Consider the following 144,179-nt stretch of genomic DNA (forward strand, 5'->3'; position numbering starts at 1 on the left):
CTCTTCGTACTTCGTGTTACGTAATCACTTCCGCTTCAGTCTGGTGCTATCCTGCATAATTCAAAGGAACACGAGCAGTACCACAGATAGAAGGAAAATTATACTAAACTGACTAAATGCTAAATATACAAAAGAAATTAGGCAAGAATTCTAAATGACAATTTCAAATGAAAATGAATTCTAATTAAATCTAATTAACTAGTTACTAATTAACTAACAGTTTACTTAACTAACACTTTACTTAACAAAAACAGGAAAATAAAGGAAAAATTAGAAGCAGGGAAATGACTTGTAAAATAAAAAAACAAACTAACTAGAAACTGTAATGTAAAGCAACAAGAAAATAATTGTGAATAGGAAATTTAGTGTATTGAAAACAGAAAATACATGAAACTAAAAAACAGGAAATTAAGGATTAATGAAACAAAAAAACTGGTAATCGGAATGTAAAGGAAATTAGAATTGCAATTACTACAGACTTTACTAAAAACACAGATGCAAATCTATATTCAAAATCAAAAACAGGAATTAAGGAGATTAAAACAGATGCGTTGAAATTAAAACAAGAAATGCAACAAACAGGAAATCAATTGCAATGCTAAGAACAACAATAAGAAATCAGTAGAATGCAAAACAGGGAAACAATGAATCAAATAGAAAATTAAATCAAAAAAATGAAAAACAAGAACTCTGGAAATGTACAAAACAGCTAAACAAGATTGAAACAAAAACAGGAAAAACATGAAGTCACTTGAAAAACATGAAATCAAGGAAGAAATGCAACAAATGAAAACAGGAAATAAAAAATAAAAATAGGAAATGAAAACATAAAAATCGATGACTGAAATGGAAATCTGATGTAAACGAACAAGAATTTACAGGAAATTTCAAAATGAAACAGGAAGTGTGATTATTGCAGAACTTAAAATCTGATGCACAATTTTTTCTGTTTTTCCTTTTTCTGTTTTTTTTTTAGTTTTTCACAGAGAATCAATAGCAATTGAATAAAAAGAAACAAATGAAGAATCTGAATGAAAAGAAGAGGAAGAAGAAGAAGAAGATGCTGAAATCAGAAGAAGAAGAAGAAGATGACAGATCGGAAGAAGAAGAAAATCAGAAGATCAGAAAAAGAAGAAGAAGAAGAAGAAGAATTGGAAGAAGAAAAAGATGCTGAAATCAGACTTACCGTGAAATGGAGGAAATCGGGGAAGAAGGGCGGTCATCCACCGTGCGCCGTCGCCGGATTGAGGATCCATCACCACCATCGGCTGGAAGACTGAATAGAGAAAGAGGGAGAAGGGGAAGGTAGGGAAAGAAGCAGCCGATGGTGGTAGCTGGTGAGAAGAGAGGGAAAGAGGGGAAAGGGAAGAGGGTCTGGCGCACAGGGTGAAGACCCTTTGAGATTTCGTTTTTTTGGGTTTTAAAAACAAACAAACCGGTTTGAAACCGGTTTGTTGTTGTTTTGTTTTATTATTCAGTTTAAAAAAAAACAAAACCGGCTTGAACCGGTTTAAAACAGAATTTTTTTCAGTTAAAAATAAAAAACTGTGTAAACCGGTTTATTAGAAAAAAAATTCAAAAAGTTACAAAAAAAAAAAATTTATAAAGAAACTCAAAAACTATTCTAACTATTTATGTTTAATTTTTTTTCTTTTCTAAAAAAACAAACATTTAAAATGATTTTATTAACAATATAAAACTATTTTCTCTATTTTTTTATTTTTTTATTTTTTTATTTTTATTTTTATTTTTAATTAAAAACTAAAACTAAACTACTATGTTAATATCAAACATTAAAATATGTACAAATAAAGCTATTTTTCATACATTTTCTATTTTGAAATTATTTTAACTCATTTAATGAAAACTAGCATAAACTTGTGTTTTTAAAACATTTTTTTCATAAAATCATGCATATTTTAATGTTAATTCTCCTTGAAATATATGCATGATCAGGTATGTTATCTGGTTGGAGCACACATAGAAGGTTGGCATGTCCGTACTGCATAGAGGATACAAAATCTTTTAGATTGATGCATGGAAGGAAGTCATGCTAGTTTGATTGTCACCATCGATTTCTACCCAACGACCATCCGTTCCGATGATAAAGGAATGTGTTTTGAGCAGACACAACTGAAATAGAAGGTCCACTTACACGGTTGTCTGGCATAGATATTTTAAGATGATTGCGATACTTTTCATATGGACAGACAGATGCCCGAAGTCTGACGCCCTTCCTTGGATTTAGGAAGGATCACAATTAGACAAAGAAATTTATATTTTGGAAACTACCATATTGGCCGACCTTATTGATACGACATAATTTGGATGTGACGCATGTGGAGAAAAATGTGTTTGATAATATGTTCAATACGGTAATGAATATCAAAGGAAAAACGAAGGATAATCTGAAGACCCACATGGATTTAAAAGTAATATGTAAAGGACTAAAACTAGAACTCTAAGAGTACAATGGCAAAGTACTGAAACCAAAGGCAAGGTACATGCTTGGACCAGATCAAGTAAAGCAGGTATGTCAGTGGTTGAGACAGTTAAAATTTTTAGATGGATACGTCTCTAACATTGCTCGGGATGTGAAGATAGACGATGAACAATTATATGGGTTGAAAAGCCATGATTGTCATGTCATTATGCAACAGTTGATTCTCCTAGTATTCCATGATATGTTAGACAAACCTATATAGGGGTATTATCCAAGTTGAGTTGATTTTTTAGAACATTGTGTGCATCAGAAGTTGTAGTAACTGAGGTAAAAAATCTTAAGGATTATGTCGTCACTACTATTTATCAGCTAGAGAAGATATTTTTGCCAATATTTTTCGATGTTATGGAACATGTGATCATACATTTGCCATATGAACTTAGGGTTGGTGGTCATGTGCAATATCGGTGGATGTACCTATTTGAAAGGTATATTTTTATTTATACTTTTCTCTAATGCTATTGGGAAATTATAGTATTACGAGATGTATATTATTGACAGATGCATGCTTGACCTCAAAAAAAAGGTTCAGAATAAAGCAAGAGTGGAGGGTTCAATTTGTGAGGCATATACTTTAGAAGAGATTTCAAAATTTTCATCTATGTACTTTGAACCTCATATTCCAACACGTTACACTTGTCCACCTCGTAATGATGATAGAGAACAGGTTATTGTGGCTGACAAACTATGAATATTTAAACCACTTGGGCATGCCTTTGGCAGTTGCTGGTCAAGACTCTTGAAAGATCAAGAGCAAAACACATCACAAATCTATATCTTTTTTAATTGCTCAGCGATTGACCCCTACATCGAGTAAGTATACTTAATATGTAACACTAAGTTCTCTATGTGCGTACATGGTTCGGTAATATAAATATTTGTTAAGCATAAATGATTTGATCTGGAGTTGCGAAGAGAACTTCTATATCTCACTGATTCAGAAGTACAGAAAGAACATAAAAATAAATTTAGAGCATGGTTTAAAGAGTTGGTAAGGACGATGACATGCATTCTTTCCGTGTAAACAATAATATGTTACTTAATTGGTCGTGATTACAGTAATTGTTTATGCTTGTAGGTCCGCCATGGTGATGTTAATGATCAAGGAATATGTGATTTACAAAATGGTCCGACCAAAGGTGATTACTATCAATCTGATGCTATGTATGACTTCTCTTATGGTCACGATGTCACACACGGTTTGCATGTCACATCTCCATTGTCCAATGACACACGTATGGAAGAATGTGATCCAAATGATATACCAAGTGGATGAGCGCCTAATGAAAAAGAAGACGAAGAGGACGAAGAGGAGGAGGAGAAAAAGAAGAATATGAAAGTCAAACAAGTGATGAGGAAGCATACTCGAGCTAGTGAAATACATCTTGTAATACATACCATATCACTTTCTCATATGCTCTTATGTTTGTATTTCGAACACCATGCTAGTCATGGTTGTAGTTAGCGGGATATTGGAGTGTGTTTGTTGTAGGTACATGTTTGACATTGTTGTGATATGAATGATTTGAATATATTGTCACGTTTGATGTGATTGTATGCATGTTTGTATGAAGTTATTTTAGATTTGATTATGTATCCATGTTCATGAAATTGCATATCATGTTACATTCCATGCATACTTAGCATGTAAATGCACAATTCATGCATAGTTATAAAACTGATTCCTACAGGACCTTTAAATCTTTACATTTCATGCATATATAACTGATCAAGAGTTATGTAACTGATTCAAATAACATTTTTATTTGTTAGAATATGGTTCGTAGAGGTCACAGTGGTCGAGGACCAAGTGGAGGCCGCAAGACATCATTATGTAGATGTCTTTGTGTTATATTTAAATATAGGAATTCATTATGTTTTTACTTATATGTTGATATAAAAATTATTACTTGTTAATTGTCTTTGTAGGATCTCAACTCAGTGATAGCCACTCTCAACCTTCATCTTCACGTAACGCTTTAATAGGTATATCATTTAAATAATTGTATAATTGATTAGTTTATATGTGTATTATGTGAATTTCTGACTCATTGTGCTGTAAATGATGTTTTGCCTGCATATGACCCACTTACACCAACTACTCATATACATCACAAGACAACGCTGGATTAAAGGTCTTGTCTGTCTGACACACGACGACTCATTCAAATAGTGTATATCGATAGTCGACCGTAAGTATTACATTGTCACTTGTCCAATACTTATCTTATAAATAGTGTACATCGATTGTTAATGTGTATCAATTCATCTGCAATGTGAGGTTTGAGCCACATGAAGTAATACAAAAAATTAAGAAGTCACTAGTTCAACATCTACCAGGAACGGTCGCTCAATGAAAAGAGTACCCAAAGGAGATGTTGGAAAGATTATAGTCATCATTCATGGTATGCAATCGTTTATCATAGCTAATGTGTTTCATATTTAATTTTTAGTTATAGTCATATACACTAACTTTCTGAAATTATTCGTAGGCTTCGAATCGCTTTGTGACTGCGAAGGAGGAGCAAAACGCGAGGTTAGTGTGGCAGAAGGTGGTTGTCAGTCGATTTGTTGACATATGTTGCACAATATGAAGACTGCAGCAATAAAAGTAGCTGGTGGAATAGATGATCTGCTGCAGTGGAAGGGCTATGACCCTTCTACTATCAGGATAGATTATTGGGATGCAATGTGCGACAAGTGGGCGAGCCATGAATTTTGAAATTGCTCAGCAAAGGCTGTAGAAAATTGAGCGAAGATGCTTGATGCCCATCTACACATAGGTGGTTCTAGGACTTTTGGGAGCCACCAGAAGAAAATGGTAATGCATCAATATATATATATATATATATATATATATATATATATATATATATATATATATATATATATATATATATATATATATTGTCAAATTTATAAGTATTTTTGCATACTTTCTAATTTATTTTTTTATCATTTAACCTTGCAGAAGCCAAAAAAGGAGGCATTGTGCCTTACAAGGATGTGTTTGTTGAAACACATAAACGTAAGAGCACATGAGAGTTCGTATCAGAGAAGGCGAGAGCGACAATGATATGTATTTATTGTATTAATAAACATTGTAATATACAAGTTACCATGAATTATATTATCATAAACATTATAATTATTAATTATTAATTCATACTGTAATCATTACTTTGTAGGAGTCATACGAGCAACAGATGGTAGAACGATATGGCGATGACTCCACTTAGCATCCGCCTTTTGATCCCGCAACATGGGTGACTGTAACCAGTGAACCCAAAAAGGGTCGCTCGTTCGGGTTTGGGAGTAACATGAACACCACACCAATCATTGCCTCCTACAACCAGGGCTCTCAGAGTTCTCTCACCAACATCAACTCCCATCGTCTGATTAACCCTGTTGTTTCTTGGGATGGTGTCCACCAACTTCTTCAGGACACAATGCGTGACTTCTTATATGAAGTCATTTCCAACCTTTTCCATAATGAGATATGCAACCTTTTTTTGGGACAGGAGCACTCTGTCTGCATTCAACATGAGCTCTGGTGCTCGTCAAGTATAAAGTTTCATGTCATTAGATTTCAAGCTAGTATATGCATGATTGAATACATATATGAATGATTGAATCACTATGAATTTTTATTGCTAGCATTAGAACACATATTAGCATGATTTCATCACTATAAAAGTTTTTTGACTGCCTTATAATATATATATGCATGATTGAATCACTATAAAAGTTTTTTGACAACGTTAGAATACATAAGCATGATTTCATCACTATGAAAGTTTTTTGACTGCCTTATAACACATATATTCATGATTGAATTACTATGAAAGTTTTTTGACAACCTTAGAACACATATAAGCATGATTTCATCACTATGATATTTTTTTTACTGCCTTCTAACACATATATGCATGATTGAATCACTATGAAAGTTTTTTGACAGCCTTAGAACATATATAAGCATGATTTTATCACTATGAATGTTTTTTGACTACCTTATAACACATATATGCATGATTGAGTCACTATGAAAGTTTTTTGACAACCTTAGAACACATATAAGCATGATTTCATCACTATGATTTTTTTTTTACTGTCTTATAACACATATATGCATGATTGAATTACTATAAAAGTTTTTTGACAACCTTAGAACACATATAAGCATGATTTCATAACTATGAATTTTTTTTTACTGCCTTATAACACATATATGCATGATTGAATCACTATGAAAGTTTTTTGACAACCTTAGAATACATATAAGCATGATTTTATCACTATGAAAGTTTTTTGACTGCCTTATTACACATATATGCATGATTGAATTACTATGAAAGTTTTTTTACAACCTTAGAACACATATAAGCATGATTTCATCACTATGAAGGTTTTTTGACTGCCTTATAACACATATATGCATGATTGAATCACTATGAAAGTTTTTTAACAACATTAGAACACATATAAGCATGATTGTGATGCATAACACATTTATTTGACAACCTTATAAACCATATATGCATGCTTGAATCACTATGACATTTTTTTGATAACCTTAGAACACATATTTGCATGATTAAATTACTATGAAGTTTTTTGACAACCTTAGAACACATATAACCATGATTTCATCACTATGAATGTTTTTTGAGTGCCTTATAACACATATATGCATACTTGAATTACTATGAAAGTTTTTTGACAACTTTAGAACACATATAAGCATGATTTCATCACTATGAATGTTTTTTGACTGCCTTATAACACATATGCATGACTGAATCACTATGAAAGTTTTTTGACAACCTTAGAACACATATAAGTATGATTTCATCACTATGAATATTTTTTGACTATCTTATAACATATATATACATGATTGAGTCACTATGAAAGTTTTTTTACAACCTTAGAATACATATAAGCATGATTTCATCACTATGAAAGTTTTTTAACTGCCTTATAACACATATATGCATGATTGAATTACTATGAAAGTTTTTTTACAACCTTAGAAGACATATAAGCATGATTTCATCACTATGAAAGTTTTTTGACTGTCTTATAACACGTATATGCATGATTGTGATACATAACACATTTATTTGACAGCCTTATAAACCATATATGCATGCTTGAATCACTATGACATTTTTTTGACAACCTTATAGCACCTATCTGCATGATTGAATTATTATGATTTTTTTTTGTCAGCCTTAGAACATATATCTGAATTCTATTAATGTCCTTCACTTTATTGCTAGTCTATGTGTCATTCAACCATATTATTTTGATTGCATTAGATTAGGTGCATTTCATATAATTTATTTCATTATATTTTGTTTATCAATACTAACATTTTGGTTCTCTTGTTAGATGCTAGAGATGATCAGTGTAGAGGAGTTGATGGAGGCATCGATGAAGGGGCAGATCGAGACAATGAAGAGGATGATGCTCTGAATCTCGATGATTATTAGATTCATGTGTTAAATTTTTTTCACGTACTTGTTGTTTCAAACGAAACTCTTTGTATATGTTCACTTGTAACTAATTAGAACTTGGCGAGGATTATAGTGGGTTGTTAAATTTATTTCACTTATAACTTGTGTTAAATTTGTTTCACTTATAACTTGTGTTAAATTTGTTTCACCTGCTTTGTCTATTTATTTTTTATGTGTACTTTATTTTTTATACACAGGTTATATAAATTGTGTGACGAAATTTTTTTTCTCGATATTTATATTCCAAATAAATTATTTTTTATTTTTTTAAAATTTTGCAACGGATTAGCGACGAATATTATCCGTCGCTAATATCCGTCAGGAATTTAGTGACAGATTAGGGACGAATATTTATGACTTAAAAACTGAATCAACCAATGTTTTACGACAGAATGTAATCCATCGCGAATTCGTCGATAAATTGATGACAAAATTTAGCGACGAAAGCGTATCCATCGTTAAATTTTAGCAATGAATTATCGACAAATATGTATCTATCGCAGAATCAAATCCGTCCTTATTTAGCGATGGATCATGACATTTGCTAATCCATTGCGAATTAGCGACCATGAAATTTCGACGGACGCTATCCATCGCCAATCCGTTGCTAAATGGATTAGCAATGGATTATTGTCGAATAGCATCTGCCGCTAATCCGCAGTATTTTTGTAGTGTCTAGTTATCAGAAATTATGTGTTGTAGGATGCTTCACATACGCAACAACATAATTTTCAATTTGATCTTGTATGAGAAATTGCATAGACTAACGAGTCTATATTGAGTGAGTTTCTTAACGCCTACAGCCTTGGGAATCAAAACAATATTCGTCCCATTTATCCTTTTCAAAAAAAAATCCAAATTAAAAAAGTTATTAACTACTTCACACGCATCCTCACCAATGATCTCCCAATAATACTAAAAAAATAAACCTGAGAACCCATCGGGACTTGAGGAGCTGTCACCTTTCATATAAAAAATCGCCCCTTTCACTTCTTTGGAGATTAGATCATCATTTTCTTTAAGAGTTACCTGTGGATTGGATTTTTCCTTCAGATCATCTTCATTAATCTCCTCTCTTGAGAAAAGGTCAACAAAAAATTCTCTGGTTAGACAGGAAATATCAACTTGCTCATACCATTTACTACCTACCTCATCTTCAATCATTCCAAGGGATTTTTTTTAAGTATATTCTTCTTGAAATGATTATGAAAATAAGTTGTAATTTGGTCCCCTTCTTTGAGCCACATACTTCTCGCTTTCTGCCTCCAGAAGTTTTCCTCAAGACATAATAACTCATGTAACTGATTTTTAAGCCTTAATCCCTCTTCAATCAAGGATATTTGTCCACAATCCACTTTCTTTTACACCTCCTCCAATCTGGTTCTAACTGAACTGATACTTTCCTGAATCATGCGAGAATAAGTTTTGTTCCAACTTTTCAGCCTCTTTTTTATTTCATCCATTTTTGTCACCACTCTGAACATAGCACATCCTCTAATCTCCATCTTTCATACTTCTTCTATGATTTGCTTGCACACAGGCTTCTCCATCCACATCTTGAAAATTTTAAATAGAGCCACAATCCTGAATAATTCCCACCGTAATAATAGCATTATGATCATACACACTTTTAAGAAGCAATTTTGCCCATGATCTAGGGAATTTGTTCAACCACAGAGCATTAACAAACACACGGTCAATTTTGCTAGCTTTGAACCTACCCCTGCCTGATTATTGTGCCACGTAAAAACCGAATCACCTAAGCCAATTTCTAACAACCGACAATCCTTCTATAGCATTACTATGGCTGCCCTCTCCCGTTTGCTCCTATAAAATCCTAACTGCATTCCAATCTCCAATCAAAATCCATGGTTGATCGCCTACAGGATGGAGCCTAAGTGTCTCCCATAGCCCCCAACACCTAACATAATAGTTGCAGCCATATATGCTAGAAACAAAAAAAAGATTCACCACCTTTGATGATGGCCTTCACAGTAAAGCATTGGTGAGTAATACATTAAAGGCACAATAGATATTGATCTAGGATCTCATAGCATCAAGATGTGGCTCAACGGGCATACTTCAAAATTATCCATTATTTCATACTTTGGAAAGGAAATGTGAATTTTGCTCAAATCACTAACAAAATTTTAGCTTCTAAGAGGAAAATAGTATCAGCTCTTACCTTTTGAATAACTCTATTAATCTCTTTTTGGAGCCCAACTTCTACCAAGACCCCTCACATTCCAAGATAGCACATTCATTGAGACTCCTTTTTTTTTGACGAAAATTTCTGGAATTTAGACTTCTTTTTCAAGAGTACCAATTTGTGCATCATTTTTGAGCCACTCTCTTTTGAGTCTACTTGCATTGATTTATTTTCAAGAGTACTATTAGGATCCTCATGAGAATTAGCGTCATTGTCGATATTATCAAGGCTATTTATATTATTCTTTAAATTATCCTCACCCGAGCAATGAGCTCTCTTCATCGACGTCGCTAATTTTTGGATAGCTGTAAGTGTTTTTATCTTCTTCTTTCTCCCTCTTCCTTTACTGTTGGGACTCACTTTTTCATGTGGTTCCATAGAGGACCGTCTACCTCTTTTGGATCCAGTATGATCCAACCCATACACAACCATGGCCTGCCCATTTGAACGTTCCTCCTCTATAACGTCCTCTCTATAGACTTACATCCTCTCTATAGACTTACTCAAAATGATTGATTTTTTTTATTTTCTTTTGCCTTTCCTCATTTTTCCTTTCCACTTCAAGCCCACTCACTAGGTTTTTCTTTTTTACTCTATCCTCATCAATGGCATTTGACCAGACATTAATCTGGACATTTTCCTGATTTAGTGGTTTCAGACCATAGTTACTAACTATAGTCACATCACCGGATTCCGGCCAGGGGTCACAGAAAACCCATGCAATAACATCCATGTCACTCAAAAAACATGCGTACCTTGTACAAAACCAGGATCCTCTTGGGTATTTTGGGTTCTAATGCTGATCACAGGCACCTCAAGCTCCATCTCTGAAATCTTTATGCCATCTTCATCCATCTCTGCAAGCACTCCGAACTTTGTTCCCTTCTTGATTCAGCTCCTTGATGCCATCGCCCTTAAGAAGTTTTTTCATCTTTTTCTTCGAATGGAGCAGAGTTACCAGAAGCTTCTTAAATAGGTGAAAAGCTTGCTTCGCAATACTCCTTACTTTCGAAACTTGATGAGAATCTTGATTCTCTTACGCTTCTCTTATGCTTTTCACACGCTTCATCTATTCTTTTTATATATTCTCTCACTCTACTTTTCATATTTTTTATGTATTTTGTCTCACACTTCTCACTCCTACGTGTTTTCTCTAAATTAGTAGTCATTATTTTTAAACAAAAAAATCATGAAATTTAAGAATAATCACATTTATCTTTGTTTTTATTTGTGGTTCATTTCGATTCTCATTCAATATATATATATTCTTCAGGCTTCTTATACATTTTAAAATGCATCACTTCTCGTTTCCACTTCTTCTATGGTTTTCGGCTTTGGCTTCCTAGTAACTTTGGATCAAACACATTTTCCATCTTTATAATACAAAGAACCACATGTTTTACAAAAAGATATCATTGATTCATATTCGATATTTTGCTTTATCACATTTCATTGCTGATTAAAATTTCCATCTCCTTCACAGGCACGAAACTTGTCAGGACTTCAATGCATATTCTATCATAAACATCCTTATCTTGCCTCCTTGTGCAATCATCGATTTCCAGAAGAAATGCATTAAAAAATTTTGCTATACCTTTAAAATAACTTCTCCTCCCAAAGCTCTACTGACACATCCGTAACCGTATCCACAATAGAATAGTCGATGTCATTCTTGGCCAGGTTTTCATCTATTGGTCATCAACGTTCTTTAGGTCACTTTCCAGACCCCTTTCCTCATAATCAGCCTCATGTCTTCCTCTTTCTTGACTCTTATAAAAAACAGTCCATTTTTTACCAGGCGAGAATTTGTTCTCGGAAATGCCTGACCACATACTTGATAGGATATCAAAAATATAGCTGAACTCCATTTCTCTTTTTCTTATCTTCTCCACTCGACAGACCAGCTATAGACTCCATGAGTGCGGTTTCAAAAGGTTCTTAATTATATCGGTCATCCGGAATGTATAACATCTTCTGATCTCCCACCATCATCGAACCAAAACCTTCAATCTGATTATTCGACCCCCCACCTTTGTTACCAACCACGTCTGACCAAGATCTTACCTTCAACCCCATTAGCAGAGCTGGAACAAAAAAAAAAAGATTGACGTTTCCTAAGATAAATAAAGTAGTATGAAAGCTCCATTTGGGAGCTGTAAGTTTGGGGGGGAAGCGGGGACCAAATTTCCATCTCAACGGCTATTTTTAAAAAAAAAAACATGCATGTAATATAGTCAAAATAAAATATGGTTTTGCCAAATGGTGTTAAACTATAGTGTTGCGGTCGCCAACTCCATTCCCAATTGTAATGTTTTTGTAGCACCCCTACTGTCAAACAGCAGAGAGCATGGAAAACACTTGAGAGGAAACGGCAAGACACCTCCCATTCGAGGCTCCAAAACTGGGAAGCAGATCAGGTCATGGCTGAACATGGGCTTTTTGCTCATGCCAACATCGTGGCCGTCTGTTTGAATTTTGGATGAATGCCACGTAACATATAACTGTTCCGTGGGCTTTTTAACTTTTTTTCAAAATACAAAACGGACGGCCACGATGTTGGCATGAGCAAAAAAGCTCATGTTCATGATGACCTGATCTGCTTTCCCAAAACTGATCTCAAGTTGCATTAGAATATTAATAAATTCCATTTTTGACAATTTTTTAAGAGAGAGAGAAATTCAATTTGGCACTTAAAACACTGAAGATATCTCGATATTTGTTCCTCCTTGGATCGTTGTCCTTTCGGTCATCTCATCTTGTCACACGCCACGACAAAGGCAGCATCCCAAGGAGAAGGCACCACAGCAGCGCCATCCTTGCTTTCCCTCGTTTTTTTTTTGTGAATGCATGCATTTCACATTGTAGCTTTTCCCGAAATAACGAATTTCTTTTTTTTTTCATAATTAACCCGTGGAAACCACTCACCGGCGCGGACACATAGTCGCCATCAAGCTGCAGGAAACGCCACGGCTAATACAACTGACCCCGGGGCTTCTACTTGCTTCGGCTTATGCAAAAGAGATAACGCCCGTGAGAATTGAACCCCGACTTCTCATATGACAGCCAAGGCCCGTTCTAACTAGTCTAACTAGGGGTGTCAGATGATCGGGTTTGGCTCGGATCCAGGTGAAACCAGACTTGGACTAGATTTCTAGGTATAGTATTAGGTCTGGATTCTGGTTTAATAAGTCCACTATGAGAAAAAACATATCCAGTCTCAATAAGAACTACATGAACCAAACCCCAACTATACTCTGTAAAACCATATTTTTTTTATCATTTTTTATATTGAAAAATTATGAGTCTTAATCGGAACTGGGAGTCCATGTATTAATTGGACTTTCATATCTGAACCCGAGTCTTAATCGGATCTTCTTATTTATCGCCATACCCGAACCTTATAGAGTTTGGTTTGGGTCAGGTCAGGGTAAACCAGGCCGGTTGACACCCCTAATGCTAACCCCGGGTCAAACGAAACGAATTTGATTTTCCAATTTACTATCCAAAAATCCAAAGATAGGGTCGCCGGAGAGGGGGTGGGGGTTCGCCATCTATCAAGGGCAGTAAGCACTGCTCCTAGTTCCCACCTTCCTCACGTTTGACAATATAATGAAGCTTTTTGGGACCACCTTTGGAACATAGCGGCGCCTACAATGACTCCTATCTAGAAAAGTAAGCTGACTTGGTCACCGACTCTTTGGACTCCAATAATTAAGATTTTCCTTCTAACCAAAGGGGCCTCCGCTTGTCTGGCAGGAGCAGTTAGAGTAGGTCACCTTGTGTTGGGACGTTGCAAGTTCGAATCCCTATTATATATGGTTGTATAACTGGCCCCAGCTTTCTCTGTATAAAAACAAAGATTTCCCTTCCAAACAACAGCCCATTTCCCAATTCCCACTGGCCATATCATCACTGCGAAACCTACAAAACTAGTCATAAATATGAAATGTTTGTTCAAACTCAAGATTTAATTTATCTGGCAGCGAGGCCGCCCCATTTAGTGATCCTGTTCTTGATGAGCGGTTTCCTTCATCATAATTTTTTTTTTAAACCTACTTAAAGCTTGGGCATTAGTAAAAAATACACCTAATTTTTTTTAAATTTTAAAAAGACACCTAAATTTTTGGACTGTTAATAAAAACTAAACTTCTATCCATTTAACCAAAGTTATCAGTAAGAGTTAAGAGAGTTAATTTACTAGTTAACCCTTCAAAGATTCCTTTCCTCTTTTTCAGGTGTATTTTTTAAAATATAATGTTGAGGGTAAAATGATGATTCTATATCACATTTCACAGCAAACTTGATCGTAATAAACTCGTCAGAATTTTTAATTAACCATAATATTTTTTAAGTGCAATTTATAAAATTTTTAAAAAATTAAGTGCCTTACAATTGCACGTGAAAACCACATGGTTGTCGTAAGAAGAGATCCATTTTATTACTATTTACATGAGGAAGTGAAAACGAGAATGAGACGTGTAAGATTTATCATTTTATTTGGATTTTGCACTTAAATTTGATATTGTTTCAGAAAAGAACTTAAAGTTGATATATATCTGAAATCGGAACTGCGTTTCACAACTCACATCAACTGGGAAATTGATGACTAAATTTGTGGAGCCTGCCTTGAGTGAGTAATCTCTCCTCCAAGGCTCACCTGAGGGTTCGAAGTCTACTTAATTTGTTTCTTTATTTTCTTATTATTTTGCTTTGAGTTTTAGTTTACGATTTACAAATCGTAGTTTAACTTTCCATCAGTCCCTCGATTAGCCATCTTTTGATTAGGACATGGCTTAGTGCAGTTTCGTCATAGTTTTTCTAATGTTTAATGATTATTTTATTATTTTTTTTAGAATCAGTTTGGTCATACTTCAACCCATTACCGACAAGGGTAGGAGCAGTTACCGTCACCTTGTGTTGAGAAGTTGCAAGTTCGAATCCCAACAGTATTGTTGTATAACTGGTGGGGTCTGCCTAACCCCAGCTTGCCTATCAAAAAAAAAAGTTCAACCTCGCCTACCAGCTCGGCATACAACTAGACAGCATAAAAAAAAATTCACACGATGACCTTTTCTCATCACGGGAGCAGTGCAGAGAAGCGACTTGATCAAGCGAACTGGGTTAACTCAACCTAGGTATCTGAGTGAACCTAGTCCGAGTAGGGGTGTCAACGGGCCTCGTTTATCCCCAACCGGAACCAAACCTTATAGGCTCCGGATATGGTGATCAATAAGATGACTCGGGTCTGGATCAAAAGGTTCAATTTATACGTGGACCTGAGTATAGTTTGTGAAATTTTATAACAGACCCAGACCCGACCCAAGTTTCGATTAAGACTCCTTAATCACAATTTTTCATTGTAAAAATGATAAAAAATATGGTTTTACTGGGTATGGTTTGGGTTTGGTTCATGTAGTTCTTATTGGGTCTGGGTATGATTTTTCTTATAGTGGAGCCGATTAAACCCACATCTGAACCCAATACCATACCCGAAAATCTGATCATGCCCGTTGACACCCCTAAGTCCGCAGCACCACCGATTGAACAGCATAATAAACAAATCATCAACATATTTATTAAAATCCCTTTGAGGAGATAATTATCATACATACATATGCATCAACCTAACATCGTCATACCCTTTTAGTGCCTGATGCCGTCTACAGTCAACCTTATCACATCCACCTAAAATTAGAAAAAAAAAAAAAGACAATGACGCCCTTCCGTCGTTAGGGATGAGACGGTAATAAAATAAAAAGCACTGATATCTCATGATCAGCGAAGGAAATCCATGAACTTGAAGAGCCAAGGAGAGGTGATCTTGGCCGCCTTCTCCGCTTCATCACTACACGTTGTGGTGGTGGTGGTGGCGGGGGTGGCGGGGGTTGCCGTTAGCGGCTTTGGGCACAAGAAGAAGTTCCTCGAACCCAAACCCATCAGTTTCTCCTTGGGATCCAATCCTGTCCAAGCAAAACAAGAAGGATAAGAAAAGAATGAAAACCCCAAAATCACGGTCATATGAAAAAAAAACCTAGGGGGCATTATCGTCATCTAAAAGAAAGCGAAACGGCTTCGCGGCCGGTGGACGGAACGGAACGGAAGAGAAGAAGAGCCGCCACTTTCCTTCTTCCACCACGGCCACAAGAAAAGCAGGGAGGGAGCGGCAAAAAACTACCCACCCGACGCAAAGCGGGAAACCACCTCTTCCACGAGGGCGTTTTCGTAATTATGAGAAAGACAGATAGAGGAAGAAACAAAAGAAGGGAAGAGAGGGGTTAGCGACTGCTTACTTTCGAGACTGAACTGCGAATAATGGAGGTCAAATGCCGAAGGGTCGGTCAAGGATAGGATCAGCCTCCTTCCTTCCTTGGCGTACTGCCTAAGCGTGGCGGCGATGAGATCCTGGACGGTAGATTCCCGCGAGATGACGATGTGGATCGGACCTAGGCTGCGTTGGACGGTGACGTTGAGGAGGAGCTTCGTCAGGCGAGGCGGACCATGGAAATCTGCCGGCGGAAGACCGGCCGTCCGGCGGCACTCGAAGAGCTCCGGATGGGTCTTGGGCCGGCGGAGGACTGCACCAGTGTCCCTCGAGTCCGACGGGATCCGTCCGTGGAACGACGCCGACTTCTTTCCCTTCTCTTCGCGTCGGGAAGCCCTCGGAGACGGCATTTGTGGTTCGATCCCTCGATCGCCCTTCCTTCCTTCTCTTTCCTTCTCTACGGTTTCTTCTTCTTCTTCTTCTTCTTATTTGGTTACCTCAAACGGCGGTATCGGAAGTATCTCGGGCGTGGGAAGCCTCGAGAGGGAGACGGGCGGAGGCCCCGACGGATGCCGAGAGTCGGAGATTGCATAACCAGAGAGGATCCTCCAAGGGTGGATTGGGGAATCGGAAATAATTCGCAAGGAGAGAGCAAGGGGGAGAGTGAGATTTTATGAAAGCAACTCCCTTCCGGAAGGCGCAGGGGAAGGTTTCCAAACAGGAGTCCCATTATTGGTGGGACACCTATTGGCGGCTGCGCCATGTCTCCTATCCCTATAATCCTTTCGTATCTATCACCTTTACGTCTCTTAACCGGATTTTGCTTTGCTACTTTAGGGCCATATTTGTCATTGTAAAAAATCTTGAGGATAAGATACGAACATCAGAAGATCCCACACGCAAGCAACCACAAACCCCGGACTCTTCCTCGCGGGTTACCTCGTGCCCGTGTCCACCAATCACGTGTATGGCTCGGGCTTTGTGGAGTTTCCCGTGTTTCACCCTCAACTATAAAGGTCAAGGACAAAAAGGGGGGGGTCAACATGTAGTGGTGTCAAGGGATCGGGTTTGACTTGGACCGATCCATGACCCATACCAAACCTTATAGGGTGACAATAAATGAGAAGGTCCGATTAGAATCTGGGTCAGACCCAAAGAGTCTGATTAATATATAGAGCACGGCATGATTTGTGAAATTAATATTGACAAAATTCGAAAAAGCAGTAAAGGCCGTTTGGTAATGACGCATGGGTAAGAAAAATCTGTGGTCAGGCCGGGTGGATGGATGGATGCATGGAAGGTGCATGCAGGCTTTTGCTTGGGATTGGGGCCACCGAGAATGACGACTTTAGGGGTGTCAACTGGTCGGACAAAATAAGAGGGTTCAAACTCGGATACGATTAAGTGATCCAGGTACCATATTCGGATTCAGGTCTGATCAGATTTTTATGAGAAAACCATAGTAGGATCCTATAAGTATTACATGAATCAGACCCGGTCTATGCTTGATAAAATAATATTCTTAAGTTTACTACATTGAAAATTTATAGATCTTCATCGAAATTTGAGTTTGACATGGATTTGGTATAAAATTAATTGGACCTCATGAGTCCAACCTAGATAATTAATCAGACCCCCTTCTTTGTAACCAAAGCCTAACCTTACAGAATTCGGTATGGCATGTCTTACCCAATTGACATCCCTGGATAAGCTGCTGCGGTAAAGCAAGAGTGCTTCCTTATTTGCACACATTTTTTAGTATAAAAAATGATTGTATATTACAACAAAAATGATGTGTTCAAAATTGTAACTTTTAGATTATAAAAAAATATTTTCACCCTTCCCACATGCAAATTTTCTCTGAAATGCAAACCTCTCTTTCGAATATTCAAATATGTGAATTTTTTCTCGTGTTTGTGAATTTTCTCTCAAATATGCAAATTTTCTCTCACGCATTTGTGAATGTCTTCTTGCATGCTTTCACATTTGCGAATATTCTGACCTTTGCACGCGAATGTCTTAACACATTTGTGAATGTCATTGCCTGTGCCCTTATGCGATTTTTAATAAAAAGAGTTTGTTGAAAAAAAATGACAATTCAAAAGTGCGATGAGCATTTAACGATACTTTAAAAGCACCGCTAAAGCCTTTAGTGATAATTCAAAAGTGCAATAGGCATTTAACGACACTTCAAAAGAGACACTAAATCCTTTAATGATACTTCAAAAGCATGATCGGCCTTAAGCGATACTTCAAAAGTGCTGCTAAAGCCTTTAGTGTCACTTCAAAAATGCATATTTGGGAGAAAAATCATAAAATATGTTACGTCGTTCACATATTTTGGGAGGAAAATCTCATATTTGGCAGGACATTCACATGTTCTCATATTTTGAAAAAAAAATGCAAATGAATGAGAGAATTTTACATATTTGAGAGAAAATTTACAAATAAAAGAGAAAATTCACATATTTGAATATTTCAGAGGAAAGTTTGCATATCTAAAAAAAATTCACATAGTTGTGGTTTTGGAGACAAACCAATTTTAAAAATTTGTCAAGTATTTCAAGAAACATGTTATTTTTGTTGTACAATATGATCATTGATTGTTTTAGTACTAATTGTTGAATGCAAACAAGCACTCTAATGACGCAAGGAGATGATATGTTCCACAATAATAAAGATAAAGGATTGCTTGGCGCCAGAAGAATTGCATTTAGCTATTTTTTATTCAAAACAAACTCATCTAGTATGTTTCTGGTTATCTAGAGAGATCAAAATGATACCGGTTTTACTGCCCATCTCATTCATCACAGATTGTTGAAATGGATAAGGCAAAATTTCTTGAAGATGGTTCAGTAGGATTAAGTGCACTTCAAAACCTTGGTTTTGAGAAATTACAGGATTCAGTCTCATCACCTGTTAAGAAAAACATCAAGAGATACCATATTGTTATCCCTAATGATGATGTGGTTGATCATCCGGTTGTTGATGCACAAATCCAAAATGAACCTATTATGGATAATGCAGAAGAGCACAAACATGATAAACAAATTCAATCTGAACCTGTAGAATGACATGTTTAGAGATCCACAAGAGTTAGGAAATCTACCATACATCTTGATTATGTGGTGTACCTTCAAGAGCCTGATGATTTCATAGATATAGATGATGACCCATTGACTTTTATGAAAGCTGTTAAAAGCAAACAATCTTCGCATTGGATAAAAGTTATGAAAGAAGAGTTGGACTTTATGGCTAAGAATCAAGTGTGGGATCTTGTCGAGTTACATAAAGGAGTAAAACCCATAGGATGTAAATGGGTCTTTAAGACCAAAAGGGACTCCAAAGGTGAAATAGAGAGACATAAGGCAAGATTGGTTGCCAAAGGATTCACCCAGATGGAGGGCATTGACTATAATGAGACATTTTCTCCTGTCTCAACTAAGGAGTCAATGAGGATAAATTTGACCCTCGTAGATCATTATGACTTAGAGCTACATCAGATGGATGTGAAAACAACGTTCCTCAATAGAGATCTGAATGAATAGGTATACATGAAACAACCTTTTGGTTTCTCTGAAGATGATCGTTTGGTTTGTAAGCTTAACAAATCAATATATGGACTTAAACAGGCCTCCTGACAGTGGTATATTAAATTTTCTCAAGTCATTGTGACTTTTGGGTTTATAGAAAACATTATTGATTAATGTATATACCTTAAGGAAAGTGGAAGTAAGTTCATTATATTGATGTTGTATGTGGATGACATTTTGCTGGCAACCAACGATATAAAGTTACTTATAAAGACAAAATAGTTTCTTGCATCACATTTTGATATGAAAGATATGGGTGAGGCTGCTTATATACTTAGCATAGAGATCCACTGAGATAGAGCAAAAAACTTTCTAGGCCTCTCCCAAAGATCCTACATAAATAAAGTATTAAAGCGATATGGGATGAAGAATTGTTCTCCTGGTACGACACCCATATCAAAATGTGACAAATTGAGCAAAAAAGATTATCCACAAAACAAAATTGACAAAGCACAGATGAGTGCTTATCCATATGCATCAGTTGTTGGCAGCTTGTAATACACACAGACTTGTTCACGTCCATATATTTCCTTCGCAGTAGGGATGCTTGGTAGATTCCAGTCTAATCCAGACATATCCCATTGGAAGGCTGCTAAGAAAGTCTTGCGATATTTGCAAGGAACAAAAGACTATATGTTGACGTATCATAAATTTGATCACCTCGAGGTCACTGGCTACTCAAATGCGGACTTAGAAGGATGCCTTGATAATAGAAAGTCTACTAATGGGTATGTGTTATCATCGCAAAATATTTTCCCCTCCCTTGCGAGAGAGAAACGAATTTCGCGAGTCAAACTCGACCAAAGTTTGAAAATGGTTTTGAAAATTTACTCGCCTCCGTTTTGAAAATTTGCGAGAAAATTCCGTGGAATGGGATCCGCCTGTCGGTACGAGGTTCAACCATTTCTGGCGCCTTTACCAGGGTGAACCAAGGATCAATTACGTGCTTTAACTTGACTCAAATATTTAAATTATGCTCTATTTTTCGTAGAATACACAGAGAATCAGGCTTGTGCTATGAAAATTTGAAAATAATGCAATGTTTGAGAAAATATGATGTTTGCTTTGGAAAATTGAAATATGCTTGAAAATTGATTGGAAAAGTACTTAAAAATTGAATTCTTGGGAAAATCATTGAATTTAATTGGAAATCAGAAATTTGCATTGGAAAGTGATTTCTCAGGAAAACTTGAACTTTGGAAAATCGATTTTGAGCTTTGAATTGTTTTTCTGAGGAAATGGATTTGAAAATTCTGGGAAATCAGGAAATTCATTGGAAAATAATTTTTGAAAAGGAAAATAGATTCTCAGGAAAAACTGAAAAATTTGAGAAATTGATTTTGAGATTGAAAAACGAAATTGAGAATGTGGAAATTATGAGAAAATCAATTTCTGAAAACTTGGGATTTTAAAATTTGAGAATTTTAAAACATTGGAAAATCTTGATTTGAACTTGGGAAATGCTTTAAAGTCTCATGTGAAAACTTAGGATTCTGAGAAAATCAAATCTTGAGAAAGACTTGGTAAATCCTTGAGAAAATTGATTTTTCTGAAATTGAAATTGGAAAATGAACTTAAAAATAATGCAATTTGAATGATATGAATGAATGAATATGAATTTGAAAAGGGAATTTCATTAAGGAATTGGAAAATCCTTTTGAAGTTTTGAGAAATGCAATGCATTTTTTAAGTTAGCCTAAGTGTGTAGGCTGAATGTGGCTAATATGAAGATCATAAATCTTAGTTTTCTTCGTATTCTGAGTATAGCCATAAATATGAATCCCACCAAGTTTATAAAATCCATAAAAGCTTGTGCACGTGCCATTTGTATAAACCATAGTGATTTTGAAATAAATGCACATGAATCATACATTGGATATTGAAACTTGCAGAAATTAAACTATATGCAATGCAACCCTATTCTAAGCAGAAATGTAACTCTTATTCCAAATATTACATTGCTTTTTACATTGAATTAAATAAAATAAAGAAATAAAATAACTAAGCCTTATTCTTGAATGTTCTTGCAAAACTAGAAAACAAGGTTAGCACAAAAATGTAGGTTTTTCTGAATTTATCCGAAAATATGAGAAATTATCAGATATTATTCAGATATAAACCCAAAATCATATCCCCTTTGATATAAACATAAATAATGAATAAATTTCGAAAATAAACTTGAAAATTCGAAATTGGGGTTAAAATGACCAAAATATCCCAGATGACCTTGAAATCAGGGTTTTCTGAAAGGATTTTTTGTAAATTTTGGAATTTTGAAAATCAAATGAAATAAATCAAATACAAAATGATAAAATATGATGATATGCATGAAAATTTATGGAATTAAAAATTGGAATTTCGAAATTTAGGTCAAAATGACCAGAATACCCCTGATAACAAGACTATGGCCTTGAAACCAGGGTTTTCTGAAATAATTTTTTGCAAAAATGGGAAATGTGAAATGCAAATGAGATTGAAATTAACCCTAATATGATATGACATGCTAGTTTACATGAATAAAACCCTAAAATGGTGAAAATATCATAAAATATCAATTTTAACTTGATTTTTGCCTGATTTTTGCTTCTGAATTTAAAGATAAACTAACATATGACTCAAATAAACTTGAAATTAAGCCAAATTTGGCATGGACACCTAAAATAACTCTAGAAACAGAATGGAACTTGAAAATCTATTTTTTTTGTATTTTCTTAATATAAAAAATAGCTAAAATCCTAAGAAAATCAAAATTTTGCCTAAAATGCTGATTCTAAAGGGGATTTCGGATATCAAACTTCCATAAAAATTTTCCAAATTTTATGGAGTGACAGAGTACAGTAAGGCAAGGATTTTTGCATTTTACATTTTCTGGTTTTGACCAATGGTCGGAGCTGTACAGTTCCGGCAAGTCGGATCGGAATCCGACGACTCTAGGATTTGGGGGAAACAGACAGGTTTTGGTAGAAAATATGGAAATAATAGTAAACAGATGAGAAAAAGACTGAAATTGTGAAAAAATGTTTCTAACAGACAGAAAAAAAATTGATATTTTTACACTATTGGGATTCGGGTTACGGTTTGGAAAAGGGCAGACTGTTATCAGAGACCCGAATCTCTGGAATTTTTGGATATTGGAATCTGTCAAACATAAAATAAAATTTTGGAAAAAATACTGAGAAAGTTCCACAAATCCCCAAATTTTGGAAAATGATAGAAAAATATGTTAGGAACAACTTTGGTGTTGAACGTTTTTGCATACAGGCTACAGATTGAACGGACTTGGTGCATTAGGGTTTGTCTATATCCTGACAAAGGAAAATCAAGATTTTCTCAGAAGTCTGGGAAATCCGATTTTTGACAAAGGTCAAAGCTAATTGTAAAAACCTCAAAATTTCCAGATCATTAGTAGATTTAATCATGAATCCACTATGATTTTTGGAGGAAAATCCGAATCTCCCACAATGGTGATGTCGGAGGTTCTTGTCTGCTAAAGTAGAAATTGAAAATTCAGAGAAGCAAAAAACCCGATTTAGGGTTTGATCAGTTTAGAAGGGTTACAAAACCCAAATGGAGCCCAATTTTCGAAAGAATATAAAAAATAGATAGAGGTGTCTACAAATGATTTTTTTTTAGATTTTTTAAGGAAAAATTGTACATAAAATCATAATTGTACTGGGTGCAAAAAAAAAAAACTATGACTACTAATGAAATTTCCATGATCTAAGCTAGAATAAATGAAGTAAATGTAATATGATGAAGCAAAACGAAGTGTAATATTTAAAATATAAAATCTACATGAAATTAATGCTGAAAATAAATTAAAAACAAGGAAAATGATCAGGGGGATGTAAGTCAAATATTTAATGTTGGCCGTCGAAGTGAGGGGCTCAACCCTTTGAATGGGTGAATCACCCCATTCGTATAGCCTTAGCATAAAAGAAAATTTTGCGATGAAACAAACAGAATCCTTATTTCTTAGCATCCACCATCATACCGTCAGGGGTTCAACTTTGAACTGAGTTTCACTTAGGATCTATGAAAGCCGCATCCAAACACTTAGGATCTGATTGTCACAGTGAGAAATACAGCTGCAATGGAAGGGGTGGAGCTGGATGTAAACTGGAGCCAGGAGAATGCTACACTGCCACCTTATGAGAGTTGATGCTGGTTAGGCGTCACAATGAGAAAGGCGAACTTGCTGGTGTTGAGATCTGCTGCTGGAGGAAGGAGGGTGAGCGGCTGCAATGGAAACACCAGTTGTAGGTGTTGCTGAAACCGATGTAACTGGAATAATGAAAGTGCTGGCTGGAGGTGGGCAGACCGGCTGAAGAAGGAAGGTGGTTGGAGGTGTTGCTGCAGGCTGTAGGAGGGCTGCAATGAGAGGCTGGAAGTTGCAGCAAGGTGGGCTGAAGAGAATCCACCGTGTGTGTGTGTGTGTGTGTGAGAGAGAGAGAGAGAGAGAGAGAGAGAGAGAGAGAGAGAGTTAGATAGCCAATGTATGTTCCTTTTCTTTCTTTTATGCTAACTTAGGTTTTGATAAAATCAAAACCTAAGTTTCCTCTAATATGCCATGGGTAGCCCTACGTAAATGGATGTAGCCTTCTCCCTTTGAAAAAGATGGAAAGGAGGTAAGGAAGAAAGGGGAAAGAAGGAAGGGAAGGAAAAGGAAAGAAGAGGGGAAGAAAGGAGAGGGAAGGAAGAAGGAGGGGCTGAAGAAGGATGTACGTGAATGGAGGGAGAGGAAAGAAAGGAGGAAAGAAAGAAAGAAAGAAAAAGGAAGAAGAAAGAAAGAAAAGAAAGAAAGAAGGAAAGAAAAAAATGAAAAAAAGGAAAATGGGGGAAAAAAGAAAGGAAGTGGGCTGGAAGGTAGGCTAGGGTGGTCGATCCCCTTGTGGGTCCCACCTTAGGAAGAATAAAATAATTAAATAAAATAAAACAAACAAAAAAATAAAGAAAAAAAAATCTTTTTTTATAAATTAAAACAAGAAAATGCAAATGGATGGACCATCTCAGAGCGGGTCCAAATTCCTCTTTTGAAATTCATTTTGACGATTAGAGGGGTAAAATAGTCTTTTTAGAAAATTTTCAGACGAAACGAGCTATTTTTGGCAACTTTTGAAACGAGCTCAGATTTTGAAGTTCAATACTTCGTTGCGAAGCAAATCCAGCATAGATTTTGAAAATTTAATTTTGAAAGAAATCCATATTATTTTTCTCGAGAAAATATTTCCAAATTTGGACTCTCGGGGGTAAAAATGTTAATTTTGGAAACCCAGGGTTTGAAATTGATTTCTGAAAACTTTTAAAACTCAATATGGATTAAAATTTATAAAACTGGAGTTCTGGACTTCGAAAATGGAATGAAATGCGATGAAATGCTGAGAAATGATATGAAATGATGAGAAATGACATGCGAAATGCAGACCTTGAATGAAGAATTTTGGATTTTAAACCCCGATTGGCAGCTGTACTAGTTCAAAAAGTGTTAACATTGATAAAATTTGCAAAAATGGTTAAAGAAATAATTTTCGAGATCTGCCAAGCTAGAGTGACACTAAAAACTAGGGTTTAAGTTGAATTGAACTGAAATAAGATGGGTTTTAGAGTTTCAAAACTCAAATGAACTGACAAGACACTGACTCATCTGACCTTTCCGACTAAATTTTCAAGAAAAGCTGCCATTTTTAGAGAAATTGTACGGAATGGTAACTGGAGTGAAGTGAATCACGAACCAGAGCTGGGTTTGAGCTAAAACAAAGGTCAGTAATACTGACATGAACTAAAATCGAAGCTCGAACACTAGCTCAATCGACCAGACTCAGCTCAATTTCAGCTAAAAGAGCTGAAATGGACTAAAACGGGCTCCTGGACACTTGGAAATGGTTTTGAACTGAAACTGGAGCACTTGAACTTCTGATGAGCTCAAGTTAGACTCTAGGGAATATGACAGAATGTGAATGACTGACTCATAGACAATTCGCTTAGATTTGAATGAGAAATGAGCTCATTTATGAAGAAATGCTCCTATTTTGACAGGAATTGTCAGAAATGAAAATGGTTTGTTCATTGTGAGCTCAGATGAGCTTGAGATGACTGATACTCTAACTGTTCTGAACTGACCAATAAGTTGGTTGACTCCGACAGACTGGGGTCCGGGATGACCTACGGGTAAAATAGTAATTTTCCTAGTGAAAATGGGTAAAATGGTGATTTTCTGAAACTGACTCGGGGTTTGACTCCTACACTGACCTAATAGGGTTGGCACTGCACGAGGAGGGTTGTTTGAGATGAGTGTGGAAAATTTGAGGTGTTTACAAATGCCCCTTTTTGCTACTAAGCCGGCTTGAAGACGAGCTTAGTGGCAAAGAAAAACACACCAAATTTGGGCTATAAAAATGCCCCAGTTAGACGGATCTGACTGAATATGAAGAAATTAGCCTTTATGAAAATAGTAGATATGAAATGAAGAATGAAGAAAAGAAATTTACTTCAAAAGAAGTGAGATTCAGGTTTTGATCTTAACCTGGATGGGACGGGAAATACCTCGTGTAGAAACGAAGTTCAGGTTTGACCCTTAACCTGACCGGGAAATGAAACACCTCATCAAAATGAGGTTCAGGTTTAACCCTTAACCTGATTGAGAAATGAAATACATCCTCAGAGGAGGCTCAGGTTTGTACTCTTATCCTGATTGGGCGATGAAAATGGTAAGTTGGATGGTGAATAATACAATTTTCTTGAAGAGGAATAAGGTGACTCTTTTGACAACACGAAAGATGAATTCGTTCAACAACGTGAAAGATAACAAGGCGATCCAAAGGAATAAGGAAATTCTTTCAACAACGCGAAAGATGACAAGGCAATCCAAAGGAGCAAGGCGATTCTTTTGACAACGCAAAAGATGAATTCTTTCGACAACGCAAAAGATGGATTCTTTCGACAACGTGAAAGATAACAAAGGTGATCCAAAGGAATAAGGCGATTCTTTCAACAACGCGAAAGATGACAAGGCGATCCAAAGGAGCAAGGCGATTCTTTTGACAACGCAAAAGATGAATTCTTTCGACAATGCGAAAGATGGCAAAGGCGATCCAAAGGAATAAGGCGATTCTTTCAACAACGTGAAAGATGACAAGGCGATCCAAAGAAACAAGGTGATTCTTTTGACAACGCAAAAGATGAATTCTTTCGACAACACGAAAGATGGCAAAGGCGATCCAAAGGAACAAGGCGATTCTTTCAACAACACGAAAGATGACAAGGTGATCCAAAGGAGCAAGCGATTCTTTTGACAACGCAAAAGATGAATTCTTTCGACAACGCGAAAGATGACAAAGGCGATCCAAAGGAACAAGGTGATTCTTTCAACAACATGAAAGATGACAAGGCGATCCAAAGGAGCAAGGCGATTCTTTTGACAACGCAAAAGATGAATTCTTTCGACAACGCGAAAGATGGCAAAGGCGATCCAAAGGAATAAGGTGATTCTTTCAACAACACGAAAGATGACAAGGTGATCCAAAGGAGCAAGGCGATTCTTTTGTCAATGCAAAAGATGAATTCTTTCGACAACGCAAAAGATAACAAGGGCTATCCTTTCAAAGAAAAGGCTAATCTTTCAGCAACGCGAAAGATGATAAAGGTTACTCTCTCAAGGAGGTAAAAGGTGATTCATGTCAAGATAGTAAGAAAATATTGCCAAAATGTTAAAAATTGTTTGTTGATTCAAAATGCTTGAAATTGATGTATATTGGTATGAAAATATTTCCTTTTTTCTACCTGAAGTATTACCTCCGACTGGGCTTAACTCCGTAGAATCAAGATTCAAATTCAAATTGCTTGCAATTGACTTTCTTTCAAGGAAGCTATCAATTTCCTTGATATGAACAGAAAAGAGAGTAGTCTTGATATTGTGAAAGCAATTGGTGATAGAATATTGATAATAGAATTTCACAAAATTTAAAGAGGATTCTTTGGCAGATTCGGCAGTCTGATATCTTGGGATTCTTTTCTCATGATGATCTTTCTGCCCACTTTTTTTTTTTGACAAAATTGGAGCTCTCTTGGGTTTTTTGGGGATTACATCATCCTTCATTTTGGAGATGTCCTAACTTTTTTTTCTCTTTTTTTTTTTGGAAGGGTACGTCACAAACTCCTTCATCTTAGAGATGTTCCGATCCTTTTTTTTTTTTCAGGGATTATATTGACGGTTATTGGCTTTTTGGTTGAAACTCTCTTGATGATAGTAGAAATTAAATATCCTTTAGGGTTTGTCGGGAGGCTCATCGCAGTCGCCTTCATCTTGACGGTGTTCTGAACTTTCCCTGGAAGGATCTGTCACAAACTCCTTCATCTTGGAGATGATCTAAATCTTCTTTGACCCCGGGGGTCTAACTCGCATAATTCGTCTTCATCTTGACGACAATTGAGAGATCCCTTTTGCAGATATTTAATTGCGGCTTAGGTGATTGAGGAGATATGGAAATTGAATGAATTTTCTGTATCACCCAGGATATTTTGACTACTTTATTTTCCAAGAATGATCTTTAAAAATGTGCCATTGACTGCAATCAATACCGATCACTTATGACTTTGCAACAACATTGAATTTCCTTTGCTGGCCATATCGAGGATTTATTCTTCATCCTTTTGGTTGGCCAATTGAAAGATCTTGAATTTTGAATCCTCCTTCGCGAAAGCTTTGTCCTTTCGAAAGTAATACTGAAGGTATTCTGAGGTAATGTTTTTGTGCAATAAAGATTTTTGAAATCAACAAGCATTTGACAACAAATTGGCAAAATATTATTGAAATCCTTGGTGAAAGAAATTGCTTGAGGTCTAATTGACACATCCATGACCAAATTAAGTCCTAAAAAGACTCAATAAAAGATCAACTCGAAAGTTGGGTTTCGTTTTGACTTATCAGCTCGAAAGTAGGATTTGTTGACCGACCAACTCGAAAGCAGGATTTGATTGAAAGATTGAATTTGATGATTTGAAATTGATTGACATTGATGAAGTTGTAACCCGAAGGCTTGGAAAGTGATAGATATTGATAAAGTTGTAACCCGAAGGCTTGAATTTGGAAATTGATTGACCCGAAGGTCGAAATTAGAAATTAATTTACTGGAAATGACATGGGTTCAATTGAGAACGACATGGATTCACTGAGAACGACGTGGGTTCAATAGGGATTCAGCCTAAGAACTTGGATCAGGAGGACTTTAACCTACAAATCACATTTCAGAAAAATACCAATCCAAAAGGGGTTCGACCTAAGGACTGTAAAGAATATTAGATCAGGAGGACTTCAACCTACAGATCAAATTTTTGGCAGTGGGATTAGTTCTGAAGGGGTTCAACCTAAGAACCCAGGATCAGTAGGAATTCAACCTACAGATCGAATTTTTTAGAATGAGATTGGTTCCAAAGGGATTAAACCAAAGAATCATATTGGTTTGACAAGCGTTCAACCTACAAATCACATTAATTTCTCAGAGGTTCGACCTACGAACTATCAATTCCATAGGGATTTAACCTAGGAACCACATCGGTTCCGCAGAGGTTCAACCTACGAATTATCAATTTCATAGGGATTTAACCTAAGGATCACAATTTAAGAAGGAAGGATTCAACTTGTGAGCTTTGAATGGACCAGGTGCTAAACTGGGTTTTGAGGGAAGATTCGAATCAGAATTCAAATCTTCATGGAAAACTAAATAAATTGGGTTTTGAAAGAAAATTCGAGTCGGAACTTGGATCTTCTAGACCAATTACTAAATTGCATAAAAGTTTGAGTAGGAGTTCAAACCTTTAAAGGAAAGCTAAGCAAATCGGATTTGAAAGAAAATTCGAGTCAGAACTCTAATCTTCTAGACCGATTCCGGGCATTTGAATTAGATTTGGAAGAAAATTTGAGTCGGAACTCTAATTTTCTAGACCAATTATAGGACATTTGAATTGGATTTGGAAGAAAATTCGAGTCGAAACTCTAATTTTCTAGACCAATTTTAGGACATTTGAATTAGATTTGAAAGAAAATTTGAGTCAGAACTCTAATTTTCTAGACCAATTCAGAAGAAAAAAAAAACTCGGGTCGGAACTCGAATCTTCTAAGGAAAACTAGATCCATTGTGGAGGGAAAAGAAATTCGAGTCGAAACTCGAATCCTAAAGGAAAAGTAGATCAATTTGGAAGGAAAGAAATTCGAGTCGGAACTCGAATCCAGAAGGAAAACTAAATTAGAAAGAAAGAAAATTCGAGTCGAAACTCGAATCCCGAAGAAAAACTAGATTGGTTAGAAGGAAAGAAAATTCAAGTCGGAACTTGAATCACAAAGGAAAACTAGATTGGTTAGAAGGAAAGGAAATTCGAGTCGAAACTCAAATCCTGAAGAAAAACTAGACTAATTAGAAGGAAAGAAAATTCGAGTCGGAACTCGAATTCCGAAGGAAAACTAGGAAAGGAAATTCGAGTCGGAACTCAAATCTCGAAGGAAAACTAGACTAATTAGAAGGAAAGAAAATTCGAGTCGGAACTCGAATCCCGAAGGAAAACTAGACCAATTAGAAGAAAAGGAAATTCGTGTCGGAACTCGAATCCCGAAGAAAAACTATACTAATTAGAAGGAAAGAAAATTCGAGTCAGAACTCGAATCCCGCAAGAAGACTAGACCAACATGGATTAGGTTTGAAAACATTAATCAGTAAAACCAGATTTAGAAAGTTTGACCAATAAAAATTAAATTTTGAAAGATGTGCCAGTGTGAATACCGGATTTTGGAAATGAACCAGTATAAGTACTGAATTTTGAAAATGGATCAGTACAAATACTGTTTTTGGAAGAATTACCTGCACGAACACTGAATTTTGAAGATTTACTAGCACGAACACTGGATTTAGAAAATTTTACCAGCACAAACACTGGATTTTGAAAATCTTACCAGCACGAACACTGAATTTTGAAAATTTACCAACACAAACACTGTATTTAGAAAATTTTACCCAACTGATTCTGATGAGAGATTTTCAGTCTTCATCCTCACGATGACTTAGACAACTGTCGGGGTCTCAGGATTTATCCCTTATCCTGAATGGGTAGTTCAGGTTTATCCCTTAACCGGAAGGGGAAGTGAATTCAATACATATGGATGCAAATGAATGCGAATGAATGCATGCAAATGCAAAATAATGTAAATGGATGCACATGCATGCAAAAATGAGAGATTTATTTGATCCTGCCTGCATACAGGATGTTTTGAAGACAATTTTCAAAATAATGCCTCAGTATAACTGGGGAGTGAAATTTTGGATAAAAGGAAGATAATTGATGTTCGAAGAATGCTCTCCGACGGTAACAAAGCAACTGACTTTTGATCGATTCAGAGACTCTGAAGAGGGTCATTCCTCATGCAAGAACATTTTGCAGAGAAGGAGAATAAGGGGTGACATCAAGTTTATGAGGAAAATTGATAATTTTATTAATGCATTGAAGGAAGAATGACAAATCAAGGAAAGATAAATGGGATTGCATTATTCCTTCAAAATAATGAAAGCAAGATGAGAAATGGGAAAATGCTAGCATTGTCAGCTTCTTGAATAATTGAGGAAAAAGCTCAGTCAGGATGACTAGTCCTCCTTTTCATCTTCAACGAGGAGATTCTTATCAATGCAATCTTGAACAATGTTCTTGAAGACAAAACAATGGTCAGTATCGTGTCCTACTGCCCGATGGAATTCGCATAACTGGTCCATGAACCTTCCCATGATCATGGGAGGATCTGTGGCTCTTGGGAGCTTTACCATTTCTTTGGTCAACATATATTCGAGGATTTCATCGAGAGGTTGCTCAAGAGGAGTAAACTGACGATCGTCACCCCAACCATCCCGCTTTATCTTTTCTTTCTGCTGACTCAAATTTTCATTCTTCTTTGAAGACTTTTCTTTCTGACCTGCATGATTGCTCTTGCTATTTTTATAGTCGCTGCGACCGACATCGGCAGATAAGGTGAAATTTTCCTTCTTCGAATCTTGATTATTCTTGACGAGGGTGATGCCATCATAGACCCCGTTCTTTATTCGTATCTCGAGCCACTCGACCCGTTCAGTAAGCTCAATGAAAGATATGGAAGACGAGGTGGAGATAAGACCTCTCAAAGTTTGTGAGAAATTGTTCAGAATAATCTAGAGTGTGTGCTCCTCTAAGATGGGATTTCTCATTTTATTGAAGTGCCCCTCCATCTGCGGATGAAGTTTCTGGCTTTCTCATTATCTCTTTGCTTTGTATTATAGAGATGGTTTAGCATTGGCGGCGCTTCAGTGTTGAAAAAGAATCGTTCAATGAACAAATTGACCACTTTATCAAATTCCTTCAATTCGATGGGATTGATATGCTCTGAGTACCACTTGGAGGTGGTGCCCTCCAAACTGTGAAGAAAACATCTGAACAAAGCACGATTGTCTCTCTTGAATCGATTGCACTCCGCAAAGAACATAGCCAGATGAGCCTTGGGATCGCCAGTCCCATCAAATTTGACAAATTTATGGAGGAGATCTTCTAGGCTGTCATCCCCATCTAAACCATCATAGAAATCTTCGCTTGTGAAAATCCTTTTGCCCTTGTCGCGGGCTTGCAGATCCTTAACCATTTTGACCACATCTCTGAGTTGTGACTGGTCAGAGTTATTAGCAGACTGATCTTTTAGCTTATTGGCTGACCCCCGCTCCTGAGTCCTCTTCTGAAAAGCTTGCTGAGCCTCACACTCTTCATCGGTGCCACCTCCTGATTCTGCTTCATCAGATGTATCCTCATGTTGGATATGTTTCTTGGATATCTTCATTTGTTTCTTCAATGTTCGGCCCTTGATCTTTTTCTTGGTAGGAATCTTGTCGGAACTGGCCCCTGTTTGCTCTGCCATCATCTTATTTATCATCTTTTGAAACATGGCATATATTTGGGGATCAACATCATCATTGGCTTGTTGACTTTGGTTTCCAGCAGATCGTGGAGAATCCATCTCTTGCTCGCTGCTACTGTTAGGGTGCTGAAGTGACACTGTTTTCTTCTTGGATCTGGTCTGAACCATTCCACGATGCTGAAACTCTCTGTAAGACGAATGAGATGATTAGAATGAGGAAAGAAATTCTTGAAGGCAATGACTTGGAGAATAGAATGCAAATAATGGATGAAGATCTTGAAATTGGGTTGACAATTTGAAGGATATCCATTTCCCAGGGATGGGATTATTGCTGGGATTGCGACAATTGCATTGTTATGAGAGGAAATAGACAACCGAGATATGCCTTGTTACCTAGGCGAGGTCGTCAACCATGAAGAAAAAGACATTTTTGAAGGAATAGAACAAAGTAATGCATAATTGGTAATGAGCTTCCCTGTGAACTTGGTAGATTATCTGAGAAGGAAGGCAAAAAGATTTTTTTTTCAGGGAAAAGCATTCATCATATTGCATGAGAGTTCAAAAAATAACATTATGAAGAAAATGACCTCCAAATATAAGGAAAACTGATGATTTTATTAATGTCTGGGAGGAAGGATGACAAACTTAAAGAAAGCAACTGGAGACTACATTTATTCAGAGAAGCAAAAGCAGAAATGATGGAAATGAGAAAGCATTGGCATTTGTCATCTTCATGAATGATAAGGGAAAGGCTCGGTCAGAACGACCGACTGATCTTCATCTTTAACAGGGAGATTCTTGTCAACAAAGCATCGCTCAGTATCATGCCCCGTAGCTCGATGGAATTTGCAGAAGCGATCTTTCCATTTCCCTAGGGCGACCAAAGGATTAACAATTCTTGGAAGCTTAACCATTCCTTTGCTCAACATGTATTCAAGGATTTTTTCGAGGGGTTGATCTAGAGGAGTGAGCTTGCGGTCACGCTCCCAACCTTCATGCTTTGGCTTCTTTTGACTGCTTGCTTTCTGCTGGGAGCGGGATTGAAGAGGTTTGGCTAGGACGGACGGTTGGTCCGCCATTTTGCTTTCCCCCAGAATATTGTTATCAACATGATCCTGAACGATATTCTTGAAGACAAAACAATTTTCTGTATTGTGTCCTATTGCTCGGTGAAACTTGCAAAATTGTTCTTTGAATCTGCCCATGATTGACGGGGGATCGACGACCTTTGGTAAATGAACCATGCCTTTTACGAGCAAGTATTCTAAAACAGTCTCGAGCTTCAGGTCTAGAGGGGTGAACTTTCAATCAGTGCTCCAGTCTTTGTGTTTTGGTTTTTCCTGCTCTTTTCCTTGATGCTGGGGACTGAACTGGAAGGGTCGGGCATTCTGACTGTCCATTTTATCCTTTTGACCTGTGTGGTCCTTTCTGCCTGTATTTGGTTTCCTGATCTGCCAGTATGATTTTTTCTGCCACCCCTTTTGCTTTTGCCATTGTTGTTTCCCTCGATGTTCACAGAGAATGTGACTGGTGTCATCTCCTTGACTGACTCCTTTTTTATGCCTGACTCGGGTAGCTCCAATAGCATCTTTGTCATCATTTTTTAAAACATCTTGTACATGACTGGATCAATCTCATCTTCACTTGTCTTGTCCTGCTTCTTGACTGGCCTCAAAGAACCCATCTCTTCGACACTGCTTGGTGTTGTTCTCTTTCCCGACCTTGTTTGAACCATGGTGAAAAATGCCAATGCTTTCTGCAGAATAAAGGAATGGTTTAGACTGAAGCATTTTTGAGAGAAATTGAGATGATGCAAGAGATATCTAAAGACTTGGAAAGAGACAGAAATCTGGCAGACCTGGAGAAAAGAAGTTTGACAAGATTTGAACATTTGAAAAATTGCAGGCAAGATCAAAATAAGGTTAGAAATTCGAAGTCCAGAGGAAAGGTAGGAAAAGAAAAATCACCTGGACTTTTGAGGAAAAATATGAGGTTTTGAAAATCGTCCAGGGTTTTGATAAAATTGTTGAAAAAAATAGATGAAATTTGGAAAATGATGTAAAAGGGAAATGAGAAATAAAAGAAAAATGCATTCAATCACATCCTACACAAACAATTATGCACATACAACATTCCCTAAGAAGCTGACTCTAAATGCATCAGTTTTAAAAGAGCTTTAGGACCCTAATCCTGACTCTAGGCTCAGATCAACTGTATCCAATCATGCTATGCCGATATACTTGAGTCGAGGCTTGAAGTACGTGGCATAAAATTTCATCTTCAGTTCTAGGCTTGTGTTTTCCCAACATCCTTGAGCACCTGCCGATATAGGTTGGACTATGGCCCTTGGTACGTGGCAGGGGGGCGTTAGCCCAAATAAGTGGCCCAGTTGTGAGGCTCTGTCCTGAACTATGGTTCTGGAAGAGAGCCCAACAACGTGAAGACCGGGTAGACATAGGTGGGGTGGTTTTTGAAAACATGAGCACATGCAGGCAAACAAAGGGCTCTAACTCCTAAAGGGATAGAGATTTTGAAAATTTTGAGGAAGCAAACATTGTTTTCATACAAAACCTAGATTGAGGAGTGTTGTATTTCAGACCTAAGTCTATGTGAGCAGGCATAATTCTCCTCAATATGGTCCTACCAAACCATGCCTAGTCTACATGCAGTCCATGTCAGCTGGGTTCAGGTCTAGGCTCCTAGGTTCACATGATATCAGAAATTAAAAGCTGACAATTCATAGAGCACGATTTTGATAATTGAGCTAAGTCAAAGCACATAATTGATCAGGCGAAGACATGTCCCATCTCGGTCGCCAAACCTGTTATCATCGCAAAAAAATTTCCCCTCCCTTGCGAGAGAGAAACGAATTTCGCGAGTCAAACTCGACCAAAGTTTGAAAATGGTTTTGAAAATTTACTCAGCTCCGTTTTGAAAATTTGCGGGAAAATTCCGTGGAATGGAATCCGCCTGTCGGTACGAGGTTCAACCATTCCTGGCACCTTTACCAGGGGTAATTGAACCAAGGATCAATTATGTGCTTTAACTTGACTCAAATATCTAAATTATGCTCTATTTTTCCTAGAATACATAAAGAATCAGGCTTGTGCTATGAAATTTTGAAAATAATGCAATGTTTGAGAAAATATGATGTTTGCTTTGGAAAAGTACTTAAAAATTGAATTCATGGGAAAATCATTGAATTTAATTAAAAATCATAAATTTGCATTGGAAATTGATTTTTCAGGAAAACTTGAACTTTGGAAAATCGATTTTGAGCTTTGAATTACTTTTCTAAGGAAATGGATTTGAAAATTCTGGGAAAATCATGAAATTCATTGGAAAATGATTTTTGAAAAGGAAAATGGATTCTCAGGAAAAACTGAAAAATCTGAGAAAATTGATTTTGAGATTGAAAAATGAAATTGAGAATGTGGAAATCTTGAGAAAATCAATTTCTGAAAACTTGGGATTTTGAAATTTGAGAATTTTAAAACATTGAAAAATCTTGATTTGAACTTGGGAAATGCTTTGAAGTCTTATGTGAAAACTTAGGATTCTGAGAAAATCAAATCCTGAGAAAGACTTGGTAAATCCTTAAGAAAATTGATTTTTCTGAAATTGAAATTGGAAAATGAACTTGAAAATAATGCAATTTGAATGATATGAATGAATGAATATGAAATTGAAAAGGGAATTTCATTGAGGAATTGGAAAATCCTTTTGAAGTTTTGAGAAATGCAGTGCATTTTTGAAGTTAGCCTAAGTGTGTAGGCTGAATGTGGCTAATATGAAGATCATAAATCTTGGTTTTCTTCGTATTCTAACTATGGCCATAAATATGAATCCCACCGAGTTTATAAACTCCATAAGAGCTTGTGCACATGCCATTTGTGTAAATCATAGTGATTTTGAAATAAATGCACATGAATCATACATTGGATATTGAAACTTGCAGAAATTAAACTATATGCAATGCAACCCTATTCTAAGCAGAAATGTAACTCTTATTTCAAATATTACATTGCTTTTTACATTACATTGAATAAAATAAAGAAATAAAATAACTAAGCCTTCTTCTTGAATGTTTCTGCTAAACTAGAAAACAAGGTTAGCACAAAAATGTAGGTTTTTCTGAATTTATCCAAAAATATGGGAAATTATCGAATATTATTCAGATATAAACCCAAAATCATATCCCCTTTGATATAAACATGATAAATAATGAATAAATTTCGAAAATAAACTTGAAAATTCGAAATTAGGGTTAAAATGACCAAAATACCCCTGATGACCTTGAAATCAGGGTTTTCTGAAAGGAATTTTTATAAATTTTGGAATTTTGAAAATCAAATGAAATAAATCAAATACAATATGATGAAATATGATGATATGTATTAAAATTTATGGAATTAGAAATTGGAATTTCGAAATTTAGGTCAAAATGACAAAAATACCCCTAATAACAAGACTATGGCCTTGAAACCAGGGTTTCCAAAATAAATTTTGCAAAAATGGGAAATGTGAAATGCAAATGAGATTGAAATTAACCCTAATATTATATTACATGCTAATTTACATGAATAAAAGCCTAAAATGGTGAAAATATCATAAAATATCAATTTTAACTTGATTTTTGCCTAATTTTCGCTTCTGAATTTAAAGATAAACTAACATATGACTCAAATGAACTTGGAATTAAGCCAAATTTGGCATGGACATCTATAATAACCCTAAAAACAGAATGAAGCTGGAAAATCTATTTTTTTGTATTTTCTTAATATAGAAAATAGCTAAAATCCTAAGAAAATAAAAAATTTGCCTAAAATGTTGATTCTAAAAGGGAATTTCGGATATCAAACTTCCATAAAATTTCCCAAATTTTATGAAGTGACAGAGGATAGTAAGGCAAGGATTTTCTCATTTTACACTTTCTGGTTTTGACCAATGGTCGGAGCTGTACAGTTCCGGCAAGTCGGATCGGAATCCGGCGACTCTAGGATTTAGGGGAAACAGACAGGTTTTGGTAGAAAATAATAGTAAACATATGGAAAAAAGGCTGAAATTGTGGAAAAGTGTCCCTGACAAAAAGGAAAAAATTTGATATTTTCACACTATTGGGATTCGAGTTACGGTTTGGAAAAAAGCATACTGTTATCAGAGACCCAAATCTCTGGAATTTTTGGATATTGGAATCTGTCAAACAAAAAATAACATTTCGAAAAAAATACTGAGACAGTTCCAAAAATCCCCAAATTTTGGGAAATGACAGAAAAATATGTTAGGAACAACTTTCATGTTAAAATTTTTTGCAGACAGGCTACAGATTGAACGAACATGGTGCATTAGGGTCTGTCTATACCCTGACAAAGGAAAATCGAGATTTTCCCAAAAGTCTGGAAAATCCGATTTTTGACAGAGATCAAAACTAATTGTAAAAACCTAAAAATTTTCAGATCATTAGTAGATTCAATCATGAATCCACTGTGATTTTTGGAGGACAATCCGGGTCTCCCACAAGGGTGGTGCCGGAGGTTCTTGTCTGCTAAAGTAGAAATTGAAAATTCAGAGAAGCAGAAAACCCGATTTAGGGTTTGATCAGTTTAGAAGAGTTCTGAAACCCAAATGGAGCCAAATTTTTGGAAGAATATAAAAAATAGATAGAGGTGTCTAGAAATGAATTTTTTTAGATTTTTTAAGGAAAAATCGTACATAAAATCATAACTGTACTGGGTGAAAAAATAAAAATCTATGACTACTAATGAAATTTCCATGATCTAAGCTAGAATAAATGAAGTAAATGTAATATGATGAAGCAAAACGAAGTGCAATATTTAAAATATAAAATCTACATGAGATTAATGCTGAAAATAAATTAAAAACCAGGAAAATGATCAGGGGGATGTAAGTCAAATATTTAATGTTGGTCGTCGAAGTGAAGGGTTCAACCCTTTGAATGGGTGAATCATCCCATTCGTATAGCCTTAGCATAAAAGAAAATTTTGCGATGAAACAAACAGAATCCTTATTTCTTAGCATCCACCATCATACCGTCAGGGGTTCAACTTCGAACTGAGTTTCACTTAGGATCTATGAAAGCTGCATCCAAACACTTAGGATCTGATTGTCACGGTGAGAAATGCAACTGCAATGGAAGGGGTGGAGCTGGATGTAAACTGGAGCCAGGAGGCTGCTACACTGCCACCTTATGAGAGTTGATGCTGGTTAGGCGTCACAATGAGAAAGGCGAACTTGCTGGTGTTGAGATCTGCTGCTGGAGGAAGGAGGGTGAGCAGCTGCAATGGAAACACCAGTTGTAGGTGTTGCTGAAACCGATGTAACTGGAATAATGAATGTAATGGCTGGAGGTGGGCAGACCGGCTGAAGGAGGAAGGTGGTTGGAGGTGTTGCTGCAGGTTGTAGGAGGGCTGCAATGAGAGGCTGGAAGTTGCAGCAAGGTGGGCTGAAGAGAATCCACTGTGTGTGTGTGTGTGTGTGTGTGAGAGAGAGAGAGAGAGAGAGAGAGAGAGAGAGAGAGGCGTTCAATGGGAGTTAGATAGCCAACGTATGTTCCTTTTCTTTCTTTTATGCTAACTTAGGTTTTGATAAAATCAAAACCTAAGATTCCTCTAATATGCCATGGGTAGCCCTACCTAAATGGTTGTAGCCTTCTCCCTTTGAAAAAGATGGAAAGGAGGTAAGGAAGAAAGGGGAAAGAAGGAAGGGAAGGAAAAGGAAAGAAGAGGGGAAGAAGGAAAAGGAAAGAAAGGGGAAGAAAGGAGAGGGAAGGAAGAAGAAGTAGGGGCTGAAGAAGGATGTACGTGAATGGAGGGAGAGGAAAGAAAGAAAGAAGGAAAAGAAAGAAAGAAGGAAAGAAAAAAATGAAAAAAAAGAAAAATGGGGGAAAAAAGAAAGGAAGTGGGCTAGAAGGTAGGCTAGGGTGGTCGATCCCCTTGTGGGTCCCACCTTAGGAAGAATAAAATAATTAAATAAAATAAAACAAACAAAAAAATAAAGAAAAGATAAAAAAAAATTTCTTTTTTTATAAATTAAAACAAGAAAATGCAAATGGATGGACCATCTCAGAGCGGGTCCAAATTCCACTTTTGAAATTCATTTTGACGATTAGAGGGGTAAAATAGTCTTTTTAAAAAATTTCTAGACGAAACGAGCTATTTTTGACAGTTTTTGAAACGAGCTCGAATTTTGAAGTACAATACCTCGTTGCGAAGCAAATCCAGCATAGATTTTGAAAATTTAATTTTGAAAGAAATCTAGATTATTTTTCTTGAGAAAATATTTCCAAATTTAGACTCCCGGGGGTAAAAATGTTAATTTTGGAAACCCAGGGTTTGAAATTGATTTCTGAAAACTTTTAAAACTCAATCTGGATTGAAATTTATAAAACTGGAGTTCTGGACTTCGAAAATGGAATGAAATGCGATGAAATGTTATGAAATGCTGAGAAATGACATGCGAAATGCAGACCTTGAATAAAAATTTTGGATTTTAAACCCCGATTGACAGATGTACTAGTTTAAAAAGTGTTAAAATTGATAAAATTTGCAAAAATGGTTAAAATGATTTTCGAGCTCTGCCAAGCTAGAGTGACACTAAAAATTAGGGTTTGAGTTGAATTGAACTAAAATGAGATGGGTTTTAGAGTTTCAGAACTCAAATGAACTGACAAGACACTGACTCATCTGACCTTTCCGACTAAATTTTCAAGAAAAGCTGTCATTTTCAGAGAAATGATACAGAATGGTAACCGGAGTGAAGTGAATCATGAACCAGAGCTGGGTTTGAGCTAGAAAAAAGGTCAGTAATACTGACATAAACTAAAATCGAAGCTTGAACATTAGCTCAATCGACCAGACTCAGCTCAATTTCAGCTAAAAGAGCTGAAATGGACTAAAACGGACTCCTGGATACTTGAAAATGGTTTTGAACTGAAACTGGAGCACTTGAACTTCTGGTGAGCTCAAGTTAGACTCTGGGGAATATGACTGACTGACTCAGAGATAATTGGCTTAGATTTGAATGAGAAATGAGCTCATTTATGAAGAAATGATCCCATTTTGGCAGGAATTGTCAGAAATGAAAATGGTTTGTTCATTGTGAGCTCAGATGAGCCTGAGATGACTGATACTCTAACTGTTTTGAACTGACCAATAAGCTTGGTTGACTCCGACTGATTGGGGTCCGGGATGACCTAGGGGTAAAATGGTAATTTTCCTAGTGAAAATGGGTAAAATGGTGATTTTCTGAAACTGACTCGAGGTTTGACTCCTACACTGACCTAATAGGGCTGGCACTGCACGAGGAGGGTTGTTTGAGATGAGTGTAGAAAATTTGGGGTGTTTACAGTATGTCTTCTTACTTGCTGGGGGCGCGATCTTTTGGAGGAGCGGGAATCAGACGACCACTGCTGCTCACACCATGAAAGCTGAATTCATAGCATTGTACGAGACTACTTTGCAGGCCATATAGTTGAAGAACTTCATATCACAGTTAAAGGTCGTTGATTCCATCGAGAAGCCATTGAAGGTCTATTATGATAATAAAGCTGTGGTGTCCTTTTCGAATAACAATAAAAGTACTACGTTATGTAAGCATATAAAATTAAAGTACTTTTTTGTTAAAGAAACGACATATAATCATCTAGTGCATATTGTTAATATTAATATCAAAGAGATGATTGCTGATCCTCTTACTAAAGGGCTAACATCGGGATTATATTTCGAACATGTATTGAGGATGGGCTTGTTAAACTCTTTTTGACATATGCATATGAATAAAGTGATCACATACAATTTATTGATTCTCATTATAGTTATTGTTAATCTCAAAAGGATTAGAGATTTAACTAAGGATCTGTAGAATAGATTTTAAAGACCAATCTATTCATCAAGCAATTCTTGTAAAGCTTACTGGTTTATCGTCGAAACAAGTGGGAGAATATTGGGATAAGCCACTATTTATGGCAGTTACCCATGTTTTGGTAACTTTCCCTTTTGGTGTTCCTTCCGATAAACATACAAGGAGGGAACAATGACGCTAACCGATCCCCTGCTGCAGCTATAAAAAGGGTATCCATGAGCGACCCTATATAAGCGAGCATAAAGAGAAAAACGCAAAAAAAGGGTTAAGGCAGAAACATACTTTTTCTGAGTTTTTTCGACTAAGGAGAGAAAGAGAGATTCTGCTCACTGACTGCTGAAGGAGCCTGCGCTCATTGGAGGGCTGCAGTCGGACTGAGGATCGAAGCTCATCTCGTTCCAGCCACCATCGCCGACCACCAGCCATCATCAGTTTCCTCAATGGCTTTTTCAAGTACCCCTCCACTCTGATTGTATTATGCGCAGCATAGGATCCCAACATATGGTCCTCCTATTGATGCTAAGGCAGTCATGGTGCTCGGCTGGTTGGCAATTAGTGCAGTTGGTCCACAGGGACTAAGCATAATATAGATTTGCCATGCATCCACTTTTTTGTTTTTTTTTAAAGGCAAGTCGGGGTTAGGCAGACCCTACGAGATCTCTCTTAAGCCACACATCCTTAATGGGGTTAGATACAATAATATGGAAACTAGATTTTGGAGAAAGTGAAGCCATCTTAACCAATGAGTCTTAAAGTCGTTTAAAACTATCCTAATGAAATTCTAAAACCAAAATCTTGGCAACTAACAAAGAAGTTAAATAGTATCCTAATGTAATTCTAACTCCAAGATTCTCATTTGAATTGCCATTGTCGATGAAATTCAGGTGGACCTTCACAATTGCGTATTAGAGGGAAACACTAAATTATTGTGTATACGCATGTGGTATATATTTAATACATTTGATTGTAGGTACAATTTGGTTGAAATCTCATGATGCAAGTTATTATTACTCAACCTTACCTCATGGATGTGTTCAGCTTAGCCAATTTAGTGTGAACCAACTCTTGGATAGTGTTTTTTTGACTAAAAGACACACTTTTTGTGGGTAAAAAGTCAGTGCATTTATAACCCTCATTTTTTTGCATCATAAAGAAAACTTGTATATAAGTCTATTTTTGAAAATTCGAAAATAGTTAAATCATATCTATGAGGTCATTTGGTCCAAGAAAACAAAAAATAAAGAAAATGGAGATTGTTAAGTTGTTTCTACGTACAAAGGATTATAGCAAACTTTAACCCTTATATATATATATTTCATTTTTGTATTCTGTTTCTAGAGATATGTTACAGTCCAAAGTATGGCAATAGATTCATATCCAGCACTCATAATCCAGATGTCACCTTCAGAAGTTAATGGGGGTTGACCAATAGAGTGTGGGTCTCAGAATGATGATGTGACAACTGACATGACTTCTCTAATGGTTGACAAGTCAAAGATCCAGAGTTTCATTCAAGAGCAAGAGAAGTCAAACATTTGTCAAGCCCAAAATACAATAATTAAGGAGTGGGGTCTACCTAGGGGCATGCCATGCTAGAGAGTCTTATGGGATGTCTTTTAGTTCTAAAAGTTAATTAATTATGAGAGAGTTTTTTAGTTGGTTTGTTCTTATGAGGAGTCTTTGGCTAATAAGGAGTCCCAGTCTAGTTGGTTTCTTTATGCAAGTAGGACTCAACCCAAACTCCATCTATATAAGGAGGTCTCGGGGAGCCATATGAATCATTAAATAAGTCAAGGCTTAACTGTCAACTCTCGCTTTTGTAAACACCCCAAATTTTCCTAATCCATTCTCGGACACACACCCTTGTGTGGAGTGCCAACCCTGCTAGGTCAGTGTAGGAGTCCAACCCCAAGTTTGTCCCAAAGAATTACCATTTTACTCACTTTCATTAGGAAAATTACCATTTTACCCCTAGGTCATCCCGAACCCTAGTCAGTCGAAGTCAACCAAGCTCGTTGGTCAGTTCAGAACAATTAAAATATCAGTCATTTCAAGCTCATCTGAGCTCATGATGAACAAACCATTTTCATTTCTGACCACTCCTACCAAAATGGGATCATTTCTTCAGAAATGAGCTCATTTCTCACTCAAATCCAAGCCAATTGTCTCTGAGTTAGTCATTCCCGATCAATCTTATTCCTCTGAGTCTAGCTTGAGCTCACCAGGAGTTCAAGTACCCCAGTTTCAGTTCAAAACCACTTCCAAGTGTCTAGGAGCTCATTTTAGCATGTTTCAGCTCTTTCAACTGAAATTGAGCTGAGTCCAGCCGGTTGAGCTAATGTTCGAGCTTCAATTTTAGTTCATCTCAATATTACTGACTTTTGTTTCAGCTCAAACCCAGCCCTGGTCTGTAATTTACTTCACTCCAGTGACCATTTCGTACCATTTCTCTAAAAATGACAGCTTTTTTTGAAAATTTATTCGGTGAGTTCAGTTGAGTCAGTGTCTTGTCAGTCCAGTTGAGTTCTGAAACTCTAAAACCCAGCTCAATCCAGTTCATTTTAGTTCAAATCAGCTCAAGCCCCAATTTTTAGTGTCACTCTGGCCCGGTAGAGCCCGAAAACCATTTCTTAAACCATTTTGCAAATTTAATCAATTTTAACCTTTTTTGAACTAGTGCAAGTGTCAATCAAGGTCCAATATCCAAAATTCTTCATTTAGGGTCTGCATTTCGCATAGCATTTCATGTCATTTCTTATCATTTCATGTCATTTCATAACATTTCATCACATTTGATTTCATTTTCAAGATCCAGAACTCCAGTTTTGAAAATTTCAATCCAGATTGAGTTTTAAAAGTTTTCAGAAATCAATTTCAAACCTTGGGTTTCCAAAATTGACATTTTTACCCCCAGATTCTAAATTTGGAAATATTTTCTCGAAAAAAAATAATTCAGATTTCTTTCAAACTCAAATTTTCAAATTCTAAACTAGATTTGCTTCGCAATGGGGTATTAAACTTCAAATTCCGAGCTCATTTCAAAAACTGCCAAAAATAGCTCATTTCGTCCAGAAATTTTCTAAAAAGACTATTCTACCCCTATGATCTTCAAAATGAATTTCAAAATTGGAAAATGAGCCCACTCTGATATGGCTTCTCCATTTACATGTTCTTTTTAAATAAAAAAAAGAAATCTTTTTATGCTATTTGCTTTTCTTTTTCTTTTTTATTATTTTTATTTTTATTTTCGTGGGACCCAAAGGGAGTCGACCAGCCCCCTCTCTCTTTACTTCCTTTTCTTTCTTCCTCTCCTTTCCTTCTCCTTCCTTCTTCTTTCTTTTCTTTCCTTTCTTCTTTTCCTTCTTTCTTTCTTTTCTTCTTTTTCTTTCTTTCCTTTCTTCCTTTTCTTTTCTTCTTTTCTTTCTTCCTTCCTTCCCTCTCTCCTTGGTCCAGCCCACTCACGTATCACCTTTCCCTTTTTCTTCTCCTCTTCCTCCTTTCTCTTTTCCTTCTTCTTTCCTTCTTTCTTCCTTTTCTTTCCTTCTTCTTCCCTTCTTTCCTTCTCTCCTTGGTCCAGCCCATTCACGTAGATCTCTCCTATTCACTCCCTTTTTTTCATTAACCCATCTCAACCCTAAGTTTAGGAGTGATTAAAACCCTAAATTTTTCTTTGTTGAAAAAGATCACACGGCTGCCCCCTTTTCTGTCACCTCTTCCCATCTCTCTCATTCTCTCTCTCTCTCTTCCTCTACACCACCACCATTGATTCCAACCTTCCACCTCAAGCTTCAGCCACTCTCCAACTCCTCTACGACAGCCTTGGAGGTAGCCAATCTCCCATCTTGAAGCATCCTTTTCCAACATCCATTGCTCCAGCCACTTCCTCCAACCATTGGTGTAGCCCTTCCAATCTTCAGCAGCACCTTCAGTTGGTGCTTCCATTGCTGCCACCACCTTCTCCTTCACCTCTAGCAAGTCTGCAACACACCTGCAAGTCCAGCAACCATTGCAGCAACCTCCACCAAGGAGCTCCTCTCTTCAGCCAAAGCAACAACAGGGATACCTTAAAGCACATCAACCGGACCATCACTGCAACATAGCCTCCTTCCTCTAGCCTTCTTCATTGGTGCGACAAAACTCAAACCTCCATCATTGTTGCAGTAGCTCCATGGCCACATCAAAATCCCAAGGTAATAAACTTCATCTTCTTTTTATATTTTACATGGACTTAGAGCTATACGGATGAGATGGTTCATCCATTCAATGGATGAAACCCCTCATTCCGAATAGCTTAAATAAATCTCAAGCCTATTTCCCTGATTGTTTTAGTTTTCTTCTTATTATTTTTATAGCTTTAACATTTTAGACAGTAGGTTTAAGTTTTATTGCATCATTCATTTCATTTATTTGATTTAGTTTATTGAAGTTTCATTAGTAGCCTATAACTTTATGTCCATGCATCCAGTCTAGTCATCATTTCATGCAAAAATTATCTTTTATAAATTCTAAAAATTTTATTATAGTTATGTTACCTTGTCTGTGACATCATGCCAAAAACTTGAATCCATTCAGATTTCAGAACCCTATTAAACAAATCGGATGTTACATCGGGCTTTGAACCCTCCAAAAATTTCAATTTTTGTTTTAGCAGACAAAAACTTCCAAGATCTCCTAAATGGACGATTCAAATTTCCATCAAAAAAATACAGTGAGTTGCTGTTAGAGTCTACTTTTTTATATTATTTTACTAGCATTTTCCAAGTAGTTTGGTCACTGCTAAAAATCGATTTTCCTAGGCCTCTGGGAAAACCTTACTTCTTCCTTGTCAGGGTCTAGACCGACCCTAACCCACTATGTTCATTCAATCCATGGGCTGAATGCCAAAACTTCCTACATAGAAGTTGTTTCTAACCCTTCTCTCTGTCGTTTCCCAAAATTTGGGAATTTTTAAAACAGCCTAAGTAGTTTTCCCGGAATTAACTTCCCTGTCTGTCAGATTCTAATGTCTGAGAATTTTAGAGATCTAGGTCTCTGATAATCCTCTGCTCTCTCCCAAACCAAAACCCGAATCCCAATACTATAAAAAAGAAAATCTTCCTATGTTTAGCAGAGACATTTTCCCAGAATTTCAGCCATTTTCTCATCTATCTTCTATTTTTTCTATAATTTCTTCCAAAACTTGTCTGTCTGCCTTAGATCCTAGAGTCACCGAATTCCGATCTGACTTGCCGAAGCTGTCCAGCTCCGACCATAGGTCAAAACCAGAATCTGTAAAAGAAAAAAATATTTGCCTAACTGTCCTTTATCACCCCATAAAATTTGAGAAATTTTTATGGAATTTTAGTATCCTAAATCCAATTTAGAGTTAGCATTTTAGGCAAAATCTTGATTTTTGAGATTTTTAGTTATTTTCTACATAAAAAAATAACAAAAAAAAAAATAGATTTTTGAGCTTAATTCTGTTTTTTAGGGTTAGTCTAGGTGTCTATGCCAAATTTGGCTCAATTCTAAGTTCATTTTCTTTGTATGTTAGTTTATTTTTAAATTCAAAAGCGAAAATCAGACGAAAATCAGACGAAAATCAAGTCAAATTTGATATTTTTGCCATTTTATGGTTTTATCGTATAAATAAGCATGTCATGTCATTTTAGGGTTAATTTTAATGTCATTTGCATTTCAATTTCCCATTTTTGCAAAATTTATTTCAGAAAACCCTGGTTTCAAGGCCATAGTCTTGTTATCAAGGGAATTTTGGTCATTTTGACCTCAATTTCGAAATTCCAATTTCTAATTTTCCAAATTTTCATGCATATTATCATATTTAATCATATAGTGTTTGATTTTATTTTATTTGATTTTCAATTTTTATAAAAATTCTTTCAGAAAACCCTAATTTTAAGGTCATTAGGGGCATTTTGGTCATTTTGACCCCAATTTCGAATTTTCAAAGTTTATTTTCAAATTTTATTACTTATTTCTCATGTTCATATCAAAGGGGGTATGAATTTGAATTTATATCTGAATAATATCTGATAATTTCCAATATTTTTGGATAAATTCAAAAAAACCTACATTTATGTGCTAACATGTTTTCTAGTTTTGTAGGAATATTCAAGAAGAAGACTTTTATTTACTTATTTCATTCAATTCAATGTAATATCAAGTTGTAATAATTTAGAATACGAGTTACTTTTCAGCTTAGAATAGGACTGCATTGCATATAGTTTAATTTATGAAAAATTCAATATCTGATGTATGATACATATGCACATTTTTGAAAATTACTATGGTTGGCATGAATGACAGGTGCACAAGCTTTTAGGGAGTTCACGAATTTGGTGGGATTCGTATTTATGGCCATAGTCAGAATACGAAGAAAACTAAGATTTATGATCTTCGTATTAGCCACATTCAGCCTACACTCTTAGGCTAACTTCAAAAATGCACTGCATTTCTCAAAATTTCAAAAGGATTTCCCAATTCCTCAAAGAATTCTCTTTCGAATTCATATTCATTCATAAAATTTGCATCATTTTCAAACTCTTTTCCCAATTCCATTTTAGAGAAATCGATTTTCCCAAAAATTTCCAAGTCTTTCTCAGGATTTGATTTTCTCAGAATTCTGAATTTTTAAATGAGATTTCAAAGTATTTCCCAAGTTTAAATCATGATTTCCCAAGATTTCCACATTCTCAATTTCATTTTCAAATCCCGAAATCGATTTTCTCAAAAACTTTGAATTACTTCTGAAATTGATTTTCTTAGAATTCTCAAATCTCCTTCAGAAATTGATTTTCATTTCAAACCCAAATCTCAAAAATCGATTTTCCCAAAGTTCAAGTTTTCCTGAGAATCCATTTTCTATTTCAAAAACCATTTTCTAATGAACTTCCTGACTTTCTCAAGATTCTCAAATCCCTTTCCTCAGAAAAGCAATCCAAATCTCAAAATCAATTTTCCCAAAGTTCAAGTTTTCCTGAGAAATCACTTTCCAATGCAAATTTCTGATTTCCAATTAAATTCAATGATTTTCCCATGAATTCAATTTTTAAGTACTTTTCCAATCAATTTTCAAGCATATTTCAATTTTCCAAAGCAAACATCATATTTTCTTAAAGATTGCATTATTTTCAAAATTTCATAGCACAAGCCTGATTCTCTGTGCATTCTAGGAAAAATAGAGCATAATTTAGATAATTTAACTTAGTCAAATCACACATTTGATCCTTGGTTCAATTACCTCTGGTAAAGGCGCCAGAAATGGTTGAACCTCGTACCGACGGGTGGATCCCATTCTACGGAATTTTCTCGTAAATTTTCAAAACGGAGGTGAGTAATTTTCAAAACCATTTTTTAAAACTTTGGTCGAGTTTGACTCGCAGAATTGTTCTCTCACTCCCGCAGAGGGAGGAGGAAAAATTTTGCGATGATAACAACTTTCTCTCTCTCTCTCTTCTCTGTCCCTTTCTCTCTAGCATCCCTACCTTCTTATACTCTCTTTTCTCTCTCCACCCTCTTGGATGTCCCTACCTCCTTGACGTCTTCCTCTCTTCTCTCTCTCTCTTTGATCTCACATGACACTACGGTGTGGTGGTGGTGGATCCAACTTGAGTAAAGAGCCCAAGCTCTTCACGTATTTCTTTTCAGAAATTCAAGAAAGCACTACCCGTGAAAGCTATTTAGAAGCCTATGTAGTTGTTGTTGTACCATCCTTTTCGAAGCCCAACTCAGGTACTCAGCCCTCTAAACCTTTGATATTAGTTGTCTAGGCCTCCAACCAGGCCCTAGGTTGCATTATCATACTTTTTATAACCTTAGAACCAAAACCACATCTACCTGGTTAATCTAAAAAATCTATTTTCATTGTTTGACCTTTCCAACCTCCTAACAACTTATATTAGTGATCTATGACCTCCAACAACCTATTCTAACCTTGTCACACATTCTTATATATTCATCATGACCATGGTTCAATATATATCAGATCTGAACTGAAACTCTAACCCGATTAGTCTTCAGAGTCATTTTAAACCTACCTGATTTCCCTGTTTCCTTAGATGTTTTCACAACAACAAACAACAACAACTACGCCTTCATCCCAAAACAATTGGGGTCAGCGATATGAACCAAAAAAGAAATTCATTTTGGGTCTTCCACATGAATCCTTTTCCTCCAATCATTTCTATCCAACGCCATGTCCTCGGTGAGGTTCAAAGCATTCATATCCTTTCCTATCATCTCCATCCAAGTCTTCCTAGGCCTACCCCGACCTCTTTTAACTAATATATTTTCCCATTTCTCCAACCTTCTAACTGGAGCATCATTAGGCCTTCGCCGAATATGTCCAAACCACCGTAAACGATTCTCTCGCATCTTATTTTCAATGGGTGCAACACCTACCTTCTTACGTATCTCTTCGTTCCGAATCTTATCTTTTATTGTATTTCCACACATCCATCTAAGCATCCGCATCTCAGCTACACTCATTTTTTGAATATGATGTCTCTTGGCCGCCCAACATTCCGTACCATATAGTAAAGCGGGTCTAATAGTCGTCCTATAAAACTTTCCCTTCAACCGCAATGGCATTCTACGATCGCACAGCACTCCAGTAGCACTTTTCCATTTCATCCACCCAACCTTTATCCTATGATTTACATCTCCATCAATTTCTCCATACTTTTGAATGATGGATCCCAAATATTTGAAATAATCATTCACCGGTATATCTTGCTCACCAAGCTTCACTACACTCCCATCCCTACTTCGTTGCTTACTAAACCGACATTCCATATATTCAGTCTTACTCTTACTCAACTTAAAACCTCTAGCTTCCAATGTCTGTCTCCATAATTCTAACTTAGCATTAACCCCAGCTCTAGACTCATCAATCAAAACAATATCATCAGCAAACAACATACACCACGGTACATTTTCTTGAATTGATCTCGTAAGCTCATCCATCACTATCGCAAATAGGAAAGGGCTTAAAGCAGATCCTTGATGTAACCCAACCGTTATCGGAAAATTGGTTGTCACCCCTCCACAAGTGCGGACATTGGTTACTACTCCTTCATACATATCTTTAATTATACTAATGTACTTGAGAGAAACACCTTTCTTCATCATTGTCCACCAGAGAACGTCCCTAGGTACTCTATCGTATGCCTTCTCTAAATCAATAAAAACCATATGCAAATCTTTGTTCCTCTCTCTATATCTTTCAATAAGTTGTCTAAGAAGATGTATAGCTTCCATAGTTGATCTTCCAGGCATAAAACCAAATTGATTCTCTGATATCATGACAACCTTCCTCAACCTAGACTCAATCACCCTCTCCCAAAGTTTCATAGTATGACTCATGAGTTTTATACCACGATAGTTTGTGCAATCTTGTATATCACCCTTATTCTTATATAAAGGCACCAAAGTACTCTTCCTCCACTCATTAGGCATCTTATTTGTTCGCCAAATCAAGTTAAAAAGATTTGTCAACCATTCTAAACCTTTCTCTCCCAAGCATTTCCAAGCCTCGATAGGTATACCATCTGGGCCAACTGCCCTTCTTGATTTCATTTTCTTCAAAGCCTCTGCAATTTCTTTCTTTTGAATCTTGCGCATGAAGTCACGATTTATCTCATGAAAAGGAATGGAGAAGTCTCCAAGATCTTGAGCATGACTATCATTAAATAGCTTATCAAAATAATCTTTCCATCTCTCCTTAATCTCCTCATCTTTGACTAAAACCCTTTGCGTTTCATCTTTGATACATCTAACCATACCCAAATCCTTCGATTTCCTATCTCTCATCTTTGCAAGCCTATAAATATCCTTCTCGCCTTCTTTGGTATCCAACTTGTCATAAACCTCCTTATATACCTTAGCCCTCGCGTTTCGAACAACTTTTTTAGCTTCCTTTTTTGCTATCATATACTTCTCCAAATTCTCATTATCACGACTCTTACTTAGATTTCTATAACACTCTCTTTTAACCTTAATAGCTAATTTGACATCCTCGTTCCACCATGATGTATCCTTACCTAGTGGTGCACCGCCTTTAGACTCACCCAATACCTCCTTAGCTACTTTTCTCATACCACCCGCTATCTTATTCCACATTGATTCTGAATCCTCCTCGAGACACCAATCAACTTCCTTAACTACCTGCTCTACAAACATTCCTTGTTTAGCTCCTTTCAGTGCCCACCACTTAATTCTAGGATCTATCCTATGTCTATCCCTTTTGCGGCATTGTCTAATTCTAAGATCTAAAATTAAGACTCTATGTTGTGTAGCTACACTTTCTCCTGGTATAACCTTACAATCGATGCAACAACCCCTATCTCTCTTTCTAAGTAGGAAAAAATCTATCTGACTCGTATTAACCCCACTTTTAAATGTTACTAGGTGAGACTCCCTCTTCCTAAACCAAGTGTTTGCTAAGATCATATCATAGGACAAACAAAAATCTAAAATCCTTTCTCCACTTTCATTTCTTTCTCCTATACCATAGCCTCCATGGATATTCTCAAATCCATCCCTACTAATGCCTACATGTCCATTAAGGTCACCGCCGATGAAAAGCTTTTCTCCATAGGATGTCTCTTGTACTACTCCATCTAAATCTTCCCAAAATTGATGCTTAATGGAATCATCTAAACCTACTTGAGGTGCATAAACACTAATAATATTAATAATATCCGTACCTAATACTAATTTAATAAGTAAAATTCTATCACCCTTCCTACGGACCTCAACTACATTATCTATAAACTGACGACTCATAACAATCCCTACTCCATTCCTATTCCTATTTATTCCTGTATACCAAATCTTATATCCCCAAGGTTCTATCACTTTAGCTTTCTCACCTACCCATTTGGTCTCTTGAAGACATAAAATATCAATCTTTCTCCTACACATAACATCTTATAACTCTACCAACTTACCAGTTAAAGACCCTATGTTCCAAGTGGCTAACCTAATTTTATGGTCTTGGACTAACTTCTTTACCCCCACCCGTCCAACAAAGTGAGGGAACCCTTGCCTATTTGACACCACACCCGGGCGCCGGTGTGACGCGTCGCTTCTGGGCGACGACCTAGCAACCCTTGCACATTTATCACTGCCTCCGGGCCTAGAGAGTACAGCGCGTCGCTCAGTAGGGAACGCCCCAACGAAATTCTCATATTGGTTCATTTTCATAGGATATGACAAAGTTTTTATGCTGGCTGTCACAGGCCTACCGCAACCCTCCTCCTTAGATGTTTTCACAGAACTACCTAAAACCTACACTACAGTTACCCTTAGATCTCTACCCCATCTTGTCCAACCCAGGCTAAGAATTGCAGGCACAATTCTCTCGCTTTATTCGTGCTCAGACTAGAGTATCTATTTATTGCTAGCCTGAGGCTCCCTTGTGGTCCAAGTTCCAAACCAATTTCACTAGAATTTGAGGAGGGTGCAACAAGATGGTATCAAAGCAAAGATTTTATTATGTCCTAAATTTCAAAAGATGATGCAAATTCAAGCTCCAAGATCCATATGCCTTTCCATGCAGACATTAAAGGTCATCCAAGCCTAGGTGGGACCTAGGTTGATGGTGTGGCAGCTGACATGACATTGCTACTGGATGACAAGTCAAAGATCCAGAGTCTCAATCAAGAGTAAGAAGATTCGTAGATGTGTTAAGCCTGATGGCAAGCCAATTAAGATATGGGGTCCACCTAGGAGGAGTGACATGTCAAAGATTCTTAGGGGATGTCCTTTAGTTTTAAAATATTAATTACAGTTAATTAAGTTAGTTAATTAATTATAAAATAATCTTTTAGTTGATTTATTCTTTTGAGGAGTCCTAGTCTAGTTGGTTTCTTTATCAAGTAATACTCAACCCAAGCTCCATCTATATAAGGAGGTCTTGGAGAGCCAAATGAATCATTGACTAATGAATTAAGTTTTCTAAGAAGTCTCACTCTCTTTCTCCTTCTATCTCTCTAACTATCCTATCCTTTGGCGCCATCTTTTCTCTATCCTCCCTCTTGGACGTCCCCACCTCTTCTCTCCTTTTGGTCTCACCAGGCACCACACATGTGTTGGTTGATTCAACCTATGTAAAGGCCTCAACCCCTTCATGTGTTTCCTTTCAGAGATCCAAGAAGGCTACACTGCTTAGGAATATGATTCGAAAGCCTCTACAACCATGGTTCTATTATACCACCCTCTTCGAAGCCTAATTTAGGTATTCAAACCTCTAACCCTCTTATATTAGTTTCCTAGACCTGTAACTAAACCCTAGATTGCATTAGTTTGATTTTTATAGCCTTAGAACCAAAACCGTATCTACCCGATGAACTCAAAAAACTCTAATTTTACTATTTGACCTTTTCAACCTTCCAACAACCTATTTTATTATTTATTGATCTATAACAACCTATCTTAATCCTGACACATATCCATAGGTGATCAGCAAGCCCTTGGTTCAATCCATATTATATTGAACCAAAACCCTCTCCTCATTGGCCTCAAGGGCCATTTTTAATCTACTTAATTTTCTTGTTTGTATAGGCATTTTTCCAGAACCTCCCAAAACCTTTACCATGGTAACCCTTAAACCACTACCCCATCGTGTCTAGCAAGGGTCCTCACTACACACATATCTAACCTGCCCTCAGAGGGCTAAGAACCTTAGGTTCAATCCTCTCACTTTCGTCGGGTTCAGACTAGAGTACCCGTTTGTTGCTAGCCGAAGATCCCTTCAAGTCCTAGTTATGAACCTTCAAAACTGGATCTTGAGGAGGGACTAATAAATTCTTATATAGAAATACCATAACCCTCGTGGGTCGAGAAGAGCGAGGAAGCTTGCAAGCATGCAAAACAAGCCTAGACTTTTTCTAAGCATATACATGCCAAGTTTTTTTAGCAATGATAGGAGACTACAAAGATGAACACCAAACTTGAGCACATCAAGAGGGTTGTGTCAACCCTGGTTGATTGTATAAAGAACCTCTGCATCAAGAGGGAGATAAGTTCATGGTAGACTTATACGTCTTGCCTATTCACAAGGTGAATGTCGTTCTTGGGATGCATTGGCTAGGCATGCTGGGGAAGGTAGCATAGGATTTTAGGGCCATGAATATGACCTTATGGAAGGATGGATCTGATATTATTATTTTTGCCATCAGACCTCCTTCAGTAGAGAAAATTTTGGCTAAGGGTGCCTTGAAGGTGTTAAAAGGTACCCAAACAACGTACTTGGTCACCACCTAAGCGATAGAGTCCAAACTGACTCAGATCCCTATAGACGTCCTTGCTGATTATGTTACAGTCTTAACTGAATTTGCACAAACTACAACCTATGATATATCAGAACCACCAGATCCCTCTGAAGGCTGGATCAAAACCTGTGTCAGTTTGGCCCTATCAGAATGCTCACTTTAAAAGGATGAGATCAAAAAGTTAGTGAGAGTGATATTGAGCCAGGGCATCATACAACCCAACACGAGTCCCTTTTCCTCTCATGTGTTGTTGGTGAAGAAAAATGATGATTCTTGGAGATTCTGCATAGATTATCAGGCTCTTAATGAAATTATGATAAAAGTTATGTTTCTGATTTTGACCATCGAGGAGCTTTTGGATGAGTTACATAGAACAAGCTTCTTTATGAAGCTAGATCTCTGTTCCGGTAATCACTAGGTGTGCATAGTTTATGAGGATGTGCACAAGACAACCTTTTAAACACATGAGGAGTTGTATGAGTTCATGGTGATGCCATTTGGGTTGCCAATGCACCGACTACGTTTCAGGCAATTATGAATGATGTATTCAAGCCGATGCTGAGGAAGTTTATGTTAGTTTTTTTCAATGATATACTGGTATATAATCATACCTTACCTGCACATTTACAACATGCACAAATTATACTTTGGAGACTACGTTAGCACCAACTATATGCCAAGATGTTTAAGTGCCAGTTTGGACTGACAGAGTAAGTCACCTTGACCATATCGTCTCTCGTTATAGAGTCTGTAATGATCTAGAAAAGATAGAGGCCATGGGTGTTTGTATGATATATGTATAGTCGAGGCCTGATAAGGGTCTGTGGAATTGTGCTGAGACATGTTGTGTCTCACTCTACGTACTTTACAATTTTTAGATCCACATGTGTAGATGGATGAACGTCGAGGTACATTGAGACTTCTAGTTTTGGGGATGGACTAGACTGGACTGGACTTTTCTGCTATTTTGTCTTTTGAATTGTAACTCTAAATTTCATTTGGAAAATGAATGAAATGGTTTTGATGATATTTGAAGTGTAATGGTTTGAATGGTATGGTTCTAAACTTGTGATGCACCTGAGTTCTTGGGTTAGTTTCGAAAAGTCTTTCATTGTGTTTCAAAAAAAAAAAATCTTTCTGAGTTTGAAAGTGGGGCCATCATATCTCATCCCCTCCTTTGGTCGGTCTTGTGGACACATTCTTGAGAAGAACTAAGTTGGTCATATCAATGTATAAAGCAAAACCTACCCATTCAGGCCTTATGTAAGACTTGCAAAATTTTAAAATTTTTATAAATACAAAGAGAATTTTGTGTGGCAATTTCAATTTATATTTAACTGAAAATATTATTCAATTTTACTAATTTAATATTTATTTTCTAATTAGAACTAATTATCATTAGTTTATTAATTAATAAATATTTATTTATTAATTAATATGCATTTAGTTAGTAATTATAACTAATTAATATTTATTTGCTAATTAGCAATCATTTGAATAAAAACTATGCTTAAATAACATTAAGTGGATAATAATTAAATAATGATTTTAATAATTTTAAGATGCCATTGAGTTGGTTTGGACCCAGATGGGGATACAAAATGGGGGTTGAACAAGGGTGGGAAAAGACCTAGTCAAAGGAATATATATATATATATATATATATATATATATATATATATATATATATACATACATACATACATATATATAAAGAGGAGAAGAAGTGGGAAAAAGGGGATAATGATGGGCATGGGGGGACCACTCCCAAGTCCTCTCCTCTCTTTACCATCTCTTAGGGTTTTGGAAATAGGATACAAGGGTACAACAAAGTCAAAAAGGGGTTGAGTGTTGGGAAATGGCACAATGAGTAGGCTCATGAGGGACCACAAGGGCTCTAAGCCTTCGTAATTTTTGAAATTCGAATTTCCTAGGGAGTGCTCCTTACAACCCTCTATCTTGGCCCTTCAATCTCCACTATCCATCTTTAACCCTAACCCCTATAAACACTATTCACTTGGGAGTGGTTCACTCACATCTCTCTCATTTTCTCTTTTTTTGTTTAGCTTTGGCTCTCCCTCTCTCTCTACTATTTTTTCTTGGAGGCCATTAGAGCTTCCTCAAAGTTCCCTCACTCCAACCGATTGAACAAAGAGGTCTTTTAAGTGTGGTGACACCTGATAATGCATTTATGATTAGCAAAAAAATCATGCATTTATGTGTCTTTTATTGGTTTACATTCCATGTTTATGATGTTTCAGGAATAAATAAGTCATAGTTCGAATCTTGGGAAATTTGGAGTTAAAATGAGGAATTTATGACCATTTTATGGCATTGGAACAAATTTCAAGGTGATTCAGATCTTGATCCCATCCAAAACACAGTAATTGGACCTTAGATCCAATGCAAATGTGATTAGCAAACACTTTTGCCCAAATTCCATTCATAAGTTTCTAGAAAACTCCTTTCTCAAATGGCGCCAACTTGTAATTTTAATTTTTAATTAGATTAGTTAGCATTTGGAAATATTATAAAATAGTGAAACTTAAGTTGTAAATACCTATAAACACCTATAAATACCAAGTGAGAGGGGAATGAAAGGGGTCTTCACCTCATTTTACGCATATGCCCTCTTCTCTTTGCTTTCTTCTATCCTTTTCCATGTTATTCCCTCTCTCCTTTATTTTCAAATTCTTCTTCTTGTTTCTTCTTCTCTTTCTTTCTTTCTTCATTAAAGATCTGTGCATGGAAGATCTGATCTGAAGGCATTGCTGCACATCAAAAGAGGTGGAGATCATTTTCTTCTCAATCAAAGCGTCGGATCGATAATCCGATAAATTCCTCTCTTCTTCCCCTTGACACGCATTTGCGTGTTTCTTTTTCCTTTTTTCAATTTCAATTTTAGTTTTTGTGAATTACTTCAATCCAATTATGTAATTTCTATTTTGTTTTCAGTTTTATATCTTAATTTTCATTTCAAAATATAAAAATCTAGATCTCAATTGACGTTTTGGGATTGACATGTGTTCAATCTCTAAAACGTTGATTGGTTTGCAATTTCAATCTCTTGTTCTTGTTAATTTTTGTTTTAGATCTTAGATTAGCATTTTAATTCTGTAATTTTCAGTTTGTGCATTTTCATTTTCTCTTTCTTCAATTGTATTTTCAAATCAAAATTAAAAAGAATAAGCTAGATTAGATTTTGGATTTTGCGCAAATCTAATTCCAATCATCCGATCAAACTTCTCATTAGATCTAGATTTCGATTTCGATTTCAATTCCAATTTCAGTATTGTTTTCATTTTTATTTTCTTTTAGATAGGATCAAATCAATTGATCCATATTTGATCTAATTTTTCTTTTTAATTTTAGCAAAAAACATAAAAAGAGAATAATGATCCATGCTCAATTGGTGCAAATCCAATTGTAGATATGACAAATCCATTCTACAAATTGCAGATCTAATTTCTGTAGTTTAATTCTTGTTTCATTGCTTGAATTTTGTAATTAGTGAGATTAGATTTTAGATTTCTTTCTTTGAATTTCAATTTATTCATTCTTTGAGCCAATCAAATGAATCAAAGTGTGAAAATCGATAATTCTGGAATTCTGTTTTATTAATTTTTTGTCTGAACTTTATTTTAGTATAGATTGAGTTTCTAAAATCCAAATCGAGTTCCATAAATTGGATCTAATTTTTGCATGAATTTAGTTTCTCTCTGCAAAAATTCAGCAAGATCTGATCCTTTTTCAAGAACTGTCACTGAAGTTTCTAGTGACCTGTCTAGAAAACTCTGTTTCTATTGTTCTATCTTGTTTTAGATTTCTGTTGCATTTTGATTTTAGGATATCTGAAGCTTCTAAACTTCGAATTTGAATCCGTAAAATGGATTGGATTTTTGGATGAATCTAGTTTCAATCTAAAAGTTTTCATCCATTCCTAATTCATATGCTGACATAGTCAAATACGTGAAGCTATAAGAAAACTTGACAAGCGATTTCTATTTTTTTAGTTGTTGATAACAATATCATAGACATAGTTTCACATGGAGTTTTTAATTCTGTAAATTGGATACAATTCCTACATGTGTTAGGATCATCTCTGTAAGTTTTCAGAAGGATTCAAATTCGATTGCTATATTGTTCTACTAAATTACAGAAACTTGTTATGAAAAGAAATTCTGTAATTGAATAGGACATAATTATAATTCCGTGTGCTAACTTTTTAGTATAGAATTTTTCATTTTCATGTATTTATTTTCGCTTTTTGTAGGATTGATGCCATATACGGGGTGCAGTGCATTGAAGTGGATTTGGAACTTCCGTGAAGGAGCAAAAGCAAAATCTCCATTTTACATTTTTTTTTTAATTCATAGTTAAGTAAGGCCCAAGGCCACATTCAAGACTTGTGATTAATTTCCATTAGGCTCTTGGGTTGTAATAAGTCTTTAATTGCATTTTATTTTTACATTCTTAGTTAAATATAATTTTTCTTTAAGGCAATAAAACACTCATTTGTTTAGAATACGAAGTTTCTTAAAACCGTTCCTTGAGTTCGACCCGATTCTCACACTAGTGAGAGTTGATTTTTATAATTTGATGACTGTCTTTCACAAATAATTTTCATCAAAATACATCTTTAAAATACATTTCATAAAGAGACCATCAACGCCACACCCCTCTCATCTCACGTATAAGGTGGGGTGCTCTTGAAACTCCCCTCTACATGGTTTTGAAGGGGGGTCCATTACCTCTCAACCATCATTTTTGCTAAAGGTAGGGTTGAACACCTCTCTCATAGGGATTTTAGATGCTAGAATATGCGTTCACCATTATGGATATATATGTTTGCAGTTTTGATATTCATACATGATGTATATGTTTGTATTTTTTATATTCATTGTGGATGTATATATTTGCATTCTTGATATTCATTCATGTTTTATATGTTTGCATTTTTTATATTTATGCATTGATTGATGATGTATATGCTTGTATTTTTTAATACTCATTCATGATGTATGCATTTGCATTTTTTATAATCATTCATGATGTATATGTTTGCATTTTTTATATTCATGCATTGATTCATGATGTATTTGTTTGCTTTTTTCGATATTCATGCATTGATTGATGTTTTAGATGTATGCATATTTTATATTCGTAAATCTAAAACTATAGTCATTTCTATTTTATTTCATCTGAAACTATAATCATTTTTGTTTTATTAAACCTAAAACTATAATCATTTTTGTTTTAATGAATCAAAACATATATACAATTTTGTTTCATTAAACCTAAAACTATAATCATTTATATTTTAATGAATATGGATCTATAGTCACTTCTATTTTATTAAACCTAAAACAATAGTCATTTCTATTTTAATGAACCTATAACTATAACTATTTCTAGTTTCATGAATATAAAACTATAGTCATTTTTGTTTAATGAATCTAGAACTATAATCAATTCTGATTTATTAAACCTCAAACTAGAAATTTTTGTTTAATGAATCTGGAACTATAATTACTTGCAATTTATTAAACCTGAAACTATAGATATTTCTATTTTAATGAATTTGAAACTATAGTCAGTTCTATTTTATTAAACCTAAAACTGTGGCGCTCCAAACCCCGACTTTGGAAAAACTTAGAATTTTCTGTGAATTTTTTTTGAATGGTTTAAATAGAAAACAACGGAAAGCAAAGTGCGAGAAAAACAACAAAGCCGCGAGTCTGGGCGGCCACCACAGGTGAGTGCAACAAGTAATAACAGTGTAACCAAAAGTGCAACTATAACACAAAAAGGGTATACAACCCAACAGTTTAAATGTTTACAAAAATAAGAGTACAAAATGTCCAAAATAGGGAATACATCCCAACAACACCCAAAACCCAAAAACCACAAGGGACAGGATCTGCAGAACAAGTGTGGGTCCTCCAAGCCTCCATCGTGTATCATCGCATCAGCACTGCACCTGTTCGTCACCTACATCCTTATAAAACGGGGTCAGGCCTTTTGCGAGGTGGTGAAGAAACAACCGCAAGCATATATATATATATAAATATAAATTCTGACAAGGAAAAGCAGGAACTAACTAACAAGTGTAAGTGCCTATGTCAGGTAAGTGCGAAAGTGACAAGTACTAGTCAACTGAAAAGTAACAAGCTGAAGTAACTGTAAAGCAAGTACTCAAAGCAGTAACCAACTGTAACAAGTGTTGTACGAGTAAAGTAACTAAGCAACAGCTGAAACGAGTAAAGTAACTGAAGTAAAGTCTACAGAACAAGTAAAGTAACAACTACAGTAAGTCAGTTGTTTGGTTAGTCTTTAAGTTCTTCTGATTACTCCTTCGGGTACACGAAGGAACCTCGCATTCTGTGAGACATGCACTCGACATCTGTTATTCAAGTTCTAGTGTGGTAACCGGGGAAGCTACAGACCGAGCCAACCTCATGCGAGCAGCACGCAGCTGGAAGAAAACACTCGCATAGGCAAGGATTGCAATCCATACTACTGCAGTAGTGAGGTCCTAAAAAGGCAACCTCAACCTCCCTGACTCTGATTGACTGGAGGCCAAAGGACGCTACAGCTTCTGTCAAAACACATGTCGTAGTAACGACAAGTCACTCAGGGTTGTACCATCCACCCTCTCCAAGGTGAACCATTTTGTGAATGGGACGAAGCAGGTTTATCTTTCTTAGGCTCATTGTTTAATCATACCTCTCAACGAGGATTTTGCCTTGTGGTCCCCATGGGGTACGCAAAACGAGGACTTGGCCTGCCCATTCACGTGCTCAGCCTCATGCGGCCAACAGAGCACACTGCTCGTGAAAGCAGTCACAACACCATATTATTTCTTTTCTAATTCAGGGTATATTCACATAAGAGTCTGTTTACAACACAAGGGCCACTGCCCAAGGACTCCAACTGAGCCCAAAACAAGTCATTTTCGTTCATACCCTATGGTGTTCAGATTTCATTGTTTCAATTTCATGAAGTAAGTGCACCTGGTGTGCTTACCAATGCATCAAGCAGTGTACCAATCGAGGTACGCACTATTCATTAACAATGTCATGATGTGCTACGTGCAAAGTGTAAAAGTACCACATGATTACTAACTTTTGCACAAATATAAGTAATAGAGGCATTGCATCATTTTATTTCTAAGAGACAAGCATATGTGCAAGCAAAGACACATTTTCAGACATGTGATATTTCATCAATTTCCTTCATTTAAGCAGTTGTCTCAAGGTTATCAATCATTGGCACTTTGCAAAAACAAGAATTTATTCTCGTAGAGAACTTATGATTTGCATACTTCAGTGTTGCGATTGAACTTAACAATGTTTTCATACGTGGTTCAACACACTTACATGTTTATTGTGAAATCTGGGATATTCTCGTATTATGGGAATAACATTAGCTATTTCCACGGTATGGGGTGCCGCGCCTGCGGACCCAAAACAAGGATACTGAACAACACTTGTGATTCAACGTAATTTCTAAGTATGCGGATCTGCACTAGTGTTCGTCTGCATACTTTACTAGTCTGTCGAACATAAACCAAAGCATAAGTGTTTTCCTTACGCATTACGACACGCATATGTGTCGAAGGTGATTTCTGGAATTAACCCATGTAATGGGTATTACATTAGCATTACCATGATTCGGGGTGCCACGCCTGCGGATCCGAAACAAATCGTTTGACAAAATGAACGTAGAACAACACTATGGAGATTTATACTTAGTTTGGAGTGTAGAATCATCTGAAGAAAATACTTGGATGGAACACCGGAGTGTCGCATGTCCATTTGGTCATACCGAAACAATCATTTATGTGGTATATATTTATATATACATATTGCAAAGCTTACACTTATAAGAATATATATATATATACATATTTACAAGTACTGTCATTAATTGCAAGCCACTTAAATGTATATACGTACACGTATTTACACATATACATATATATATATATATAAATAGTTTTGCAAACATGGGAGAAACCCCGAGGCATGTGCTCGCATGCCAACACCCTAACTGAAATGCGAAAAGGGTGCGGGGCAAGACAAAGACTAGCTTGAACCTAATATGGTTCGGTTCGAGGTAGGTTCGTGCTAGCTTTGAAAGAAAAGATGTTGACAGCCACCTTAGGGGGATTACGGGGCTGCAAGTGTGCCAACGCAAGGATCCACACACTTGCTGCCAAAGAGTTCTAACTAAAACATTGGTCTGGTCCTCCGGACCAGACTGTCATGCTTACTAACAAGTTCTGGTCCGACTTATGGTTCGGACCAGATTGCCAAAGGGTTCGGTTGAGGCTGAGTCAAGCGGCCGCCAAGAGTCAATCGGCTAACCTAATGAAAGGGGTACTAAGGCTAACCAAGGTGTCTGGTCCATAGGACCAGACGATTGTTAAGACAGATTAGGGTCTGAACTTTTCAGTTCAGACCCGAGCCCAAAGTGGCTCAACCGAATGGGAGGCCCGGGGTGTCCAGCACTAAGTGGCTGGCACCCGACTCCAACAAGGTGGAGCCGTGGCTAGCACCAGGTGCTAGCCCGGCTGCCAAAGAGTTCAGGTCTGAACCTTGGTTCAGACCTGCACCCACTAGGTGCAACCTAAACGCCAAGGGTGCACAACACCCAAGTGGTGTGCACCCAGCTCCAACCAAGGAGAAAACGGGCTGGGCTGGTGGTGTGAGTTTTATGAAAACCCTTTTTAAAACAATATTTTTAATAAAAATCCAGTGAAAGCCAGACACCAAAAATATAAAAACCGGCTCGCACAAGTGGTGGAGTCCGGGTCGATCTCAGGGAACGGAAAATACTTCGTATTCAAAAACACAATCTAACTACTCTTTATTGCCAAAAATAAAAAGAATTAATTAAATAATTAACTACGAGAGTATGGCCCTACGCAGAGGGCTTAAAATAAATAAATGGTTTTATTACAACCCAATGAATTGAATAAAATAAAATAAAAGCCTAGTCTAAAGAGAAAAAACAAGAGTCTTCAGTGCTTAAGGCTTTGGTGGTCTCTTTCTGTCCCTTCCAGGTTAAACACTTTGGTATGGTTTGATTCAGGGTCCTCTGAGGGCTCACTTGAGGGCACAAAAAATGATCTCTTTGCACGTCCAACGCTTCCCTGCAAAACAGAAATCAAGCAAACGCAGCAACAACAAAGAAGCTAAACTAAACCTAAAATGAGAAATCAGTAAAAAGAATCCAATTCGCTAAATGCCTACACTAAAAGACACATTAGCATAACAAATTAACAAATTACGAATAGGAAAGAATCAACGTGTACACTAAAAACTATTTATGAATTCAACTTGAACAACTTTCACTAACTAATTACAAGAAAAATATCATAAATTAGACTAACTCATCTACCCATGAATACTCCAGCCCTAAGAAATCACTAACTTAAGAACATGAATCACTACAAAACAATAACCATCTGCACTAATAAATTTCAACTATGTAACAAGAAAAAGAAAAACAACCCTAAATCTAACTAAGAAGCAACTAACGGATTATGAAACAAATGAAAAAAAAAATATGCATGAACCATGAAACCGCTAATGCAATGCAATGTACTAATTCTGTACTACTCTAACTCAAGTAACTCAGCCTCAAGACCTAACTTATATAATCAGTAACATTAATTTCTACAACTCTAAATATAACCTAACGTCAATGCACCTTCAAATGCTTTTGCAACACACAACTGAATCTAATATTTATGGTGACAACTAACTACGAATTATGGCTATAAAAAAATATTTATTACTGAATTAAATCAAAGGACACTAGTTAAGCAAACACAAATTAAACCTTGCCTACTAAAAGAATTCACGTGCTATGTGAAAAAGGCTACAAAAAAAATAGAACTAACCTTACAGAAGTAAGCCTTGCAGATGACAACACCAACTCACATCTAATTAATTATTCTAAGACACGATGATGCAAGCAAGAAAGAAAGAAAGACGCTGCTGAGAAAATACTGTGCACTAAGCAGACGCTAATATAAAAAATGACACACGTTAATTAATTTTTTTTTTTCAGATGATGCTCAACATATGCTATGCATATCTAGGATGCACTATGCTACTGCAATGCTACGCAACTCACTACACTATGAAAAGAGAAGAGAAACACAGTAACATAAGGGAAAAAAGAGAAAGGAAACAACCCGATGGTGGACTTGGCTGGACTGGTTGAGGGAAGATCGGTCTCTCCCTATATCAGATTTTCACGTTGCCTCCCTTTTGCTGAAGGAAGAAGAGGAACCCGCTGGCTAGAAAGAAGAAGAAGAAGAAGAAGAAGAAAAACCGGCTGAAGGTGGAGAGAGAGAGAGAGAGAGAGAGAGAGAGAGAGAGAGAGAGAGAGAGAGGCGTCCATCCCCAAAGAGAGACGACCCTCTTTTTGGCTGTAGAAGATTACTTATAATACTAAATTAGGGTAAAAGAAAAAAATTTCAAAACAAGTCCACGATTTTCCATATTTTTCAAAAGACCCATTTTAGTAAAACATGTTTTATTGTCTAAAAACAAACAAACAAACAAACTTCCTAAACTGATTAAAAATTAAAAAAAACTAAGCAAACTAAACTATGATTAAAACATTCTAATTATAATAGAAACACTAAAAAAAATATATGCAGGGAAAGCTTTGAAAAATACGATTTTATGATAAAATTCAATTCAATGCAATTTCTCAGAACTAACAATAAAAATGGGTTTTTAGAGCGATTTTAGCACGGATCATACATAAATAATGATTAATAAAATGCAAATATTATGCATGATCAGCTGGGCTCATGCACACAACCGGTCAAACCGGGCTATAGTGCTGGTCTGAACCCATGGTTCAGACCGGCACCTAGCCAAATCGAAAGCCACAAAAAAAAGAAAAACAAATGATACATTTAAATATTTTTTTCACAGCAATGTACTTATGTTTCATAGGCTGGGTGCGCGGGCCAACCGCAATGCGCCCTGCTCCAAACCGGGTTCAGCAAGGATGGCTGAAGGGTCTGGTCCGCGAGACCAGACCGTGCCATCCTAGACCATGGACAAGAGCCTATGACTCACACCCAAACTGAAGAAAAAGAGTTGGGCACCTGCCATGGGCCGACCCCAACCTGCAAGCTGAAACCGGTTGGTCACGCACCAACCATGAAACCCAAAAAAAAAAGAAAACAAAATGATGACAGAAAAGTTTTGCTGGAAGCCACGGCTTCCCATAGCAAATGGGGCTGGGTCACACTGTGACCCAAGCCACATCCACGGCTGATGCACCAGTCCCATCGATTTGGGACTGGATTGAGTCCAACACGCCCAAAAGAGGAGTCCAAGGTGAAGGGCGACGACTGCAGCACACAGATGTGCCTGCATGCATAGCAAAATGATGCCAAAAGGGGCTGGGTGCATGCTAGATGAGCCCAACTCGATCCAGCGCACCCCAGCATGGCTGCATGCCCAAGAACAAGCCAAAACACCATAAGGACACAAACACACACATGTTGCTGGAAAATAAATCAGAAACTGCATGCATAAGTAATGAAAAACCAAAAACACATTTAGAAAGGAAATGAAAAAAACCAATTGCAAGACATGCAGCCATTAAGACAATAAAAACCAAGATGACCATATGAAAAGGAATACATTTTAGAAGGCTAATCCACCTTTGGAGCATGCATGCATGGATGCGTTGCTCCATCGGTTTCATTATATTCCGAAACCTTTGAACATAAGGAAAACGTTGAATCTTCACCTTTGAGTTGGAGATGAGGGAGGTGGGTTGCAGCTCTACACGTCAAGAGGCTCCCACGGTTGGAGGAAGAGGGCAAGTGAGAGAGGGAGTTTGGGAGAGAGAGTATGAGAGAGAGTTAGAGAGGTCTTTGAAAAATCGCCCACTAGAGAGGGGCCTGATTTTTTTCTAAGGGTTTATATAGTGCTAGGTTGAGATGGATGGCTAGAAACCATCCATCCAAGATGGAGGGCTGGGGTGGAGCACGGTTCTCCACCGCCGCCCAGCCCCTCCATTCAGCTATCAAGATTCAAATTGCTTTCTAAGATTTACAATGATGCCATGGGGCTGCCGCCCCATGCATCCAATAGAAAAAGGTCCAAGTTAATCATAACTCCTCTTGAAAGGAGCCCCCTTGGGATCTCTCAAATCCCAAGTCCAACAAGCATGCAAGGGCTCTACGCCAAACCCAAGGGGGAATGGCACCTTCTCCAGCCCAAAAACATCATCCTCTATTCTTTAATGACATGACTATTTAATTTTTAACATTTTAAAATTTATCTTTTAAATAATTTGGGTAGGGCCAATTGTGGCCCTCCCTTTATGAGCCTTTAAAAAGTCTTTTACAACTATGCCACTAACTCAGCTGGTCAATGGGACCATCTGGTTCCATGGCCTTAGTCGTCCCAAGGCCCTTCAAAGTGGACGAATAAGGCCTTGGTCGACCTTGACCAATGGAAAAACAATTAGTTTTTTATATTGATTTCTATTTTTAATTAATTCCAAATGTTTTTCCATAATGCTTACTAATTTTATTTTATATCATCATTGTAAATGTCATCACACAACTACTCAAGCAAAGAAATCTTCGTTTCGAGCGAAATTGGTCTCGTTTAGGCCCTCGCTAATTTTCTAAGCGATCTCCCGTAATTCACATGCATTGACGGAGTTTTTTCATCGTTCGGACCTCAAATTTGGGGTGAATCACCATAACCCTATTCCAAACTTACCCTAAAAGTTTTGGAAGTTAATTCGCTCTAAATTTCCCGCAATTGCCTTTTTACGTAAAATCACGTGATTTTACCCGATTCCCAATATAGGCTAAATTACAACAATTGTCAAAATATAAAAATTTCATCGATTTCAACATAATTACGAAATATTACATAAAAAATAATCATGGATCTTACAAAAACTATAGTCATTTCTCTTTTCATGAATTAAAAATGATAGTCAATTTTGTTTTATTAAACCTGAAACTAGTCATTTCAATTTTAATGAACCTATAACTATAGTTATTTTTGTTTTAATGAATATAAAACTATAGTCATTTCTGTTTAATGAATCTAGAACTATAATGAGTATTGATTTATTTAACCTAAAACTAGTCACTTTTGTTTAATGAATCTGAAACTATAGTCAGTTCTGATTTATTAAACCTAAAACTATAGTCATTTTTGTTTTAATGAATCTGGAGTTTTAATTTATTAAACTTAAAACTACAATGATTTCTCTTTTAATGAATATGAAACTATAGTAAATTTTGCTTTAATGAACTAGAAATATAGTTAGTTTTGATTTATTAAACTTGAAACTGTAATGTCCTAAGATTTTTAACCACTTATAAAATATGTCCGTAAATTGAAACTCAAAGCATGCGTATTCGATTCATTGAATCAATTATATCTCATAATTCAAAACATGTGTATTCCATAATATGAAGCATCCAAACATCGAGCATACATATTTGTTACGTATTTCAAGTCATATATACATAATTTATACATGTATTATAAAAAAAGTCATAAACACATGCCGAAGCTTGTAAAAACTATGCATGCATTAAAATTGCATATATATCAAAGTTAGTGTAAATTTTTTCTACCTCAAAATCCATGTAGTTTTATAAGGAGTGAAAAATTCTCAAAATAACAAACTTTTTCAATAGTAAGCTCCCACACTTGAGAGCTACCTGAATTTCATGGATTTAGAGAGAGCCAAATTAGAGGTCACTACCAAAATTGTGGAAAGAATGAACTCTTTTACTTTAAAAAAATCAACACTAAGGAAAAAAGAGAAAGAGAGGGAGAGAGGGAGAGAGAGAACATGAGAGAAATGGATAGTTAACAAGGGGGGTATTCATAGAGAGTAATACATAGTGTTGAGTATGAGTCTGATGTGAGAGAGAGGTAGGTGAGAGATTTAAATGATTGTTTGGTGAGGGATTTAAGGGATTGTGATAAGGTTTGGTGAGGAATTTAAGAGATTATAAATAAGAGATGTGATGGGTGAGGGAATGTGATAGTTTTGGGTTTTGAGTCCTTAAATCCAAACCCAAATCCATTACGTGTTTTATTCTCTAAATCCAAATAGAGATCTAAACACAATTTAATTTTAATTTGGATCAAATATGCCAAGTGGATCCAATCTCAATTAAGTGTGTTGATCTATTTGGGTTCTCTAGATCCAAATGAAGATCTAAACACATGGAGTAAAAAAAACCATTTCGGGTGTGTTGACTCGTGTAGATCTGTTAAGATCCAAACTCAAATGACTTTTGGATCTATTGGACCCAACATGTTCCAATTAGATATTCTAAATTTAGAATTTTGTAGGTGGGTTTTGATAAGATCTTTACTAAGATCCAAACTCGAATACCTCTTTTGATATCGTAAATCCAAATCAATACTTGAATAATTTAGATTTACACTTTCTTAAATCCTTAAACAAATTATTTAATTTATAAATTAAATATAACTAATGAATAATAGCTAATTAATTAGCCCAAAAATAACAAATTAAATTGAATGCCAAAATAATTCTCTTTTTAATTACTTTAAAATTTTGAAAATTTGGCGGGTATTACATCCTACTGCTTTTAAAAGAATTTTGTCCTCAAAATACCCACACAAGGGTTATTCGAACAAATCAGAGTACTGTGAACACCCCAAATTTTTCAAAATGTTGTAAATATCCCCTTCTCTGCCCTTTGCCCCCATTTTCTGGGTAATTGAGTTAGTTTTAAATCTAAATTCCATTTTGTTTCTCAAAATTTGGTTGAAATTAAATTCATTTTCCATATCTGACTCAATTTCGGATCCGGATCCATTATCAAAATCCAAATCTGAGTTTCATTATCCAATTTTAAATTAAATTCTCAAAATTACCAAAATAATCTTTTGAAAAGCTCAGACACTTCGTCCGGTATCCGTTTGGATCCATCGTATTATATTCCTCAAATCGAGGTTTAAAGCTTGAATATTTTCTCAAAACTTGGGTCCAAACCCATTCTTCTGAAGAAATCTCCCCGAAATGGTCTGAAATTCTCAGAAAAATACTTTTGTAAATATCTCTCAGAAAAATACAAAAAAATTAGTTTTAATCCTTGTTTTCTTACAAACTTTAGGATTTTATTCTAAAAATACAAAAAATGGAAAAATCATGCAAAAAACCAAAGAAATTAGGGAAGACTACACAGTTTTTGAAGATTTTGCCGAAAAACTCACCTTCAAACCATCTTTTTAGAAAAACTGGAAGAGGAGGCCTGTTTTTGGAAAAACTAAGTTTCAAGGTTTTGAGGGTCGAGTTAGGATTTTGAAAACCCTAACTCGCCTCCCTCCCTCGGCCATTCTCTCTCTCCCTCCATGGCCGACCACCCCCATGTGCATCATTCATCCTTCAGCCATCCGATTTCCGCCATCTTCTTCCTCAGCCCTAGATCCCTGATGATCTCCAGAAGCTTCCAGGGCCAACGGCCTCGCACGCCTTCCTTCGATCACCACGACTTTTGGTCTGAGCCCTCCATCACCAACAGCTTGCCGCACCCCCTCACCTGCCCTTCATCTTCAACTTCCCCCCCACCTTCACGAAGCTTCCCTCGGCAGCCCCATGTGCAACCTCCATCTACAGCCCCCATCACCAACAACCTTCCTCAACCCTCGATCGCCAACCATCGCCTAGCTTCCAGTTGTTTCCATTCCTCTCTATAAAAAGGGCAAAAGGAAAAAAAGAAGGGAGGAGGCCATCTATCTCTGGTCGAGCTATCCATTTTCGCATCCGATCATCCGCCTGGTCATCTTCTCCAGATCGCCCTTTTAAGGAAAAGACCTTCAGCTCCCAGCAAAGGCAGCAGAAGGTAAGTGCCTCGTCTCCTTCCTCCCATTTGATTTTCTGCATAAGTTGTTGTTATTATTAGTTTTTCTTTTTTTTTTTCCTTTTCTCTTTCTTCATGAAGCACCGATTTCATGTCCGTGCTCCAGCAACGCACGATATGCAATGTCGATATGCTCAGTGGAATTATCGATTTGCATCCTGCAACAGAAAATTAACTTCACTGTTCTTTTCTTTTCTTATCTATTTTTTTTTCCTTATTAATTTTCCTTTTTCTATTCTTCCGTAGCCTGTTGTATCATTGACAATTAGTCATTCTATTAACGTCTACTTACGATTACTAGGATTTGCTTTGTTAATTTGCTATGTTGCCTCATTAATAGGAGATTTTCTTCGTGTTAGATTTTTGCTTTTATGAGCATATGGCCATTATCCCCACGCGTCTTCTAAAACCTTCCATTATCTGGGTTCATTCATTTACATATCATATTTCAGTTTCCATCTTCATTACTCAGCCATATATAATTTCTTATCTGTATTTCTCGTTGGTTTCTCTTGTTTGTTCTAAATGGATTTTCAGTTTTATCTTCTTCCGCATCATGCCATTCCTCTTTCATTCATTTTTTTTATTTTCTGATTTCCATCATATCCCATGCGTGTTGCTGACCTGCTTGTAGCAGTATCAGCTCACACAAAGCAATACCAACTATTCCAACACCTTTTCTCTTCTCGTTATAGTTTTTGTTTTGTTTTAGTTTGTTTAATACTTCAGCATTTTTTTTAATATGTTCTCATTGATAAAGGTAACTGTTCTGAAGCTTAGTTCATCATTTCTGAACCTCTCTGACTTACACAGGTTTGGAATATCTGATCTTCTGTCTTATTTTTTAATTGTATATTACGCATCTGCACATCTAATTTCCCATGTTCATTCTATTTCCTGATTTACATTTGATTCCCCGTTCCCTCTTGTTTTCCCTTATATTACTATCAATCTACCCAATTATATTTGGCCTAGTCCTGTCTAAATCAGTATCATCCCACCTGTATATAGCATCAACATCATTTTTGCATCCCATTTTCATTACCATTATTTTAACAATACTTCAGTGGTGTATATAGCAGAACTATTGTCCCGCTCAGTTATAATGCTGCGTCTGTGTGTTCATTTCGTCACATTTTTCTAATAGAATCTGTTATGACGTCTGTTGTATTTACTGATATGATGTCCTGTTCTTAAAAGTTGTGCCTCACATCGATGCGTGCCGCTGCTATGAAATTTAAGGAAGGGTTTTTGATGTTTTGATTGCTTTGGTTATGTCGATTGCATCCTTTGATGAGTTCAACTTCTTTATTACATCTTTAGAGATATCTGTAGCTTTTCCCCTCATTTTCCTGTTTGTGATATCAAGAAGCTCCAGTCTGTGGATAAAGATTCATGGGGTTTAACCTTTTTTTTTTACTGTGGGTTATCAAATAACCCCAGGAGACTAATCACTTGACTAGTTGGGTTGCGTCAAGGGATTTGGGCCCTTTTGGCTCATGCTCAAACTTGTATTCTTCTACTTAAGCCCGCTGGATGTTATTATTATTATTTTTTTCTTTCTTTTTCTTTCTTCTTCTCTTCTTTCTTTTGAATTTCATCTTGATTAAGGCTAGTTCCATCAAGCAAGTTATATGTATGTTCGGAATTCAACGACATGTGAGTTACACTCATATAATATCTTTTGTCTATAGCAATTTTTCCCATCTTTCTCTTATTCAATAGTCTTGCTGTAGGAATCTAAATATACAGTAATAGTTGTGGTGTGGTCAATTCATGGCAGGTTTCCTTTATGTATATTAATTAGGTAAAATCAAATTACCTGTATGATTTAATGATTTTCGGTTTGTTTAGCAGCACATTCAACTTACTGTTAAATAGTTGGATTTTAGAGTGGCATCTGGATTCAAGGTTGCAATGTGCCAGGATCAGCAGAACGATATTGTTTGATAGGAAAATGCTATGATACTATCTTCAGTATATATGGTGGCTGTCAAAGTTATAAGCAGGTGGACGTTCGTTGTTTTGTGAGCTGGAATATCCCTGCAATCATAGGTATTTTTCATAGTCATCGGTCAATTTACTCATAACCCACAACATGTATTTTTCATGTTTTCTTGTATTCTCTGCAAACATTAATATAATTCTCATTCCAGTCTACCGTATCAACATGCTGCACTATTTCTGCATTTTATTCGTTGTTTTCATGACATGTTATCTGTGCATATCATCTTTGCTACTTCATGTTGCACACATCTATATTTGTCAATGTAGTATCTATGCACAGCAGTCCCTGTACGCACTCCTTGCACTCACTATGTATCTATTTCATCAATCTTCACTGCAATTATACACCAACAGCACCCGCACTTCATTTCATAGCACATCCTCTCTTCCCTTTGAACTTAGCTTTAAGTTCAGATTAGTTCTCTGGTTAGTTCTCTGGTAGGAATACTTGGAGGCTTCTGAACAAGAGCTGGATACAACTTGTATTCTCTTTCTGACTAAGGATTATAGCCTAAATTCAGTCTGCTGAACCTGTAATTATCATTTCCTTTGTTTCAGAGTAATGTCTCCAGCAATGTGGTCTTGGAAGTAGCTTTTATCCACAAAAATCATCGGTCAATGCTTTATAGTTATGCATAGTGTTCATATTTAGCAGTAGTGTCAGCAGTTATATATAGAATTAGGATCAACAATGGCTGTTTGCACCTGATTTCATCTCATTGCCACTCAGCATACTAAGTATGAGTTTATTTAGCATCTAAGTCTGTTGTTGAGGATTTGCCATTAGGCCCTACATAGTGTGAATATTGTTAACATATTGGATATATATACCTTTGGCACCTCATAAATATCCTGCTTAGCCTAGTATCAGCTCATTACCGCTCTTTCATGTATATTCTCCAAAGCTTTTTCCATGTGCGTTTGTCATGTAAGATGAGAATAGTTTTTTTTTTTTTTGCATAACCATTTACAGTTACATTTTCAACCTAATTTGCTCCCCTTTTTTTTTTTGCATTGTGATAACTTTGTTTTGCAGGAATGTGTAAAAGGCTCAAATTTCTTTCTTAGATTAGGAAATTTTCTCATAAATTTAAATCAAACTGTAATAATTAGATGTTAATAAGAATTATATCTTTCCTGCATTAGAATAGAATGAATGAGCAGTGTAGATATCATGAATTACTTGTTCCTCATGCATTTTTTTTTATTTATTTTTATTTCTCAAATTCTCACAACGGTGAAACACGAATGGCACGTGCACCATTTCGTAAGAGGTAAATTAATCCTAAGTTGATGATCCATATCAATGGCCATAGTCAGGGTATGGACAAAACTTAGGATTTTTACCTTTTACAAAATAACACTGGATCCACACTGGGTCCGTTTTCAAAATTCATCATATTTTCCTTAAATACTTTTTTTTTCTTTTATCAGAATTTAACTTGAAATTAATTCAAAATATATACCAATGGCCATAGTCAGGGTATATTGAGAGTTAATTTCATTTTAAATCCTATAAAAGCACCAAATGTATTTTATTCTTCACCTGAATTTAAATATAGATTATTATATAATACATTCAATAACCATAGTCAAGGATGTATTATATCTTCAATCTTATTTTAATTCATCCAAAGAATGAAATAGCTTTTCAAAATCCAATTTAAAAATTCTTTTAATTCATTCATCATTTAGGATAGAACTACATCATATTTTCAAAATTACTTTTTCAAAGCTCCAAGTGATGTAAATATCTCCTTCAATCAATCCTCAATCCTATTCATCTTTTTCAATTCTATTTCATTTTCCATCTCAGAGTCCAATTTAACTTTGAGATTTCAATTTCATTTCATATTCAAAATTTCCAATTCAAATTCATTTTCAAAGTTCAATTTTACTTTGAAATTTCAAATTCATTTTTAAAAGCTCCCATCAAACTCAAAGTTCAATTTAACTTTGAGATTCTTAATTCATTTCAAGCTTCAAATCCCAGGTCTAAATTGACTTTGGGATTCATCTGTATACTCAAAATTCAATGTCTAAAATTCCTTTTCCCAAATTCAAATCAGACTTAGAAATTCTTGATTCCTCTTCTGAATTTAATTCCAAATCCATTTTGAGATCCAAAAATTCAACACTCATATTGGATCTCAGACTTCAGATCCGATTTACTTATAGGATCCAGAACCAATTTCACTTTTGGATCTTAGACTTCAGATCCAATTTTCTATTTTAGGATCCAGAGTCCAACTCTATATCGGATCTTAGACTTTAGATCCAAATCCCCTTTAGGATCCAGAATCCAACTCTACATCGGATCTCAGACTTCAGATCCAGTTCCATTTTTGGATCCAGAACTCAATCACATGTTGGATCTTAGACTTCTGATCCAAATCCATCTTAGGATCCAGAACCTAATTTTATCTCGGATCTCAGATCTCAGATCTTAAATCCATCTTTAGATCCAACTCCATTCCCAATTCTAGATTTCAAATCCAATTCCATTTTCAGATCTTATCTGAACTCCCTAAATCAATTTCTATTCTTAAATACCATTTGAGTTCCTCAATCTATTCCAATTTAAAACTTCAAAATCTAAATTCAAGTATTCATTTCCTTTCCTAAAATCAAATTCAAAGTTCGAAGTCCATTTCTGACTTTAAAACTTCATTTCCTTTCGTTTTAAAACTTCAAGTCGTTCCTTCTTATTTATTCTTCCGAATCCTGATTTACTTCAAAAACTTAGAACCTCTCTGATCTATCCCAAGTTCTAAGTTAGATTCAATCATTCCTTCACTTCCTTCCCAAGTTCATCTCAGAATACTTGGAAATTTCCAAATCAATTTTTAAAAGGAGCATACATTTTTGCATTTGCACAAGCATGATTCTTTGTGCATTTAGAGTTAGAATAAATTCTTAGATTATATTTAGGCAAAGCAAAAGGCATAGATTCGATCCTTGGTTCGATTACCCCTGGTAAAGGCGCCAGGAACGGTCGAACCTCGTACCGACGAGCGAATCCCGTCTCTCCATTTTTCCCGCAAAATTTTCAAAACGGAGGCGAGTTAAATTTCTAAATATTTTCAAATAAAGGTCAAGTGAAAACCCGCAAAATAGTTCCTCTTCTCTCTCTTTCTTTCTTTCTTTTCTCTCTTTCTTTTATCCTTCTCCCTTCAAAAAGGAGGAGAATAGAGGTTAGAAAAGGAAAAGAGAAGGAAGAGAGAGAAACCAACGAGAGAGGAAAAATTTTTGCGATGATCACAGGTTTGGCGACCGTGATGGGACACGTCTTCGTCCGGTTGGATCTATGCCTTTGCTTTGCTTTTATATAATCTAAGTCTTTATTCTAACATATGTCAGCTACATTTCCATGCAAACCTTAGGAGCCTAGACTTTGTCCTAAGCTGACATCATTGCATATAGGATCTAAGTATGGTTTGGTAGGACCATATTGAGGAGATTATATCCATGTTCACATTAGACTTAGGTCTTAAATACAACTCTCCTCAATTTTAGGGATTGGATGTAAACAATATATGCAAGTGTATGCTTCTTCTTATTTAAATCTATCTCTTTAGGGCTTGCATTAGAGCCTTCTGATTTTATTTGCATGTTGATCATATTTTGAAAACATCCCTACCTATATTGTCCCGGTCTTCACGTTGCTGGGCTGTCTCACTGAACCATAGTTTGGGAGAGAGCCTCACAACTGGACCACTTATTTTGGGTTCGCGCCCCCCTACCACGTACCTAAGAGCCATAGTCCGAGGTATATCGGTAGGTGCTCAAGGATGTTGGGAAGCCCTTACCTTAGAACCGGAGAAATATCTTATATGCCACGTACTTCGAGCTTCGTCTTGAGTATATCGGCGTACCTTGATTGGAATCAGATGATCCGAACCATAGAGTTAGGATTAAGGTCCTACAAGCTATTTCAAATATTGCATATAGAGTTAGCCTTTAGGGAGTGCTGTGTGCGCATCCTTGTTTGTGCAGCTATGATTATATAATGTTTTCCTTGTATTCTCCTATATCGACCTCTTTTAAAACCCTGGGTGTACTATTTAAAACTTCCTCTATTTTCAAAAACCCCAGGTGCATATTTTTCCCTTTGCCTATATTCTTTTCCCCTTTTTTATGTCAAAACTTTTTCTTCAAAACCCTGGAAAGTCTTTTTCAAACCCCCTGTTCTTTTCAAAATTTCCAGGATTAATGTTTATCCCATTCTTTCATCAAAAAGTCTATCCATAAGTCCTGCATTCTATCTGACTCTTTTCCTCTTTTTGCCTCAGTATCATTCCGATGGCATCCGAATCTCCCGATGCTATCTTTCCTTGGGATCATGTCTTCTATCAAATAAGGGATGGAACCCCAGATCATCGGGTCATTCAATCCCGTACCTTCTTCCCTCGGTGGTACTATTCTTGGTTCACCGCCTTCTCATGTATGTTCCCAGACCACTTGGATGATTGTGGATTGGAGATGGCATCGACAGTTGGCAAGCGAACCATCAACGGCAGTCTAATTCAAGCTATGGCAGAGAGATGGAATCCGCGTACCTGCACGTTTTGGTTTCCATGGGGAGAAATGACTATGCTAATGGACGAGTTCAATGATATCATGGGATTGCCAGAACCAGCTGGTCAGCCAGATGATCCAGTCGAGCAGCAATTCTTGATCAATGTCAAAGGGGTAGAAGTTCGAGAAGCATTGGCCAGAGCTACAGGGAGCAGATCCTGGCCTCTCACAGAGATCAGCGGAAATCAGTTCATCGATCTGTTCGAACTCTACAACAAATATGAGGCCTACGAAGAAGTCGATACCTTATCTCGAGCAGCGAAGGAAAGAATCCAGCATGCCATGGTCCTATGCACAGTGGGGCTGGCATTCTTTCAGGATGGTCAGAATTTCATCGATATCAGAGTCGCCCAGCTTTTTCGAAGATGGGGAAGCAAGCAGACCCGTCAGCTTTCAGTATCCATGGCAGCTCTAGCTTTTCTCTACAGAGGTTTAGCACATTTCGCCCTCGGAGAGACCATTCTGGTGGAAGGATGCACGTATGCCTTGCAGTCATGGTTCCTGCGACATGTACCAACAAAAGCCAGTTCTTTCAGATTCAGCAGCAAGCAGCCGAAGTCAGCCATTCAGTGCCGAGCTTTGATCAAGAAACTGCATCAGGAGGAAATCGTTTGGGACTTCTTCGACAGAAGAGAAACCATTCCTCGCTACACCTATGCTCGTGACAAGCGTTACAAACTGCTCGGCCCGTTCTTCTGCGTAGACTATCAGCCAGAGAGATGTCTCAGACAGTTTTCGCAGCGGCAGGTTTGTGCCAACACTCGCTTCCCGACGGGCCGCATGCCAGAGTTCGATTTACGGTCAGATCAGTGGTCTGGAGCATACCACGTCGCCAAATACACTTGGGACTCCTTTATTCCTTTGTCTATATTTCCTGGTCCTAATGTATCATCAGAGTATCGAGAATGGTGGCAAACTGTCTGCCCACCTTCTCTTTGTATTTAAATTTCGTCATCAATGAAAATGCAAACTTTTATTTTGTGGCCAAATCTTATTTTATTTCATATAGTTACGGATTCATCCCCAGTGATGAGACCCATTCTGTCTATTCTTCTATCCCTCGTCATAATAGACGACCTCGCCTAGGTCATAAGGCGCATTTTGTCACCATAAAAGGGTGATGCGATCATTGCAAAAATTTGTCAATTCCTTCCCTCATGCCTTTTCTAAAAGAAATCGCATTTCCAATTTTTTTTTTCTCCGAACCCTAACCATTCCTTTCACCTTCACCAGGAAATCACTGGCATTGGCAAAATGGTCGTAGCAAGGGCAGGAAAAGAAACAGTTCCTCAACACAGCGACAGCGAGGCCGAAGGGATGGATTCTCCCAAATCGGTCAGAGGACAAAATCAGAATCAAACAGATGATATCGATCCAGCCATGTATAATCTGTTTAAAAGAATGATGACCAAAATGATGGCTGAGCAGGCCGAGGCCAGTAAAAAAGAAGCCGTTCCGAAGAGCAAGCCAAAGAAGAAGGCCGTGAAGAAGCCAGTCAGGATTGTCAGAAAGCAAGTACAGCCCGACACCACTTCTGAAGAAACAGAATCAATTGAGGAATCAGAAGAGGAAGAGCAGCTTGTCTATCAGAATCCTCCACCGCAGTTTGCAAAGACCGTTGCAGAGCTCGAATCAATCAACAAGCCTGTTCCGGTTAATGATCCGATGCAAGAGCAGATGAAAGAAATAAATAGGGCTATCAAAGATATCCAGGCTAAAAGCAAGGGCAAGCAGACCTACTCCTGTGAAGACTTCTATCGTGGTCTGGACGGGGATGATAATTTGGAGAATCTCCCTCGCAAGTTCATTAAATTCGACGGAACTAGCAACCCCAAGGCTCATTTGGCCACCTTTTATGCCGAATGCGGCCGCTTCCAAAAATATAATCGGGCGTTATTCATATGCTTTCCTCGCAGCCTTGAAGGGGTAGTGGCCAGATGGTATGCAGACCACATTAATCCTATCGAACTACGAGAGTTCGATAAAGTTGTCAACTTATTCATTGAGCGCTTCATGTTCAATGTTGAAGCCTCACCAACCCTCAATCATCTGTATAATTTAAAACAGATGGAGAATGAGAAAGCCAGTGAGTTCATCCACAGGTGGAGGAGCACCTGTAACAGAATGAAGGTCCCCATCCCGGAGGAGCACGCCCTGCAGATTATTCTGAATAACTTTGCCCAGCCTTTGAAGAACCTCATTTCCAATTCTCCTGCCAAGTCATTCATTAAATTAATTAAGAGAGCCGAGTGGCTCGAGACCGGCCTGGACAATGGTCTATACGAAGGATATCCTTTTGTCAGAGGAAATCCAGATCAAAAGAAAAATGCGCACGTCGCCTATGCCGCAGGATTGACAGATCAGGGCAGCAGTGGTTCTGACAAAAAGAAGAACAAGAAGGGCCGCAACAAGAACTCAGGACATCCCAGTGCCGAAAGGACAAACTCGGCAACCCAGAAGGGAAAATTTGTTAAGCCCATCCAACCAGCACCCCAGCCAGAAGCGAAGCAGCCAGAAAAGCCGAAGCACGAAGGTTGGAGTTATGATCAGGAATTTTCAGCATTAGAGCAGTCCCGCGAAGACATCTTAGAATATATGATGTCGAAAGGAATGATTAAGCTCCCCAAGGTAGCGGACCCTCCCGTCGCCATGGGTAAATGGACGGATAAATTCTGTAAGTTTCACCGGACTGTGGGACATGACACCGAGCACTGTTTTGTCCTCAAAAACATCATTCAGGATTGTATTGACAAGAACATGCTAATTGAGGACGAGGATGAGCAGCAGCCAGAGATCTTGTCCAAACCATTCCCTAAACATTTAGCTTCAGTCATCACAGAGCAAGTATTCTCTCTGCAAGGCAGTATTCGACCATGTTCCAGGCAGGACATTCAGGATCAACATCAGGTCCTAGTCCTTCGCCAGGCACAGTCATCCGTCAAGAGGGCGGATGTCACCCCATCTTCCAGTAAAACAACAAAGGTAACAACAGAGATTACCAAAGTAGTCCCCAGGATCCCGAAGCGCTTTATCAAAGCAGCTTCGAAGAAAGAAGAGGCTTCAGGGTCAATTCAGAAGCCGATTACTGCATTATCCAACATCTCTATCTTGGACCTGACCCATGCTTCATCTGAGCACCAACAAGTGTTAGAAGATCTTCTCAGAAAGATCAAAGTCAAGCCTAGCACGACTCTGCAAGATATGACTCAGATTGTCAATCAGGCCATGACGAATGCACCAATCACCTTTTCTGATGAGGATTTGCCGAAACCTCATTCTTTTCATAACAATGCCCTATACATAGTAGTGCGGACCAGGGGCATGTCAGTCCCTCATGTGCTCGTTGATGGAGGTAGCAGCCTCAATATCTGTCCAGAGATGACGGCCAAGGCATTGGGCCTAAAAGAAGAGGAATACACCCCAGATCCGATCACTATCTACGATTTTGATAACCACGGGCAGACAACCAAGGGGAAGATATTTCTCGAGATCTTCATCAACTATTCAGTGCATACTGTACTCTTCCATGTGGTCAATGTACCACCAACGTACAATCTGCTCCTCGGACGCACTTGGATTCATAACGCCAATGCGGTCCCATCAACCTTGCACCAATGCATCAAATGGTCGAAGGGAGGCATGATCACCACGGTCCTAGGAGAGGATCCAGAAGAATGACTCCCGCAGCCGATGATTCCCCGTCCCACTTTCACTGCCGACATCCCGAGCATTAGGGAAGTCGACGAGATCAATCTGAGTGAAAGCCTGGATATGCTGAATCTGAAGGAAATCCAGCCAACAGAAAATGTCACTGCAGTTGTTCAGTGGCAAGGACCTCGCTTCTTCAGGCTAGGAGGACGCCTTGATTGCACCTCAATTAAAGATCACCCTCTGTTTCCTCGATTCTCAAAATCAAGGAAAGGATTTGATCTTTTGATGAAGCATGGGTATCGGCCCTTCAGGGGCCTAGGCAAAAATGAAGACGGCATTCTGGAACCGATCATCCCTGTTCAGCATGTCACCGGCACAGGCTTGGGTTTCACAGGTCAGTCATCCGGCAGAAAGACCATCTTCGTCAAGGGAGCCCAGTAAAGAAGACAATGCCAGTGTTTTCTGTTCTCTTTCCTTTCTGTCATCTTGTAAGGGCAAGATCCGCCCCAGTTTCTTTCTCTCCTTCAAACGATCACTTGTAAATATCAAAGTTTATTCAATCAATGAAAAGTTTGTTTTCTCTGTTCATCTGGGTGTACACAAATTCTTTGCTTATGTTTTTGTCTATATTGTCATTCTTCATTTCCGTACAAAAGGCTACTTTTTTTAAACATTTTTTCTTTTCTCAAAAGCCTCCTTTTCACTTACAGGATTGCCAGCATCATGGCTCCTAAATCATTCAAAAAGCTCGTTATCAATACCGACCTTTTTCAAAATAAACCAGCCAAAGCGTGCAAAGCGAAGGCAGGAGCAGAAGTCAGCAAAATAACAGAGCAGATTGAAGAGTTGGCAGAATTCGACTCGACAATTCAAGATTTGCCAGAGTTTGTCAGCATTCAGAAGTAGGATGAACCATCGCCGTTGGTTCAAGATCCAACAGAGGATGTCAATATTGGTTCAGAAGACGATCCAAGAATCCTCAAAATTGGTTCCAGTCTAAGATCAGATGAGAAGGAAAGGCTCATCTACTTCCTCAAACAGCATCAGGAAGTCTTCGCTTGGACTTATGAGGATATGCCAGGTTTAGACTCCAAGTTAGTCGAGCATCGCCTTATATTGAAGCCAGATTGCAAACCAATCAAGCAAAAACTAAGAAAAATGGATCCTCGAGTAGCACCACAAGTTAAAGAAGGACTTGAGGAGTTGTTAAAAGCAGGATTCATTCGGACCATTGAGTATCTAGACTGGTTGGCAAACATTGTGGCAGTCCCCAAAAAGAATGGCAAAGTTCGGATTTGCATTGACTTCAGAGATCTGAACAAAGCCACCCCAAAAGATGATTATCCAGTCCCCAACATCGATCTTCTGATCGATAGCACGGCAGGCCATGCCATGTTCTCCTTCCTAGATGGATACTCGGGTTACAATCAAATCAAATTGGCCGCTCGTGACCAATCCAAAACTTCTTTCACCACACCTTAGGGTACTTTTTGCTATACAGTCATGCCGTTTGGACTCAAGAATGTCGAGGCAACCTATCAGAGAGCTATGGCAGTGATCTTCCATGATCAGATGCACAAGAACATGGATGCCTACGTAGATGACATCCTGGTCAAATCTAAAGAGGGGGAGGATCATCTCGATGCTCTCGGCCAAGTCTTTGAAAGACTTATCCTCTACAAATTATGACTTAATCCGCAGAAATGTGTCTTCGGGGTAGAATCAAGCAAGCTGCTTGGCTACATGATCAGCAAGAAAGGCATAGAGGTGGATCCTGCCAAAGCAAAGGCAATCATTGACATGCCGCCTCCCACCAATCTCAAAGAATTAAGGAGCCTTCAGGGGCGCATTCAGTCTATTCGATGTTTCATTTCAAATTTGGCCACGAGATGCGAGCCCTTCAATCATTTGCTAAGGAAAGAAGTGAAATTTGAATGGGGACCAGAATGTCACCTCTCATTCAAGCGCATCAAGCAATATCTTCTCAATCCACCAGTTCTGAAGCCACCCGAACTTGGGAAGCCGCTCCTCTTATATATTTCTGTCAACCACAATGCTTGTGGCGGATTTCTTGCGCAGTATGAGGAAGGCAGCCGGATAGAGCATGCCATCTATTACATCAGCAAGACCTTCATCGATTACGAGAAGAGATATTCTCAGATGGAAAAGACATGTCTAGCCTTAGTGTGGATGTGTCAGAAGCTGAGACATTATCTAATGGCATCAGAAATCAAGATCCTGTCAAGGCTCAACCCTCTCAAATACATCCTTGAGCAGCCTTTTCTTACTGGACGGATTGCGAAATGGCAAGTCCTCCTAATGCAGTATGATTTGGAGTACGTTTCTCAGAAGTCAGTCAAGGGTCAGTCTATCGCAGATCAGTTGGCAGATTTCCCATTAACAGAAGAAATTAAAGCGGAAGATGATTTTCCTGACGATCGAATTTGCAGTATTCAGGAATCTCCACTCTGGACTCTATTCTTTGATGGAGCCAGAAATGTGTCTGGTATAGGAATTGGGATCTTGTTAATCACTCCTGAAAAGGAGATGCTCTCTTATTCCCTCAAGCTCAATTTCCAATATACTCACAACATGGCTGAGTATGAAGCTCTAATACAAGGCCTCAAAATTTTGCAAAGCTTTGATGTCAAGAGAGTACACGCTTTCGGTGACTCATTACTTGTTATCAGCCAAGTTAATGCTGAATGGCAAGTCAAGGATTCAAAGTTAATCCCTTATCAGAAGATTGCCTTAGCTCTCATAGGCAACTTTGAAGAATTTCAGCTCAATCATGTCAAGAGGGAATACAATCACATAGCCGATGGTTTAGCCTGCTTAGGCTCTATTTTGTCTTTTAAAGACAGTGAATCCTGTCGTTCCTTCGAGATCGGCAGACTTGATCAACCTGCCTACATTCCAATTGAGCAAGTAAATCAGGCTGCTTAGAAGGAAAAGCCTTGGTATCAAGACATCAAAAGCTTTATTGAAACCGGTAAGTTTCCAGCAGAAATGCCAAGAGAGGAGCAACATGCGATTCAACGCATGTCAGCCCGCTATTTTATCCTTGCCAATACTCTCTACCGTCGTGGGTTCAGTTCTGAGTATGCCAGATGCTTAGACAAAGACGAAGCCATGGAAGTTATCCAAGAGGCACACGAAGGAATTTGTGGCGGCCACGTCGGCTACCAAACACTCGTCAAGCAGATTATCCGCGCAGGATATTATTGGAAAACCATGCAGCAAGATTGCCATCAATTTGTAAGGAAATGCATCAAGTGTCAGATGCACGCGCCTTCCATTCATGCGCCAGCTGCATACTTGTAATCCGTGGTCTCTCCTTGGCCCTTTTCGATGTGGGCCTTCGACGTAGTTGGTCCGATCACTCCTTCTGCATCAAATGGTCACAAATACTTCCTCGCAGCTACAGAATACTTCACCAAATGGGTCAAAGTTGTCACTCTGCGAACGGTAGAGGGTCGACACATGGTTTCGTTTATCCATAAGAATCTTCTTTGCCGCTTCTGCGTCCCGCACGATATTGTGTCGGACAATGGTAGTCATTTCAAGAATGAGAAGATGAAGTCCTTCTGCTCGAAATTCGGGATTCATCACCACTTTTCAGCTCCTTACTATCCCCAAGGGAATGGCCAGGTTGAGGCCACCAACAAGATCTTGATCTGCATTCTGGAAAGAACTGTGGAGACGGGCCGTGATTGGCACGAGAAGATGCACGACGCACTTTGGGCGTACCGAACCACCATTCGAACCCCAACAAATGCTACGCCTTCAGAGCTTGTTCATGGGACAGAGGTAGTGTTACCTCTCCATGTTCAGAAGCCCGCACTCAAGTTTGCGTCACTCGTTGAACTTCCACTTGATCAGTATAGCAGTAGAGATTGGTACAACTTGATCTACTAGACGAGAAAAGGCTCAAGGCAGCAGAGCACGCTCAGGCCTATCGTCAGAGAATAGCTAGGCACTACGCCAAATCAGTTATTGAGAGAAGGTTTCGAGTTAATGATCTCGTGCTCAGATCGACAGCTCATCTCAAACATCGACCGAAGGGCAAGTGGTCACCCAATTGGGAAGGCCCTTATGTGGTTAAGGAAGCATTGCCCCGTAATTCCTATCGTCTGATCAATGCAGATGGAGCGGAATTGCCAGATCCTATTAATGCTTCACATTTGAAGAGATTTTACACTTAAATTCCTAGCCTTTTGTACGCTTCAAAAATCTCTCTCAATAAAGCGACGATTTTCTATTAAATTCTCACATCTTCTCCCTGATACTGGGGCATTTTTATTTTTGATCTGTACATGTCTTCCTTCGTCATATGCAGGCAGGATTAGACAAACTCTTTTTCTGAAAAACTTGTCAATTTTTCAGTTGATCTATTTTTATTTTGCACCTATTTCATTTTCCGATTTAATTGAATTTGCATCGATTTGTCATCTATTTTCATCATTTTGTCAAGTTTTTATCAAATTTTATCAAGCGTTTAAATTTTATCGATCTTTTATTTTACATCCTTTTCAGGTTAAGGGATAAAACCTGAACTACTTCCCATAAACTCTTCAATTCATATTAATCTTTTATTCATTCTCCTCCAGGATAAGGGAAAATCCTGAAGTAATCAAAGTTCAGACCATCTTGGGTCAAGAATCTTCAATAAATCTTTGAAATCGTCGGAACCTATTCATGCATTTTGTCAATTCTTCTAAAATCCAACTCCTGGATAGGAATTATCTCCTTTTTCATCTGGGTTCCGATTCGGATTTTTCTTATTGTATATTCTCATTTCTGAAGTTCCAAGTTCCGACTTGAACTTCCTTTTGAATCCAACGCTCGTGTTGGACAATTCTTTGTTTTGAGAATTCGAGTTTTCAAACCCGATTCTCACTTCCTTTCTTATATTTAAAAAAAAAAAAAAACGGGTTCCGACTCGGGTTTTCCTTCTTGTATATTCTCATTTTTGAAGTTTCAAGTTCCGACTTGAACTTCCTTTTGAATCCAACGCTCGTGTTGGACAATTCTTTGTTTTGAGAATTCAAGTTTTCAAACCCGATTCTCACTTCCTTGCTTGTATTTAAAAAACTGGGTTCCGACTCGGGTTTTCCTTCTTGTATATTCTCATTTTTGAAGTTTCAAGTTCCGACTTGAACTTCCTTTTGAATCCAACGCTCGTGTTGGACAATTCTTTGTTTTGAGAATTCGAGTTTTCAAACCCGATTCTCACTTCCTTGCTTGTATTTAAAAAACCGGGTTCCGACTCGGGTTTTCCTTCTTGTATATTCTCATTTTTGAAGTTTCAAGTTCCGACTTGAACTTCCTTTTGAATCCAACGCTCGTGTTGGACAATTCTTTGTTTTGAGAATTCGAGTTTTCAAACCCGATTCTCACTTCCTTGCTTGTATTTAAAAACCGGGTTCCGACTCAGATTTTCCTTCTTGTATATTCTCATTTTTGAAGTTTCAAGTTTCGACTTGAACTTCCTTTTGAATCCAATGCTCGTATTGGACAAGTTATTGTGAATCCGAGTTTTCATTCATCATTTCCCCTTCAGGATAAGGGATAATCCTGAAATACCGGCAATCATTCTCGCTTAATTCTCAAGTATCTTTGAATGTCGGTCTCATTTTCAAATTCTCCTATTAAACCGTCTAGTGCTCATACTGGTGTGTGTTTTTCAAAACCCAGCGCTCGTACTGGGGCTTTCTTTTTGAAATCCAGTGCTCGTGCTGGTACATCTAGCACTCGTGCTAGTGTTGGGCTGACTAATCAGTCAGCCATCCAGGTTCAGCCTTTGTGCTAACCAAACATCATTATTTCAAACTATAAATTCTCAATTTCAACCTTCGGGTTATCATTTCATCAAAAATCAATCTTTTCTTGCAAAGGACCCTCTTCAGGGAGAGTTCGAGGGAGCTCGTTCTTTTCTTATGCAACCATCTTTCGTTCGCAAGGACCCTCTTCCAGGGAGAGTTTGAAGGGACTCGTTTTCTTCGCGAACAGTTTGCAAAACGACAACCAACTTTACACAAGAGAACCCTTTTTCCAGGGAGAGCTTCGACGGAAGCTCGTTTCTTTTGTGGCCCTCGTTTTATCATCTTTGGCCAACCCCTTCACAGAGGACCCTCTTCTAGGGAGAGTGTGATGGACTCGTTCCTCTGTGATACTTTCAACTTTGTTTTTCGGCCACCTTTCCATAAGAGAAGCCTAGAGATAGGGAGTTTTGACGAAAACTTAATTTCTCTTCGAAAGTTCCGTTTTGCAAACACCTCCTCTTTCAGGGAAGAGAGGAGTATTTCCAACTTCCCATTCAGGTAAGGGCTTAAGCCTGAGTCTCTCTTTTTGGGGAAAAATAGAGGAGAATTTTGTCATGGATGTGTTGGCTCGATGTCAAGCGACCTTCGTCAAGGTTTTTTTAGAATACGTTGCCAATTTGCTATCAAAAGTCATTGTTGATCTCAAAATTTTCATCGCACAAAAAGAATTATCTCAAGCTACCTTCAGTATCATTTTCAAAAGAGCAAGACTCTTGCGAAATAAGAGTTAAATTCAAGCTTATTCTGTTGGTCAACCTAGAGGATGAAGAAAAATCTTCGATATGATCGCCAGAGGAAAATTCAATGATGTTGAAAAGCCATGAGTGAGCTGATATTGATCATAGCTATGGCGCATGCTTAAAGAGTATTCTTTTGGCAGTAAGACAGTGGAAATATCCTGGGCAGTAAAAAGAACCTACCCAATCCATATATCCTCAGTCATCCAGGTTAAGCTGCAATCAAATATCCGCAAAAGGGATCTCTCAATTGTCGTCAAGATGAAGGCGAATTAAGTGAGTGGACCCCCGGGGCCAAAGAAGATTTGAAACATCTCCAAGATGACGGAGTTTGCGACAGATCCTTCTAGGGAAAGTTCGGATCACCGTCGAGATGAAGGCAGATGCAATGAACCTACCGACAAACCCTAAAAGATATTTGATTTCTGCTATCATTTAGATATTTCAACCCAAGAACCAATGTCATGATCCCTGAGAAAGAAAAAGAAGGATCGAAGCATCTCCAAGATGAAGGAGTTTGTGACGTACCCTTTCTCAAAAAGAGAGAAAAGTCAGGAGCATCTCCAAAATGAAGGAGGATGTAAAAGAACCCAGAAAAGATCCATGGTTCAAAAAGAGTGCAAACAGATCATCATGGGAAATGCCCAGGATATCAAACTGCCCGAAACTGTCAAGAATCATCTTTATCTACGTGAAATTCTTTATCAATGTCTTTTCACTTAATTGCTTTTATGAAGCTAAGAATGTTTCCTCTTCTTTTCATATTAGGGAAATTGATATCTTCCTTGAGGAAACTCAACAACAACAAATTTGAATTTTAGATCTCAAAATCTACAGAGTTAGCCCAATTGAAGCTAATACTCTAGGTAGAAAGAGGTGATATCTTCACACATGAGCACAATTCAATCATTCTGAATCAACTACAATTTTTGGCATTTTATTGGCAATATTTTCTAATTATCCCAACATGAAGTGTGAACTTGAGATCGTTTTGACGTATCCTGACGTCATCCCTCCTTAGGACTGAAAAGTCCTTTCCTTCCGGCTCATCTGAGCGCTCTCAGATTCGCACACTTCCCTGTGCTCCCCACTGTCCCGCCATAGACAGTTCCCGCTCAGGATAAGGGTTAAACCTGAACTTTTTGCAAAAGATCTGTTATTGTCAAAAGCTATTTTCAGTCCCAGCAATGAGGCGCCCAAGAACAACCCCTTTTCAAGCTTTAGGGACCCCCATTTTTATCCTTTTGCAAAAAACCCTCTTGGATTTGTTGTGCAAAGTCTAGAGGCCCATCACAGTTTTCCTCACTCCTCGAGGATTCTGTATCCATTCAGGCTAAGGATTAAACCTGTTACCTCGTCCCTCGAGGTACAAACCCAGACCTTCTGCGAGAGGTCATTTGTTTTTAGAAAGCTGATTTTTTTTTTTAGTCTCAGCAATGAGGCGCCCAAGATCGTCCCCTTTCCAAGCTTTAGGGAATCCCTTGTTTTTCTCTTCTCGCAAACCCCTTCTGGATTTGTTCGTCCAAATTCCGAAGGCCCCATCATGGTTTCTTCATCCGAGGATTCCGTATCATCGTCCCTTTCAGGTTAAAGGTTAAGCCTGAACCTCGCCCCACGAGGTGCCTTCCGTTCAGGTTAGGGTTAAACCTGAGTCCCATTTCCGACTAGATATCCTTTCTAGTCCCATCACGGTTTCTCCATTCGAAGATTCTGCATCATCTCCCACTCAGGTCAAGGGTTAAACCTGAATCTCGCTTCGGCGATGCATTTGTTGTCCCATCACAGTTTCTTCACTCAAAGATTATGTATGGTCGTCCCTCTCAGGATAAGGGTGAAGCCTGAACCTCGCTCCATGAGGTACCTTCCTTTCAGGTTTGGGTTAAACCTGAGCCTTGTTTAGACGAGGTAATCCTTCCCGTCCCATCATGGTTTTCCCCACAAAGGAATCCGTGCTCTTTGTGCATCCATCCAGGAAAGGATCGTTCTTGAGTTTCATCTCATGAGGCATTTCTCTCAAAATGTCCCATCGAGGTCCGTTTATGTTTTCTTTCCCCATCCAAATTATCTTGATCTATCTTCGTCCCATCCAGGTTAAGGGCTAAAACCTGAGTCATTCTAAAGGGCTGATCTTGTCTCACCCATAAGACTTGATCAAAATTCTTATCTCTCACCATCCCTGGAATTTTCACCCAAAGTCCCATCACGATTTCCTCATTTCTATCATTCAGTCGTGTCATTGTCAAGGATTTCATCCCCCCAGGACCATTCAAGATAAGGTTTCAAGCCCAAAGAGCCGTGTTTTCAAAATAAGTCTTCCACATCCAGCTCGGATCAGCTGACTGGGGCATTTTTCAAAATTTGGAGTGTGTCTTTGCCACTAAGCTCGGCTTTCAACCGGCTTAGTAGCAAAGAGGGGCATCTGTGAACACCCCAAAATTTTCAAAATGTTGTAAATATCCCCTTCTCTACCCTTTGCCCCCATTTTCTGGGTAATTGAGTCAGTTTTAAATCTAAATTTCATTTTGTTTCTCAAAATTTGGTTGAAATTAAATTCATTTTCCATATCTGACTCAATTTCGGATCCGGATCCATTATCAAAATCCAAATCTGAGTTTCATTATCCAATTTTAAATTAAATTCTCAAAATTACCAAAATAATCTTTTGAAAAGCTCAGACACTTCGTCCGGTATCCGTTTGGATCCATCGTATTATATTCCTCAATTCGAGGTTTAAAGCTCGAATATTTTCTCAAAACTTGGGTCCAAACCCATTCTTCTGAAGAAATCTCCCCGAAATGGTCTGAAATTCTCAGAAAAATACTTTTGTAAATATCTCTCAGAAAAATACAAAAAAAATAGTTTTAATCCTTGTTTTCTTACAAACTTTAGGATTTTATTCTAAAAATACAAAAAATGGAAAAATCATGCAAAAAACCAAAGAAATTAGGGAAGACTACACGGTTTTTGAAGATTTTGCCGAAAAACTCACCTTCAAACCATCTTTTTAGAAAAACTGGAAGAGGAGGCCTGTTTTTGGAAAAACTAAATTTCGAGGTTTTGAGGGTCGAGTTAGGATTTTGAAAACCCTAACTCGCCTCCCTCCCTCGGCCATTCTCTCTCTCCCTCCATGGCCGACCACCCCCATGTGCATCCTTCATCCTTCAGCCATCCGATTTCCGCCATCTTCTTCCTCAGCCCTAGATCCCCGATGATCTCCAGAAGCTTCCAGGGCCAATGGCCTCGCACGCCTTCCTTCGATCACCACGACTTTTGGTCTGAGCCCTCCATCACCAACAGCTTGCCGCACCCCCTCACCTGCCCTTCATCTTCAACTTCCCCCCCACCTTCACGAAGCTTCCCTCGGCAGCCCCATGTGCAACCTCCATCTACAGCCCCCATCACCAACAACCTTCCTCAACCCTCGATCGCCAACCATCGCCTAGCTTCCAGTTGTTTCCATTCCTCTCTATAAAAAGGGCAAAAGGAAAAAAAGAAGGGAGGAGGCCATCTATCTCTGGTCGAGCTATCCATTTTCGCATCCGATCATCCGCCTGGTCATCTTCTCCAGATCGCCCTTTTAAGGAAAAGACCTTCAGCTCCCAGCAAAGGCAGCAGAAGGTAAGTGCCTCGTCTCCTTCCTCCCCTTTGATTTTCTGCATAAGTTGTTGTTATTATTAGTTTTTCTTTTCTTTTTTCCTTTTCTCTTTCTTCATGAAGCACCGATTTCATGTCCGTGCTCCAGCAACGCACGATATGCAATGTCGATATGCTCAGTGGAATTATCGATTTGCATCCTGCAACAGAAAATTAACTTCACTGTTCTTTTCTTTTCTTATCTATTTTTTTTTTCCTTATTAATTTTCCTTTTTCTGTTCTTCCGTAGCCTGTTGTATCATTGACAATTAGTCATTCTATTAACATCTACTTACGATTACTAGGATTTGCTTTGTTAATTTGCAATGTTGCCTCATTAATAGGAGATTTTCTTCCTGTTAGATTTTTGCTTTTATGAGCATATGGCCATTATCCCCACGCTTCTGCTAAAACCTTCCATTATCTGGGTTCATTCATTTACATATCATATTTCAGTTTCCATCTTCATTACCCAGCCATATATAATTTCTTATCTGTATTTCTCGTTGGTTTCTCTTGTTTGTTCTAAATGGATTTTCAGTTTTATCTTCTTCCGCATCATGCCATTCCTCTTTCATTCATTTTTTTTATTTTCTGATTTCCATCATATCCCATGCGTGTTGCTGACCTGCTTGTAGCAGTATCAGCTCACACAAAGCAATACCAACTATTCAAACACCTTTTCTCTTTTCGTTATAGTTTTTGTTTTGTTTTAGTTTGTTTAATACTTCAGCATTTTTTTTAATATGTTCTCATTGATAAAGGTAACTCTTCTGAAGCTTAGTTCATCATTTCTGAACCTCTCTGACTTACACAGGTTTGGAATATCTGATCTTCTGTCTTATTTTTCAATTGTATATTACGCATCTGCACATCTAATTTCCCATGTTCATTCTATTTCCTGATTTACATTTGATTCCCCGTTCCCTCTTGTTTTCGCTTATATTACTATCAATCTACCCAATTATATTTGGCCTAGTCCTGTCTAAATCAGTATCATCCCACCTGTATATAGCATCAACATCATTTTTGCATCCCATTTTCATTACCATTATTTTAACAATACTTCAGTGGTGTATATAGCAGAACTATTGTCCCGCCCAGTTATAATGCTGCGTCTGTGTGTTCATTTTGTCACATTTTTCTAATAGAATCTGTTATGACGTCTGTTGTATTTACTGATATGATGTCCTGTTCTTAAAAGTTGTGCCTCACATCGATGCGTGCCGCTGCTATGAAATTTAAGGAAGGGTTTTTGATGTTTTGATTGCTTTGGTTATGTCGATTGCATCCTTTGATGAGTTCAACTTCTTTATTACATCTTTAGAGATATCTCTAGCTTTTCCCCTCATTTTCCTGTTTGTGATATCAAGAAGCTCCAGTCTGTGGATAAAGATTCATGGGGTTTAACCTTTTTTTTTACTGTGGGTTATCAAATAACCCCAGGAGACTAATCACTTGACTAGTTGGGTTGCGTCAAGGGATTTGGGCCCTTTTGGCTCATGCTCAAACTTGTATTCTTCTACTTAATCCCGCTGGATGTTATTATTATTTTTTTTTCTTTCTTTTTCTTTCTTCTTCTCTTCTTTCTTTTGAATTTCATCTTGATTAAGGCTAGTTCCATCAAGCAAGTTATATGTATGTTCGGAATTCAACGACATGTGAGTTACACTCATATAATATCTTTTGTCTATAGCAATTTTTCCCATCTTTCTCTTATTCAATAGTCTTGCTGTAGGAATCTAAATATACAGTAATAGTTGTGGTGTGGTCAATTCATGGCAGGTTTCCTTTATGTATATTAATTAGGTAAAATCAAATTACCTGTATGATTTAATGATTTTTGGTTTGTTTAGCAGCACATTCAACTTACTGTTAAATAGTTGGATTTTAGAGTGGCATCTGGATTCAAGGTTGCAATGTGCCAGGATCAGCAGAACGATATTGTTTGATAGGCAAATGCTATGATACTATCTTCAGTATATATGGTGGCTGTCAAAGTTATAAGCAGGTGGACGTTCGTTGTTTTGTGAGCTGGAATATCCCTGCAATCATAGGTATTTTTCATAGTCATCGGTCAATTTACTCATAACTCACAGCATGTATTTTTCATGTTTTCTTGTATTCTCTGCAAACATTAATATAATTCTCATTCCAGTCTACCGTATCAACATGCTGCACTATTTCTGCATTTTATTCGTTGTTTTCATGACATGTTATCTGTGCATATCATCTTTGCTACTTCATGTTGCACACATCTATATTTGTCAATGTAGTATCTATGCACAGCAGTCCCTGTACGCACTCCTTGCACTCACTATGTATCTATTTCATCAATCTTCACTGCAATTATACACCAACAGCACCCGCACTTCATTTCACAACACATCCTCTCTTCCCTTTGAACTTAGCTTTAAGTTCAGATTAGTTCTCTGGTTAGTTCTCTGGTAGGAATACTTGGAGGCTTCTGGACAAGAGCTGGATACAACTTGTATTCTCTTTCTGACTGAGGATTATAGCCTAAATTCAGTCTGCTGAACCTGTAATTATCATTTCCTTTGTTTCAGAGTAATGTCTCCAGCAATGTGGTCTTGGAAGTAGCTTTTATCCACAAAAATCATCGGTCAATGCTTTATAGTTATGCATAGTGTTCATATTTAGCAGTAGTGTCAGCAGTTATATATAGAATTAGGATCAACAATGGCCGTTTGCACCTGATTTCATCTCATTGCCACTCAGCATACTAAGTATGAGTTTATTTAGCATCTAAGTCTGTTGTTGAGGATTTGCCATTAGGCCCTACATAGTGTGAATATTGTTAACATATTGGATATATATACCTTTGGCACCTCATGAATATCCTGCTTAGCCTAGTATCAGCTCATTACCGCTCTTTCATGTATATTCTCCAATGCTTTTTCCATGTGCGTTTGTCATGTTAGATGAGAATAGTTTTTTTTTTTTTTTGCATAACCATTTACAGTTACATTTTCAACCTAATTTGCTCCCCTTTTCTTTTTTTTCTTTTTTTTGCATTGTGATAACTTTGTTTTGCAGGAATGTGTAAAAGGCTCAAATTTCTTTCTTAGATTAGGAAATTTTCTCATAAATTTAAATCAAATTGTAATAATTAGATGTTAATAAGAATTGTATCTTTCCTGCATTAGAATAGAATGAATGAGCAGTGTAGATATCATGAATTACTTGTTCCTCATGCATTTTTTTTATTTATTTTTATTTCTCAAAATCTCACAACGGTGAAACACGAATGGCACGTGCACCATTTCGTAAGAGGTAAATTAATCCTAAGTTGATGATCCATATCAATGGCCATAGTCAGGGTATGGACAAAACTTAGGATTTTTACCTTTTACAAAATAACACTGGATCCACACTGGGTCCGTTTTCAAAATTCATCATATTTTTCTTAAATACTTTTTTTTTCTTTTATCAGAATTTAACTTTAAATTAATTCAAAATATATACCAATGGCCATAGTCAGGGTATATTGAGAGTTAATTTCATTTTAAATCCTATAAAAGCACCAAATGTATTTTATTCTTCACCTGAATTTAAATATAGATTATTATATAATACATTCAATGACCATAGTCAAGGATGTATTATATCTTCAATCTTATTTTAATTCATCCAAAGAATGAAATAGCTTTTCAAAATCCAATTTAAAAATTCTTTTAATTCATTCATCATTTAGGATAGAACTACATCATATTTTCAAAATTACTTTTTCAAATCTCCAAGTGATGTAAATATCTCCTTCAATCAATCCTCAATCCTATTCATCTTTTTCAATTCTATTTCATTTTCCATCTCAGAGTCCAATTTAACTTTGAGATTTCAATTTCATTTCATATTCAAAATTTCCAATTCAAATTCATTTTCAAAGTTCAATTTTACTTTGAAATTTCAAATTCATTTTTAAAAGCTCCCATCAAACTCAAAGTTCAATTTAACTTTGAGATTCTTAATTCATTTCAAGCTTCAAATCCCAGGTCTAAATTGACTTTGGGATTCATCTGTATACTCAAAATTCAATGTCTAAAATTCCTTTTCCCAAATTCAAATCAGACTTAGAAATTCTTGATTCCTCTTCTGAATTTAATTCCAAATCCATTTTGAGATCCAAAATTCAACACTCATATTGGATCTTAGACTTCAGATCCGATTTACTTATAGGATCCAGAACCAATTTCACTTTTGGATCTTAGACTTCAGATCCAATTTTCTATTTTAGGATCCAGAGTCCAACTCTACATCGGATCTTAGACTTTAGATCCAAATCCCCTTTAGGATCCAGAATCCAACTCTATATCGGATCTCAGACTTCAGATCCAGTTCCATTTTTGGATCCAGAACTCAATCACATGTTGGATCTTAGACTTCTGATCCAAATCCATCTTAGGATCCAGAACCTAATTTTATCTCGGATCTCAGATCTCAGATCTTAAATCCATCTTTAGATCCAACTCCATTCCCAATTCTAGATTTCAAATCCAATTCCATTTTCAGATCTCATCTGAACTCCCTAAATCAATTTCTATTCTTAAATACCATTTGAGTTCCTCAATCTATTCCAATTTAAAACTTCAAAATCTAAATTCAAGTATTCATTTCCTTTCCTAAAATCAAATTCAAAGTTCGAAGTCCATTTCTGACTTTAAAACTTCATTTCCTTTCGTTTTAAAACTTCAAGTCGTTCCTTCTTATTTATTCTTCCGAATCCTGATTTACTTCAAAAACTTAGAACCTCTCTGATCTATCCCAAGTTCTAAGTTAGATTCAATCATTCCTTCACTTCCTTCCCAAGTTCATCTCAGAATACTTGGAAATTTCCAAATCAATTTTTAAAAGGAGCATACATTTTTGCATTTGCACAAGCATGATTCTTTGTGCATTTAGAGTTAGAATAAATTCTTAGATTATATTTAGGCAAAGCAAAATGCATAGATTCTATCCTTGGTTCGATTACCCCTGGTAAAGGCGACAGGAACGGTCGAACCTCGTACCGACGAGCGAATCCCGTCTCTCCATTTTTCCCGCAAAATTTTCAAAACGGAGGCGAGTTAAATTTCTAAATATTTTCAAATAAAGGTCAAGTGAAAACGCACAAAATAGTTCCTCTTCTCTCTCTTTCTTTCTTTCTTTTCTCTCTTTCTTTTCTTTCTTTTATCCTTCTCCCTTCAAAAAGGAGGAGAATAGAGGTTAGAAAAGGAAAAGAGAAGGAAGAGAGAGAAACCAACGAGAGAGGAAAAATTTTTGCGATGATCACAAGTACCTAGCAAAATCTTATCTAGGTTTTGGATATCACACAAGGTTTTAAATATCACATCATAACAAAATAACCATTAGTTAAATTGAAACATACTTACAGAGCAATGCTGGTTGTTAGACGTAGTGAGTCAATATTTTCATCCCGCTCTTATACCAGTTATAATGCTCCAAGATTTTTAACCACTTGTAAAACACTTTCGTAAATTGAACATCGAAGCATGCGTATTTGATTTATTGAATTAATTAGATCTCATTATTCAAAACATGCATATTTTATAATACGAAACATCTAAACCTTGAGCATACATATTTTCTATGTATTTCAAGTCATATATATATAATTCATACATGTATTATAAAAAATCTCATAAACATACATAAAATCTCATAAATACACGTAGAAGCTCGTAAAAACTATGCATGCATTAGAATTATACATATACTAGAGTTAATGTAAATTTTCTCATACCTCTAAATCTATGAAGTTTTACAAGAAGCAACAAATTCCAAAAATGACATACTTCTTCAATAGTGAGCTCCCACACTTAAAAGCTACCCCAATTTCGTGGATTTAGAGAGCTTAATTAGGGGCCACTCCAAAAATCGTGAAAAGAAGAAGCTCTTTTACTACAAGAAAATCAGCACTAGGAGAAAGAGAGTGAGAGAGAGTGAGAGAGATGGTTAACAATGGGGTATTTATAGAGAAAAATACATAGTGGTGAGTGTAAGTGTGATGTGAGAGAGCGATAGGTGAGAGATTTAAGAAATTGTTTGGTGAGAGATTTAAGAGATTAGAAATAATGGATTTGATGGTGAGGGGATGTGATGGTTTTGGGTTTTGGGTCCTTGAATCCAAACCCAAATCCATTGCCCGTTTTAATCCCTAGATCCAAATAGAGATGCAAACATAATATAATTTTAATTTAAATTGGACCCGCTACATGGATCCAATCCCAGTCAAGTGTGTTGATCTGTTTGGGTCTCATAGGTCCAAACACATTGGGTTTAAAAAAACTATTTTGGGTGGGTTAACTCGCGTGGATCTGTTAAAATCCAAACCCAAATGACTTTTATATCTATTGGATCCAACATGTTCCAATTAGATATTCCGAATTAGGAATTTCACAGGTGGGTTTTGATCGGATTTTTACTAAGATCCAAACCCAAATACCTTTTTCAATCTCATAAATCCAATTTAATACTTGAATAATTTAGATTTACTCTCTCTTAAATCCTTAAAAAAGTTATTTAATTTGTTAATTAAATATAATTGATGAATAATAGCTAATTAATTAGCTTAAAAATGCCAAATTAAACTGAATGCCAAAATAAATTTCTTTTTAATTATTTTAAAATTCTAGAATTTTGGTGAGTATTATAGAAACTATAGTCATTAATGTTTTAATGAACCTATAACTATAGTTATTTTTGTTTTAATGGATATGAAACTATAGTCAGTTTTGATTTATTAAACCTGAAACTATAGTTATTTCTGTTTTAATGAATCTGAAACTATAGTGAGTTCTGATTTATTAAACCTAAAACTATAATAATTTCTATTTTAACGATTTTGTAACTAGAGTCATTCATGTGTTAATGAATATGAAACTATAGTCATTTTTATTTTATTGAATCTGGAACTATAGCCACTTCTATTTTATTAAACCTAAAAGTATAATCATTTTTGTTTTAATGAATCTAGAACTATAATCAATTCTGTTTTATTAAATCTGAAACTATAATCTTAGTGATTCTGCACTATAGTCATTGATTTTTTTTTGAAATTATAGCCATAATGATTCTACACTATATTCATTAATTTCTGTATTCTTTTTTCTAAAACTATAGTCATAATGTTTTTGCACTATAGTCATATTAAATTTTGCATTATAGTCAAATTTAATTTTGCATTGATTTTCTAAAACTATAGTCATATTGATTCTGAACTATGGTTGAAATAATTTTGTACTATAGTCATGTTGTTTATGTACTATAGTTACATTGATGTTGAAACTATAGTCATAATGAATCTACACTATAGTTACATTAATTTTGCTGAAACTATAGTTATATTGATTTTGTCCTATAGTAATATTAATTTTCATGTGAAATGATTGCTATGCATAATGAGTTATGTTATCCTAAGCTAGGACATGAAGCATGATATTACACGATTTTCTATAATGATGTAAGCTGGTAGAATCTGATTTGTGAGTTTTATTGTTGGTCATTAATATCTCTTCGAATGGGAAACCTAGGCTAGCTAGCATGGCATCTTCCTGATTGTAACTGCTGGCCTTGAATGAGTTAGCATCATCTCTCATTTTGGCAGAGGCTATCAACTGGATGAACAGTGCTTGAGGAAGCACACTATTATAAGAATAGTCTTTAAAAATATGCCATAGCTATGATCAGTATCAATTCACTTATGGCTTTTCAACGTCATTGATTTTTCCTTGCTAGTCATATCAAGGATTTTTCTTCATCCTTTTGGTTGACCAACAAAAAATGTTTGAATTTTATTCTTTTCTCGCAAAAGCTTTGTCCTTTTGGAAGGAATAATACTGAAGGTAATTTAAGGTAAAATGTTATGCAATAAAAGTTTGAGATCAACAACTATTTTTGATGACAAATTGGCAAAATGTTCTTGAAATCTTTGGTGAAAGAAATTGCTTGACATCCGATTAACACATCCGTGACTGAATTCTCCTCTCCTTTCCCCAAAGAAGAGACTCATGCTTGACCCTTACCTGAACGGGTAACAAAAGACACTCCTTTCTTCCCTGAAGAGGAAGTGTTTGCAAAATGAGACTTTCGAAGAGAAATTAAGTTTTCGTCAAAACTCCCTAACTTTAGGCTTCTCTTATGGAAAGGTGGTCAATTAGATAAGGTCGATGAATTCTCATAGAGGAGCGAGTCCATCATACTCTCTCAAAAAAAGGGTTCTCGATGACGGGATGGCCTAACAAAAGACATTGGGGTCCATAAGGAAAATGAGCTTCCATCGAAACTCTTCCTGAAAGAAGGGTTCCCTGTGTGACAATAAAGATTGTTTTGCAAATTGTTTGCGAAGACATGAGTCCCTTCAAGCTCTCCCTAAAAAAAGAGTTCAATAAACAAATAATAAAGACATGCAAAAGGAACGAGCTCCCTCGAACTCTCCTTGGAAAAAGGGTCCCTTACAAGAAAGATGATTGATATTTGATATTGGGCCAATTGGCAAACAAGTTTGCCATGAAGGTCGAATATTGGAAGACCATGATTGCGACCCCTGGGTCAAAAAAAAAATTGACTTTGATAGGATTGATGACCCGAAGGTCTGCTCGATGAAATTGGTGACCCAAAGGTCAGTTTGATAAAAATGGATGACCTGGAGGTCTGACTGGTAAATGGATGACCCAGAGGTCTGTTTGATAAAATTGGTTGACCTGGAGGTCTGATTGACAAAATGGGTGTTAAGCATGAAGTTGAATCTGGAAGTTCGACCAACTCGTAGGCTGGATTTTGAAAGAAGGTTCGAGTCAGAACTTGAATCTTCAAAGGAAAACTAGATCAATTCTTGGATTTAAAAGAAAGAAAATTCGAGTCGAAACTCAAATCTTTAAAGGAAAAACTAGACCAATTCTTGAATTTGAAAGAAGGTTTGAGTCAGAACTCAAATCTTCAAAGGAAAACTAGACCAATTCGGATTTAAAAAAAAAAAAATTTGAGTCAGAACCTAAATCTTTAAAGGAAACTGGAGCAATTCAGATTTTAGAAGAAAGAAAATTCGAGTCGAAACTCAAATCTTTAAAGGAAAACTAGACCAATTCAGATTTGAAAGAAAGAAAATTCGAGTCGGAACTCAAATCTTAAAAGGAAACTGGATAAATTCAGATTTTAGAAGAAATAAATTTTGAGTCAGAACTCAAATCTTCAAAGGAAAACTAGACCAATTTGGATTTGAAAGAAAGAAAATTCGAGTCAGAACTCAAATCTTTAAAGAAAACTGGACCAATTCGGATTTTAGAAGAAAGAAAATTCTAGTCGAAACTCAAATCTTCAAAGGAAAACTAAACCAATTCAGATTTGAAAGAAAGAAAATTCGAGTCGAAACTCAAATCTTCAAAGGAAAACTAGCTCAGCTCAGAATTTGGAAGAAAGAAAATTCGAGTCAGAACTCAAATTTTTAAAGAAAACTGGACCAATTCGAAAATTAGATTTGAAAGAAGGTTTGAGTCGGAACTCAAATCTTCAAAAGAAAACTAGACCAATTCTTGGATTTTGAAAGAAAGAAATTTCGAGTCAAAACTCGAATCTTCAAAGGAAAATTGGAAAGTTCGAGTCGAAACTCGAATCTTCAAAAGAGACCTAGACCAACTCAGAAGTTGGAATAAAGAAAATTTGAGTCAGAACTCAAATCTTCAAAGGAAGCTGGACCAATTCGAAAATTGAATTTGAAAGAACGTTCGAGTCGAAACTCAAATCTTTAAGGAAAATTGGACCAATTCGGAAATTGGATTTTGAAGAAAAGTCTGACATAGGCTGGTTTTTTAAGGAGATTTCAACCGAGGGTTGAGTTTTGCAATGACTGGCAAAAAAACATGGTTTCGATAAAACACTCGATTCGAAGGTCAAATTAAAAAAAAAAGACTGGTGTTTTGAAATTGCTTGAGGATTGTGATGGGAGATTTTCAATCTTCACCCTCACGATGACTTGGACAATTATCGGAGTCTCAGGATTATCCCTTATCCTGAATGGGTATTGAATTTGATGCAAAGTAATGCAAATGGATGCAAATAGATGGAAATGAATGCAAATAGATGCAAAGAAATGCAAATGGATGGTGAGAGACTGTTTGATCTAGCCTGCATACAGGACGTTTTGAGGTAAGGACAAATTTAAAAAAAAATGCCCCAGTGTAACTAGGGAGTAAGATATTAGACAAAAGAATAAATAATTGATATTTGAAGAATGCTCTCTAAAGGTAACAAGGGAAAGATTGACAATGTACTTTTTGATTGATTCAGGAGGCACTCTGAAAGAGGACACTCCTTGCAGGAGGACATTTTGCAAAGGAGAAAGTGCAACAATATATAAAGAAGATGATGCCATCTATGAGGAAAATTGATGAACTTATTGATGCATTGGAAGAGGAATAACAAATCGAGGAAATAATGAGGACTATATCGTCCCTCCAAAATGATAGAAGCAAAATGAAAGAAATGAGGGAGCATTGGTGTCATCATTCTTCTTCACGTCCGGAGACGGTGTTGGCAAGATGGTTTGTAACGCCCCAAATATTTAGCTTTAAAATTTTGGAATAATTTTTTTTCTAAACCACAACGGAAAAGCTTTATTAAATACTTAGTTAAATTATTTGGGCGGGTTACAAGTAATAGCCCAGACTCAAGGCATTTAAGTAAAATAAATTCTTGCATTGAAATAATACAAGTTATCATTTACAACTTGAAGATTGATTACAAGTCAGAAATCCTCATGACATCCGAAGAAGATATGATCATATGGCACTGTCTGCAGCGACGACCGCAATTGCTTGCCATAATATTTTCCTGAAAATATTAATTCAGGAGTCAGACTACCACCTTTGAGTAAGAAGCATAATATCCATATAAATGTGCATCGTGTCATATGTACAAGTATATGTGCAACATGTTTAGATAGAACTAATAACCATTTAATAAATGATAAATGTACAGGTCACTAAGGTCAAATATTTTATGATTGATTTCCATCAAAGCACGATACATCATATGCATGAATCATATTTATATAAGTAATAACAACTTTGGAACTTATGTGGATGTACACCTGACTTAAGTAAAGCATTCCATGTAAAGTTTGCATAAAGTACAAACCAATATTCAACACATCGTTTATAAGTTATCACATTTTTCTTGTGAAGGAAAACCGATTTGAGTCATGCAACACGAGAATCATTGTTGAGAAACTCTATTTTGATGACACATAATATGATACATTGTCTTATTTGATTTCATATGATATGATAATATGTCTTCTTGAAAAATGTTATATTATGACTGGATATGTTTTGCCATATATCTAACGAGTATTTGATGCAAGGATATCTCACCCAAAAAGGATGGAGACCTCCTATTCAAGTACAACCGTGGTGCAATCATACTCCATGAAGAAAAAGCTTGATGAGCCATGCTTTCCTAAAGATCATCTAAAGAGATCGGCTACCTCAAGATGAAGACCTTTTTTCTTCTTTAGAGTCATATGTAACAAAACCTTCAGAAGCATGCATATTGCATATTACATACTCATTCATAAAAGCTACATTTCATAAAAGTATACGATAGTTTCAAAAAGCACCTTTTTAAAAACCAATAATTGTACCTTCTTACAAACCTTTATGAAAAAGGTATTTTGACATGATATATTAGCTCATGATTTCAAAAAGCAATAATTGTACCTTCTATCATGAATAAGACAACTAAAAAAGAAATGATTTCAAATGTGTAGGAAAAAGACAAAACATGGAAATCGGCTAGACAAAGAAAAACAAATATAATATGTTTTGAAAAGACTTTAGTTATCTTTTTACAACTCAAGAATGTCGACTTGCTTGAAGTCATCATTCTCTTTGTAAAACATTAAATACCTCCTCTAAAAATCTTTTTAGAAATAACTATTTTAATCCCACTCAAGAATGTCGACTTGCTTAAAGTCTTCATTCTCTCTGTAGACATTGAAAAACATATCATAAAGCAATACTTGATATGACTACTTACAAATAAAGATCTCAAAGCATTTATTGTACTTACACTCATTTAAGTAAAGAAGTACTTAAGTACTATAAATCATTAATTAGAATAAAGACAAAACTACATGATGACCTACAATCCAACGTTTAATGTACTATTGTAAGAAATAGACTTTTTACATAAAATATATAATACCTAAAATATTACAACGACTACTGTACCCCAAATACTACTTTTATGGAAAGAAGACTTTTTCGAAAATCTCTAAAGATGTTTTTGAAATGACTTGACATCTCACATCCCAAAAAGACTATCATTTCAAAAAGGCAACGACTACTTTTTTAAAGGCTATATAAACACAATCAAATAAACTATTCACACAATGGACATGTGAGCTTACAACGAGAAAAATTCTTATTCGATATTTGAAAAAGAGCCTAGAAAAAGAAAGAGAAAAAGTCAAGAATAGCTCTTTGACAAAGAGTATCCTCTGAGTGCAAAGAACAGAACATTCTGAGAATCCTTCATTCGTGCATTCATATCATGTTGAAGGTTCTATAGGAAGTATTGTAACTTTCTGTTATTCACTGTATTCCTTCTTTGTTTAAAGAAGTAGACCTCTGAGAAAGAGGGTGTTGTCCTTCTCTGTTGAGAGAAGAAGACCTCTATGCAAGAGGGTGTTCCCCTTCTCTGTTGAGAGAAGAAGACCTCTGTGGAAGAGGGTGTGACCCTTCTCTGTTGAGAGAAGAAGACCTCTGAGGAAGAGGGTGTTGTACTATTTATCCAGTGACTCGGATGTTATAGTGGAAAGCTCAAGTGGTTTGATTGGGGACTGGATGTAGGTGAGGGTTTTGACCGAACCAGTATAAATTCTGTGTTTTTGTGTTGTGCCATTATTGCATTATATTTTTAATTTATCGATCATATTAGCATTTCACTATTCACCCCCCCTCTAGTGGAATTTCATTTGGTATCAGAGCAGGTTTGCTGGTTACGACATAACAAGTCTTCCAGCACAAATGGCATCTACCTCCTATGCTCGTGATATTGAAGCTCAACACGCATCTCGTCCTCCTTTCTTTAACGGCTCCAACTATGGATACTGGAAATGCAGAATGACTATATTTCTCAAGTCCATAGATTTTGCTGTATGGAAAATTGTTGAGCATCCATACACATCTCCATCCACAGACTATAGCTTATGGTCTGATGAAGAAAAGAAAATAGCAAATCTAAATGCAAAGGCTATGAATGCCTTATATTGTGCCATTGATTAGAATGAATTCAATATAATATCTATATGTGAATCTGCATATGATATTTAGCATTCTCTGGAGGTTATTCATGAAGGAACCAACAAAGTGAAAGAAGCCAAAATCTCATTTTTTGTCAGAAAATATGAGTTGTTCAAAATGAACAAAGATGAACCCATCACAGAGATGTTCACCAGATTCACCAACATCACCAACGATCTGAAATCTCTGGGCGTAACCCATTCCCAGACATATAAGGTGAAGAAAATCTTGAGATCTCTTACAACTGATTGGGAGAAAAAGACTACTGCTATTGAAGAAGCTCAAGATTTATCCAAGCTTACCCTGGATGACTTAATAGGCAACCTTATGGCCTATGAAGTCCACATGAAGGAAAGAAGGGAAGAGAAACAACCTTTAAAGAAAACTCCAGCCTTCCCAGCTCTTTCTGAGAACGAGGACTCAGAAAAGGAAACTGAAATTATGCTACTCACTAGAAAATTTCAGCGCTTCATGAGAAGGAACCGGATTCCAAATAAGTACAAGGAAAGAAAAGACCCTAAAGAAGATTCCATGTGCTATCAATGTAATAAGCCAGGTCACTTGAGATGTGACTGTCCTCTTCTCAAAAGAAAATCCAAGACTGAGGAACCAAAGAAGAGGTTCTTCAAGAAAAAGGCTCTGCATGCTCAATGGGATGATTCAGAACCATCCACAAGTGAAGAGTCAAGTGATGATGAAGCAGAAACCGCCAACATGTGCTTCATGGAAGAAAGATCTGTAAGTGAATCCCTTGATTTCTCCTTTGAAGAACTTCAAAATGCTTTTCAGGAACTTTTTGAAGAATCAAGGAAAACGATTCTCAAAAATAGACATTTGAAATCTGAAAATCTAGAGCTTATGTTGAAAAATGAAAAACTCAGTATTGAAAATTCTAAGTTACAAAAGAAAAATTTTATGATTACTTCTGAAATCTCTTCTACTAGCTCCAAGACTAAAAATCTGCAAGTAGAAATTTCAGAATTAAAAAGTAAAACTGAGAACCTTATGAAAATGGTTTTCAAGTTTACTAAAGGAAAAGAGAACTTGAATAAACTCCTATCCTCTCAAAAAGTCTCTTTTTACAAGAATGGTATTGGCTACTCTCATTTCTACAAACCTTCTTGTATGAATCAAAAGACCACTTTTGTCAAAGGTTCTTCTGAACCTAAAAAGGAGTATTATATTTTTAATTCCTTGAACTCCTCTAATGTTTTAGACAAACCCAAATCAAAATGGATATGGGTTCCAAAGTCTAACAAAAAGGGACCCGACTAGGTACCAAAAAGAAGTTTTACTTAATGTTTTGCAGGCTCCAAAGAAGAAGAACAGATGGATACTAGACAGTGGATGTTCAAAACACATGACTGGACATCCAGACCTTTTTGTTGTTCTTCGTCATAAAGAAGGAGAAATCGTCACCTTTGGAGATAACAACAAAGGTTTGATAATTGGTATTGGTAATATTGACAATATAGATAAACCTCTTATCAAAGACGTTCTCCTTGTTAAAGGCTTAAAACATAACCTCCTAAGTATTAGTCAAATGTGTGACACAGGTTATAATGTTAGCTTTAATCATGATGCATGCCTTATAGCAGACACCAACGAAAACATCATCTTAAAAGGTATAAGAAGAAATAATATATATAAATTATATCTAGAAAACATTACTGAACATTGCCTTATAGCTAATAATGACACTCAACATTTATGGCACATGAGAATGGGTCATGTCAAATCCAAATACATGTCTAAATTAGCTAAAACAAGTTAGTACGTGGGTTACCCAAAATATCTTTTAAAAAGGATTATTTTTGTGATGCATGTCAATTAGGAAAACTATCTAAATCATCTTTCAAATAAAAAAATATCATTTCAAGTAAAAGACCTTTAGAGCTTCTCCACCTGGATCTTTTTGGTCCTTCTAGAGTAGCTAGTCTTAATCATAATAAATATGCTTTTATCATTATAGATGATTACTCAAGATTTACTTGGGTAATATTTTTGAAAAACAAAAGTGATACGTTTTGTCAATTTGAAATTTTATGTAAAAAATTACAAAATGAAAAATCTTGTTCTATTGTAAAAATCCGTAGTGACCATGGAGGAGAATTTGAAAATGAACTTTTTGTAAATTTTTGTAACTTGCATGGTATTTCTCATAACTTTGCCTTTCCTAGAGTTGCACCTCAAAATGGTGTAGTAGAAAGAAAGAATAGAACCCTTCAAGAATATGCTAGAACTATGCTCCAACATAATAATCTTGCTAAATCTTTTTGGGCAGAAGCTGTTAATACTACATGCTATATAGCCAATAGAGTTCTTATTAGACCCTTATTAAATAAAACTCCCTATGAATTATTCTATGACAGGACTCCAAGAATAGACTATTTTAAAGTCTTTGGATATAAATGCTTTATCCTTAACACAAAAGATAGCCTGGATAAATTTGATGCTAAATCTATTGAAGGCGTATTCTTAGGATATTCAAGTCATAGTAAAGCATACAGAGTTTTTAATAAGAGTTCATATATTATTGAAGAATCTATGCATGTCAGTTTTTGTGAATCTATTGATCAATCTGTTCTTAAGCAGACTAACGATGATGATGTTGAAAGTACAGATTTATTCCTAGATAACACAGCCAAATCTAATGAAGATGATCATCAAAGAACATTTGTCGAAATCAAAGATCATCCTCAAAAGCAGATTTTGGGAGACCTGACAAAGGGGGTTCAAACTAGAGCTCAGCTAGAACGGATTGCTAACATGGCATTCATTTCTCAACTTGAACCAAAGAAGATTGATGAAGCCATCATCGATGAGTTCTGGATGCTAGCCATGACTGAAGAACTGAATCAATTCCAAAGAAATGATGTTTGGGATCTTGTACCAAGACCAAAGGATCATCAGATCATTGGGACAAGATGGATCTTCAGAAACAAGCTAGATGAAACAGGTAATGTTATAAGAAACAAGGCAAGACTAGTAGCTCAAGGATACAACCAGGAGGAAGGTATTGATTTTGATGAAACATTTGCTCCTGTTGCTAGACTTGAATCTATTAGGATGTTTTTAGCATATGCAAGCTATATGGATTTCAAACTATATCAAATGGATGTTAAAAGTGCCTTTCTAAATGGTTTTATAAATGAAGAAGTTTATGTAAAACAACCTCCAGGCTTTGAAAATGAACAATATCCCGATTATGTTTTCAAACTAAAACGTGCCTTATATGGGTTAAAACAAGCACCTCGTGCTTGGTATGATAGACTCAAAACCTTTTTATTAAAAACTGGTTTTTCTGTAGGCAAAGCAGACTCTACTCTATTTGTAAAAATAGTGAATAATCATACCCTAATTGTTCAAATCTATGTGGACGATATCATCTTTGGATCTACTAACAACACTCTCTGTGAAGAATTTTCTAAGTCCATGCAGAAAGAATTCGAAATGAGTATGATGGAAGAGCTCACCTACTTTCTTGGACTGCATATTAAGCAAACCAAGGATGGAGTTTTCATCAATCAATCTAAGTATGCTCATGAACTTCTGAAGAGGTTCAACATGAACTCAACTGCTTCAAAAACCACTCCTATGAGCACAACCACTGTTTTGGACAAAGATGAAGATGGTAAGTCTGTTGATGCAAAGGTATACCGAGGTATGATAGGATCACTACTCTATTTAACTGCTAGCCGTCCAGATATCATGTTCAGTGTTTGCTTGTGTGCTAGATTTCAGTCAAATCCAAAAGAATCACATCTTAAAGCTGTAAAAAGAATAATGAGATATCTAAAAGACAAAGTTGATTTTGGATTATTTTATTCAAAATCATCTACATTTGATTTAATCTCATATAGTGATGCTGACTTTGCTGGAAGTAAATCTGACAGAAAAAGCACAAGTGGAACATGTCATATGCTAGGGCACTCACTAGTTTCATGGTTCAGTAAGAAACAAAATTGTGTATCCTTGTCAACTACTGAAGCTGAATACATTGCTGCTAGCCTAGCCTGTACACAAGTCATCTAGATGAAACAAACTTTGAAAGATTTTGGTTTAAATTTTGAAAATACAACTATTTTCTGTGATAATACTAGTGCTATAAACCTATCTAAAAATCCTATTTTACACTCACAAACTAAGCATATTCAAATAAGACACCACTTCTTAAGAGAACAAGTCTTAAACAACATAATTAAACTCGAATTCATACCCACTAATCAACAGTTAGCAGACATCTTCACTAAACCATTGAAACATGAAGACTTTACACGAATTAGAAGAGAATTAGGAATATGCAAACTAAGTGACTTATAAATCAATCACACTTATTAAAACATCTTATATGTTATGTTAAAATTTTATTTTAAAAGGTTTTCTTCTTATCGATTTTTTATGTGTACATTTTTTGTTGTTTTGTTGTTTTTGTTCCCACTTTTCAATATCAAACTATGTTTCTATATTCACGAATACTATAATCACTCATAAAAACGCATTCATCATGACACATTCTTTATGTCTTTCAACTTGTCATCTTTCAAGTACACATCAATAATGACTCCATTCACTCATATCCATAAGAACTATTTATATTAAGTAAAAGCTATCATGACATTGTTCACATCACTCATCTCATAACACCTTTTATCACTTTTATCCTCTTGTGAAAATATCTCTTACGATAAGCTAGCCGAACTTCAACATGATATTGTGTTCCTCACTTATTTTATCATACCTTTAATCATTGTTCTTCATTCAAGTGATATATCCCTTTTCATGCCTTCCTTTCCTTCTATCAAGACACTTCACTAAACTTTATGTTATCGAGTGTTTTATCCTTCTTATTTTCACCACCTTGTTCAAGGTCAAATTGTTATAATTCACGTAAAATTTTTACTATATCATATATTATATCATAGCTTAAGTACAATCAATTATCGTCCTTTCATCCTTCACATCTTTTATGAAAAATTATTATAAAGTCTCCTTTTCGACATCTTGTACTCCACTCTTTTTTATTATCATTCTCATAAGTACTATTAGTACGACCTTTTTTCTTTCCTCTCTCTCTATCTCATACGAAGAGACTCTCCATCCGTGACCATTGACCATTACATTTTTTTTAAAAAACCATGAACTCCCTCCATTGAAACCTTGTCCTTTAAGCAAAACATCAATTCATATCAATCATAACTTTATTTTATGTCATACATCAAGTGTTTGTTGTCCTTTATGACCACTCTTATCTCTCTACAAATTAGTATATAGCATCACCCTTCTTTATTATTCACACTCCTTCCACGCATACCTATAAAAACACTTCTTAAATAAGAAATTATTGCATCTCACTCATATATCCTTGTTTGTCTTATTCCAAACTCATTCTTCACGAATTTGGAATGCTTTCATATAAAATAGAATTTGGTTTAAAAAGTTGTTTGTTTTATTAGGCCATTATTTCCTTCACTTTATAACTATTCTTACATCTCTTCATCACACAAAAACCTTTAAAATCCAAGTCTAATAAGATAGTCCATACGCATTACATGACACATCTCAAACTTCGACAAACTTTTCTATAGTAAACTTTTCTCTATATAGAAAAATCATTTAAAAACTATGTCCTTCTTAACATACAATACACTATCTTTCAAAAACTGATTTGATTTGTCATTCACAAGCCTCTTAATTTACAACTCACGAATTTTCTTATTCAACTAAAATTTAAAAATCCTTCACTTCCAATGTCATTCATTTCTTATCACAATTATCTTCTTCCTTCTATTTAATAGATTGGTTCATCCCTCACCAATTGCCCACGAATTCTCTACTCCTTCCAAGCTCTTCTTTCTTAGTCTCCTTTTCCTAAAAGCTCTTGCAATGGCTTCTTCCTCAAACAATGTGATCACCGCTGCCGATCTGAGGTTTCCAGATCTATTTCATCACTACAACTCACTTTGCTCACGTCCAATTCATTAAGGTGAATTAGTTCACTACGAAGACTTCGCATCCTTTGACCTCGAAAGATCGCTCTCCGAATTTAAACACCTACTAGGATCTTCATCCCAAGCTGCCTACTATCCCGAACTTGTCTGACTCTTCTACACAAATCTTTCCACCAATCATGACCAAACTACCATCACCACCAAGGTCCGATGACACATGATTTACTTCAATGCTTCCTCACTAGGCAACATTCTCAACCTTCCTTCCACCAGCACAGATCTAACTAACATAGTACCACTCGACCGCTTGGTACTTCGAAAAATTCTTCTTTGTACCCACTTCACACACCTTCCCTGGCACATGAGGAATCTCCAACCTCATGCTCAACTGCTTGCCCACATTCTTCTCCACAATATCTGTCCCAAGCTTCCACGCAAGGGATTAGTACCAAGAAAAATCTCTTTCTTCCTCTACGCAATTTTCTGCTCTACTCCGATAAATTGGTCCAACATCATCTTCGCCCACTTTATTCGCTATCAAAAATTCCAGCATCTTCTTTTTGGGTGTCATATAACTCCCATTTTGAAATTCTTCAAGGTCCCCCTTCAAAATGAAGTTATCACCTATCCCTCGCAGATCCTCAATGCTACTTCCTTCAATCCAAGGTTCCTGCACCCTGCCAATACCGGCTCTGATATAGAAGGTCCTCCATCTGACTTTGATTACTTCTCTGCGATCACAGATGTCCAACAAACTCAGGATCTTATACTTCAGAATCAAGCCTCGATGCAGCAGACCCTACAAACCCTCCAGCAGGATCACGACGCCCGAAAACATCAATCATCTCCACCTTCGGAGTAAACTTATTTTTTTTGGTCTGTAATAACTTTACATCATTTTGGTCTGTAATAACTCTGCTTACTCTGATCCCTTCCTTTTTGTCCATGACAAAGGGGGAGAAAAACCTGTCTCCATTATTGGAGAAAAATACTCTCTTTGACATTTTTCAATATTTTTATGATATTATTATTACTATGCATAATGTCTTTTTGACAGGGGGAGCATATTTTGTCATCATCAAAAAGGGTGAGAATGTTGAGAAACTCTATTTTGATGACACATAATATGATACACTGTCTTATTTGATTTCATATGATATGATAATATGTCTTCTTGAAAAATGTTATATTATGACTGGATATGTTTTGCCATATATCTAACGAGTATTTGATGCAAGGATATCTCACCCAAAAAGGATGGAGACCTCCTGTTCAAGTACAACCGTGGTGCAATCATACTCCTTGAAGAAAAAGCTTGATGAGCCATGCTTTCCTAAAGATCATCTAAAGAGATCGGCTACCTCAAGATGAAGACCTTTTTTCTTCTTTAGAGTCATATGTAACAAAACCTTCAGAAGCATGCATATTGCATATTACATACTCATTCATAAAAGCTACATTTCATAAAAGTATACGATAGTTTCAAAAAGCACCTTTTTAAAAACCAATAATTGTACCTTCTTACAAACCTTTATGAAAAAGGTATTTTGACATGATATATTAGCTCATGATTTCAAAAAGCAATAATTGTACCTTCTATCATGAATAAGACAACTAAAAAAGAAATGATTTCAAATGTGTAGGAAAAAGACAAAACATGGAAATCGGCTAGACAAAGAAAAACAAATATAATATGTTTTGAAAAGACTTTAGTTATCTTTTTACAACTCAAGAATGTCGACTTGCTTGAAGTCATCATTCTCTTTGTAAAACATTAAATACCTCCTCTAAAAATCTTTTTAGAAATAACTATTTTAATCCCACTCAAGAATGTCGACTTGCTTAAAGTCTTCATTCTCTCTGTAGACATTGAAAAACATATCATAAAGCAATACTTGATATGACTACTTACAAATAAAGATCTCAAAGCATTTATTGTACTTACACTCATTTAAGTAAAGAAGTACTTAAGTACTATAAATCATTAATTAGAATAAAGACAAAACTACATGATGACCTACAATCCAACGTTTAATGTACTATTGTAAGAAATAGACTTTTTACATAAAATATATAATACCTAAAATATTACAACGACTATTGTACCCCAAATACTACTTTTATGGAAAGAAGACTTTTTCGAAAATCTCTAAAGATGTTTTTGAAATGACTTGACATCTCACATCCCAAAAAGACTATCATTTCAAAAAGGCAACGACTACTTTTTTAAAGGCTATATAAACACAATCAAATAAACTATTCACACAATGGACATGTGAGCTTACAACGAGAAAAATTCTTATTCGATATTTGAAAAAGAGCCTAGAAAAAGAAAGAGAAAAAGTCAAGAATAGCTCTTTGACAAAGAGTATCCTCTGAGTGCAAAGAACAGAACATTCTGAGAATCCTTCATTCGTGCATTCATATCATGTTGAAGGTTCTATAGGAAGTATTGTAACTTTCTGTTATTCACTGTATTCCTTCTTTGTTTAAAGAAGTAGACCTCTGAGAAAGAGGGTGTTGTCCTTCTCTGTTGAGAGAAGAAGACCTCTATGCAAGAGGGTGTTCCCCTTCTCTGTTGAGAGAAGAAGACCTCTGTGGAAGAGGGTGTGACCCTTCTCTGTTGAGAGAAGAAGACCTCTGAGGAAGAGGGTGTTGTACTATTTATCCAGTGACTCGGATGTTATAGTGGAAAGCTCAAGTGGTTTGATTGGGGACTGGATGTAGGTGAGGGTTTTGACCGAACCAGTATAAATTCTGTGTTTTTGTGTTGTGCCATTATTGCATTATATTTTTAATTTATCGATCATATTAGCATTTCACTATTCACCCCCCCTCTAGTGGAATTTCAATCATGACTTATTCTAACGATTACAACATCAAACATTATGCAACTACTTGAAGATTTTTTTTAATGCACTAACTTTATGTTTCATCTTGTTAATTATCCTGTGGGTACGCACAGACATTCGATATCATAGCGGACCGAGACCATATGGGGGTCTATTATTTTATAACCCATGTGACTAGCCGTACGGATATCCAAAGAGGAGGGTTCACGACCGAGAGAGTACTCCCCAATGGCTAGAACTAGAATTAGGATGCACCCTGTACTTCTGCAGAAGACTTGGATCTACCACCTAGGACGAATTAGTAGTCTTGCCCCCCTAACTCCGAGGACTGGGGACCGGGTGAGACGCCTAGCTCTCACAAAAACTAGAATGTCTCATGGAGTTTGTACCATCTACCCCCTCCAAGGTAGACCATGGGTCCAGTAACATACACCATCTTTCAGGTGTACCCAGAGCCCTGGGAAACCAGTAACATATACCATTGTCAGGTATACCTAGTATCCTGGGAAACCAGTAACAGGATTTTCAAAATCCCAACCCACACTCGGGGTAATCTCAGTGTATGCACATTTCTCAACTTCGTGTGCAATAGGCACCAATACAACTTTTCAGAATTTTGGTTTAAACCTAAGCCAAGCACTTAATCTAGCCCCTCCAAGGCGGAACACGGGTCCGATAACGTACATTGTCTTTCAGATATACCCAGAACCCTGCAAGTCAGGTCATATGAGCGAAACTAAATATTTAGTTTTTTTTTGTACACTATCTAGCAGCCCGAGTGTCCAAAAGAAATCAACCTACATTTGGGTGGTCCAGCAAGGTGCATAACCACAATCTAATGTGTAAAGCACCAATAAGGTTTTTATGGGAAACCAAGCACTCGTACATGAGTCTCAACACAAAAACTTGTTCGCCCATGACAATGTAACCTGATACTACTTATACTTAGCACCTGAATTTAGTCATGCGTAGTTGTCATTCAAGCCTATATATATATATATATATATATATATATATATATATATATATATATATATATATATATATATATAAGTAACTCATATGTTGTCACATCCACTTGTCTATGGCAACTCGTATACCCACCTATGTCAACTAAACTTCATGAACACACCTGTGGTTATACTTGCAGGTTCGCCTACTCAAGTGCATTTCATTCATAGATTGATAACCACATGCTTGCGTGTATTGCTGACTTAGATTTTGCGGGTTCACCTGCACATCTCTTCTTTTAATTTGCAAGCATACTTTGGTATGCACTTGTACAACCATTTTTGTGTGTGGGTCATCCACTAACTCATAAGCATACACAGGTGTGTAAACTACAAATTTGTATACCTAACACATCGTACACATACCTAAGTTGCATACATAACCAATTTATATGCTTACTTATGTAACATACATGATTTTATACATACTTTCATGTGCAATATCTTGTATGAAGGCTTGTACTTGATGGAAAATTTCTGTAGAAATGATACAGATCGTGTTTGCAGGTCTAATGATCCAACCAATACCCTTCTCAAGGTAACACAAAATCAATAACATACTCGAAGTTTTCTTTTTGTGTAAATAATACACATTGTGTGTGCAGGTTTGTGATCCAAACCATACCTTTTTAATGCAATACAACTCAATAGTAGGCTGAAACATTTCTGTGTACTTGACACATATTATACGTGCAAGTATACAAATTCTACACACTTGCATGATTCAACCTGTTAATCCTCATGAAATCAAAGGGATTAACGATGCTGGAACTAGTTTTGAAATTTTAGAAAGATGTGTGTGCAGGTCGTGTATGCAGATTTGCATACTTGTAAGATTCAACTTGTTAATCCTCATGAAATCAAAAGTGTTAATAACACAAGAATTATTTTTGTCATCTAGAAAGATGTGAGCAGGTCGTGTATGCGGATTTGCATACTATCTTAAGGATGATCAAGCTACAAGTCACGTTCAGTATGAAGTTATATGCTGTTATAAAAATTTTCTTTGAATGCTAGCATATATAGGTCCATCATCTGAGTACATGGCTATGAAAATCATTTGCTAAGAAGGCTAGCATATACAAAATCTTCATCAGATTTCGTGGCTATGAAAATTTATTATAAAACATACTAGTGTATGCAAAACTATCATTATGTTACATAGCAATGGAAATTAATTATTAGACATATTAGTATATACAAAATTTTCATCAAATTACAGGGATATGAAATTTTATTATTGGACAGATTAGCATATGCAGCTCCATTGCTCCTGATTGCATGCATACACACATTGAATCATCGGGATTTGGCAATTTATTTCACAGGAACATGCATGTTCATGTTTAAACTGGGTTTATAAATATATAGATCCTCTATACCTTGATCTACATATTTCATATACACCCTTGTTCTCAACTAAACCAGAAAAAGAAAACCAAGTTTTCATGTGTGGTTCTGGCAATCTGTGTATACACCTATAGACATACTAGGAGACTTCTGCATCAACCATAGTTAAGGCTGCTGGTTCACATATACATATCATTGTATATGTAGACAGATGGTCCAACACATACATGTGCCTCATAACACTATGCACAAGCAAACGAAGATTATCCCCTTACCTCGTGTAGATGCGGATTTGAAGATGAAGCGTTCATTACCGGGTGGACGTCTGGTCTTTCCGCACAAACGCCTCACCGGAATCAATGGTGGACGGTGCCAACACTTACACGGCTGGGCTGAGAGAGAGTAGGCATGGGAGAGAGAAGGAGCTTGTGTGGGAAATGGAGAGTTTGAGAGGGAGAATCGGAAAAATGTGAGACCCGAGAGAGAAGGGGTGAGTTCCAAGGGATTCACCTTTGTAATCCTCCACCATCCGTTCCTTTTTCCTCTTCCCCATATCCTCTTCATTAAAATCCAACCTTGTAACTCCCACCCCATAATTTGAAATCCAAGAGCCTTTCTTTTTTTTTTTGATTAATGTATTTGGTTGGGCTTCCCATTTGGGAAAATGCCCAGCCCTCTTTCCTTGTGCGTCACCCCTTCCACATTTAAGCCATCTTAAATGGGAAGGTGAAACTCCCCTTTTTAAAATTCCGAAAAAAAATATTACTAATCTACCTTTTTACAAAAATATTCTTTATTGTTGGCACCCAGAGGATTCGAATTAATGTCTCCTCCCTAAGGGGTAAAGAGCCCCTCCAATGTACCAGTAGTTATTTTGTTACAGATCCTTGAATTAAAATTGTATTTATCCTCTTTTAGACGTCTGGTGGGTTCTTCCAAAAATGACGTCTTGTATTTATTTCCTTGTTCTTAGCCACCATCCTCCTTAATTGAGGTCTTGTAACTCCCATTGACTTAGAAAACCGTGGGAGGCTTTATTACCACTTTAAAGTCTTCCCCTTCCCATTCAAAAAACGTGGGAAAGGGGGTCCTTCCCATTTTGGCTGTTGGGTTTCTCATCAAGACCATCCGTTCAACCCCCTTCTCTTCGAAAAACATGTTTCTCCATTTAAGTCCTTAAATGAGGATTATGAGCCATCTCAAATTTCAAAAATTCTCTTAAAAGCTTTCTTTGGCAAAAATGCAACGGCACACAGGAAGATTTGAACTGAGGTTCTCTTCCCTAAGGGGTAACGAGCCCCACCAGTGCACCAATATTGATTTCGTTGCAATTCCTTGCAACAAAATTTTATTTAACTCATTATGTTAGAATGGCTCTTATAAACCAAAAATGTTTTCAAAATAGAAACATTTTGTCATTCAAGGTGATTTGAACCTGTAACCTATACCCTATGAGTCTATCTTCCTAACCACTATGCCAACTCTTTTTAGTTGCTCTTTCTTGCAACTTAAATTCTCTTATATACGAATTTCTCTTTTTGACAAATCTCAATTACAAGTCGGATTGAAAATATATTTTAGATCTTCTGAACTTCCTAACTACATTTTCGGATCTTGATTAAGATTCAACCATATCAAGATCCAATTGTATTCTAATTGGGTTTCGGATCCATCCAGGATTCGAGTCCATACATCATATCTGAATCCAAACACTGAATCCATTTGATCCAGTTTGGATACAAGATCCATTTGGATCGACTCTATATCACTTTACCGTATTTATTTCAAAGGATTGTATCATTTATTTATTTTGATAATTATCAAAATTTTGCGGGTTTTACATGGTTGGTTGTCTCTTCTCTTCATCGAGAAGCTTTCTGTCAATGTAATCTTGCATAATATTTTTGAAGACAAAGCAACGTTTAGTATCGTGCCCCATTGCTTGGTGAAACTTGCAAAATTGATCTTTCCATTTGCCCTTGGTGATAGGAGGATCAACAACTTTTGGGAGTTTAACCATTCCCTTGACCAACATATATTCAAGGATCTCTTTGAGGGGTTGATCTAGAGGAGTAAATTTGCGATCATAACCCCAACCATCATGCTTTATCTTCTGTCGGGCGCTTGCCTTCTGCTGGGAGCTGAATTGGAAAGGCTTGGTAAGGACGACTGACTGGTCCTTTCCTTCATCTTTTACAAGAAAATTTTTGTTGATGCGATCTTGAATGATATTCTTAAGAACAAAGCAATGCTCGGTGTCATGCCCCGTTGCCCAATGGAATTTACAGAATTGATCCTCAAATTTTCCTATAACAACAGGAGGGTCAGCAACTCTTGGAAGCTTAATCATCTCCTTGGCCAGCATATACTCAAGAATTTCTTCACGCGATTGATCTAGGGGAGTAAAGTCATGAGTGAAATTCCAATTGTCATGCCTCGTTTTCTCTTGAGTGCTCGATTTCTGATGAGAGCTCGACTAAAAAGACTTATTGTCTTGCTTGAAGGTGCTTCTCCTTTTGCTTCCATCGTTGTTTATGTTGGGCTTAGGACCTCCCGTACTGTTTTCGTTGTTGCGGGAGGTGCTCATGGAGACGGTGACAAGTGCCTTCTTCTTAACAGGAGCCTTTCTGAGACTGTCTTCAGCTTGCTCAAACATTATTTTAATCATAATCTTTTTGAATAGCTGATATACAGCGGGATCAATGTCATCCCTGTCTGTCTGACCCTGTCCTCTGATCGATCTGGGAGAATCCATCTCTTGCTCGCTATTGCTGCTCTAACTGACGTGCTGAGATGATGCAGTCTTCTAGCCAGATCTTGTCTAAACCACTCGGGAATACCGATGCTCTCTGTAGAATGAGGTGGATGGTTAGAATTTGAGGATGACGATTTAAATGGAAATGAATAAAGGAAAAATATTCGGTGAGAATCAGACCGACAATTTAAAAAATATTTCATTACCAGGGATTGGGTCATCGCTGAAATTACGATAATTGCGTTGCCATTCTTGATGAAAGAAGTGAGCAACTAAGATATGCCTTGTTACCTAGGCGAGGTTGTCAAACCATGATGAGATGAGAGTTGTTGAAATGAAATGATTTTATTGATAATAAACTCGACAAAGAGGGAGTTGACAAACAATCTGCCACCATTTAAGATAATCAGAGGACACTCGGAGACCCAAAAAAACAGTAAAAACAACAAAAGAACCTATTATCATCGCAAAATTTTACTTTTACAAGTCAAACTCACCTTTGAAAAAGATTTTAAAAATAACTCGCCAACGTTTTAAAATGCAAGATAATTCCAAAGAATGGAACTCGCATGTCGGTATGAGGTTCAATCGTTCCTGGCACCATAACCAAAGGTAATCGAACCAAGGATCAATCATGTGCTTTGCTTTACTCATCTGTCTAAATCAATGTTTTATTCCTAAATGCACAAAGAATCTGGCATGTGCTATGAACTTTAGAAAATACAGATTGAAAACATGATATTTGCTTGGAATACTTGAAATACTTGAAAAAGAGAACACCTTGAAAATTGCGACTCACATTTGAGAAGTCTTTTTGAAGAAAGGAAAATCGTTTTTTGAAGAAAAGGAGATCTTTTTGAGAAAATTGAATTCTGGAGAAAGACTTAAAGAAAATTGATTTTTGTTGAGATTGAATTGGAAAACATCAAAAGGTATGGGCACGTGGCCCTGTGAAATCTTTTCATGATGCAGTCTAACTTATATGAATGAATGAATGTAATTTACAAAAGTATTTTTTGAAAAATTTAAGAAAAATCTTTGAAAAAGAGATTTTTGTGCCTTATAGAATTTATATGAAATACATTCTCTACATATCCCTAACTATGGCCACGAATATGTATTGAATACATCTCATTTAGTTCTAAAAGGAGAGAATACTTAAAAAACTTTTGAGAATATGCTATGCTTTTCGAAAATGCCTGAGTGTAGGTCATTTGTGGCTTAAAAAAATATGATAGATCTTGGTTTTGTTCGTATTTTGATTATGGCCACAAACACGAAACCCACCGAGTTTATCAACTCCTTATAAGCTAGTGCATGTGCCATTTGTGTAGACTATGGTGGATTTAAATATGCATGAATCATCATCCATCACACATTAACATTATTGGAAAATACACTATATGCAATGCAACCCTATTCTAAGCAAGAAATTAAATTCTTATTCCATTATTCTTACAATTTACATCAATAATAAATTGAAATAAAGAAACAAAAAATAAATAAAATACAGTCTTGAATGTCCTTGCTAAACTAGCAAACTTATTAGTGAAGATATGTTGGCTTTTCTGAATTTATCTAATAATATCTGAAATTGAGGGATTTATCCGAATATAAGTTTTTTCTATATTTTTCTAAGATAAACATAATAAATGATGATGCAAAATTGAATAAATAATAAAAACAAACAACTTTGAAATTCAGAATTTTGGAAAAAATGACCAAAATGCCCCTAAAAACAAGACTATGGCCTTGAAATCAAGGTTTTTAAAAAAGATTTCTATAAAACTTTTAATTCAGGGATCAAACAAATTCAAATCAACACCAAATCGGGTGTGAAGTACCCTAGAATGATTATAAACATGATCAAACCCTAAAAATATAAAACATTTTTTAAAAAAATCAAAATATCATTTTTTGCCCATATTTCAGTTGAATTGGGACTCCACGGGCATCCTGTTTTTATGATTTAACTAAATAACCTACCAAATAAATTTTAAAATTAACAAAAATTGACATGTATGCTTATGATAACTCTAAAATTAAACTGAAATTTACAAATAGAATTTTTGGGATTATTTTAATATAAAAATTAATTAAAACCTAAAAACCTGCAATTTTGCCCGCGGGCACGTACCTGTCACAGTGTCAGACCCGAATCGGGTATCAAACCACCATAGAAATTTATAAAAAGTTACAAAAAAGTACTATACAAATTAAAAAATATTCCTTTCTTACAGATTGGAAAAAACATCTTTTATTAGGGAGATATCATTCCGGCAATATATGCTTGATTCCGGTGAATAAGTAACAACTCCAGAAAAAATAGTTTTGATCTCAGCTTAATTAAAAATAGTAGATAGTATTAAAAAATTACATAAATTACACTGATAAAACTAGACATGCTTCTAAATCTGTGACATTTTACGGATCATCGATCAAATCTTTGGTTAGGGAGATACAATCTATGTAAGTTGACCCAAAGCTAAAACCATACATAACGGTCACTGTGAAACAGGTTCTGATTCTGATAGAAGAAATATAACAGAAAACTATAGAAAAATCTAAAAATTTCACAGGATATACTATACATCATAACAGACTCACTACTTTTTACGGATCATCGATCGGATCTTTGATGATGGAGATATCGCTTCGACAAATTGTACTTGATTCTGTACAATGTTTTCATGGTATAAGAATCAGAGTTCAATTTTTAATTTTTTTAGCAGGGTTATAAAACTCAAAATAATCCAAACTTTTTATGAAAAGTCACAAACACATGCATGATTTAACTATAAAAACATCAGAATTTAATAACAGAAGAATAAACATAAAATAATACTGTTCCTGCATGCCCGAAATCAAGAATGCATATTATCAATAAAGCTCATGAATAAACCTAATTTAAGCATGTAAAAACCATTAAAAAATGCAAATAATGCAACAAATCATGTTTTGATGCTTGAACACATAAAATAAACATTAACCTGATAAAATAAATAAAAAAAATCAGAGAAAATATGGTTGAAATTTAATTTGGCCATTAAAAGAGGGATTCAATCCATTGAACGGTCGAATCTCGATCTTTTTCGGGCGTTTAATATAATAAATGAAAAATAATATTATTAATGGATAAAAGACATGTAAATGACCATCAAACATCAGCTGATCATCATCTTAAGGCCCTCACATGATTTTTTTGAAATAAAAACAAGGAAAAAGCATGCTAAAAGAGGCGACAATGGTGATTTTAATGAAAAATAAACAAAAATTAAGAGAAGGGAAGAAAACCTTATCTTGGAGCTTCAATGGAGGAGGCTGGAGCTTGGAGGAGAGAGTGCCAAAATTTTGAGAGTGGGAGAGGAGGAGAGAGCATGTGGAGGTTGACCTCTATGGTGCTCCTTTTATAGAGTTTCATTAGGTTAGTTTTTTGAGAGTTTTATTTTTTCAAAATTCTTCCTAATTAGCTTAATTAAGCGGGGGGGGGGGGGGTTGGTGGAGTGTTCTAACCTAACAAGACACTAATTAACTAACTTAATTGAGTCCTAACTAGCATAAAATAAATCCAAATGTGGTGCCACCTTATAAGCCCGTATTTGATTTTAAAAGCTCTAATTTCAAGGTTTTAAAAATGATGTTTTAAAAAGTGAAAATAAAGGTTAGTTCTTAAAATCGATTTTTGATCTTTTTGAAATTCTAATTCAATTAGGACACTAACCAAACTTAAACTAGACTAGACTTCTTCAAATGTCGCACCACCTACTGTGGGCCCCATTTGAGTTTTCAGAAAATGATTTTAAAAATCTGAAAATAAAGGGGTTAAAAACAAGATTTTCAAAAAGGGTTTAAAACAAAAGGTGAAAATCAAAATTCTAAATCCTCTAGAGTCCTAAATGAATTAAAAATCTCTCAAATGTGGTGCCAGGTATGTGGGCCCCACGTCTGAGTTTTTGAGCATGTTAAAATAAAGGTTAAAAAAAAGTTTTTGAAACAGATGGAAATAAAAATAAAGGATAAAATTCATGAAAATTAGAGTCCTAAACCAATTGAAACTCTTAGCTAGAGTCCTAAAATTTTGAAACTCTTAAATTTTGGTCTTTGAAGAACAAATAAAGAGATTGTGAAAGATCTTCTCAGATGTTAGTAAAAATGAACAAAAGACGAAACCAGGGTTAGAGTCCTAATGAACTGGGACTCTAGGATAGAGTCCCAAAATTTTGAAACTCTTAGAATTGAATTTGTTTTCGAAAAACAAGTAAAATAAAAGTAAAAAGATGAAATTAGAGTAGAGTTCTGGACTGACTGAAACTCTGGGGCAGAGTCCTAAAATTTTAAACTCTACAATAAAGTCCTGAAATTTTAAAATTTAATTTTTTGAAGGATAAATGAAGAAGTTTTTAAAAGATTTTCTTAAAAATGAAGTTAGGGTTAGAGTCCTGATCCAACTGAAACTCTGAAATAGAGTCTTGATCCGACTAAAACTCTAAAATTTTGACTTCTTTCGAAAGGTTTTAAAAGATTTTCTTGAAAATAAGTGAAAATAGAGATGAAAGATAGAGTCCTAATCCGACTAAAACTCTGAGATAGAGTCCTAGTTCGACTGAAACTCTAAAATCTTTGTCTTTTGAAAGTCGGATGAGAAGGTTTTTGAAAACAAGTGAAAAACAAGAATAAAGGATGAAATCGGGATAGAGTCCTAATCCGACTAAAACTTTGGGACAAAGTCCTAGTCCAACTAAAACTCTAAAATTTTGGGCTAAAACAAAAGATTTTCTTGGAAATAGGTAAAAATATCAGTGAGAGATGGAGTCCTAATCCGACTGAAACTCTGTGATAGAGTCCTAGTCCGATTGACTTCTTCAAATGCCCCATACTGTCAGTATAGCTCAAACAAGTTTACACACTGACTCTCATATGCTTCTATTTGTGGCCAGGATCTGTGTCCAATCATCCGAGCTAAAGCATCTTGGGGGTCGAGTCCCTTGACGTTGATAAAAAATTGCTGCTCTAATGGATCTTCTGTCTGACCAGTTGGCTCAGGTAGACCCATAATCTCTAAAAATTTGTCCAGTAATAGAGTCATCTCTTCTCACGAAAACTAGAAGGTGCAGGTGCGTAGATTCCATTGCTCTGCCAGTGCTTGAATCAAATTGCCATTGACGATATGCTTTTCCACTATCACTGCTAGCTCTAATTCGCAGTCGCTAAGATGATCTGGGAACATATAGGAGAAGTTTTTGCGCCAGGAATAATACCACCGGGGAAGAAAAGGTCTGGTATTCAGAGTCTTATGTTCAGGGAGACCTTGTTGTACCTCGTAAGAGATATGACCCTTAGAAAAGATTGAATCAAGCTAACTGAATCCCATCAGAACAAGACTTGAGGAATATACACGATTTTTTTTAAAAAGAATTACAACCAGGATCAAAACAATGATGGGAATTCGAGATCCAAAGGAAATGAAGGAATAGAAAAATCGCCTGGAGTTTTAAAGGAAAAACAGAGGATTTTTTTTGAAAAATCGTCCAGGGTTTGATAAAATCATTGTAAAAATAAAAGAGAATGTAAGGTAATATAAGAAAAATAAAGGAAAAACAATGGAAATACATTCACATATTGTAATGCCCCAAATATTTAATTTGAAAAATTTGGAATAAATTTTATTTTTCTAAACAACAGCGGAAAAGCTTTATTAAATCCTTAGTCAAATTACCTACTTTCTTGGACTGCATATTAAGCAAACCAAGGATGGAGTTTTCATCAATCAATCTAAGTATGCTCGTGAACTTCTGAAGAGGTTCAACATGAACTCAACTGCTTCAAAATCTACTCCTATGAGCACTACTACTGTTTTGGACAAAGATGGAGATGGTAAGTCTGTTGATACAAAGGTATACCGAGGTATTATAGGATCACTTCTTTATTTAACTGCTAGCCGTCCAGATATTATGTTCAGTGTTTGCTTGTGTGCTAGATTTCAGTCAAATCCAAAAGAATCACATCTTAAAGTTGTAAAAAGAATAATGAGATATTTAAAAGACAGTTGATTTTGGATTATTCTATTCAAAATCCTCTACATTTGATCTAATCTCATACAGCGATGCTGACTTTGCTGGAAGTAAATCTGACAGAAAAAGCACAAGTGGAATATGTCATATGCTAGGGCACTCACTAGTATCATGGTTCAGTAAGAAACAAAACTGTGTATCCTTATCAACTACTAAAGCCGAATACATTGCTGCTAGCCTAGCCTGTACACAAGTCATCTGGATGAAACAAACTTTGAAAGATTTTGATTTAAAATTCGAAAATACAACTATTTTATGTGATAACACAAGTGCTATAAACCTTTCCAAAAATCCTGTTTTACATTCTCGAACTAAACACATTCAAATTAGACATCACTTTCTAAGAGAACAAGTCTTAAATAATATAATTAAACTAGAATTTATACCCACAGATAAACAACTAGCAGACATCTTTACTAAACCTTTAAAAAATGAAGATTTTATAAGAATAAGAAGAGAACTAGGTATATGTAAATTGAATGATATATAAAACTAAAATATTGAGTTCACTCGAGTTCATAATATTTACTAAATTCATCTTAATAAGGATAATAAAAGAACTTTAAAAATTTAATAATCGTGTCTTCCTTTTTCAATTTTTTATTTTTACAAAAGAATCATTTCTAAGGGTCTCGAATACCACAAATTGCCTTAAAAGTTGAAACTTCATGTCAAAGTACATTCTACCTCTTGTCACAACATCTTTCACATCACTTTCATAATTATTGTTTCTCATAACTTGACTTTCTCTTTACTATATAGTTACTTTAGTTACTTTTCTCTCTCTCACACATACGATTTGAATCTCCATTCATAACTTTGACTTCTTTACTATTTTCCTAAAGAAACTATGAACTCCTTAAATCAAATTTCTCCAAAAACCTTGTTCCTCAAACCAAAACTTCTATGAATAACAACACATTCTTTATGTCTTTCATTTTGTCACCTTTCAAGTACACATTAATAATCACACTTTGTCCTATCCTCCTCCACGCATACCCATGGGTACTACCTTCTTTAAATATAAGTAATTATGACACTCTTTCATATCACTCATCTCATAACATCCTTTCATCACCTTTTGTCCTCTTGTGAAAACCCCTCATACGAATAACAATCTTCTACACTTCAACCCATGCATTATATTTTAATAACACCCACTTGTTTCTTGTTTTAATAGGCCATCATTTCTCACTTTCTCTCTCTCTCTCTCTCTCTCTCTCTCTTCACGAGTTTCTCTTTGTTTCTCTCAAAACAACTTTATGTCTAATCAAAATATCTTCTTCTTTCCATCATCATCACTCCTCTCTCTCACGATAGGCTAGCCGATCTTCAACAGAATAGTATATTCCTCATATTCAAATGATGTATCTATTTCTTTGTCCTATCAATATACTTCTCTAAAACTTGGGTCAAAAATTTGATTATTTATCCATCAATCTTTTTGTTGCTATATTTCACGTAAATTTTTACTATATCATCTACTATATCATAGCCTATGTACAATCAATTATCGTCTTTAGCAATCATGACCTTTTTCATATTGTATATCTTAAATCAAAATTCATTAAAAACTTGTCCTCAAGAAAAACTTCATCTTATGTCACTCACACATCTCTATTTGTCTTATTCCAAACACATTCTTCACGAATACTCTCCATAAAGTAGAAACATCTTATAAAAGGATATTTGTTTTTATTAGGCCATTATTTCACCTCATCTCTCGAAAATCTTTAAAAACCATAGAAAAATTCACTCTTTTGACTTTATCACACATCAAGTCACTCCATACATGACACAAACTCACAATTCGATAAAAATCTCACATGATAATTCTTTCTTATATAAAAGAATAATTAAAAACCATGTCCTCCTTGACTTCTTCTCAAACATAATACACTATCCTCCAAACTTGATTTGATTTGTCATTCACAAGCCTCTTAACTTACTTCTCACGGATTTCCTTATTTGACTAAATTCTAAAAATCACTCACTTCCAATGTCATTCAAAACCTATCAAAATTATTTTCATTCTTCTATTTAATGGATTGGGTTCATCCCATACCAATTTCACTCGTATCTATTAATTCTCCTACAAACTATTACCCACTTCAAACTCGCTCTCCTTAGTCCTTTTTTTCTTACAAACTCTTACAATGGCCTCTTCCTCCTCCAACAATGTGATTACCGCAGCAGATCTAAGGTATCCAGACTTGTTTCACAATTACAACTTATCATGCTCTCGCCCCATTCATGAAGGTAAATTGGTTAACTTTGACGACTTCATGCTCTTTGACTTAGACACCTATCTTCCTGAACTCAAACCTCTACTAGGATCTTCATCCCCAGCTGCCTATTATCCCGAACTAGTTCGACTGTTTTATACCAACTTCTCTACTGATCATGAACAAACCACAATCACCAGCAAAGTCCGAGGAAAGCTGATGATTTTCGATGCTTCCGACCTAGGTAGAATTCTAAACCTACCTTCCACCGGTACCGACCTTAATACCATAGTACCAATCGAACGATCAGTACTTCGAAAAATACTTCTCTGCACCAACTGCTACCAACTTCCATGGCACATGAGGAATCTCCAACCTCATGTTCAACTACTTGCCCAGATTCTTCTCCACAACATCTATCCCAAGCTTCCCCGCCAGGGATTAGTTCCTCGAAAAATCTCTATTCTTATCTACGCAATCTTTTCTTCTCTTCCGACAAACTAGTCATTCATTCTTTTCGACCTTTTTATTCGGTATCAAAAATTCGAGCCTCTTCTTTTTGGGTGTTTCATAACTCCCATTCTCAAATAATTCAAAGTACCCCTTCACAACGAAGTCATCCTCCGTCCCTCTCAAGTCCTCGATGGTACCACCTTCAATCTAAGGTCCCTGCACATGCCCGACTCTGATGAAGCAGATCCAACATCCTCCTTCAATTACTTTTCTGCTATGATGGATATCGAGCACTCTCAGGATCGTATCCTTCGTAATCAAGCCCTGTTGCAGCAGACTCGCAAGCGGAATCGTGTCGACCGAACACATTCACCTCCTCCACCTTCGAGATAAACTCATTTTTTTGATCTGTAATAACTTTTAATTACTTTTAGACTGTAATATTTGGTCTGTAATAACTCTCTTACTCTGATCCCTTCCTTTTTGTCCATGACAAAGGGGGAGAAAACCTGTCTCCATTATTGGAGAAATACTCTCTTTAAAACATTTTTCAAATTTTTTATCATATTATTATTTCTATGCATAATGTCTTTTTGACAGGGGGAGCATATTTTGTCATCATCAAAAAGGGGGAGAATGTTGAGAAACTCTGTTTTGATGTCACATAATATGATACACTGTCTCATTTTATTTTATATGATATGATAATATGTCCTCTTGAAAAATGTTATATTATGACTGAATATGTTTTGCCATGAATCTAACGAGTATTTGATGCAAGGATATCTCACCCAATAAGGATGGAGACTTCCTGTTCAAGTACAAATATGGTGCAATCATACTCCTTGAAGAAAAAAACTTGATGAGCCATGCATTCCTAAAGTTCAAATGAAGAGATCGGCTACCTCAAGATGAAGACTTCTTTCTTCTTTAGAGTCATATGTAACAAAACCTTCAAGAACTTGCATATTGCATATTACATACTCATTCATAAACACTATATCATAAAAGTATACGATAGTTTCAAAAAGCTCCTTTTTGAAAACCAATAATTGTACCTTCTTACAACCTTTTATGAAAAAGACATTTTGTCATGTAATAATTGTACCTTACACTATATACAAGACAACATAAAAAAGAAAGGTAGGAAAAAGACAAAAACATAAAATCGGCTACAAAAGAAAAACAAATATAATATGTTTTTGAAAAGACTTTAGTTACCTTCTTTTAAGAAATATTTTTTAATATAAGAAGAAGACAAAAACATAAATCGACTACACAAAAGAAAAACAAATAAAATATGTTTTTGAAAGGACTCTAGTTACCTTTTTTATAACCACAGAATGTCGACTCACTTGAAGTCATCATTCTCTTTACAAAGCATTAAATACCTCCTGTAACAAATCCTTGTTAATATCCTTCTCAAAGAATGTCGACCTTCTTTTGGTCCTCATTCTCTCTGGAGACTTTGAAAAACACAACATAAAGAAAACACTTGACATGACTATGTACAAATAAATATCTCAAAGCACTCATAGTACTTACACTCATTTAAAGCAAAGAAGTACTAATGTACCTCAAAACATTAATTAGAATAAAGACAAAACTACAACCCAACGTTCAATGTACTATTGTAAGAAATAGACTTTTTACATAAAATATGTATTACCTAAAATATTACAACGACTAGTGTACCCTCTATTTCACTTTTATGGAAAAAGGTATTCTCGAACTTCTCTAAAAGATATTTTTGAAATGACATAACATTTCACATTTCAAAAAGTTACAATTCCAAAATGTAACGACTACTTTTTAAAAGCTATATAAACACACTCAAATAAACTATTCAAACAATGGAATGGAATAGACGTGTGAGCTTACAACGAGAAAAATTCCTATTCGATATTTGAAAAGAGAGCCTTGAAAAAGAAAGAGAAAAAGGAAAGAAAGAAAAGAGAAAAAGTCAAGTCCAGCTCTTTGACAAAGAGAATCTTCTGAGTGACAAACAGAACATTCTGAGAATCCTTCATTCGTGCATTCATATCATTCTGAAGGTTCTATAGGAAGTATTGTAACTCTGTTATTCACTGTATTCCTTCTTTGTTGAAAGAAGTAGACCTCTGTGAAAGAGGGTGTTGCCCTTTTCTGTTGAGAGAAGAAGACCTCTGTGAAAGAGGGTGTTGTCCTTCTCTGTTGTGAGAAGAAGACCTCTGTGGAAGAGGGTGTGCCCCTTCTCTATTGAGAGAAGAAGACCTCTGAGGAAGAGGGTGTTGTACTATTTATCCGGTGACTCGGATGTTATAGTGGAAAGCTCAAGTGGTTTGCTTGGGGACTGGATATAGGTCTGGATACTGACCGAACTAGTATAAATTCTGTGTTTTATGTGTTGTGCCTTATTGCTTAATTATTTTATTTTATCGATCTTTATCATATTTCACTATTCACCCCCCCTCTAGTGGAATTTCATTTGGTATCAAAGCAGGTTTGCTGGTTTCGACGTAACAAGTCTTCCAGCACAAATGGCATCTACTTCCTATGCTCGTGATATTGAAGGTCAACACGCATCTCGTCCACCTTTCTTCAATGGCTCCAACTATGGATACTGGAAGTGCAGAATGGCTATATTTCTCAAATCCATAGATTTTGCTGTATGGAAAATTGTTGAGCATCCATACACATCTCCATCCGCAGACTATAACTTATGGTCTGATGAAGAAAAGAAAATGGCAAACCTAAATGCAAAGGCTATGAATGCCTTATATTGTGCCATTGATCAAAACGAATTCAATAGAATATCTATATGTGAATCTGCATATGATATTTGGCATTCTTTGGAAGTTATTCATGAAGGAACCAACAAAGTGAAAGAAGCCATAATTTCATCTATTGTTAGAAAATATGAGTTGTTCAAAATGAACAAAGATGAACCCATCACAAAGATGTTTTCCAGATTCACCAACGATCTAAAATCTCTGGGTGTAACATATTCCCAGACTGAAAAGGTGAAGAAAATCTTGAGATCTCTCACAACTGATTGGGAGAAAAAGACTACTGCTATTGAAGAAGCTCAAGATTTATCTAATCTTACTTTGAACGACTTAATAGGCAATCTTATGGCCTATGAAGTCCACATGAAAGAAAGAAGGGAAGAAGAGCAACCAGTAAAGAAAACTCTAGCTTTCCCAGCCCTATCTGAGAATGAAGACTCAGATAAAGAATCAGAAATTGCGCTACTTACCAAAAAATTCCAACGCTTCATGAGAAGGAACCGGCTTCCAAACAGGCACAAGGAAGAAAAGATCCTAAAGAAGATCCCATGTGCTTTCAGTGTAATAAGCCAGGCCACTTAAGACGTGACTGTCCCCTTCTCAAAAGAAAGTCCAAGACTGAGAAACCAAAGAAGAGGTTCTTCAAGAAAAAGGCTCTGCATGCTCAATGGGATGATTCAGAACCATCCACTAGTGAAGAGTCAAGTGATGATGAAGCCGAAACTGCAAATATGTGCTTCATGGCAAACGAAAGTTCGATAAGTGAAATCTCTGATTTTTCCTTTTAAGAACCTCTAGATGCTTTTCAAGAACTATTTAAAGAATCTAGAAAATTGAGTTTCAAAAATAAAGATTTAAAATCTGAAAATCTAAAGCTTTCCCAAGAGAATGAAAAACTCAGCAGTGAAAATTCTGAGTTGAAAAAGGAAAATCTTATGCTTATGTCTGAAATTTCTTCTACTAGCTCCAAAACTAAAAATCTGCAAGTAGAAATTTCAGAGCTAAAAAGTAAAACTGAGAACCTCATGAAAACGGTTTTCAAGTTTACTAAAGGTAAAGAGAACTTGGATAAACTCTTATCCTCTCAGAAGGTCTCTTTTTACAAGAATGATATTGGCTACTCTCATTTCAAAAAGCCTTCTTGTATGAATCAAAAGACCACGTTTGTGAAAAGTTCATCTGAACCAAATAAGGAGTATTATAATGATAATCTTTTTAACTCCTCTAAAGATATAGACAAACCCAAATCCAAATGGATATGGGTTCCAAAGTCTAACAAAAAAGGACCCGATTGGGTACCAAAAAGGAGATTTACTTAATGTTTTGCAGGCTCCAAAGAAGAAGAACAGATGGATACTAGATAGTGGATGTTCAAAGCACATGACAGGACATTCAGACCTTTTTGTTGTTCTTCATCATAAAGAAGGAGGAACCGTCACCTTTGGAGATAACAACAAAGGTTTGATAATTGGTATTGGAAATATTGGTAACATAGATAAACCTCTTATCAAAGACGTTCTCCTTGTTAAAGGCTTAAAACATAACCTACTAAGTATCGGTCAAATGTGTGACACAGGTTATAATGTTAGCTTTAATCATGATGCATGCCTCATAGCAGACACCAATGAAAACATCATTTTAAAAGGTATAAGAAAGAATAATACATATGAACTATACCTAGAAAACATCACAGAACATTGTCTTATAGTTAATAATGACTCTCAACATTTATGGCACTTGAGAATGGGTCATGTAAATTCTAAATACATGTCTAAATTAGCTAAAAATAAGTTAGTACGTGGGTTACCCAAAATTTCTTTTAAAAAGGATTACTTTTGTGATGCATGTCAATTAGGAAAATTATCAAAATCATCTTTCAAATCAAAAAATATCATTTCAAGTAAAAGACCTTTAGAGCTTCTCTACCTGGATCTTTTTGGTCCTTCTAGAGTAGCTAGTCATAATCACAATAAATACGTTTTTGTTATTGTAGATGACTACTCAAGATTTACTTGGATAATATTTTTGAAAAACAAAAGTGACACGTTTTGTCAATTTGAAATCTTATGTAAAAAATTACAAAACGAAAAATCTTGTTCTATTGTTAAAATCCGTAGTGACCATGGAGGAGAATTTGAAAATGAACTTTTTGAAAATTTTTGTAACTTGCATGGTCTAAAATCCGTAGCCTGTACACAAGTCATTTGGATGAAACAAACTTTGAAAGATTTTGGTTTAAAATTCGAAAATACAACTATTTTATGTGATAACACAAGTGCTATAAACATTTCCAAAAATCCTGTTTTACATTCTCGAACTAAACACATTCAAATTAGACATCACTTTCTAAGAGAACAAGTCTTAAATAATATAATTAAACTAGAATTTATACCCACAGATAAACAACTAGCAGATATCTTTACTAAACCTTTAAAAAATGAAGATTTTATAAGAATAAGAAGAGAACTAAGTATATGTAAATTGAATGATATATAAAACTAAAATATTGAGTTCACTCGAGTTCATAATATTTACTAAATTCATCTTAATAAGGATAATAAAAGAACTTTAAAAATTTAATAATCGTGTCTTCCTTTTTCAATTTTTTATTTTTACAAAAGAATCATTTCTAAGGGTCTCGAATACCACAAATTGCCTTAAAAGTTGAAACTTCATGTCAAAGTACATTCTACCTCTTGTCACAACATCTTTAACATCACTTTCATAATTATTGTTTCTCATAACTTGACTTTCTCTTTACTATATAGTTACTTTAGTTACTTTTCTCTCTCTCACACATACGATTTGAATCTCCATTCATAACTTTGACTTCTTTACTATTTTCCTAAAGAAACTATGAACTCCTTAAATCGAATTCCTCCAAAAACCTTGTTCCTCAAACCAAAACTTCTATGAATAACACCACATTCTTTATGTCTTTCATTTTGTCACCTTTCAAGTACACATTAATAATCACACTTTGTCCTATCCTCCTCCACGCATACCCATGGGTACTACCTTCTTTAAATATAAGTAATTATGACACTCTTTCATATCACTCATCTCATAACATCCTTTCATCACCTTTTGTCCTCTTGTGAAAACCCCTCATACGAATAACAATCTTCTACACTTCAACCCATGCATTATATTTTAATAACACCCACTTGTTTCTTGTTTTAGTAGGCCATCATTTCTCACTTTTTCTCTCTCTCTCTCTCTCTCTTCACGAGTTTCTCTTTGTTTCTCTCAAAACAACTTTATGTCTAATCAAAATATCTTCTTCTTTCCATCATCATCACTCCTCTCTCTCACGATAGGCTAGCCGATCTTCAACAGAATAGTATATTCCTCATATTCAAATGATGTATCTATTTCTTTGTCCTATCAATATACTTCTCTAAAACTTGGGTCAAAAATTTGATTATTTATCCATCAATCTTTTTGTTGCTATATTTCACGTAAATTTTTACTATATCATCTACTATATCATAGCCTATGTACAATCAATTATCGTCTTTAGCAATCATGACCTTTTTCATATTGTATATCTTAAATCAAGATTCATTAAAAACTTGTCCTCAAGAAAAACTTCATCTTATGTCACTCACACATCTCTATTTGTCTTATTCCAAACACATTCTTCACGAATACTCTCCATAAAGTAGAAACATCTTATAAAAGGATATTTGTTTTTATTAGGCCATTATTTCACCTCATCTCTCGAAAATCTTTAAAAACCATAGAAAAATTCACTCTTTTGACTTTATCACACATCAAGTCACTACATACATGACACAAACTCACAATTCGATAAAAATCTCACATGATAATTCTTTCTTATATAAAAGAATAATTAAAAACCATGTCCTCCTTGACTTCTTCTCAAACATAATACACTATCCTCCAAACTTGATTTGATTTGTCATTCACAAGCCTCTTAACTTACTTCTCACGGATTTCCTTATTTGACTAAATTCTAAAAATCACTCACTTCCAATGTCATTCAAAACCTATCAAAATTATTTTCATTCTTCTATTTAATGGATTGGGTTCATCCCATACCAATTTCACTCGTATCTATTAATTCTCCTACAAACTATTACCCACTTCAAACTCGCTCTCCTTAGTCCTTTTTTTCTTACAAACTCTTACAATGGCCTCTTCCTCCTCCAACAATGTGATTACCGCAGCAGATCTAAGGTATCCAGACTTGTTTCACAATTACAACTTACCATGCTCTCGCCCCATTCATGAAGGTAAATTGGTTAACTTTGACGACTTCATGCTCTTTGACTTAGACACCTATCTCCCTGAACTCAAACCTCTACTAGGATCTTCATCCCCAGCTGCCTATTATCCCGAACTAGTTCGACTGTTTTATACCAACTTCTCTACTGATCATGAACAAACCACAATCACCAGCAAAGTCCGAGGAAAGCTGATGATTTTCGATGCTTCCGACCTAGGTAGAATTCTAAACCTACCTTCCACCGGTACCGACCTTAATACCATAGTACCAATCGAACGATCAGTACTTCAAAAAATACTTCTCTGCACCAACTGCTACCAACTTCCATGGCACATGAGGAATCTCCAACCTCATGTTCAACTACTTGCCCAGATTCTTCTCCACAACATCTATCCCAAGCTTCCCCGCCAGGGATTAGTTCCTCGAAAAATCTCTATTCTTATCTACGCAATCTTTTCTTCTCTTCCGACAAACTAGTCATTCATTCTTTTCGACCTTTTTATTCGGTATCAAAAATTCGAGCCTCTTCTTTTTGGGTGTTTCATAACTCCCATTCTCAAATACTTCAAAGTACCCCTTCACAACGAAGTCATCCTCCGTCCCTCTCAAGTCCTCGATGGTACCACCTTCAATCTAAGGTCCCTGCACATGCCCGACTCTGATGAAGCAGATCCAACATCCTCCTTCAATTACTTTTCTGCTATGATGGATATCGAGCACTCTCAGGATCGTATCCTTCGTAATCAAGCCCTGTTGCAGCAGACTCGCAAGCGGAATCGTGTCGACCGAACACATTCACCTCCTCCACCTTCGAGATAAACTCATTTTTTTGATCTGTAATAACTTTTAATTACTTTTAGACTGTAATATTTGGTCTGTAATAACTCTCTTACTCTGATCCCTTCCTTTTTGTCCATGACAAAGGGGGAGAAAACCTGTCTCCATTATTGGAGAAATACTCTCTTTAAAACATTTTTCAAATTTTTTATCATATTATTATTTCTATGCATAATGTCTTTTTGATAGGGGGAGCATATTTTGTCATCATCAAAAAGGGGGAGAATGTTGAGAAACTCTGTTTTGATGTCACATAATATGATACACTGTCTCATTTGATTTTATATGATATGATAATATGTCCTCTTGAAAAATGTTATATTATGACTGAATATGTTTTGCCATGAATCTAACGAGTATTTGATGCAAGGATATCTCACCCAATAAGGATGGAGACTTCCTGTTCAAGTACAAATATGGTGCAATCATACTCCTTGAAGAAAAAAACTTGATGAGCCATGCATTCCTAAAGTTCAAATGAAGAGATCGGCTACCTCAAGATGAAGACTTCTTTCTTCTTTAGAGTCATATGTAACAAAACCTTCAAGAACTTGCATATTGCATATTACATACTCATTCATAAACACTATATCATAAAAGTATACGATAGTTTCAAAAAGCTCCTTTTTGAAAACCAATAATTGTACCTTCTTACAACCTTTTATGAAAAAGACATTTTGTCATGTAATAATTGTACCTTACACTATATACAAGACAACATAAAAAAGAAAGGTAGGAAAAAGACAAAAACATAAAATCGGCTACAAAAGAAAAACAAATATAATATGTTTTTGAAAAGACTTTAGTTACCTTCTTTTAAGAAATATTTTTTAATATAAGAAGAAGACAAAAACATAAATCGACTATACAAAAGAAAAACAAATAAAATATGTTTTTGAAAGGACTCTAGTTACCTTTTTTATAACCACAGAATGTCGACTCACTTGAAGTCATCATTCTCTTTACAAAGCATTAAATACCTCCTGTAACAAATCCTTGTTAATATCCTTCTCAAAGAATGTCGACCTTCTTTTGGTCCTCATTCTCTCTGGAGACTTTGAAAAACACAACATAAAGAAAACACTTGACATGACTATGTACAAATAAATATCTCAAAGCACTCATAGTACTTACACTCATTTAAAGCAAAGAAGTACTAATGTACCTCAAAACATTAATTAGAATAAAGACAAAACTACAACCCAACGTTCAATGTACTATTGTAAGAAATAGACTTTTTACATAAAATATGTATTACCAAAAATATTACAACGACTAGTGTACCCTCTATTTCACTTTTATGGAAAAAGGTATTCTCGAACTTCTCTAAAAGATATTTTTGAAATGACATAACATTTCACATTTCAAAAAGTTACAATTCCAAAATGTAACGACTACTTTTTAAAAGCTATATAAACACACTCAAATAAACTATTCAAACAATGGAATGGAATAGACGTGTGAGCTTACAACGAGAAAAATTCCTATTCGATATTTGAAAAGAGAGCCTTGAAAAAGAAAGAGAAAAAGGAAAGAAAGAAAAGAGAAAAAGTCAAGTCCAGCTCTTTGACAAAGAGAATCTTCTGAGTGACAAACAGAACATTCTGAGAATCCTTCATTCGTGCATTCATATCATTCTGAAGGTTCTATAGGAAGTATTGTAACTCTGTTATTCACTGTATTCCTTCTTTGTTGAAAGAAGTAGACCTCTGTGAAAGAGGGTGTTGCCCTTTTCTGTTGAGAGAAGAAGACCTCTGTGAAAGAGGGTGTTGTCCTTCTCTGTTGTGAGAAGAAGACCTCTGTGGAAGAGGGTGTGCCCCTTCTCTGTTGAGAGAAGAAGACCTCTGAGGAAGAGGGTGTTGTACTATTTATCCGGTGACTCGGATGTTATAGTGGAAAGCTCAAGTGGTTTGCTTGGGGACTGGATATAGGTCTGGATACTGACCGAACCAGTATAAATTCTGTGTTTTATGTGTTGTGCCTTATTGCTTAATTATTTTATTTTATCGATCTTTATCATATTTCACTATTCACCCCCCCTCTAGTGGAATTTCATTTGGTATCAAAGCAGGTTTGCTGGTTTCGACGTAACAAGTCTTCCAGCACAAATGGCATCTACTTCCTATGCTCGTGATATTGAAGGTCAACACGCATCTCGTCCACCTTTCTTCAATGGCTCCAACTATGGATACTGGAAGTGCAGAATGGCTATATTTCTCAAATCCATAGATTTTGCTGTATAGAAAATTGTTGAGCATCCATACACATCTCCATCCGCAGACTATAACTTATGGTCTGATGAAGAAAAGAAAATGGCAAACCTAAATGCAAAGGCTATGAATGCCTTATATTGTGCCATTGATCAAAACGAATTCAATAGAATATCTATATGTGAATCTGCATATGATATTTGGAATTCTTTGGAAGTTATTCATGAAGAAACCAACAAAGTGAAAGAAGCCAAAATTTCATCTATTGTTAGAAAATATGAGTTGTTCAAAATGAACAAAGATGAACCCATCACAAAGATGTTTTCCAGATTCACCAACGATCTAAAATCTCTGGGTGTAACATATTCCCAGACTGAAAAGGTGAAGAAAATCTTGAGATCTCTCACAACTGATTGGGAGAAAAAGACTACTGCTATTGAAGAAGCTCAAGATTTATCTAATCTTACTTTGAACGACTTAATAGGCAATCTTATGGCCTATGAAGTCCACATGAAAGAAAGAAGGGAAGAAGAGCAACCAGTAAAGAAAACTCTAGCTTTCCCAGCCCTATCTGAGAATGAAGACTCAGATAAAGAATCAGAAATTGCGCTACTTACCAAAAAATTCCAACGCTTCATGAGAAGGAACCGGCTTCCAAACAGGCACAAGGAAGAAAAGATCCTAAAGAAGATCCCATGTGCTTTCAGTGTAATAAGCCAGGCCACTTAAGACGTGACTGTCCCCTTCTCAAAAGAAAGTCCAAGACTGAGAAACCAAAGAAGAGGTTCTTCAAGAAAAAGGCTCTGCATGCTCAATGGGATGATTCAGAACCATCCACTAGTGAAGAGTCAAGTGATGATGAAGCCGAAACTGCAAATATGTGCTTCATGGCAAACGAAAGTTCGATAAGTGAAATCTCTGATTTTTCCTTTTAAGAACCTCTAGATGCTTTTCAAGAACTATTTGAAGAATCTAGAAAATTGAGTTTCAAAAATAAAGATTTAAAATCTGAAAATCTAAAGCTTTCCCAAGAGAATGAAAAACTCAGCAGTGAAAATTCTGAGTTGAAAAAGGAAAATCTTATGCTTATGTCTGAAATTTCTTCTACTAGCTCCAAAACTAAAAATCTGCAAGTAGAAATTTCAGAGCTAAAAAGTAAAACTGAGAACCTCATGAAAACGGTTTTCAAGTTTACTAAAGGTAAAGAGAACTTGGATAAACTCTTATCCTCTCAGAAGGTCTCTTTTTACAAGAATGATATTGGCTACTCTCATTTCAAAAAGCCTTCTTGTATGAATCAAAAGACCACGTTTGTGAAAAGTTCATCTGAACCAAATAAGGAGTATTATAATGATAATCTTTTTAACTCCTCTAAAGATATAGACAAACCCAAATCCAAATGGATATGGGTTCCAAAGTCTAACAAAAAAGGACCCGATTGGGTACCAAAAAGGAGATTTACTTAATGTTTTGCAGGCTCCAAAGAAGAAGAACAGATGGATACTAGATAGTGGATGTTCAAAGCACATGACAGGACATTCAGACCTTTTTGTTGTTCTTCATCATAAAGAAGGAGGAACCGTCACCTTTGGAGATAACAACAAAGGTTTGATAATTGGTATTGGAAATATTGGTAACATAGATAAACCTCTTATCAAAGACGTTCTCCTTGTTAAAGGCTTAAAACATAACCTACTAAGTATCGGTCAAATGTGTGACACAGGTTATAATGTTAGCTTTAATCATGATGCATGCCTCATAGCAGACACCAATGAAAACATCATTTTAAAAGGTATAAGAAAGAATAATACATATGAACTATACCTAGAAAACATCACAGAACATTGTCTTATAGTTAATAATGACTCTCAACATTTATGGCACTTGAGAATGGGTCATGTAAATTCTAAATACATGTCTAAATTAGCTAAAAATAAGTTAGTACGTGGGTTACCCAAAATTTCTTTTAAAAAGGATTACTTTTGTGATGCATGTCAATTAGGAAAATTATCAAAATCATCTTTCAAATCAAAAAATATCATTTCAAGTAAAAGACCTTTAGAGCTTCTCTACCTGGATCTTTTTGGTCCTTCTAGAGTAGCTAGTCATAATCACAATAAATACGTTTTTGTTATTGTAGATGACTACTCAAGATTTACTTGGATAATATTTTTGAAAAACAAAAGTGACACGTTTTGTCAATTTGAAATCTTATGTAAAAAATTACAAAACGAAAAATCTTGTTCTATTGTTAAAATCCGTAGTGACCATGGAGGAGAATTTGAAAATGAACTTTTTGAAAAATTTTGTAACTTGCATGGTCTAAAATCCGTAGCCTGTACACAAGTCATTTGGATGAAACAAACTTTGAAAGATTTTGGTTTAAAATTCGAAAATACAACTATTTTATGTGATAACACAAGTGCTATAAACATTTCCAAAAATCCTGTTTTACATTCTCGAACTAAACACATTCAAATTAGACATCACTTTCTAAGAGAACAAGTCTTAAATAATATAATTAAACTAGAATTTATACCCACAGATAAACAACTAGCAGATATCTTTACTAAACCTTTAAAAAATGAAGATTTTATAAGAATAAGAAGAGAACTAAGTATATGTAAATTGAATGATATATAAAACTAAAATATTGAGTTCACTCGAGTTCATAATATTTACTAAATTCATCTTAATAAGGATAATAAAAGAACTTTAAAAATTTAATAATCGTGTCTTCCTTTTTCAATTTTTTATTTTTACAAAAGAATCATTTCTAAGGGTCTCGAATACCACAAATTGCCTTAAAAGTTGAAACTTCATGTCAAAGTACATTCTACCTCTTGTCACAACATCTTTAACATCACTTTCATAATTATTGTTTCTCATAACTTGACTTTCTCTTTACTATATAGTTACTTTAGTTACTTTTCTCTCTCTCACACATACGATTTGAATCTCCATTCATAACTTTGACTTCTTTACTATTTTCCTAAAGAAACTATGAACTCCTTAAATCGAATTCCTCCAAAAACCTTGTTCCTCAAACCAAAACTTCTATGAATAACACCACATTCTTTATGTCTTTCATTTTGTCACCTTTCAAGTACACATTAATAATCACACTTTGTCCTATCCTCCTCCACGCATACCCATGGGTACTACCTTCTTTAAATATAAGTAATTATGACACTCTTTCATATCACTCATCTCATAACATCCTTTCATCACCTTTTGTCCTCTTGTGAAAACCCCTCATACGAATAACAATCTTCTACACTTCAACCCATGCATTATATTTTAATAACACCCACTTGTTTCTTGTTTTAGTAGGCCATCATTTCTCACTTTTTCTCTCTCTCTCTCTCTCTCTTCACGAGTTTCTCTTTGTTTCTCTCAAAACAACTTTATGTCTAATCAAAATATCTTCTTCTTTCCATCATCATCACTCCTCTCTCTCACGATAGGCTAGCCGATCTTCAACAGAATAGTATATTCCTCATATTCAAATGATGTATCTATTTCTTTGTCCTATCAATATACTTCTCTAAAACTTGGGTCAAAAATTTGATTATTTATCCATCAATCTTTTTGTTGCTATATTTCACGTAAATTTTTACTATATCATCTACTATATCATAGCCTATGTACAATCAATTATCGTCTTTAGCAATCATGACCTTTTTCATATTGTATATCTTAAATCAAGATTCATTAAAAACTTGTCCTCAAGAAAAACTTCATCTTATGTCACTCACACATCTCTATTTGTCTTATTCCAAACACATTCTTCACGAATACTCTCCATAAAGTAGAAACATCTTATAAAAGGATATTTGTTTTTATTAGGCCATTATTTCACCTCATCTCTCGAAAATCTTTAAAAACCATAGAAAAATTCACTCTTTTGACTTTATCACACATCAAGTCACTACATACATGACACAAACTCACAATTCGATAAAAATCTCACATGATAATTCTTTCTTATATAAAAGAATAATTAAAAACCATGTCCTCCTTGACTTCTTCTCAAACATAATACACTATCCTCCAAACTTGATTTGATTTGTCATTCACAAGCCTCTTAACTTACTTCTCACGGATTTCCTTATTTGACTAAATTCTAAAAATCACTCACTTCCAATGTCATTCAAAACCTATCAAAATTATTTTCATTCTTCTATTTAATGGATTGGGTTCATCCCATACCAATTTCACTCGTATCTATTAATTCTCCTACAAACTATTACCCACTTCAAACTCGCTCTCCTTAGTCCTTTTTTTCTTACAAACTCTTACAATGGCCTCTTCCTCCTCCAACAATGTGATTACCGCAGCAGATCTAAGGTATCCAGACTTGTTTCACAATTACAACTTACCATGCTCTCGCCCCATTCATGAAGGTAAATTGGTTAACTTTGACGACTTCATGCTCTTTGACTTAGACACCTATCTCCCTGAACTCAAACCTCTACTAGGATCTTCATCCCCAGCTGCCTATTATCCCGAACTAGTTCGACTGTTTTATACCAACTTCTCTACTGATCATGAACAAACCACAATCACCAGCAAAGTCCGAGGAAAGCTGATGATTTTCGATGCTTCCGACCTAGGTAGAATTCTAAACCTACCTTCCACCGGTACCGACCTTAATACCATAGTACCAATCGAACGATCAGTACTTCAAAAAATACTTCTCTGCACCAACTGCTACCAACTTCCATGGCACATGAGGAATCTCCAACCTCATGTTCAACTACTTGCCCAGATTCTTCTCCACAACATCTATCCCAAGCTTCCCCGCCAGGGATTAGTTCCTCGAAAAATCTCTATTCTTATCTACGCAATCTTTTCTTCTCTTCCGACAAACTAGTCATTCATTCTTTTCGACCTTTTTATTCGGTATCAAAAATTCGAGCCTCTTCTTTTTGGGTGTTTCATAACTCCCATTCTCAAATACTTCAAAGTACCCCTTCACAACGAAGTCATCCTCCGTCCCTCTCAAGTCCTCGATGGTACCACCTTCAATCTAAGGTCCCTGCACATGCCCGACTCTGATGAAGCAGATCCAACATCCTCCTTCAATTACTTTTCTGCTATGATGGATATCGAGCACTCTCAGGATCGTATCCTTCGTAATCAAGCCCTGTTGCAGCAGACTCGCAAGCGGAATCGTGTCGACCGAACACATTCACCTCCTCCACCTTCGAGATAAACTCATTTTTTTGATCTGTAATAACTTTTAATTACTTTTAGACTGTAATATTTGGTCTGTAATAACTCTCTTACTCTGATCCCTTCCTTTTTGTCCATGACAAAGGGGGAGAAAACCTGTCTCCATTATTGGAGAAATACTCTCTTTAAAACATTTTTCAAATTTTTTATCATATTATTATTTCTATGCATAATGTCTTTTTGATAGGGGGAGCATATTTTGTCATCATCAAAAAGGGGGAGAATGTTGAGAAACTCTGTTTTGATGTCACATAATATGATACACTGTCTCATTTGATTTTATATGATATGATAATATGTCCTCTTGAAAAATGTTATATTATGACTGAATATGTTTTGCCATGAATCTAACGAGTATTTGATGCAAGGATATCTCACCCAATAAGGATGGAGACTTCCTGTTCAAGTACAAATATGGTGCAATCATACTCCTTGAAGAAAAAAACTTGATGAGCCATGCATTCCTAAAGTTCAAATGAAGAGATCGGCTACCTCAAGATGAAGACTTCTTTCTTCTTTAGAGTCATATGTAACAAAACCTTCAAGAACTTGCATATTGCATATTACATACTCATTCATAAACACTATATCATAAAAGTATACGATAGTTTCAAAAAGCTCCTTTTTGAAAACCAATAATTGTACCTTCTTACAACCTTTTATGAAAAAGACATTTTGTCATGTAATAATTGTACCTTACACTATATACAAGACAACATAAAAAAGAAAGGTAGGAAAAAGACAAAAACATAAAATCGGCTACAAAAGAAAAACAAATATAATATGTTTTTGAAAAGACTTTAGTTACCTTCTTTTAAGAAATATTTTTTAATATAAGAAGAAGACAAAAACATAAATCGACTACACAAAAGAAAAACAAATAAAATATGTTTTTGAAAGGACTCTAGTTACCTTTTTTATAACCACAGAATGTCGACTCACTTGAAGTCATCATTCTCTTTACAAAGCATTAAATACCTCCTGTAACAAATCCTTGTTAATATCCTTCTCAAAGAATGTCGACCTTCTTTTGGTCCTCATTCTCTCTGGAGACTTTGAAAAACACAACATAAAGAAAACACTTGACATGACTATGTACAAATAAATATCTCAAAGCACTCATAGTACTTACACTCATTTAAAGCAAAGAAGTACTAATGTACCTCAAAACATTAATTAGAATAAAGACAAAACTACAACCCAACGTTCAATGTACTATTGTAAGAAATAGACTTTTTACATAAAATATGTATTACCTAAAATATTACAACGACTAGTGTACCCTCTATTTCACTTTTATGGAAAAAGGTATTCTCGAACTTCTCTAAAAGATATTTTTGAAATGACATAACATTTCACATTTCAAAAAGTTACAATTC

The 144,179-nt window shown here is 36.1% G+C and overlaps 1 protein-coding gene across 1 annotated transcript; it reads right to left on the reverse strand.

Annotated features, from left to right (window-relative positions):
- Positions 1-15,787: 15,787 nt before the first annotated feature.
- LOC149816910 (uncharacterized) lies at positions 15,788-17,198 on the reverse strand. Its single transcript, XM_089986747.1, has 2 exons — positions 16,525-17,198; positions 15,788-16,194 (listed from the first exon to the last, which is right to left on the reverse strand). Exons 1-2 carry the CDS (start codon positions 16,904-16,906, stop codon positions 16,010-16,012), a joined length of 567 nt encoding a protein of 188 aa, XP_089842873.1. The 5' UTR covers positions 16,907-17,198; the 3' UTR covers positions 15,788-16,009.
- Positions 17,199-144,179: the final 126,981 nt, after the last annotated feature.

The sequence above is a fragment of the Nuphar pumila genome, chromosome 14 (genome assembly GCF_984573655.1).
Source record: "Nuphar pumila chromosome 14, dmNupPumi1.hap1.1, whole genome shotgun sequence".
Classification (NCBI taxonomy): Eukaryota; Viridiplantae; Streptophyta; class Magnoliopsida; order Nymphaeales; family Nymphaeaceae; genus Nuphar; species Nuphar pumila.

Bases quoted from the DNA above. Each gene is read 5' to 3' on its own strand.
- LOC149816910 (XM_089986747.1), bottom strand. From the start codon at position 16,906: ATGCCGTCTCCGAGGGCTTCCCGACGCGAAGAGAAGGGAAAGAAGTCG. The intron at 16,195-16,524 runs GTAAGCAGTCGC...TTGCTTGGACAG, and splicing joins TTCGCAGTTCAGTCTCGAAA to GATTGGATCCCAAGGAGAAA.